Source organism: Saccoglossus kowalevskii, chromosome 3 (genome assembly GCF_978046115.1).
Source record: "Saccoglossus kowalevskii chromosome 3, keSacKowa6.1, whole genome shotgun sequence".
In the NCBI taxonomy this organism is placed as follows: domain Eukaryota; kingdom Metazoa; phylum Hemichordata; class Enteropneusta; family Harrimaniidae; genus Saccoglossus; species Saccoglossus kowalevskii.
The window spans coordinates 38,334,135-38,478,313 of record NC_140643.1 but is presented as its reverse complement, the minus strand read 5'-3'; the positions used below and the strand labels follow the sequence as shown (position 1 = coordinate 38,478,313).

General features: G+C 35.8%; 7 protein-coding genes and 3 non-coding genes across 11 annotated transcripts; 5 read left to right on the top strand and 5 right to left on the bottom strand.

Annotated features, from left to right (window-relative positions):
* Positions 1–3,244: 3,244 nt before the first annotated feature.
* On the bottom strand, positions 3,245–6,379 carry LOC100375925 (protein RD3-like). The gene has a single exon (XM_002737803.3). The coding sequence runs from the start codon at positions 5,845–5,847 to the stop codon at positions 5,212–5,214; it is 636 nt and encodes a 211-aa protein (XP_002737849.1). The 5' UTR covers positions 5,848–6,379; the 3' UTR covers positions 3,245–5,211.
* A 260-nt stretch (positions 6,380–6,639) lies between these two features.
* Positions 6,640–10,449, top strand: LOC100373727 (putative protein BRICK1-B). Its single transcript, XM_002737788.4, has 3 exons — positions 6,640–6,808; positions 9,350–9,432; positions 9,980–10,449. The coding sequence occupies exons 1-3, from the start codon at positions 6,682–6,684 to the stop codon at positions 10,004–10,006; spliced, it is 237 nt and encodes a 78-aa protein (XP_002737834.1). The 5' UTR covers positions 6,640–6,681; the 3' UTR covers positions 10,007–10,449.
* A 6,611-nt stretch (positions 10,450–17,060) lies between these two features.
* On the bottom strand, positions 17,061–30,969 carry LOC100376072 (uncharacterized). The gene is made up of 6 exons (XM_006820229.3): positions 30,835–30,969; positions 26,054–26,133; positions 22,732–22,845; positions 21,262–21,396; positions 20,243–20,419; positions 17,061–18,664 (listed from the first exon to the last, which is right to left on the bottom strand). Exons 2-6 carry the CDS (start codon positions 26,118–26,120, stop codon positions 18,519–18,521), a joined length of 639 nt encoding a protein of 212 aa, XP_006820292.1. The 5' UTR covers positions 26,121–26,133; positions 30,835–30,969; the 3' UTR covers positions 17,061–18,518.
* Positions 30,148–53,959, bottom strand: LOC102805854 (uncharacterized). Of its 2 annotated transcripts, XM_078011868.2 has the most exons (6): positions 53,787–53,959; positions 44,999–45,082; positions 44,301–44,411; positions 41,385–41,504; positions 32,445–32,714; positions 30,148–32,078 (listed from the first exon to the last, which is right to left on the bottom strand). In XM_078011868.2, exons 2-6 carry the CDS (start codon positions 45,063–45,065, stop codon positions 31,582–31,584), a joined length of 1,065 nt encoding a protein of 354 aa, XP_077867994.1. In that variant the 5' UTR covers positions 45,066–45,082; positions 53,787–53,959; the 3' UTR covers positions 30,148–31,581. The 2 variants fall into 2 exon arrangements, with proteins under 2 accessions (XP_077867994.1, XP_085353298.1); XM_085497172.1 differs by lacking the exon at positions 41,385–41,504.
* Positions 53,960–69,640: 15,681 nt separating this feature from the next.
* On the top strand, positions 69,641–86,009 carry LOC144357836 (uncharacterized). The gene is made up of 6 exons (XM_078011863.2): positions 69,641–69,732; positions 72,034–72,153; positions 72,568–72,578; positions 72,758–72,884; positions 82,011–82,235; positions 82,969–86,009. The coding sequence occupies exons 1-6, from the start codon at positions 69,648–69,650 to the stop codon at positions 83,499–83,501; spliced, it is 1,101 nt and encodes a 366-aa protein (XP_077867989.2). The 5' UTR covers positions 69,641–69,647; the 3' UTR covers positions 83,502–86,009.
* Positions 86,010–87,270: 1,261 nt separating this feature from the next.
* On the top strand, positions 87,271–87,344 carry TRNAT-AGU (transfer RNA threonine (anticodon AGU)). The gene has a single exon. It is a non-coding gene; the product is annotated as a tRNA-Thr (tRNA).
* Positions 87,345–87,837: 493 nt separating this feature from the next.
* Positions 87,838–110,019, bottom strand: LOC102805979 (uncharacterized). The gene is made up of 6 exons (XM_006820231.3): positions 109,963–110,019; positions 106,309–106,453; positions 104,440–104,553; positions 104,221–104,334; positions 102,770–103,018; positions 87,838–89,286 (listed from the first exon to the last, which is right to left on the bottom strand). The coding sequence occupies exons 2-6, from the start codon at positions 106,382–106,384 to the stop codon at positions 88,733–88,735; spliced, it is 1,107 nt and encodes a 368-aa protein (XP_006820294.2). The 5' UTR covers positions 106,385–106,453; positions 109,963–110,019; the 3' UTR covers positions 87,838–88,732.
* On the top strand, positions 95,847–95,920 carry TRNAT-AGU (transfer RNA threonine (anticodon AGU)). The gene has a single exon. It is a non-coding gene; the product is annotated as a tRNA-Thr (tRNA).
* TRNAT-AGU (transfer RNA threonine (anticodon AGU)) lies at positions 101,108–101,181 on the top strand. Its single transcript has one exon. It is a non-coding gene; the product is annotated as a tRNA-Thr (tRNA).
* Positions 110,020–119,420: 9,401 nt separating the features above from the next.
* LOC102806101 (acetylcholine receptor subunit alpha-1-B) lies at positions 119,421–136,658 on the bottom strand. Its single transcript, XM_085496592.1, has 7 exons — positions 136,386–136,658; positions 127,694–127,789; positions 124,064–124,203; positions 123,807–123,851; positions 122,573–122,682; positions 120,817–122,008; positions 119,421–119,750 (listed from the first exon to the last, which is right to left on the bottom strand). Exons 2-7 carry the CDS (start codon positions 127,749–127,751, stop codon positions 119,619–119,621), a joined length of 1,677 nt encoding a protein of 558 aa, XP_085352718.1. The 5' UTR covers positions 127,752–127,789; positions 136,386–136,658; the 3' UTR covers positions 119,421–119,618.
* Between the last annotated feature and the right edge of the window lie 7,521 nt (positions 136,659–144,179).

Sequence of the window (144,179 nt, the reverse complement as noted above, 5' to 3'; positions counted from 1 at the left end):
GTTTTTTTCGTAATAATCTAATTTTCACACATGGTTGTCCTGCTTCTAATATATTAATGAGAGTCATTGAAATGCCAACAAACATTTTACAAACATTGTGCCTATGCAACCATATGAGTTAGTGCGTTGGGATTGCATTTCTATCACACAATACTGTATATTCTTGCCACATCTTACATAAACAAAGGTCAATGGTGTGCATTCATTGTTAGGAAAAGGGAAATTTTGACTATAAATACATTTCACATACAGCTTGCCATGAAATGGTAATTTTTATTGCTTTCGGTGCTTGATGTATAATTATACAACATAATAATGGCAATTTTTTACATAATTATTCCAGTCAGTCAGACAGTAGTTTGCTATAGATCAAAGATCACATACCGTATTTGCTCTGTTATTAGCACATATACTTAATATGTAAATGTGTGTTTTATGGGCAATAGATAACAGAATAAATGTAATTAATTTCTATTTGAGACACTTTTAATAATGCAAATACAGCAAAACGAATACACTGTGAATTGGACATGCAACTGTGAACAGGAAATTAACTTATAGCCATTTATTCAGTGAGAGACCTACTGGATATAGCACGTACACAAGTTAACATTACTACAATTACTCATATTAAATTTTAAATAACTCTACTACATGTATAAATGATTAAAACGGTGAGTAGATGTTAGGCTAGGTAGGCTTGATTGTATAAACACTGAATTGATTTCTTCAAGAAATGTGCCATAAACTCACCCTCTTATTTTGAAGTTTCATTTTCTGGTGCTTGTGCAAAGTGCACAAAACTAAATCACACTAGCGTCAATTTGCCAATTTCAGCAAAATAGTTAATGCAACAAAATTTTCACTGATGTTTGAAATTCGCAAAGTCTCTCACCCAATTCAAGCAGTGTTTTGCATAATAATCAACTTATTTCAGCAAGCTACATGTAACTGTATATCTTAAACGAGATGAAACTCAAGTAGTGTTTGATTATTTTATTTTTATGAAAAGAGCTATTGTACATAAACAAAAGGCGGCCTTTTTTAAGTATTTTTGAATTAAATTTTGGGAATTAGTTTGGATACACATTGCATGGAATAAGACTGCTTTCAGTAATTCAAAAATACAGGATGAAATAAATATAGATCAATCTAGTTTCAATTGTTTAATAATAATTCTAAATCTATATAGATTTAGACTTATTTTTGGCAGTATATTCTATGTGGAGGGACATTTTAATACTGGAGTCATGTTGATCTACTTATTGAAGTAATTATGTATGGAGTTTAGAAAAATAGATATTTGCAGCTTGTTAAAATAAATTTTGTTTAATCAACCTGTCAAAAGTACATTTCATCTTTGCAGTTTTGCTCATCTGCTTCAAATATTCACTAGACATGTAGGGGCTCGTTAGTCAATGACTATCACAGAGAACAGGAAACCTGACAAACATAGGTCATGTTTTCCTAAAATTCATCCTTGCAATCACATAATTTATCAGTATTTTTTTTTTGAAGCCCAACAAATGCCACAGTGGCAGATTGATGAACTGTATCACTGATTGTTGAACTGAATTCACATTCAGTCAACGTTAAAATGCATTGATTGATTAAAATAGTTTTTGAAAGGTTCTATTTTTTTTTTTGAGGTAATTAATTTTCATGAATACAAAATATGATTATTTTATATTAATTTTTACTAGTATTTAATTTCACTATTTTGTTCAAATTTACTATGTTTGAATTCACAGATTTTCCAGTGAAACTACAAGTTATTTTGTAATTTAACATAAATTTGTAGCTGATTTCACATATCAGTGAAACTAAACCAAATGAATAATTAATAGGTTTACAGTATTTTTTGTATGGCAGGAAACTGAATCACAGTCGTTAACAGTAGTAATGTAATGGCTGCAGTTTCTATTCAAATGGAACTGCAAAAATACAACAGAGTGGATGTATCTTGCAAATAGAGCATCTACATATACACATGTATGAGAAATAGCGAATTTTCGGTTCAGTTGTTCAAAAACAATTGGAGAGGCTTCTAGTGCAGATTTTACAGTACCTTAATTATTAACAGTCTTACTAGTCCAAGGTCATTGGCAATTATTAAACTTGACTATATTGAAAGATTTTATAACTAAGATTCAATTAGCAACACCCCAAATTATACAACCCACCCCCCTCCCCCCTCCCCAACTAGTGAGTTTCACATATCACTAGCTTCCATGATATGGTCAAGTTTGTTTCCAGTCAGAGCTATATATATACAGATAGAGTAATGTACACAACATCTACTGATGTACACATTAGTAATCAGCTTAGGGAAACATGTCAGCTTTCATCAACTAATCAATGAATATTCAAGACGGTGTAAAAAAAAAGAAATGGAATAGTAAGCTTAAAAACTGCTCTTGTCATCATTCCCATGTCTAAATTACCAACATTTATATTTTTATTCTCTTCTTGGCACTGCTAATACATTTAGACTTGCATTGCTTGAACATAGATTCGAGTTTGCTGAATATTAGAACCAGGTGACCCACATTAAATTAATACACATGGATATACTTAGTGTACTGCTGAGGAAATGCAAATGATGGATACATCTGGTTATATTGAATAACTACCTAGGACTATGATTACAAAATACCATATTCTAGATGCAGTACCACATGGATTTATGATACGTACGGTACAACTTTGCCCACGAGTAGATAATGAAATACAATTCAGATCTATAACTTACTGTAATTATTGCACAAATACTACACATCATTTTGCAAGGAATATACTGGCTCAGTGTGCTAATACTAAAATTCGAAAGTTTATTTCTCTATAGTGGCACCACGCTTATAAGCTATTGTTAGCAGCGTAAATTCTTTTCCTTCAAAAGGCACAAGTTTAATGAAGGAATGATTTCATTCAAATATCACATCTGTTGAAAATCAATACAGCAGCACTTTACGTCTAGCTGGGGTGGCTCTTCAAAGCAATATCATGTTTAAATGCCTGCGACCACATTGAATTTAATGAGGACAAATAAAGCTAGGCCTGTGTCTGAATTAGCCATTTACGTCAAAGAGTACATTAAAGCTAGTGATCATATAAATCTTCACAATACATTCACATGCTACTACAGATTCTATAAGAAATGTTGGCTATACCATGGAGGATTGCTTAGATCATATGACCTCATTATCATGTCTTAGATTTTCAGAATGCAAAACACACAAGACAATTTTATCATGAATAAATATGATTAGTTTTATTCAAACTTCGTTACTATACATAAAGACAACATGGCTGTTTGTGACCTTGACGTTGTACCAGGTTAGTCGTTATTTGAAATAATGAGTACGTACACAGCAGGTAAAAAAAATTAGTTGATTTTTAGAACTATGCTAAAAAACATGCTAATTTGATACCCTGTATATTTATTTTTGATCTAGTTCAAGATGTATACTAAATTTGAGCAAAAATCTTTCTCATTGATATTATCTAAATTATAGTTTAACCAAATTCAAGCATTTAGCCAAATTCAGTTATCTATATGTCAATGTTGTTAACATTGTGTCATTAGATTCATGTATCGTCACAATAATTTAATACTGTTTTGTGCTGTGCACCACAATTGTGACACCAAGATATGTATTTTATCGAAACACGATACATATTGAAATCATTAGATGGGTTTGAATTGTGAGATAAAAAAAGTTGTAAAACTTATACTTTATCATTTGATAGGATTTCAACACACTAAAATATGAAATGCACACAAAGAAAGCCAAGTTGTTCTAACAGAAACTTGTAATTACTTTATTTTCACTGGAATTAATTTTTGCTGAAAAGACGCTTTGGGTGTTTTGTATGGAATTTATTTTCACTGATTTTTGACAAGTTGAATGCAAAATATAAGAAAAAGAGTATATTTGCTAGATTTTATTTTACCTGAAACATTTTTTGAGCGAAAATTAATTCCAAGCGAAAATAAAATATTTTACGGTGTCACAGATTCCCTTTTAGATTCCCAGATACTTTTAACTTATCCATCATATTACATACAATTTAATCAAACAATTATTTTCTTCTGCTTGAATAGATTAGAATCAAATATGAATCATAGCATAAACTACAAATATACTCAGTAATATACCCTGTGATTTTTAGTTGAAGCAGCAACAAAAATAAACAGGGAAAGAATATACATGTATCACAAGCACTATGTTATCATTACTGGTAAATAAATTGAACATGTCTTTGAGATTTGAATTTATAAAAACCATGTTTTACTGAATTAATATTTCAGCATAGAAATCTTTACAAAGTTTTCTGCATAGACATGTGCTCCCAAATATTTAATCAGCCAATCTTTCATTCTGTACAGAAACAATACTACCCACTCTTCAATCCTGGAACCTATGGTAGATATGGTATAATTACTGGTAAGGCTCTGCATATTAATTAATAATTATATCAAGTTAATTAAATCGAGACTCATCTCCAGTTCGAATAATGATCAGTTAAAAAAAATTGAATGTAAAAAAAATGTATATATAAAACACATACGTATTTGTTCTATTACTGGTGCATGTAAATGACAAAGGTGAGTCTCTGTATGGACAGTATACATGGATAAAAAATCATCTTTTCAATAAATTCAACTCTTGGTTTACATGTGCTTCTATTGGCGATGCACTTCCAATAGAGGAAATACAGTTATCATAATAAACCAGTATAAGAAAGCTCATCTTTGGCTTATTTTTTTAGTCTTTTTATTTATCTCCTTTGGCAAGAATCTCAATTCAGGAAATCTGATCTGGCTCATTTATGTCACGAAGTAAGCTTCAGGCATGTAACTGTTGCCTGCTGATGAACAGCTCAGACGATAATGAAAATGGACACAAAGTCATCTCAAACCTCTTGAATGCAGCAAATTGAATACAAAAAAAAATGCAAGTACATAAGACTCAAAGTCAATGAATAGGCATCCAGCAGTATTTCATCACGTAAACAGCTTTGAATAGAAAATGAAAAAAATTTTCATTGTTCATCTCTTGAGTCAATTATACTTAGAAAAATAAATTATGGTTTCCATGACAACAACATTTCCCACTTTTAAGAGATACTGATAATGACAAAATTCAGCACCAAATGCCACTAACAAAGACTGTTCAATTCATTGTATATTGTAATATATAAAAGTCATTAGACCGGCAATTCGTCCATGTTTGCACAGAATGCTGGTAGACTGTTGTACCTGCTGTTTTGAGTGGGAGAGTTGGTAAATTCAGGTAAGCTCATCACCCGTCTAGTTTCAGTCATCTCAGTTTCATCCGTTCCTGTCGACTCGTTATCACTTCCACTTCCTCCAAATGGATAAACTCGTGTATGGAGAGAAGGTTTCAACTTTGTTAAACTGGCTGTTCTTTTTAAAACCCACTCCCCTAAGCTTTCTTCCTTAGGTCTCTCTTGTAAAACTTGCTGTAAGACTGCTTTAAATAAAGGAGGGATTTCCTCCACACAAGGCTTCCTCAACAGAATTTCCCGGAATCTTGTAATTACTTTCCCACTTTCCTGTGGTTTGACTTTAGAGCACAGCTCCTCTATTTCTAATCGTTGGATCTGTGGCATCTCGAAACTTTTCGACGGAGCGCTGATCAGCCACGTATAATCGACACACGAATTTTTCATTTTGTCCTCTTGTTCTTTTTCCCTACTGATCCGCTCGATCTCTTTCATTTGTGTATCGAGTTCGAGAAGCAACGACTCAGCGACTACGATGCTTTCGCATTTCTCGGGTGGCCGGTAGTCGGCGCCGCGAAACCAAGAAGTCAGCGGCATTTTAAAGTCGAAGTCAAGTAAACCCCTCCAAGTATGTCGATATTCCCCCAGTCGTGTGTAGTTTATCGAGCTATTTACTTGGCGTTCCAGTGCTGTCCTTGCCCACGTAATCAAAATCACAGTTGCCACACGAAATCCGCGCTGTAGAGTAGTCAAAACGAAGACACAAGACTAGTCAAACATTAACACAGCCAAAAAGAATAAAAAGCAGATCTCCTACCGCTCCAATCGTTCCATTGGCAATGGGGTAAGAATATGAACTGTCAGTGTATGTAAAAACGTAGTCAAGAGACAACAGCGACCGGAGCTCCGCTTTCACACTTTGTCCTTGGGATTCCAAGTAAGATACGAAACACGTCTACTCTGTTCCTGTATATGAATTATCAAGTCCTCATCTCCGTTTTAAGTAATACACAACTAAGCACTACAGACGAATCGTGAGAGAAAGAAAGTCGGTACATCCACATCACTACAGATGCACAGGAGTAGACGAGAGGATGTTGTGGAAATTGACCCTGCGACGATCATTTACTACTATGCAAATTTAAATGTCGCCCTCTATCACAATGTTAAGCGGAAATGCATTTGTGAAGTTCCGTATAAGAAAAACAATTCTGGGTATCACAGGTAACTTTTGTTTCACAGATTGCATACATTCAATGTGTTTATCATTACCCTAACTGTATTATCATTATTATTATTATTTAAGTGATTTCATCTTAACTAAAGTGTCGTGGATGCGTTGCATGTAATGATTGGCTAGTTGGTTTCTCATTCTTAGCTTTACACCAATCAGCGATCTTGTTACTGCAGGAAAGTCAACGACGATACAAAATGGCTCCAATAGGAAGTAGAGAGTCGAGCGTTCAGCGACAAATTCAGCAGGATTGGGCTAACAGAGAATACATAGAAGTAATAACGAGCAGTATTAAGAAAATAGCAGATTTCCTGAATTCTTTTGGTAGGTAAATGTAGTATGTAAGCTATACACGAGTCTACAATCGTACACTGCGACTCTCAGCAGTGAACTGGGAAGTAAACAATCGGTACAGAACGTCTAAATACATAGAAGGAAATTGGTGTTGTTCACAACACAGTTGGACGACTGTTACTACAGCCATATTAGTGTTCGAACACCAGTACAGCATGTTAGTGAGAAAATTTGGTAGTTATCTAACAATGTTGCTTTCAGTCAAGCGTCCATACTTTGACTATCGCCGACAAGACAGGGAGCCCAGGAACTGTAATCAACTGTACGGCAGTCCCTATGAGCGGGGGGGGGGGGGGGGGGGGTATCGGCTGGTATCTAGTATAAGAAATAGACAAGAGATGAAGGCTCCAGCCAGCTCACATTTTTAAACTCGAAAAAACAGTCAAAGGAATGAAAAATAAAATCTAAAATGAATACCAGCTTGAAGAATATTGTTTGCTTCTTCAAATTTCGCCAAAGCCATACCTATATTTTATTAATATCTGCAGAATAAATCAAGAAAACTACACAAATTGGCTCCATTTATGAATAATTAACGGTTGCCTCAAAAGCATGGCACAGTTAGAGACGTCGCCTATTCAGAATGTGTCAACAACCAATCACAAGAATGATTACGAATCACACCAAGTTTACGACTCTGTTAGCCTCGCTCAACTGGTTCGTAACCAGTCTTGTGATTGTGATCTTGATCACTGCGTTGTCAATTTCAGTGATGCAGCAATAGCTTTGTCATTTTCTAACAAAGTACAGACTGCCCCTGTCATATCACGGTAAAATATAAAATATGGACTGTGAGTGAGCACTGTGTCATTTTCTAACGTTGCTAGACAGATAGTTTCTTTCTTTTTTTTTGGTAAACTTGTGTCGCTGAAATCGATAACAAAACAGTAACTGTTGATCATTGACAGATTTAAACCTCACAATTACAGCTGGCCGAGTTCGACTATTTTTCCTGGCTGGGTTTGACTGTATTCCGTGTAATTTAATACTAGACAGTGGACTTTCCAACACAAACTATGTCCGATATGTCTTTCATAGAATGGCCTGTTCCCGGGGAAGGCTAAAACAGTGAAATTATTGTGTTTCTTTTTCTTTTCAAAAGGCTGTCGTGGTTTAAACATCAAAATAATAGTTTCTCCAACGACAATTGCCTGACTCAGCTCTTGGGAAGAAATCATGTAGTGGTGTTCCAAACACTAGATACTTGTCTGAAAGCCACATTGCTAGTTGACTAGCAAATCCAGAGTTTCGACTCTTTTCCAGAGACTTACAAACAATCTCTGAGTCATCATTTTTGATGTTATTTGTGATGAAAAGTGTTTAAAGATGACATTTTCAATAGTCAAGATAGCTTTTTAATATAATTTTAACTTAGTTTTAAAGTAACACTGATGGACACTTGTTTGTCTGTTATTGTTCAAGTGAACATATGTACTATTAGATCGAAAACAAAATATGTGGTGTTCAATCGCATAGGGTATGCATAATACCATTAGGCCACACTGATTTAATTTTATGGATGACATCCTCTGGAGACCCCAAAACTAATGCGAGAGGGCGAAAAAAAAAAATCCTGCTAAAAGCACAGGACTACGGAGCTGCTATTACGAATTGGACCACAGAACACAATGTATCAAAGAACAACAAGAAGTCTTTATTTGTAGGAGGCACATGTTGATATACACATCTCGTACTGTATTACTGTCACAGGTATAACCATTTCAGACAAGCTCTAGTACATGTAGTCATGATGAAGTACAACAATGTACCTTCAGTCAAAAACACTGCATGCAAGGTACAACATGGACATCATTTTCAGTACAAGTCAAGGCGGAATGTACATATCACTACTTTATAACAATAACTAACAAAACATTGCAATGATACAGAAATGTCCTTGCTTGCTCCTCTCTACACAGTAGGGGTTAGCTTTAACCAATCTCTCGTATAGCTGTGTAAACGTCATATCTCCCTGGTCGACGTCAATTGCGTACCAGTCTACAACAATCCCTCAGTTTTTCCTCTGAACTGTTATGCTCACGTATTTCTGGCAACGCAATACGCATGTGCAGAAGATTATTTACGACAAAATTGGCACGTTTTTAGATAGTCCAAAAAGAGTTTTACGACAAGCCGGCGCTTTGCGACAATATGAGTCGGCAAGTTCCGGACAGAAAACCGATCTGTAGAGACTCGTAGTTGGAGATTTTTTTTTTTTTTTTTTTTGAGAAAAGGCGAAAACTAATGCGCGCGTGGATGTCATCCATACAATTAAGTCGGTGTGGCCTTATATCATGTATCTAAAATTTACGGTTCACCTTAAAGCAACCCAGAAATGCAAAAGAACTACAGACCACAGTGCGATGAAATCAACAATTCACAGATACTGTACAGAGACTACACATTATTGCATAAGCACAGATTGAATTTCTCAAATCATGCAGACTATTCTGGAATCTATTTCAGAAAATAAAGTCTTTAATTTTGATAATGTAATCTGTTATGTTACAGATATGTCATGTCGATCAAGACTGGCCACACTGAATGAAAAATTAACATCTCTTGAAAGGCGGATAGAATTTATTGAAGCCAGGGTAAACACCATACATTAAAAGACATATATACTGTAAAATATTTTATTTTAGCTGGAATTAATTTTCGCTGAAAAGACTTTTTGGGTGTTTTGTATGGAATTTATTTTCACTGACTTTTGATGAGCTGAATGTAAAATATAGGAAAAAAAAGTATATATGCTGGATTTTATTTTCACTGAATCATCCCTTCAGCGAAAATAGCAAAAATTAATTCCAAGCGAAAATAAAATATTTTACAATAGATCACCTCATATTGTCTATTATTATTATTATTATTATTATTATTATTATTATGACCTTTGATGTACAAGAGTTGTCACCTATTGATAATTGATTATGTTGAAAAAGTAAATAAAAAGTATGCAAAGGAAGGGAAATTTATGGTCAACCGAAACATTACCTAGCTGTGAGTCAGCATCAATATATTTGTTATCCAGTGGCCACAATATTTACCCTTCTGCTTTGATTTTTTAATTACTGGGTGAAACTTACAAAACACATGCCTGCCTAATGAGAACACAGTAATTGTTGATGTTTTTATTTGCAGGTGACAAAAGGCGAGACTCTAACGTAACTGAAGCCCTGCTGGATAATTTGATCACTAGATATTACACATGTAGTAAGCAGTCAAAGGAAGCATGCAGACTGCAAACAATTATTACAGACTCCACTACACAGACTATACAACAAATGTTATGCAATTATACAATGCATTCTCCCCAAACAAAATATTCATTATGATGATTTACTTACAAGTATAAGGCCGATGCATTTCAACATTGAATATTGTATTGTATTGTATTGTATTAATGTTTTCATTTATGTAGTCAGCAAATCCTTCTTGTGCACAGTTTTTGTGTGTGGACATTGTTTAACAATTTCTTTAACGCATTTATTATATAACAGATATTGGTAATCTGTGGCTATCCGTGGGAGAAGGAAGGGGTTCATCAGTTGACGGGTTAAATATTAAGTTGAGAGTTTTTGAGATCAATAACACTGCAATTGCTAACAAAATTTCTGCCTCAGTTTTGTTCATACAGACCATTATATAATTTGTTTTTCAACATTTTCTTCCTTCCTTACGTCTTCTCAATTTTTTTTGTACAGGAATACAAGTTATAATTTGATTGTAAACAGAGATGTAGTCAGTTCCTGGTTCATACTGCATGTATGAACTCATGAATAATTAAAATTTACTACTAAATCTTAACAGAATGTACTTCTACTTTTTTGTCACACTATCTGTAAAGGACATTTCATTCCACCATGAGTTGCCCTGTATGTGTATGGCAACCTCTTGCTGTAGAAATCTCCACAGGCAATTGAAAATTTGTCCATTCACCCCTGTGTCTTGTATGTATGCAACCATGAGTGTATCGTTATATTAGTACAAAATTTAACATTTATCAATGTAAAACAATATTCAAAAGTAAAAAAAAAAATGTCCCCTTCTTTATTTTGTGACATTTCACCTCACAAGGATGAGGAAAATGCATGATTGGCATTCTGCCTTGAAGAACTTCTGACACAATGCACTTAGTGTCAAAATTAAAAAATAAATACTTTTTATGTTTGTTTACTGTCAAATAAGATGATTTAGGTTGCATTCATTTTATTTTACTTTCTGATTTTGATAACAGACTAATACAATTTTCAAGATAGGCCAGTTTTCAGATCAGTATTCCAAGTGCTGACGTTTTTATTTGCTGTCTTGAACCAGTCTTGTTTGCAGTACGAAATCTGATTAGTCATGAAGTGGGTTATAGCATTGTATTAAAAAAAATGTCTGGTTTCAGATCAGTAATCACAAGTACCGACATATTTATTCGTCTGGAACCAGATTTGTGATTAGTTGTGAAGTGGGTTACCAAGACTTGAGGATGCTGTAAATTAGAGTTGAATGTCTCTACGTAATGGCCAATGTATGTGATGAACTTCTGTAAATGTAGATATGTCAATTCTATGTTCAAGTAAGGATAAACAACTCAAATACCCTTCTAACTTTAGAACAGATTTAAAAGATGTTTTGGAGTCTTGAGTTTATCTTGTTATCAATTATATTGACAACATTGTTAGAACTCAGAGGAAATTGTTGTTTTTCCTCCTCCAGATACCTCATCCAGCTGTGTATTTAAATTTAATGATTTTAAACAGATGAGCATAGATTGGAAATCTCATCAGCAGAAACAAATCTTAATGCATATTGAAATTTATCGATTTCTTTGAGAAAAAGCAGCATTACTTGCATAGTAAATACCAAGGCAATGGTTCTTGTACTGTAAGTCTTTGCTAAGCAACTCTGCATTAGGGAATTTAAATATTGATTGTGTTCAACTTGCTGAATAATCATATACATTGTGATACGTATACAAATAACATATCTATAGAGCTCAAAATGGAAATTACTCTACAAGAATTATCCCAAAGCATAAAAACAAAATATAGTTCGTAGGAATACCCCAGACCTGATAAAGATAGAGATTTATAAGCACAGCAACAGGTCAAGTCCTTTTTTTGCCAGTGTCTTGTGTATTAACACCATAATCTGCATAAAGCAAAGTCATGTTCTTACCTGGTATAGCAATAAGCAATCTAATCACAAAGCTTCAGCAATTTGCAAGGACTTTCATGAAACTATTGATCAACCGTAATTTGAGCACCAAAGTTAACTGTCTCTTTTTCCAAAATATAACTCATAATTTGTTTATATATTACATGATTATGACATTAACATACATAAAACTGCACTAATGATTAGCAGAAAAAAAAGATGGTGTTTGAATGATCAACTTTTTAATACCATGACTTGTAAAGCCATGTGTCGAACACTATCCAAACCAAGTTTATGTGGCATGACGCTGCTTGTGTGGTCCACTAAGTCGCCGTGCGCCATCAACGACAAATGCAATTGTGTTAGTTTTGGTCACTAGAGGGCGTATAACCAGGTGGCATCTTTCGGGTTTTGCATGCGTACTATATTTACATTTGAAATATAGTACAGTGTTAGTTTTACTGCGTATGTTGTACCTACAAATTAACTTGTATATGAATAGTTCAAACCCAGTTTGCCGAGTAGCAATCACCTTGATTGAATTGGTATTTCACCTACCATAGTTACATCACGGCTGACAACATTTCTATCATTAATACAATTATTTTAAATATTTAGATTTAGCACATACAATGGGACAAAACGTATAAAGGCTTTCTATTGAATCGACCATTAATCGACCTCAAACGTGGTTCAATACTAGAAGTATACTGTGTATTAACGTCTAAGTACACGCCAAAGCGCCCGTGTTCAAGTTAGAGATGTTGGCATTGAACAGCTTTCGGTGCTGTATTTTATTCTATTCAGTATCTTCGTGGATGATGATATTGGGGACCATTGTATGTTCGGGTGTTTATTTAGGCTTCTTGAAAATACTACCGTATATCTACACAGATGTAGTTTTCAATAAGTATTACACCGTAAGCTAAGTATTTCGTTATTACTGTAAATTGAAAATCACGGCTAACTTGAATATATCAAAAATTGTAGTTTTTGTAGACGTGGCAGACTAAACGAATACTAAAAATGGGTTTATAATAGTGAGCCAGTAATTGTGACCTTGTTCCAGAGTTATTGGGGAATAGTATTTTCGAGCACAGGCTCTTGGTTCTAGACACACACAAAAAACATTGAACGAACAAGTCGACACAGCCCTCTATAGTCAGAAGTGGTGTCTCACTGAATTTGACACCTTGCTTGTCAATATTCTAGTAATGTAAAATCACATCTGTCCAGTCTTACTTTGTGGTTTTAATGTTTTGAGTACTGACAAGTAGGAGACATTGAAACAGTAAGCGCATAACAAGATGTTACGTTTCACCTTCCAACTTCATAAATAATACACCTTCATTGACAAGAGAGGAGAACTTGATAGAGTGTCGCTAAAAGTACTTGTATATTGTAAAATAATCCAAATCTGATTACGGTTTTTGGAAAATGAATAATAATAGATTACAAATGATATGAGTTTCTTTGAAACTTTATTATATTTACAATAATAGAAAACACGTCCTCTGAAACACGTTTAGTAGTTTAGAATTTCTGTGCATTTTGTGTGGTTTTTCCTTAATATATATATGTGGTCTTTATTTACAAGTTCAATGCCATCGGCCCATAAAGTATACGCATAAATATTCTTAAATTACAAATAATCAGCAATATCGCTCCTAAGTTTCAATGTGTGATAAGCATAGGCTGCCAAACTTTTAATTATATTGGTTTCTTGTGAAGTTAATAAATCTACAAATTTATGAAAAGATGGAGGGTTGAAATAGTATTTTGGAAGATACAATTGACGAAATTCAGAATAAAATGGGCATACTAAAATAAGTGGTATTCGTTTTCAATTTGATTTGCATCACAGACTTTACAAAGCCGATGGTCTCTCTCAAGAGTTCCCCTGTCAATTTCGATGCGCAGGCTATGCAAAGAGCAACGAAAACGTGCTAAGGTTTTTCTGTGGACGTTTATAGTGACCGAAGTAAGATATTTTTCTCGCTGTAACGCTGTTTTAAATTCGCGATATGTCACGAGTTTCTCAAACGTGCATATGTCACTTAGCCAGTTATGCTGCAAGTAACATTTAAATCTAACAGTAAATGTTTCCATAAACGTGCTTGTATTGTTAACTTCCTGACTGTACCAACAAATTTGCATATTACAAATAAACAACAAATTCTTTATATCAGTGATCCATGTATGCTTATTTCTAACTTCAGACTCTTCTATACTGTAAAGCATAACATAGCATTTACGGGGATATCTATTGTGGGGCATGTTAATTAATTTTGCCCAATATTTTGCACAGCGTTCGTCGGTAAACAGAAAAATGGGATACCTCCCACACTCACCCAATAAACAACTGTTTGGGGATGTTTATGAGACACCAAGGTAATACCTACAAGCAAGAAACTGAATTTTGTTCGAGGCAATCATACTGTCGACACCCCCAAGTTTCAGCACTATATGTTAAAATTGGCAAAATCTTGGAGTCAAAAAGTTTAAAAAATACATCATAATTAAGGGGACCTGTTTTGTCACTTATTTTCATAATGGCAAACATGGCCTTTTTGGCTTGTTGTGCTAAAACCTTTGTTGCTCTCGACCATAGAAGTCTACAAGAGAATACAACCCCAAGATATTTATAGTAGGAAACTGCCTCGATTTCTTCACCTTTATAAAACCATTTTTCATTCTTAGACAAGTGACCACCAGCTTTAAAAACCATAACTTTTGCTTTTCCCTATTCACTTTCATTTTCAACCTGTCACAGTAACTACTTAATATTTTAAGAGATCTTTGCAACCCGATCACCGTATCTGAAAACATTGCTACATCATCTGCAAATAATAAGCAGAAAAGTTCGACAGGGTCGGGGGATAGCTGTAAGCTATGATCATTGATCATGCGGCGTTGCTGCAATTCAAAAGTTCTTTTGTGAAAATAAAAATAAAAAATGACTTAGCATGCAACCTTGCCGAGACGCCTACAGGACAGTAAAAATATTCGTTTTTTCCATTTGGGGTGCGGACACAAGATTTCACGTTTGAATATATGCTGCACACTATTTTAAACCCGTTTATATCCCATTTAACAGAATACTAGTATAAAAATACCACAACCTTTGTCTATCAATAGTGTCAAAAGCCTTCGAAAAATCGACGAACGCACAATAAAATTTTCCCCGTTTTCTGGTAATGTACTTTTTTTTGAATAATTGCCTGCATAATAAAAATGGTATCAAACGTTGAGTAACCCTTCCCGAATCCCGCCTGTGCTTCGTCGATCTTTCCAAGTACTTCTGCCCAAAAATACAGCCGTCTATTTAGTACGGAAGTAAAAATCATTTTACCAAATATACTGAGCAAGAGAATTGGAATGATGACAATTGCTCTTGACCAGACGTTTTCAAATTCAAATATTTGGTTTAAAATGATGTTTAAAAATGGGGCCAAGGTAGGAAAAGAGTTTTTAAAGAATTCGCCAATCAGCTCGTCGGGGCCTGCAGATCTACCATTTTTAATACTAGCAATGATATGACTAATTTCGTCAGCTGTGATAGGCCCATTTAAGATATCCCAATCAATTTCCAAAGTGCTAGGTTGAAATTCGTCAACTAATTTATTTAAGTAGATCTTGGAACTCGTCTGCAAGAGCAAAGTTATTCTCTGCCTTATCGCCTGCAAAAAGCGTACTAAAGTAGTCATACCATTTAGCTGGTGTGATAGACATATTTGGTTTGCCAGAGAAAGGGTTATTTAGTCGTCTAAATGACGACCAAAACAGATTTGTATCAGCGCATATCAAATTTGACTGGATTTGATCTATATGTTGGCGTTTTTTGTCTCGGCAAACATACTTAAACCTTTTACTCAATAAGTGGTATTCATGTAAATGAGTTGGGTTATTGGTATTACGAAATTTGCGTAACAATCTGTATTTCTCTTTTTTGTATTTGTTTACAATCATTGTCAAACCAAAGTGGTTGTTCTGTATATGTGTTTGAAATTTTCTTTTTCATACCACATTTATCAACTACAGATCGAATCAAGTCTTCAATTATATTAACAGATACACCTGTATCGAGATTTACATTTTCAGAAATCGGGTTTAACCTATTTTGTATTTCCTCGGTATATAATTTGCTCATGAATGAATCAGAACGTGTATGCAGCCATACATACTTAGTTAGTTGACCATTTTGCATACAATTTGCATTAACATAAAATTGTTAATGTACAGACCCATGTACACTAAATACAAGTGGGAGATGATCAGACTCTGTACGGGTCATAATAAAGAAATCAGTGATATCGGTAAATAAAGCCGTCGACACAAGAACATAGTCAACCAGACTTGCCCCGTTGCTTGAGATTCATGTAAAGTCACTAACACCTGCATCGCTGCCTACTCTACTATTCAACATATGCAAATTGTGTGAGCAGCAATGAGATAACAAAGTACGACCAAAATTGTTAGAAATGTTATCTTTTGTTGCACTTGGAATGTTGAAAGTGTTTTTTCCTTAAAAAATCCTGCAACACTAAACAATCTTGGGAAACTTATTTTCTTTCCCATGAAATTAAGATCTGAAATTCTTTGTCTCAAGGCCTACATTATGTAAATTATAATGCTCTGTAATTTCTAAGTTATTTATTCATTTATTTCTCTAGTGATCTGATTTGCACAGACCACATGTCTTGTACATTTCGGCCGCTGGCCTTTAATACTAAATAAATTACATTATACTGCCAATACAATGATAACACCTGTCTTCAGTATACATGTACCTGAGTATTTGATAAATTACCTGCGTTTCGTATCTATTCAAATATGTAAATTATCGTTGGGACCATATCGTACTCTGATTGGTTACTGACTAAGTAGTCAGGTGCTTATAGGTAGAGTGTTCTATTGTATTCAGTCTCGGTTGCAAACAACTCGCGATGTATTTTTTGTTGTTGGTATTAAAGATGGAATAGTACGAGTAATAGTCGCGTATACCGCATTTAATGTTGGTTGTGTAATTTGTTTGAATAACTGAAGTTGAGTAGAGATTAATAATACTAGTGACGAGGACGAATATATATATTTATTTACATACGTATAAAATGTGGCATGCGATGGGTGATTATACCATTAACCTAAAGCTTATCCTATTGCCACTCCAGCATGCATAATGATATATCCCTTAGCCACCTCGGCATAAATATTGGTCTCTCCCTTAGCCATCCAGCATACATAATGGTACTAGTATATTCCTTAGCCATTCCAGTATACACAATGGTATATTCCTTAGCCACCCAGGCATAAATATTGGTCTATCCCTTAGCCACCCCGGCATACATAATGGTCTATCCCTTAGCCACCCCGGCATACATAATGGTGTATATCTTAGTCACCGCAGCATATATAATGGTCTATCCCTTAGCCACCCCGGCATACATAATGGTCTATCCCTTAGCCACCCCGGCATAAATATATAGGTCTATCCCTTAGCCACCCCGGCATACATAATGGTCTATCCCTTAGCCACCCCGGCATACATAATGGTGTATATCTTAGTCACCGCAGCATATATAACGGTCTATCCCTTAGCCACCCCGGTATGCATAATGATATATCCCTTAGCCACCTCGGCATAAATATATAGGTCTATCCCTTAGCCGTTCCACCATACATAATGGTGTATCTCTTAGTCACCCCAACATACATATTGGTCTATCCTTCAGCCACCCGGCATACATATTGGTCTATCCTTCAGCCACCTCAGCATACGTAATGGTACTAGTATAGTCCTTAGCCATTCCAGCATACACAGTGGTATATCCCTTAGCCATCCCAGTATATATAATACCAGAAATACCAAAGTCGTGAAAACCAAAACCATATTTTCATTTTCGTTTCATCTTTCCAATTGTTGTCAATCGATATTAGTCTCATATCGAACGGGACGCGACGCGACGACCACTGCCCTTTAAAGCGCGGTGGTCGTCGCGCAGCGCGTGTTCGAATTTCATGTAAACAATGTATTTTACACGCGTTGTGTATGTCGTTATGAGTCCCATATCGAACAGAACGCGACACGACGACTGCCGCCCTTTAACATCACATCGTGGTCATTGTAAAACACATTTCAAATCTGTTTTATTGTTACACAAACAATTACACTTTTCACTACCATCACCACGTGCATCAGCAATACAAAATGTAAATATTGTCCTTTACGCCTGGTGTCTCGGATATCCGCATTCGACCAAATATAGGTCGAGAACTCCTCTCAAACCATACAAAGGGAAAGCCAATTTTGTATGTCGTCCATTTCGTTTATAGAACATAACGCCCGTCGCCTCGCGGAGTCAGTCATAGCACGACCGGGATTATAATCGCTTTTCCGATGCAGTTCATGCTACATCAGCGCACAATTACATCATACATTCGTCGAGTATATTTACACTACCACGTGCAAATCCGATGTTCAGTGTCTCAACTAGGTCATAGCTGGTTAGTGTTCCAATGCGGATATATATTGTCAGACACCGTGCACTTTCTGGTCTTGTAAAGAACCATGTTCAATAATGACGTCAAGACGAGTGATTGAACCTCTACGCGGGACATCGGACCAATAGGAATCATTCACTGGACTTTCGTATGTATCGTGCAATCGACACGGAAATCCTGCAATTAATATTCAAATATCAGTAGAAGATAGCAGAAGACAGTGCAGTTTGAAATATTTGTGAGAAATTTTACAAGCACAACATTTATGACCGAAAGCCGCCTTCAGCAAGTCTGATAAATGTCAGAACAACAGACTTGCTCACTAATTTACTGAAAACTTTGGTTTAAGTTCTTAGACTAGGAGAACCGTCAGTATATATCGTCTTCATCATCACTGTCACTGACAAGCAGTCTTGATTGACTTTATTTTATCTTCTTTCTTTCCTATTTGGGAATGTCAAAGACAACCAGTTACAAGAATCACCACTATATTCATCTCTTAAGCTCGTCTAAATACGTGACACTTGACTTTTTTAAGCAGAGTTAACTCTTGTGATAACTTCAATATATTTGTGCATAGTGTTGGTGTTCAGGAGTCTCAATCTGGGTGTGGTACAGAGTAATATTTTGACAGAGTGGGATTTTATATAGGATTTATTATTATAAAAATATTCTACTAATACTCGTTTTGTTCCACTATTTCTTTCGTATAAATTCATGGCCTCTGTACACACGTATATATTTTCACTTGGTCCTTATTCAGCCTCTTTTCTATAACCCCCACCCCCCGCAATAGTATAAATTTCTAACGACCCCACTCTAGATCCCTCCAACGTCACATTCGATGATAATGAATGGTCATTTAAACAATAGTCTTCTAGATTTGGTAGATTTGGTCACGCCGCTTATTATTCAATTCATATTGTAGCAAGTGTCATGATTTATATTTTCATGTATTTCGGTGAGGCCGTTTTTTGCAGTTATGAGCGACTTTCACTGATGACCCCTGGATGATCCACACCTGCTCGTAACTTGTCATGATCAGGTCCATTCGTATGTTAGGGAATTAGTGATTGGAACAACTGGCTGATATAATGGTCGACTATGGAAGTTGGTTAAGTCAACAAGGCACCGATAAGTATGAGAGTTATGTCCCGACATCGGGGGCAATTAATCTGACATTATGGCTGTTGAGTACTTTGCGTGATTGATATGTGTGAAGGCCACGCCTTAGAGTCTTTTAACTTCTCTGTAATTGGTTAACAGTTGGAATGTGAATAAAACCGATCTCAGTTAGTTGTGGCAAGCTCTCGACAAGGAGGCGGCCGTGGGAGAGTAACAACGCGGCTGAGACCAAATGTGACACGATTCGATTCTCTGTGTGTCTTTCTTTGTTCGATAGAAAGGTGGAGAATTCCCCGAACTTAGTACCTCTGACGTGAAGGTTAATAACACTCATTTAATTTTTCATACAGGACTGGACACGTGTAGTACTCAGTCCCAATTACAATGTATAACAGATAATTGAAAGCATTTCGTATATATATATCATATCGTTGTGTCTCCGTTCAAAATGAAACTGAGTTGCCGGGACATAACTTTGAAGGATACAACATCGACATTAACATTATCTCTGTCATTAATGTAATAAAATAAGTTTATGAACTTTTACAGTAATGATTAATATGGCATAATATAAAAAAAACTAAATTGTAGTTTAAGATTGGTTTAAAATAGTTTATAAAGCGTACATACCTGTTGTGGTAAGTACCGGTCTTTGGGCAAGTCGTTGTTTTCTAGCTGCCTGTTTGTCACGGATAATCTGCCCAATGCCATAGCGCATGCAAGTATACGTTACAAGAATCACAATGACCGCAGCCAATCCAATCGAGATACCGACAGTAGTTGGTAATGAGACTTCAGTCGTGCCATCTGTAAAGAATGTTAATATGAGAAGATACGTTATAGTACGCACAATTGTGCGAGCGATAAATATAATAATAATAACTTTGTAACTCCACAATTACCATCTGTGGGTAATGTATAGTAAGCAAAATACTACAATAAAGAAAAATACAATAATAATACTATAAAGAAAAGATTACAAAAAATAGTACACTGGTGAAAAATCAAATGTTTGTAAACTTTACTTTTTGTATATTGTTTATTGAAGGTATTTAACTATAGGAAAACTGTTGTTGCATATGTTTATAACAATTGTATATTCTATTCTGTTTATATTTATTATGTTACATTCTATAAACAGCAATTTTCTTCTACTTATTGTTATAGAGTATTCTTAATTTTACGTTTACCACGAAAGAACGAAATGTATTGCAGAAAACGCATAATAATAATGCATTTTACAGCCTCCACTGGCCCGGCGGTAGTTTGCGATAGAGCACCACACGCCAAGCATCATAGTGCAAATGTCTGACAAATCGAACCATGGGATTGTTCGATGCGACCTCAGCATCTATAACTTATTCTCTCTTGCAATTTTTCTTCAAAAACCTTGTGTTTCTTTGCCATTTATTTAAGCATTAACGCTCACAGTCGTACAATCTGATATTATATGACGCCATTTTATGTAACTGTCAAGACAATTCAATGAAAATTAAATAGCGCTTGTTTCCGTTAATGAAATTGGTTATTAAATTTCACCGGCACGTATACTTGACGAAATTACATAGGTCAATTGACAATGCTTCAAAGCTGGCCACGCTCACATCGTCTGATTACAATGGTTAGAATTATGACACTGACCGACTTACCACTATGATACTGACACTTGTCTCCGAAATATTCACCGCCGTAACAAACACATATTCCGGAGTCTGCGATGCACTCACCACCGTGCATACACCCGCCATCAAAACGACAATCGAAAAACAAATTACGACCTCGTTCTACAAGTAACAAAAACAACTATTAACTAATGTTTCAATTAAGATACTGTATACGCCGCAATCCCAATACAACAATCAGAATTTGTTATTAGAATATAATATAATATAATACAATACACGTCAACGAAATTAATGTTCTCGTTCAAATAATTAATTCGACATGTAACAGGTTGCAGGAGAACATCAATGAAATTGATTTTAAATTCTGTAATTTATTTATTTAATCTGTATTTATACCAATAAATAACTTTTTAAAACTATTGTCTACAGTCAGCTTACTTTCTTTGAAGTATAGAATTTTGATGGTATTGATATTCAAATCATGATGTCGCACATAAGCTGCTTTCAGGTGTAAGTTGAACATATATTCAGGAACGTTTTGGTGTCATACCATGCGGTATAAAGAAAAGCAGTTCTGAGATAACTGATGGTGGATCAGGTGCTTTTCACTTTGGAGATCATGGGAACAATGAACTCAATTTACAAAATATGCATCTGACAACACAAATCTTCCAAGAAATCATAGCGATTGGGACGATCACTTCGTAAAGTACATTCACTTAGGTGACTACTCCATAACTTTTCCATATGTTACACTTCGGGTTACTATATTTATAATGATGCGAATTTTTTTTTTAAAATCAGCCATGGACGATTTCGTGTACTATGTACATTGCATTAAAGCGGAAGGGTCGTCACCTGCGCACGCACGGGAATTGAGTACTGAGCGACGATAACAACACATGCTAAGAGCGCAAAGGCTCATTGGTATACGCTTGTTTGTAAACAATATAATGACACGCTATGGACACCTGACGCATGCGTGGGTGACAACTGTCCACTAGTACTAGCGTACTAGTATATAGCTTGCAGATGACTAGGCATATGTGAATATTGTGCTTGCTGACCCAAGGTTATAAATGTCCAGCAAGATGCGGGTACTATGAATAGAATATTGTGTGTTTTATTGATTTTATTGATATTTGACTCATTTGTAACTCCCTGTGCATTTTAATAAAATACTATGGTGACATAATTATATTTGTATTTAGTGAATACTCAATATTTCGTCTCATGAGATAAACATGGTAATGGCACACACTTGTTAACGCAGACGACAGTCTTTTAATTAGTGAAATCTTTGACATGTAAAAATAACTTTCCTTATTCAGGTTCAAAAGTCTGAATTTATTCAACTGTTATAAAAGTTCACACTGTAAACCAACATTCAAGCTATTGGATAACAAATATCTGGATCACTATCATTTGTTCAGTAATTTTGTAGTATCATATAATATAATATAAAATATTTAAAGGTACATCTTTACGCCTTACCATATTCACAGTGTTTACCATAAAACTTCGTATTACACTGACACATCATATTGTTGTCTGGAAACTCTATACAATGTCCACCATTCGTACAACCACCACACATATCACCAGTTACTATAAATACAAACACATATATCGAATATCAATGCAAACATAAATGTATACTACTTGACGCCAATCCATATATTATCATATCAAATGAATGATATAACATATTTAAAAATCAATTATTCCAAACATATTGTCAGCTACACATACATATTTCTAGTTTACTGCACAGTGTTGTTGAAAAGTATATGTATCTTGAGACATTAAATAAACACAGGTGTTCTGACAGAACATTTTTTTGCGAACTTGACAATAGTTGAATTCACAAAACAAGACCGAGTTCTCAAATCATTGTAAATGGAACATACCACATTAAGTGAAATTTATCTACGATTTTATTCAAATCAAATTCAAAGTTTATGGGCTAATATTTGAAATTTTCATAATATGTTTTTAGATACAGTTTGTCTTTTACTGATTAATTTCGACTGATATCAAGTTGAATCTCAATTTTTCAAAAAGTATCCAGTCTAGGAAACAGTTGTATGTTTGCTTCCTATTCCTGAATTAGAACTAGTAATGTCAGTTTCTCCAACTATTTGAGAGGAAGCGTATTAGCTTACAGTGATTGTGCCGTTTTAGATAGACGTCTATGATATTGTCACGGCGACCAAATAAATTTACATTTTGCTATTTCAATTGTTCGCCAATTTCCATCTTCTTTCGTCATTACTTGGCCTCTGTATACATGGCTCCATTCGTTACGTAGTCTCGCATAACAATTGAAGCAGGCTCACATTTCAATGTGATTTTCTCCCAAATGAGATTATAATTCGAGATATTCAAAAAATAGCACGCGTTCACTATTAATTTGAATTAAGATTCATCAATACAGATTCACGAACGTGGGTGGTTTTAAAGTGGACGCACAGGAATGTTCACGTGAAAACACGTTCTATCGCCCATGTGTTAGCAAAGGGAAAACTATCGTATCTTTACAAATATAACTGTATCTAAATATAGTCTCCGACACATTGTTTCAAAACAATTCACAGACATTTTTGAAATAAATATCTTATTTTACTTGTCCTCATATGACCTCGCATATGTCCTTGTATAGCAAAAAGCTATCTATTTTCAAAATATAAACAACAATCGAAAGATATTCACGAAACTACTGTACAGTATCTGATATATATTCACTTGTCAGCTAATCATCATTTTATGGTGCACATTTAACAACCAATCAAACCTACCGCACTGAGCTCATCAAGTATATATTGCATCGCATAAATTATATATACAGTCAAAAAAGCTATCTATTTTCAAAATATAAACAACAATCGAAAGATATTCACGAAACTACTGTACAGTATCTGATATATATTCACTTGTCAGCTAATCATCATTTTATGGTGCACATTTAACAACCAATCAAACCTACCGCACTGAGCTCATCAAGTATATATTACATCGCATAAATTATATATACTAGATTCAATTGTTTCGTGATGTATTATTACAGACTTGAATAACCTAAACATCTGGAGTTTTAATACACGAACACGTATGTCACACACGTACGCTAGTATTTCTTCTGGTGTATTACTGCTGTGTTCAACAGAAAGGCATTTGATTAAGTGCAATGCAGTCAATCTCGCATGCCGGACTTATTGAAAACACGAAGCTCAGACTACTGAGAATCTAATCACGGCGGATCTACAGCGATCTTGATTTTCTATTGCATGTAAGCCATATAAGCCGTGTGTACGAATTGTATTTTGTAGTTACTGTGACGTGTGACGCTAACTAAAAATCTTATCTCTGTGTATGTATGCCTGTACTGTCTCCATATAGTTTCAAGTACTTGCACACTGCCCCCCTTCAATATGGTTCTGTGACAGGTACACATGTATAAATAACAAACATATATTGCAAACATATATACACCCGCAAGACGTATTAATGGTCGATTTGGTTGGAAACATAATATGTATTACGAACACGTACAAAACAATTGGTAAGTCTATTGCCCTATTCATTACATTATCTATGTATTACGTTGTTACAAAGGTCATGTTTGCCAGTAGCATTCTATTATTTGATTGCTGCGTGTTTTTGACTTTACAGATTATGGCGACTGTGTGTGATGATGTTTCTCCTTTAGTTCGTTTTTCATCGGAAATTTGCTGGACGATACAGGGGATAATCTAGTATTTTGGGTACCACGAGAACCACATGCATCGCCATCGTTCAGTGGTATGGATTTCCGATTTCCAAAAGAAACAATGCAATAGACTATTAAATTGATACGCACTGCACCCCATGTGTGGAAGCTGATGTTCTATAATCGGCATATGTGCAAAGGATATTTAGATTATATGCAGATGCTTAATAATAATGACAATTTTGCAGCTGGTACCGAAAAACATATAGATATGATATAAACATTATTTACATTATTATTCTGCTTTTTGTTTCATTTTGTAATTTATTCAAATCACTAAACGTGCTGTGACATTAGACATATATAACAAAATAATTCCTTTGTATATTGAACAGTAAAATGTCATGGTGTTAATTTCCTAAATAGACTTTAGTATGAATTTAATAACTTATCACTCGAAGTAAGCACTGCATGAAATGGCGTATTTAGAAATAGTTTTTTTGTTGAAGCAACAAGCAGTAAAATATTAAATATATTGTCACGTCTACACAGCTGTGATAATCGCTACATTTACATTAAGACTGATAAATTGTGCAGCTGTGAACCGCAGCATCACGCAGTATTTTACAGGACATCTTTTGGGGAATATGTAGTCCAATGTCTCATTCATAAAGGCCCCACATGTTTCCCCAAATCACAGTTAAATCTTTTCTCCAAATTGGCAATGTGCGGGTATGAAATGACGAACTCACTGAATACATTGAACAAGTCAGGCGAGTCAGGCAAAGAAATTTAAATGATTAAAGGTCATGTGACACTATATACATATATAGAGGCTTGGAATGAATATATCATGTTGAAATTAAATACATCGATGGCAGAACATTATCGTCATCCTCATTACAAAATCGTCATCGAATATTCGGATTATGTAAGACTACACAATTAAGATTTTAAATATATTATAAAATGCATGTTGTTATGTATAGTAGAATAATATCAAACAATCTGAAAAAAATATATAAAAATGTGCGTATGTCGTGTGAATTCACGAGTGATTTCAATATAATTTTAACTCTTTACCACTAACATCAGACATATACTCACCGGTGATATCGGCGATAGCTGTAGATAACACGCATATGAATTCTGCAACAAATAGAGGATAACTCATGGCCAACTCGGAACTGCTGAAAATAATGGGAAACAGAGTATGTCACTACGTGCACATCACCGACAATATGCTGAATAACTCGACGGTATATCGATTCAATACGCGTAGTTGTCGGTGTCTGGCGGCACGAAGACAATATCCAACGGCATTATTAGTGTGTATTCACCATCGGTTCATTTTGCGCGGTGTGTCTCATCCACGGCAACATATGTTGTTATTAGCGTAAGTCTCGATGGGTAAATATATTAGTACGTTAAATATAGAATGACGCTGATTAATGCTGAGGGTTGGTCATGATGAAGGGGGTATCGGAGACTCAACTCACGTACACTTACTTAATTACGGAAATTCAATATACATTAATGCTATTATATCTATACCACGATACGCAACATTTTCTGGCTGCTATAATACTACAGCACAGCATTAATTCGCTTACAATATGAGCCAGTTAGAAATTGTGTTGGATATAATACTAGTTTCTACATCACCGACAACAAAGACGTCGCTAAATATACAACTCATCGCCGATCGTAGCTGCATCACGATTCCAACAGTAAACTATAATAGCTGGCTAGCAAGTTAATTAAAATTCTCGACATAACAGTGCTTGTGATCTCTATCAGCGATATTGGAAAATAATGCACCGAGTTTGTTCGACAGTGAGATCGAATTCTACTCATCTCATGTTATCAGAACATTTCCGTCACTGTGTATGCCGTTGCAAAACAACTCTTGTTTAGAATGCAGTGGTTTGACGTCATGTCAAATGAATATAACTTTCACTGTTTTTTCGTCACACGATAAATTGGGAACGGACCAGTAACACAGTATTGGGTTAAACCCGTAGCCATATATGAATATACATTACTGCAAATACACATTGGAAACCACACATACGTGTTATAGAATACACATATACTGTATATATGTATTAAATTGAAATGTATCTTTCAATACTCAACGTCCACCTTTTCAGGCGGTGTGAGTTACATCCAAACATACAGATAGTATGCAACTTTAGTATGAGAACTACTTAAAATTCGGTTAAAAAGTTGGACTTTAAAATGTTATAATCTCGTGTTTATATGCATTACCGTTACTAGAACTGAGAATGTGCCAGTTGTCGGGATTATCATGATACGACATTATATAGAAATATAGAATAATATAACAAATAGTATGTCACGACTACAATTAATCATCACTAGTGTCCAATCACTGACCAATCCCGTTACAGTAGTGAAAGCCTGGATACATTGGAATTTGGAGTTTGAAAAATCTGAAATTATCAATGAATATATTCAAACCTACTTAATATATATTAAATATTGAGAAACTATTCACGTAGAACAAATATAACACGACTATTTTCCAATTAAGTATAGATTAGTATACATGCTCAATTATTCTGATGCACATACAAGATAACGAAATTTAGTGAAAAAGTGGATTTAATACATATTAAACAATTCAGGCGCGGCGGCATATCACGTAACTAACAGAGCAATATATGCATTATCAATGCTCGTTTGATTTGAGATGACGATAAACGAGGCATGACGTAAAAGTTAGATTGCGCTGCAACATTCCAATATACTTGAGTGTACATTGAATATTCATAGGTTACAAAGGTCACAGTGGACGTGATAAGACAAGAATAACTTCAACTCTGAACGCGGTCAGATAACAATGTGATTTTACCGATCGTATACATATATTCGGGCACATGCATAAATTAATTGCAAGCAAATGAATATTTAGTATGCGTGTTTCACTATAGTATTATACAATGTGAATATTCGTGTTAAACAGATCGACGAACTCTACAATATGGGTGTGCATGGGAGTTGATTATGGTCGAAATAAAGTTTGACAACTGAGAATTTCAAAACGAAAATTGTTTTATTTCCAAGAGTTAAATTGAAGAAAGCTATCACTCAGAATACAATTGGCCCAACGATGAAAATGTGTATGTATGTGTGTGTTCATGTGTGGGGAACTGAAACTGGAGTAGACGTACCAGGACATCAATTATAACTGACATACTATGATACGTAGAATCACTGACACAGTCTCGAAATTTGTAAACAAATCACGAGATGTGACCTTTAATAACACTGAATATTAGAACAGCTTCTACACAGCGTGGTACATAGTAGACTGCCTCTGTGTCGTACATGTATCTGTATTTAAATGTCTAGACAGGGCAAGCAAGTATAGCACGGTACAAAAGGAAATCAATTAGCGTATTATAGCTCGGGTCATGATAAACTCCCAAAATATATTGACCCACTCTATGGGCGAGTGTGCCACAGACCAAGAAACTGAATAGTAAAAGTCGAAGCTGGGAGTCAAAACCACGGGCCAGTATTCACTAGTCACTAAAGGTTGAGATTTGGAGGCAACATTCTTATGGTTTGTTGGTACTTGTCACGGTGTTCAACCGGACCTAGATGCATCCCAATTCCACAATGCCATTATAATTGGACTATCGCTTCACAACCCTGTCACGTACTCCCGAAAATGGGACATGGATCCTGTGACAAAATACACTGTATGTGTGGTCCTCGCTAAAAATACAGAAACAGTGGCATACAACACCTTGCGCAAAAAATAGTTGACACACAACATTTTGCATAATTATATTAAATATTGGAGCATCTTCAAAAATATATATGAAATAAACGGTTATTTTATAAACCGTACGGTGATAGTTTACAACCAATTCATATCAGCGTGGTACATACATGTATACACAATCACAGTATTAAATTTGTTTTATGAATATAGCGCAAACTTTCTAGCAAAACATAATAAGGTAGTTTTTCACCTATTAAAGTTGAATGAATTATTTTGTTTCAGCACGATCATTACAAATCACAGATTAAATACCCGACCCCTCAAAAGAGTTCATACGAAATCCACCTCACGCGTCAGTGGAGCACGTCTTCAATTGAATAAATGTGATGCAATTACAAATGACTCCCAGTCTCTAGAACAATCACGTCCAGTTGTGTAGTCCTGGGCGAAGCTGTCACTGTCCTAGTTAATGAACTTAGAGTGTCAAAGTATCAGCACCAACCAATGTTACAATCCATATACACTGTAAAATCGAAGACCATTTAGAAGATTGAACCAATTCTCGGCAGCCACTCTAACAGCTGCATGCACTGATAGAACGTCTCGCCTTGACTGCGTCCTTGGTACAAACTACGGGGAACAGCTTATTAAAATTAATGCATTTATCCAAAATACGAACATCTTGGCGTACGTACGTCAAATGTGCAACATATTATCATTACAAGTGACGCAGATAGAATGGTGCGAAACGTGTGCACATGTTTGGATTACATCACATATCAAATAAACCAAAATGGAGGAGAACTAACTACGCCACATTTACATACCCAACGAAACACTGTTAACTTCGGTGGAGGCACAAACCGTACAGAAACGTTTTTTGGTGTAGTAATATTAATAATTTAATAGAGCGGGCTTCATTCATGTGTTATTTTATAGGATACTTAATATATAATTAACTCATGAATACATGTTAAGTATGGCACATTTTACGACATTTTTACGACAGGGCGTGTTGAGTTCAGGATTACATACGCATGGGCATAATGCTTCGGAAAATAAACTGCATAGTTCGCGACACTAGTCAAGTGATTAGTCTTCTACAGTGATAACTAGTTTTTTTTAATAAATCACGAAAAATATCAGCTTCACATTTGATAATAAATCACACATATTATCGGGAAATGTACAATGGGGTATGATGTTATCTTAACAGGAAAATCATTAGCCACACGATCAAGCCAAATGGCAAACCTATCTCCATGGAAACACGATATTGAACGTGTCATTGTAGGAAAATTAATTAAACTTTTGGGGTGAATAATAATTTATTACTAGCATTCATCTATATGGTTGACAATGTACTCAGTTTTCGATTAGAGTACACAGCTAGTAGACCGAGAATATCACTCTATTGGATGGCCAACATAAACAGAAACTTCAATTTATGTTAGATAAGAAGAATGTTTAAACTTTATTATCAAATCTGTATAATTATTTCCATACATTGCTTGCTAGGAGTTAGTAACTTGTGTATCACATTGTATGACAAACGAGTCGTCGTAAATAGTCTTAGCAACGAATGTACGAAATGGGAATAGTAATACAAACAACAGTTTTTAAAGGTGAAATAATTCAGATAAGTAACAAACAAATCGTTGGATGTTGAGCACTAGTCGTATTTCAAATGATAATATCATGTTCATGTCAAGGATCGAACACGCAGAGAATGTTAATATGGTTTCGTAAACAAACGTTAGGTCAGTTTCGGGATGGCTCTGATATATATGAACAATTTTAAAATCGAATTCCAACAATCTACTGGTAATGTACGTTAATTACTTGATGGAAGGGTTCGTATGTGTATTCCCATAACAACGATATGCCTGTGACACGTTCTGATGTGTTACAGGGTACTAGAGGTAGGTCACGTAGTTCATATAACACATACGTATGTAATTATCTACCTCTACCCATATGCATGTGTTGGACGTTGACGCTAACACTAACGTATGGTACTGATAATACTATATCATATAAATAAATATAATTACCAAATATATATATACATACATACAAAAATGTTCATGTAAATAACAAAACATGCATGTAATAATAATAAAATACTCACATAGCGCAATTACAAAAACTCAACGCGTGTCACATACTGTTTGAAGGTAACATCAGGTCGGGTAAAGTTACAAACTGTTGACAAGATGTACAGTGTATGACATCAGACCACAACTAACACGATGAATTAATTGTGTCAAGCAAGGAGAGTATAGTCCAAAACCATCGTAATTATTATAATGTCAACAGCAATAGAAGATATATAACGCATACCAGCTCAGTGATGAAAGCTATTTTTAAAACTATGGTGACTTTTACGGGCAATGCTATAGACACTCTCACTCGCATGCTCATGTCGCGAGGTAGAATAGATACCGTGCTATTTATAGATAGAACTCCAACTCGCACTAGTAGAGTGGCGCTGTAACGTACAGTTAAAGAAGGAAGCTGCCACGGCGATTGGTGGCGTGATATCGATTAAGTACACACAGTTACTGCGTGAAGGTTAATGCACACAATAATAATTTAAAAGCGATAGAACAATCAATGCCACTAAATGAAACATTACAACGAGGTATAATATTATAGAGTACCACAACGACGTGAAATAAATAAAAAAATATGATTCAATCAAACTGTAAATAATAATAATAATGTTTTTGACTTCATTTCAATCAAATCGTAAATCCTCTTGGGATGGGAGTATAAATAATAATGTTCACGATATACATGATATTTTACCCTATCATTTTCGCTACAATATTAAAATTTAAATAGTGTAAAAAACTTCATTACAAATACTGTTTTTTTACAACCTAGTTGTTTGAGTTTCACATTGATTGCCTTCTGATGCATGACTTGACTGACTTGAATCGTCCATAAAACCAACTCCGTCATCATTGTCATCTTCTTCAATCTCATCAATTTCATCAATTGTATGTATTAAGATCACGGACGAGTTGTCTGTCTCATGACTCAGAGACCGACCCAGAGTTGGTTGGACGCCCCTTTCATTTTGCGTCTCCACGGAGTCTATGTTCATGAATATGCCACTGGAATCGTTTTCTGCTGTAAGGTTCGATGTCTGACTATTATTTTGTACGATGGCTGCATCATACTCTGGGGGTAAACTAACCAGACTGTCTCCCTGAATAGTGACACCAGATTTGGATTTGTCTTCTGCAACAACGTATCGATAGCTTGGCGGCTTGCTGCCTTGAAGAACAGCCGGGGATGTCGTAATTCCACGCAACCCCCGCCACGATGACGTCCGTGTGGGAATACGTGGCAATGCAATGTCAAAACCTACGATGATGATAAAACAAATTCCATTTGTCAAGAACACTGCTATGTTTCTATTTCCTTTACTTGTATGAAAGGACGTACATGAAGTAATAATACAAATCTAAACTAAAGTATATAAACATGATTCATAATATGTGCATAGTACACGCCAAATAAACAAATATCAAAGTACAACGTATATGAGGTGGATTCCAAACAACTATACAGATGTCGAACACGTGGCTCACGGAAAACTAAAATAAATTGATATCAGCTACATTCGATTTCAAATACATTCCCCCTGCCATAAAACATTTCTCATGGCTGATACATAAGCGTGAATGAGTTAATAGTATAATTCTCAATAAAAAAAGCAAGTCGGCTTACATCCTGTGCTTTCCCGTTGTATGTTTTTGTTTTTCTTCTTAATTTGTCTCTGAATGTTCGACGGTACCCTTAACATCGGTGGACCATCCACTTGTACAGCGTTACGCATTTCTTGTTGTCTAAGTGCGTCCTCTCGTCGTTCTTGTATTCGTTTGACATTGACACAGATCACCAGGAAACACACAGAGGCCATGACGACTGCGGCAAAGACTAAGGACACTATAGTTGATCTTCTTTGCAATTGCGTATCTGTTGGGTCGTTCCATGAGTCTGTAAACATCAAATGTGTTATCATTAACTAAATACCATGTTAATGACTCTTATGCATATTAACAATAAGTTTGTTAACCTGAAGAATATATATGATAATGATAATGAGTATTATGAGTAGACAATATTCTTCCCTTTTAAGACAGATTTAGTGGTATCTGTTTATTTTTAATGGCACTGACGATTTTTTTCAAATTGTGTCGGTGTTGTGACATACTCACAAAATGTCGATGGACAACCAAGGAAGGATTTGGATTTGGAATTATAAGCTTAGAGCAACAACCACTACGCTATCAATGGCTTCAATGACAAAGAAAGTACTGCCAAGAGCATGTATTCACAGTGTCTTAGGGGCAATCTGTTTTAGTATATGTGGTATGAACAGTTTATATCTCCAAATTTATTCTCACCAATAAAAACACATGGAATTATGTTTTGACGATCAGACTTAATCCTGATCTTGTGGTAAATAAAGCATGATGTTTTTAAGCACTGGTCACATTTCCACTTTTTACAAATTCTAATCGGTACAATATTCTGTCATCATGTACAAGTATGATACTGGCTATAGCTTTATAAGTGTGTGAACTGTGCATTGATTGTCTAGAACATCACACTGTGAACTGTGCATTGATTGTCTAGAACATCACACTGTGAACTGTGCATTGATTGTATAGAACATCACACTGTGAACTGTGCATTGATTGTCTAGAACATCACACTGTGAACTGTGCATTGGTTGTCTAGAACATCACACTGTGAACTGTGCATTGGTTGTCTAGAACATCACACTGTGAACTGTGCATTGGTTGTCTAGAACATCACACTGTGAACTGTGCATTGATTGTATAGAACATCACACTGTGAACTGTGCATTGATTGTATAGAACATCACACTGTGAACTGTGCATTGGTTGTATAGAACATCACACTGTGAACTGTGCATTGGTTGTCTAGAACATCACACTGTGAACTGTGCATTGATTGTATAGAACATCACACTGTGAACTGTTCATTGGTTGTCTAGAACATCACACTGTGAACTGTGCATTGATTGTATAGAACATCACACTGTGAACTGTGCATTGATTGTATAGAACATCACACTGTGAACTGTGCATTGATTGTATAGAACATCACACTGTGAACTGTTCATTGGTTGTCTAGAACATCACACTGTGAACTGTGCATTGATTGTATAGAACATCACACTGTGAACTGTGCATTGATTGTATAGAACATCACACTGTGAACTGTTCATTGGTTGTCTAGAACATCACACTGTGAACTGTTCATTGGTTGTCTAGAACATCACACTGTGAACTGTGCATTGATTGTATAGAACATCACACTGTGAACTGTGCATTGATTGTATAGAACATCACACTGTGAACTGTGCATTGGTTGTCTAGAACATCACACTGAACTGTGCATTGGTTGTTTAGAACATCACACTGTGAACTGTGCATTGATTGTATAGAACATCACACTGTGAACTGTGCATTGATTGTCTAGAACATCACACTGTGAACTGTACATTGGTTGTATAGAACATCACACTGTGAACTGTGCATTGGTTGTCTAGAACATCACACTGAACTGTGCATTGGTTGTTTAGAACATCACACTGTGAACTGTGCATTGATTGTATAGAACATCACACTGTGAACTGTGCATTGATTGTCTAGAACATCACACTGTGAACTGTGCATTGGTTGTCTAGAACATCACACTGAACTGTGCATTGGTTGTCTAGAACATCACACTGTGAACTGTGCATTGGTTGTCTAGAACATCACACTGTGAACTGTGCATTGATTGTCTAGAACATCACACTGAACTGTGCATTGGTTGTCTAGAACATCACACTGTGAACTGTGCATTGGTTGTCTAGAACATCACACTGTGAACTGTGCATTGGTTGTCTAGAACATCACACTGTGAACTGTGCATTGGTTGTCTAGAACATCACACTGTGAACTGTGCATTGGTTGTATAGAACATCACACTGTGAACTGTGCATTGGTTGTCTAGAACATCACATTGTGAACTGTGCATTGGTTGTCTAGAACATCACACTGTGAACTGTGCATTGGTTGTCTAGAACATCACACTGTGAACTGTGCATTGATTGTCCAGAACATCACACTGTGAACTGTGCATTGGTTGTCTAGAACATCACACTGTGAACTGTGCATTGGTTGTCTAGAACATCACACTGTGAACTGTGCATTGGTTGTCTAGAACATCACACTGTGAACTGTGCATTGATTGTATAGAACATCACACTGTGAACTGTGCATTGATTGTATAGAACATCACACTGTGAACTGTGCATTGATTGTATAGAACATCACACTGTGAACTGTGCATTGGTTGTATAGAACATCACACTGTGAACTGTGCATTGGTTGTCTAGAACATCACACTGTGAACTGTGCATTGATTGTATAGAACATCACACTGTGAACTGTGCATTGATTGTATAGAACATCACACTGTGAACTGTGCATTGATTGTATAGAACATCACACTGTGAACTGTGCATTGATTGTATAGAACATCACACTGTGAACTGTGCATTGATTGTATAGAACATCACACTGTGAACTGTTCATTGGTTGTCTAGAACATCACACTGTGAACTGTGCATTGATTGTATAGAACATCACACTGTGAACTGTTCATTGGTTGTCTAGAACATCACACTGTGAACTGTTCATTGGTTGTCTAGAACATCACACTGTGAACTGTGCATTGATTGTATAGAACATCACACTGTGAACTGTGCATTGATTGTATAGAACATCACACTGTGAACTGTTCATTGGTTGTCTAGAACATCACACTGTGAACTGTGCATTGATTGTATAGAACATCACACTGTGAACTGTGCATTGATTGTATAGAACATCACACTGTGAACTGTTCATTGGTTGTCTAGAACATCACACTGTGAACTGTTCATTGGTTGTCTAGAACATCACACTGTGAACTGTGCATTGATTGTATAGAACATCACACTGTGAACTGTGCATTGATTGTATAGAACATCACACTGTGAACTGTGCATTGGTTGTCTAGAACATCACACTGAACTGTGCATTGGTTGTTTAGAACATCACACTGTGAACTGTGCATTGATTGTATAGAACATCACACTGTGAACTGTGCATTGATTGTCTAGAACATCACACTGTGAACTGTACATTGGTTGTATAGAACATCACACTGTGAACTGTGCATTGGTTGTCTAGAACATCACACTGAACTGTGCATTGGTTGTTTAGAACATCACACTGTGAACTGTGCATTGATTGTATAGAACATCACACTGTGAACTGTGCATTGATTGTCTAGAACATCACACTGTGAACTGTGCATTGGTTGTCTAGAACATCACACTGAACTGTGCATTGGTTGTCTAGAACATCACACTGTGAACTGTGCATTGGTTGTCTAGAACATCACACTGTGAACTGTGCATTGATTGTCTAGAACATCACACTGAACTGTGCATTGGTTGTCTAGAACATCACACTGTGAACTGTGCATTGGTTGTCTAGAACATCACACTGTGAACTGTGCATTGGTTGTCTAGAACATCACACTGTGAACTGTGCATTGGTTGTCTAGAACATCACACTGTGAACTGTGCATTGGTTGTATAGAACATCACACTGTGAACTGTGCATTGGTTGTCTAGAACATCACATTGTGAACTGTGCATTGGTTGTCTAGAACATCACACTGTGAACTGTGCATTGGTTGTCTAGAACATCACACTGTGAACTGTGCATTGATTGTCCAGAACATCACACTGTGAACTGTGCATTGGTTGTCTAGAACATCACACTGTGAACTGTGCATTGGTTGTCTAGAACATCACACTGTGAACTGTGCATTGGTTGTCTAGAACATCACACTGTGAACTGTGCATTGATTGTATAGAACATCACACTGTGAACTGTGCATTGATTGTATAGAACATCACACTGTGAACTGTGCATTGATTGTATAGAACATCACACTGTGAACTGTGCATTGGTTGTATAGAACATCACACTGTGAACTGTGCATTGGTTGTCTAGAACATCACACTGTGAACTGTGCATTGATTGTATAGAACATCACACTGTGAACTGTGCATTGATTGTATAGAACATCACACTGTGAACTGTGCATTGATTGTATAGAACATCACACTGTGAACTGTGCATTGATTGTATAGAACATCACACTGTGAACTGTGCATTGATTGTATAGAACATCACACTGTGAACTGTTCATTGGTTGTCTAGAACATCACACTGTGAACTGTGCATTGATTGTATAGAACATCACACTGTGAACTGTTCATTGGTTGTCTAGAACATCACACTGTGAACTGTTCATTGGTTGTCTAGAACATCACACTGTGAACTGTGCATTGATTGTATAGAACATCACACTGTGAACTGTGCATTGATTGTATAGAACATCACACTGTGAACTGTGCATTGGTTGTCTAGAACATCACACTGAACTGTGCATTGGTTGTTTAGAACATCACACTGTGAACTGTGCATTGATTGTATAGAACATCACACTGTGAACTGTGCATTGATTGTCTAGAACATCACACTGTGAACTGTACATTGGTTGTATAGAACATCACACTGTGAACTGTGCATTGGTTGTCTAGAACATCACACTGAACTGTGCATTGGTTGTTTAGAACATCACACTGTGAACTGTGCATTGATTGTATAGAACATCACACTGTGAACTGTGCATTGATTGTCAAGAACATCACACTGTGAACTGTGCATTGGTTGTCTAGAACATCACACTGAACTGTGCATTGGTTGTCTAGAACATCACACTGTGAACTGTGCATTGGTTGTCTAGAACATCACACTGTGAACTGTGCATTGATTGTCTAGAACATCACACTGAACTGTGCATTGGTTGTCTAGAACATCACACTGTGAACTGTGCATTGGTTGTCTAGAACATCACACTGTGAACTGTGCATTGGTTGTCTAGAACATCACACTGTGAACTGTGCATTGGTTGTCTAGAACATCACACTGTGAACTGTGCATTGGTTGTATAGAACATCACACTGTGAACTGTGCATTGGTTGTCTAGAACATCACATTGTGAACTGTGCATTGGTTGTCTAGAACATCACACTGTGAACTGTGCATTGGTTGTCTAGAACATCACACTGTGAACTGTGCATTGATTGTCTAGAACATCACACTGTGAACTGTGCGTGGGTTGTCTAGAACATCACACTGTGAACTGTGCGTTGGTTGTCTAGAACATCACACTGTGAACTGTGCATTGGTTGTCTAGAACATCACATTGTGAACTGTGCATTGGTTGTCTAGAACATCACACTGTGAACTGTGCATTGGTTGTCTAGAACATCACACTGTGAACTGTGCATTGGTTGTCTAGAACATCACACTGAACTGTGCATTGATTGTATAGAACATCACACTGTGAACTGTGCATTGGTTGTATAGAACATCACACTGTGAACTGTGCATTGGTTGTATAGAACATCACACTGTGAACTGTGCATTGATTGTCTAGAACATCACACTGTGAACTGTGCATTGGTTGTCTAGAACATCACACTGTGAACTGTGCATTGGTTGTCTAGAACATCACACTGTGAACTGTGCATTGGTTGTATAGAACATCACACTGTGAACTGTGCATTGGTTGTCTAGAACATCACACTGTGAACTGTGCATTGATTGTCTAGAACATCACACTGTGAACTGTGCGTTGGTTGTCTAGAACATCACACTGTGAACTGTGCGTTGGTTGTCTAGAACATCACACTGTGAACTGTGCATTGGTTGTCTAGAACATCACACTGTGAACTGTGCATTGATTGTCTAGAACATCACACTGTGAACTATGCATTGGTTGTCTAGAACATCACACTGAACTGTGCATTGGTTGTTTAGAACATCACACTGTGAACTGTGCGTTGGTTGTCTAGAACATCACACTGTGAACTGTGCATTGGTTGTCTAGAACATCACACTGTGAACTGTGCATTGGTTGTATAGAACATCACACTGTGAACTGTGCATTGGTTGTCTAGAACATCACACTGAACTGTGCATTGGTTGTCTAGAACATCACACTGTGAACTGTGCATTGGTTGTCTAGAACATCACACTGTGAACTGTGCATTGATTGTATAGAACATCACACTGTGAACTGTGCATTGGTTGTATAGAACATCACACTGTGAACTGTGCATTGGTTGTCTAGAACATCACACTGTGAACTGTGCATTGGTTGTCTAGAACATCACACTGAACTGTGCATTGATTGTCTAGAACATCACACTGTGAACTGTGCATTGATTGTCTAGAACATCACACTGTGAACTGTGCATTGGTTGTCTAGAACATCACACTGTGAACTGTGCATTGGTTGTCTAGAACATCACACTGTGAACTGTGCATTGGTTGTCTAGAACATCACACTGTGAACTGTGCATTGGTTGTCTAGAACATCACACTGAACTGTGCATTGGTTGTTTAGAGCGACTATAATATGGGATAATATATAGATACAGCAGAAAATTGCGTTGTTTAGTGGCATATTTACTTAGTAGCAAATAAAGCAAACATTAAAACAAGATTAGATTTGTATTTTCAAAAATCAGCATTCAATTCTAAGTATACATTCCGATTAGAGCTTGTGAGTCTGCCCTGTATGGCTGTAAGTTATATACGGTACATATTAATAACAGATTATTTTACACATGCGTTGTAATATGCTGTCAGTCTTTATAATCTTGAATTTGGATTGTAAATTATTAGGAATTTATGCATTGACTTGATCTGATGTTTGGTCTGGCTTTGAAAATTGAAGCTGTATTGTATACTGCATTTAAGCAATCAGCATTGTTACTATTAAACTAAGAAAATGTTTCAGTTGCGTGCAAGCACCCTGTTGTGTTTGCTCTCTGTACAGGATGATACACTGAAACCAGTTTTATAATTACGGTATAATGTTATTTATTTATTTTATTCACATATTCCTGGGTAAATAAGCAAATTTACCAACAATATGTTTATATCATATATTATACGCTAACTGACTCAAGAAACACAATATTGTACCATAAATGCCTACATGCAAAGCCTCTATTGAAAGCTAAAATTGTAAACAGTGTACATTTGTAGTTATTAAGGCTTTTTGGGCGCTTTGTATGGAATTTATTTTCACTGATTTTTGATGAGTTTAATGTGAAATATGGGAAAAAAGTATATTCGCTGGATTTAATTTTCACGGAATCTTCCCTTCAGCAAAAATAAATTTGTTTCATAAACTGATAAGCTGGTTGTTAACCAATCAACATGCTTGGGTGTGTCAGCTGAACATATTCTGGAATATCGAATAGTGTCAGATGGCAAACGCAGCACAACACCAAAGTAATTTTGGATAGACAGCGTTTTTGTGTAATCAAAAGATCACCCACCGGCTGACACATTGCACATGGGTGAGGTTTTGGATAGACAGCGTTTTTGTGTAATCAAAAGATCACCCACCGACTGACACATTGCACATGGGTGAGGTTTTGGATAGACAGCGTTTTTGTGTAATCAAAAGATCACCCACCGGCTGACACATTGCACATGGCTGAAGTTTTGGATAGACAGCGTTTTTGTGTAATCAAAAGATCACCCACCGGCTGACACATTGCACATGGGTGAGGTTTTGGATAGACAGCGTTTTTGTGTAATCAAAAGATCACCCACCGGCTGACACATTGCACATGGGTGAGGTTTTGGATAGACAGCGTTTTTGTGTAATCAAAAGATCACCCACCGGCTGACACATTGCACATGGGTGAGGTTTTGGATAGACAGCGTTTTTGTGTAATCAAAAGATCACCCACCGGCTGACACATTGCACATGGGTGAGGTTTTGGATAGACAGCATTTTTGTGTAATCAAAAGATCACCCACCGGCTGACACATTGCACATGGGTGAGGTTTTGGATAGACAGCGTTTTTGTGTAATCAAAAGATCACCCACCGGCTGACACATTGCACATGGCTGAAGTTTTGGATAGACAGCGTTTTTGTGTAATCAAAAGATCACCCACCGGCTGACACATTGCACATGGCTGAAGTTTTGGATAGACAGCGTTTTTGTGTAATCAAAAGATCACCCACCGGCTGACACATTGCACATGGCTGAAGTTTTGGATAGACAGCGTTTTTGTGTAATCAAAAGATCACCCACCGGCTGACACATTGCACATGGCTGAGGTTTTGGATAGGCAGTGTATTGGACAAATATGGTATAACTTATATACATGTATGATATCCTGTGTATCCCTCATCCAAATGGCATTTAATGATTGTTATGATATACCAGCCTTTTGTCATGATGAGCTGTCAGTATTTAGTGTCACACTCTCTGGATTATTGCAACTGCTTTATGTGGTATTAAATGTATATGTACATCAACATTTGTGTGTTTCTTGTGAAGAAAGAGTAGCTAGATTGAGGTATAAGGAAGTGTATGGTGTCGCTGCCATTTTATATAGATCCTTAGTTACTTATTGCATTTGTGAGAGAACCATTTTAGCATCATTACTCCTAGTTATAGAACACATTGATATGCATATTAATTGCTCACCTCTAGTGTGTTCACATTGGTCTCCATAATAGGAATCAACACAAATACATTTACCGGTTTGTTGGGAGCACGACCCATCATGCATACAAACAATGCCATCAATCCGACAATCAAACTTTACTGTAATAACAGAACATTAGTAATTTAGACATTAATTACCAGTGCATTTCAGATATATCCATTATATTTGTATAGCTGTACCATAATATAGAATTAATTAATATTCTAATTAGTAGTCTCCTTGTTGCATAATCTGAATTATTCATACTTTGATCTTATATGCCATCAAGTATCTCGTATACTGGCTTAACCAGCAATATAAAGTATTGGAAACATTGCCAGTTACATGTACTGCTAAATAGTTGACTAGTTGTCGCTATGCTAATCTACAGATTGTTATGTGATTAGAACTGAACAATATGATCACCTAACATTTCTATATTACACCGGCATAATAAGAAATGTATTGAGAAAGCAGCGAAATGATCAGGACAACAACTCTATGTAGCGTAACATGCATTGTATACGTGACCATGCTGCAAGTAAGACTGACTTAATGGTAAGGCCTTAAGAACCAAAATAAATTCACAAGCAAACAAATTATCTTTGGAGATGAAAACTTTATCCATTCTACTCAACCATATTATACTTATCATTAAAAAATGCATTTACAACAGCAAGCTTAAAAAAGATATGCCAAACTTCAACATAGCTATAGCAAAGGTGAGATACAATAAAAAGCATGAATTACTACTCTCAACCAGAAAGGACACAACAAAATTTTTTTGGAACAAATGGAATAATTTTCTAGTGTAACAGAACAGACACTGACATTTGTTATTTTGCATTTAATCAATTAGATTGTAACTTATTGAATTGTTGTGTACTACTATATTATTTGGCAATTTGAACATTATTTTTTTTTATTATTACTTTATTAATCTTTATACTCTGTGGGAGATGCAAAAAAAAAAAAATTTATATGATTCAATGAAATAAATAGGGTTTGACTATTGATGTTCAATGTGTCTTTCAGTGTTGGTTAATTGACCCAACAATGTAAACCTATGCACAGCAAACCCATCAACAACTTAGCTGGCCATATTGCTGTTTGGAGGAATAAAACACTACGGTGAGGACAGTGAAGCTAGACTTTTAATATCTGGTTCTGGTGTAAAATGAACTGAAAGACACAAGTGCGCAGAGAAGTTACATTAAGGTAGAGATGCAGTTTACCTGACAGGTATTTTAATTAGTTAATTAGGAAACCAAAATGACCTCCCTTGTCCACAAAACTATATATTTTCAGAAAGCTTATTGTATGAATTTTAAAAAATTTTTAGTATTTTTTTTTATGGACACTGTAGTTTGAAATATGCACAAAAATGTGCTTTTTTGGTCAAAAGTGATTTTAAAAAAATTAGCTCCTAAACCATGCTTCTGTTTCCTGTCAAAATTGGTTTATGGGTACATCTGTTTACTATGAAGAAATCGCCGTTTTGAAAACTGTCTACCAGTTGTCAATTTTGCAGAGCAGCAGCCCAAATTTCACTACTTCAAGTTTATGCATAAATTAACACCCAGGCTAGTTGTCTGTACAATGGTTGTAACACTGTTCAACCAAAAACAATGCCCCAACCGCGTTTTGAAGATAAACACATTGTCAATCATTTGTGAAAATTTCAAAACAAAAGCTCAAAGTGTCTAGGAGCTATTCTTTTTTAAAGTTCTGGGATGTGCACTAAAAAGAAGCTGCGATAATTGCTAATTTGCATAACAATTCACTCAGTAAGAAGTTTGCTAATGCTCATAATTAAAATGGCTGTAACAGTTCCAAATTTAAATGTATTATCGTTTTGTTAAAAGTTAAATATAGTGCATAATATGGAGATCCCGTCATTTCTTTTTTTCACCATGTTTCTTTTTTATTATTTATGTACAGCCTTTCTATATCTTGCTAAGCATTCAAATAGGAGAATGTTTGCACCTGTTATCTATATTTTAAAATCATTTTTTGAGTATGTTCCACGATTCACAATTCTACAAAATTTTAACCAAGACTGTTTGGATAATAAAAAGCAAAGAAAAAAAAATTCACTCCCAAGTGCCCACAAACATGCATCTCTACCTTAAGTCAGTTGAGATATTCAGTGTGGTGATTCAAATTTGTGATGAGAATATGAAATATAATGGAAATGTGATAAAAACGTGATATTAATGTAATAAATGTCAGACACTAATGCTATGCATGCACAGTATCAATGCAGTAATATGACACATTGCACAAAAACTGTACTGTATATATTTGATATGTATATACAATGAATAGACAATGCATTATACCAGCATTTCAATTGCCCAAATACATCATTCTGATTGGTTGAGAGTTTTTTCTTTAATTATGCAAGCTATAATGGTAAAATACACCGTATACCATTTTTTGATATTTAAAAGTAGGCCCCATGAGTGTATACCACTCAGTATCTCAGTAATTCTTGCTGTCAACAGAAATCAGCTAACAATAATTTTTTTGAAATATAGTTATAAATTACACATTGAGACTCTTGGGTTTTTGGACTTCAAAAGAGATGCATTTTTTCTTCTTCAGAATTATGCAAATGACGCCCTAAAAACTATTGCCATCTGCAGTAGCTGACTTGTGAACTCGTCAATTGTGAAAATTTTACATATATTAACATTGACGCTAACAAGAAACTACTTCAACAAACCTCACACCGCCAAAATATAGGTCTGAATATAATTGCTGTATGCTAATTACAAGGCCGATTTTTAGAATTTATCTCATTTGTACATGAGTTTTCATGCTTTAAAGTTATTTCTATGTCTAAGAATTACATGAAATTGGTATATTATGATACAATAGCAATGGTTTATTGCTTATTTTTTGATACTCACAATCTTCACATAAAAACCCTGAATATTGTGTTGGACAGATGCATTCTAAGACTGTCAAGTTGCATGAACCACCATTTTCACATCCACCACAAAGATCACTGATGTTATAGCCTGTGAAAATAAAATAACAAAAGGCCTAATCTGATTTGTATCTAAACAAAAGTACATGTATTGAGTTTGCAGTCAAACAGCCAAAAATTACTCCTGATCTTGTGATACTATAACTTCACCATATTTGCACAGGTATTTATGATAATAGGAAGTTTACATTTATAAACCATCAGCAGATAACATACTTATAACAGAATGACAGACAAGTATGTTTTATGGATGTATATGTGCCTCCAATTAAAATCAGCTTTCAATAGCGTAAATACATTATGTAATAAATACATGGACGGTATGCGTATTATGGAATGCTACCTGAATTTAAAGCAGAGGGGTCGTCACCTGTACATGCGGGAATTTAATCCCAAGCGAAGATAACAACGCTACAAATGCAAAGGCTCACGGGCAGATGCTTGTTTGTAAACAACGTCATGCTAGGGTCGTTTGCTGTATGCACAGGTGACGACTCCCCCGCTTTTAACACATATATATTCTTGAAGTATTGCACCACGTGTGGAGTGGAGATGTTTTGCTGTATTGCATCCCAAGATGCAGTGCTGTAGTGTATATATTAAATATGATGAACTTACCAGCCACTGTTAAAAATTGGAATGTGACAATAACAAATAGTTTTAAAATCATTTCGATTGTATCCATATTTTCTGTTCAGCAAACTGCAACAAAAACATAATACAGTAAAATTGTTAATAGAGAATATTTAAAATTAATTTATGATCATTGCAAATTCAAATCAGGTAATTAGTATGTACAGATTTTCAATCCCAAACTGGTAAGTCTGTGCCTTGTTCGTTGCCAGGAATTTCCGTTATGACATTGAAATAATAATAACAATAATAACTTTATTGACAGGTTATACCTGTATTGGGATTTTCATCAAGTATAATAAAGTGAGATGAAGAAGATACTCATAAATAACAAGACAAAACAAAAAATAAAAGAAAGAAAATACAATCTAAATTAAGTAAAATAATTATTAAATAAATGCAACTTAAATTTGTGAAGACAAAATTTCACAATGACCTATGCACTAAAGTTTCATTGAAATGCAATGATTGGTTCATGAAATATTGTTGGAAAACCTGAAAAACTAATTATTACACAGGTCTTTGCATTGTCTCAGAGCACATATACACTAAGTTTCATTGAAATGGAGTGAGTAGTACTTGAGAAAAGCCAAACATTGACTAAATATTTGCAGATAACTGATTGGACAGATTGAATTTCTACTAACAATCAAATTCTTATAAATAAAAAGTTAATTGCTCAGCTATTAAAAATGACCATCACCTTCATGATGCATACATATAGTTGATAAATCAAGGTCACCAAGGTTAAATCAAGGTCACCAAGGTCAAACCAGGGTCAAAAACAGGACAGGTCATGCCTGATAATGCTTTTTGACTATCTATTTATATTCTTATATATAATCTTTCAACCAATCAAAATAAAACAAAATGTCTACAAACAGATTTAGTGTGAAACAAGTGTACTTTACTGTAAACTGCTTATATTTTTGCTGCTATTTGATGAATTTATGGCATTTGTGAAAATTTCTCACGCTGACACTACATGTACATGTTATACGACCCCGGAGCAATTTTCACTGCTACATTTAACAATTTCCATTGACTTGCAGAATTGCAGCAGTTAACTGTGAACTGTATTTTAAAATACAATGTACATGTCTCTAGGAATGACCTTGTCCATGTCAAAAACTTTTTTTCAAATCAATATAATTACAAATCTGGTATTTTTCAGATGACTATATATTCATTTCTATCTAAATAACAATGTTACTCATAGTGAAATAATGTGAAGAATGTACAACATTAACCGAGCATGTCACTAATTAGCATATGCATTATAATTGAGTGGTTAAGGATGCTAAAGGTGAGATTTCAAGTATGGTTGATGTCATTTGTATACATGTACCATGGCCTTTTGAAGTGAACAAGACGGGGACATTCATGCATACGTTCTCCCTTCCACGTATTAATTAAGTATAGGTCAATAGGTAAAAACATTTAAATAATAACTTTATTACACTACTAAAAACCTTCAGAGGGTTTTTGTATGGTAAGGAACAGAAATACAAAGAAATAAAAAACATACAATACATAAGAGATAACAATAAAACAAATTTGGATGACAAATCTTGTTGAAGACACATTCCTTCCATTACCTGTACTGTAAAGTCAATATGTAGTACATGTATAACCACTGCTTACATCGTCTGATGGTGTGAAATGAAATCCTTTATCCAAACTGTTGATGAGAAATGTTAAGCCAATGCCTGCTGACTATTTCCCCCCCCCAATAATTTTGATATATATACCGCCTTTCAACAATATACAGTATAATGTATACTTCCTAGTGTAGCAGCCACTCCCAGAATAGACCATGTTAGCTCAACGCATTGACTAGAAAAAAGCTGATGGTACCATGACTTTATAATAGGTAGGTACACCATGAAGAGGTCAACACCAGGGTGGATGTAGAGTTTGTAGGTGATTTAGATTTATCTTGTGTTTACCATGAAACAACACATCATTTTGCCAACTTATACATTAAGTACACTTTGCTGTTTTTTTCATGTAAGGTGTCAAACTGAAACTTAAAGTGCGGTGGGTATTGTACCGCTCATGTGCAACATTTGAGTTGATAAACATTAATTTTCCCACAATCCAATGTGTTCTCCTAATGGAAATCATGCGTATGTGTTTTGACCTAGACACAACATACACTAATTATTATCAGTGACTCTTTTGATACCTTCCAATCAACTAAAACTTAGCATTGTCTCAGTTTGTACTCGTTGGTCTGCGCAACAGTTAAAGTTGCTATCTTTGTCCATATGAGTTCAATATCTCACGCATGCGTGCCGCTACGACAAATGCCATTTAATATGTAAAATTATTTTGATTAACATATATTTAATTTTAATAGTTTTTATTATTTTAGACAGTAGCCACTCCTACTTTTATTTTGTTGTCTTAAAACAATGACAACATGTTTATTGAACTTGTAACATTGTCTGTTTTTCAGCGGCATGGCTGTTTCCATGGTGTTGTCAACATGTGATATTTTACCATGAAAACATCATGTAGGCTAAAACAAACACAAAGAGTTAATAAAGCCCAGACATTAGTATGTTTACATAACTGTTAATAAAGCCCAGACATTAGTATGTTTACATAACTGTTAATAAAGCCCAGACATTAGTATGTTTACATAACTGTTAATAAAGCCCAGACATTAGTATGTTTACATAACTGTTAATAAAGCCCAGACATTAGTATGTTTACATAACTGTTAATAAAGCCCAGACATTAGTATGTTTACATAACTGTTAATAAAGCCCAGACATTAGTATGTTTACATAACTGTTAATAAAGCCCAGACATTAGTATGTTTACATAACTGTTAATAAAGCCCAGACATTAGTATGTTTACATAACTGTTAATAAAGCCCAGACATTAGTATGTTTACATAACTGTTAATAAAGCCCAGACATTAGTATGTTTACATAACTGTTAATAAAGCCCAGACATTAGTATGTTTACATAACTGTTAATAAAGCCCAGACATTAGTATGTTTACATAACTGTTAATAAAGCCCAGACATTAGTATGTTTACATAACTGTTAATAAAGCCCAGACATTAGTATGTTTACATAACTGTTAATAAAGCCCAGACATTAGTATGTTTACATAACTGTTAATAAAGCCCAGACATTAGTATGTTTACATAACTGTTAATAAAGCCCAGACATTAGTATGTTTACATAACTGTTAATAAAGCCCAGACATTAGTATGTTTACATAACTGTTAATAAAGCCCAGACATTAGTATGTTTACATAACTGTTAATAAAGCCCAGACATTAGTATGTTTACATAATTGTTAATAAAGCCCAGACATTAGTATATTTACATAACTGTTAATAAAGCCCAGACATTAGTATGTTTACATAACTGTTAATAAAGCCCAGACATTAGTATGTTTACATAACTGTTAATAAAGCCCAGACATTAGTATGTTTACATAACTGTTAATAAAGCCCAGACATTAGTATGTTTACATAACTGTTAATAAAGCCCAGACATTAGTATGTTTACATAACTGTTAATAAAGCCCAGACATTAGTATGTTTACATAACTGTTAATAAAGACCAGACATTAGTATGTTTACATAACTGTTAATAAAGACCAGACATTAGTATGTTTACATAACTGTTAATAAAGCCCAGACATTAGTATGTTTACATAACTGTTAATAAAGCCCAGACATTAGTATGTTTACATAACTGTTAATAAAGCCCAGACATTAGTATGTTTACATAACTGTTAATAAAGCCCAGACATTAGTATGTTTACATAACTGTTAATAAAGCCCAGACATTAGTATGTTTACATAACTGTTAATAAAGCCCAGACATTAGTATGTTTACATAACTGTTAATAAAGCCCAGACATTAGTATGTTTACATAACTGTTAATAAAGACCAGACATTAGTATGTTTACATAACTGTTAATAAAGACCAGACATTAGTATGTTTACATAACTGTTAATAAAGCCCAGACATTAGTATGTTTACATAACTGTTAATAAAGCCCAGACATTAGTATGTTTACATAACTGTTAATAAAGCCCAGACATTAGTATGTTTACATAACTGTTAATAAAGCCCAGACATTAGTATGTTTACATAACTGTTAATAAAGCCCAGACATTAGTATGTTTACATAACTGTTAATAAAGCCCAGACATTAGTATGTTTACATAACTGTTAATAAAGCCCAGACATTAGTATGTTTACATAACTGTTAATAAAGCCCAGACATTAGTATGTTTACATAACTGTTAATAAAGCCCAGACATTAGTATGTTTACATAACTGTTAATAAAGCCCAGACATTAGTATGTTTACATAACTGTTAATAAAGCCCAGACATTAGTATGTTTACATAACTGTTAATAAAGCCCAGACATTAGTATGTTTACATAACTGTTAATAAAGGGCAATACACTAGCTTACTTTAACCATTTCACCACCAGACTTTCTCGCTCAAATTTTTCTGCACTTTTTTGCTTATATTCTTTAAAATTTCTTGAAATAAACCCTAATTATGGAGCAAACTTACAAAATTTGAGTAAATTTTCAGTTTTTATTCAAAAAATTTGGCTGTTTTTGTTCCATTTCTGAAGGAAGGTGCAGATTATAAATAAAACTATTCTGTGAATTTGTGATGAAAAGAGGGAACTAGTGGTGAAAAGATATTGCATTTACAGTTTTAGAGATATGTATTACTTAGTAAAATATGTACATGTCATAAAAATCATACAATAACCAGAAATTGCACCACAAACTAACTCTGCGCCCAGCGTGGTGTTGACCTTCCAGTGGTGTACCTAACTCAAGGTACTATCAGATTTTTTCCATAGACGACTTTCCCGGAAGTCGAAGATATGACGTTTCGCATGCGCGCAAATGTCGTTTTGGGGTGCAACGTAAACTTGCATTCGTGATATTATGCTTCTTGGTGCATCAATCGTTGTTACAAAAATAAAATTCTTTTCTATCGACTATCAGCAAACTGACATTTTTGCACTCCAGTCTTGCTACTTCCGTGAAAGTGGTCTATTCAATGGGTTGAAATAACATAAAAAATATGCCCAATTCATGAAATGGTTGCTAGACTGTTCCACAGACTAGACTGTGTTCACAAAAAATGTATCTTTCCTATTTCCATGTGAATCAAAGCTTAATTTTTTCCTAGTTCCAATTTCCAGGTACTAACATGTTGGTTGCCTGAATTTATTGTATTATGCATTATGTTTTCAACATTGGATGCGATGTCCTTCTTTGTGTTGCCTGACACTGATTCATTACCAGAATAAGGTTCACTTTCAATCGTACCATACTGTTGCAAACTGCATTGTAACATAAATGATTTAATTTAGTTGTCAGTTTTAGAACATTTCATTAAGTCTATTTAAGAATACAATGTTTTATTGCGACTAGCATGAATGGGTGAACTCAGTTTAGACAATGAGCTGTTATTACCATGAAAAGTGTTAAATACTTCTTCAATGCTCAGTATATCTTTCAAAAATTACAAATTTTTTTGTTTTTTGTTTTTCAATCCAGCTTTGTGATTGGTTGATATAATTGGCTTGACCTATCAGGTCAAAAAAAACCCCATAATTTCATGTCAATTCAAGCAAGGAAAATCATGGCTAATATTGTTTTGCAGTGAGTGGCGACTGAAAACAAATTACTTGCATTTAATAACAAATCAATCTGTTGTACGTTATTATAATCAGCGTAAATCATCAAAAAAAACAGCGTGATCATTTGTTACTAAGCAATATGTATATATTTGTTTTTAATTTGAAATTCTATACCTGTCATTACAATTTAAATCATTTTAGTATTTTTTGTTAACACATAGAAATACTGACAATTTTTTTTATGTCTGACTATAAACTTTTCAATTATTATGCTAATTTTAGAACCAAATCAAGACCTTTCACTCTCGCTTGACACCTAAATTAGAGTGATGTCTAAATCTGAAAGTCTGGGATCATGATAGTCCCAACAAAATGAGCAAAAAATAGTGTCAGCAGGCAATGTGTTAAAACAAAACTTGTATGGCGAGTAATAAACTTCAACTACGAGGTCAAAAACGTTCAAACAAAAAGTTGATACATTTATACCAATGTCAACCACGGTTCTTCTAGTAACCGTGTGTCAAAGTGTTGTGATGTACCAGCAGATACGTGGATGTAGTGTTGTGATGTACCAGCAAATACGTGGATGTAGTGTTGTGAATGTGCCGTATATATACATGACACTTATAGCACAAAGGGCGATCTATTTGTACCATATACACATGACATTAATAGAGAACGCTATTTGCGTACCAGATATATGACACTAACGAATGGTACATGAGACGCCATTTTTGCACCACATATGACACTAATGGTACAGAGGACGTTATTTTTGATATGTATATACATCGACTGAAACACAAGTCACTTTGGGACTTGTCGACACACCCCTACATGAAATATTGAGAAGGAAACACTTGTCTACAAGCCATACCAAGTACATGATCGTCGCCATCAGGGTCATTCCAGTTTTTGTCCACACCCCCCCTACGGATGGGTTAAATCCGAGGGGTCATATTTCTACAAAAAGTATGGATGGTCCAATTCCGAGAGGTGTCATTTTTTGACTATTTTCTTTTCTATATCCACACCCCTACAGATGATTTAATTCCGAGGGGGGTCATATTTTTGATATTTTTTTTTTCATATCATGCACACTCCCCATAGATGATGTGAATTCATGCGGTCGTAATTTTTAAGCTTCCAAGGGGTAGGTTTGTAAAAAAAAAATCTGTCAGCCAAGAGACCTGGGGGGAGGGTGTACGCCCTTTTAAAATGCATGCAGTCATACGTGGCTGTACCCCTGCTCGCAAACTGTTTTAACCCAAGAAAATCTATTTATTATTCTACGACTGTGCCGATCAAGCCCACACAAACATATCAGTCGCAACTTAGAATAAAGAATAAACCAATGTGTTGGGGCAAATAATTCATGTGTATACTTGATACATTCATTTAAAAGAGTCTGACTTGTACATTTCAGTTGTTCTCAAATTTCATTGGCATCCATGAGCTGGAATAGTTCACATTATAAATTTAAAAAAAACTCAACTCGACATGTGGCTATTACATCGGACATTACAACACTTGTATACATTTTATTTATAATATTTGAAATCTCTGTATTTTACTGGCTGGCATAATTAGAAAGTTTCGCGTTCATTCCCTTTATTCTAACTCTAGGCTCGCACAGCAATTCACATTTATTGTCAAGACCATGAATGACTGGGAAATTACAAGATCACAAAAATTTCCAATGGAAAATTAAATAAATTTGCCTTAGTCAAAAGCTTGGAAACTAGTCTATAATAGTTAGCAGAAGAACATTTGTTTTATTTGCCTGAGCCTTGGAATGAAAGACGTACATAATATAAAATATGATTTTGTGAATATACATCATGCATGGTCTCAGATAATGTTTAGAAAGTTTATTGTTCCGCGTAGACCAAATATAATCACGCAAAGTATAAATTCAAAGTGTTTTAATACATTGGTGAGAGGTCGCATGCACTTAGAAAAAAAAGCCGAAGTCAAAATTTGGTACAACATACGCCGCGACAACTGAGTGATCAGCGACATCATTTTGGGGCGCAATTGAATTCAAGTACTTCTTTGCAAAACTTGCTGTGCTGCGATGCTGACATCAAGTGTATGTTGACCGAAGTTTGGCACGTTACCTTAGCAACCCCTTTTGTTCTTGCTTTGTGTGTCGTTCTAGGCCAATGTTGGTAAGTTACTCACTGTTGCATCATGGGATTTAAGTTGTTTTCCTAACTTAAATAACTTGACCATTTTTCAGGCAAAACCCATAGATGTTGTCCTGGATTTTGTTTTTGGATTTGGTTAAGGGGGTCAAATTAACCTATTTACAAAGGGCTTTCAACTAAATATACAACTTTAAATTAATGTTTTTGTGACATTAAATCCAAAGCAGTAAACCTGTGTATTAAAGTTTTACCAATAGTCATTAGACCTTGCAAATTATGAGCAATAAAATTTTTTTATTACACTCTACATATATATATGCACTCTAGATGTATATTTTTGCATTTACACTGAGCGCCATATTGCTTCATACACATGATTTGTGAATCAGTCCGCAAATTACCTGGCCATTCAGTTGAACGTACTTCTACATTGCAATTACTAGAGACATATCACAATAAAAAAAAAATCAACACCAATGACAAAAGTCATTCAACTAAAAGGTGCACAAAGCAATGTGGGACACAAACATCCCTCTAGGTGACGTTATGACATCACTCTAGTTGTGCAGACCCCCCCCCCCCCAAAAAAAAATCATTGACTCCTTCCAACTGCACTGCTCTTTGCAACATACCATCCAATTTACCAATTTCTGTTTTATAATTAGAAGACCCAAGTAGGCCACTTGCAAGTCACACAGCTTTTTTTCCGAGGGGTTCTGTTTTTGTGTGTATCCGAGGGGTATAATTTTTTCACATACCCATCCGTATACGTCAAATCAGTAGTTTCCAGGGGGTGTGTTAGTGAACAAAAATCCGACACCTGAATGGTGGATTTGAATCCATAGGGTGTCATAACCTTAATATCCATCCGTAGGGGGGTTGTGGATAAAAACTGGAATGACCCTCAACAACAACAACAGTTACGCACGCACAAATCCGTTTTGACAGAACTATTCAAAAGTGTATTTACCTATTACGTGACATCACTTGAGTTCACATTAGCCGTCTACAACATATCGTTGAGCGAGTTTTCCTTGGCAAATAGAGTTTAAATATAACACACAAAACACATAATGGTCTGAAAATAGAAATCAGTGAAGAAAAACTATCAACTTCCGGTATTTTAACGTACCGTGACCTCTTGACCGATAAGAAATGTTTGTTAGAGGGCGCTAAACCACCGCAACGCATAAATGCGGAATTTAAGATAGCGAGAAGGGATGTAGTTGGAAGTTGTCAATTTCAGTATTTAAACCAGTCATGACAAACGCCTAACACCGTGACTGCACCTCACCTCATCGACTGAGGTAATAGTCTTAACAAGTATTAATATCCAAGATATATTTTCTTTAAAGGCTAAGGCTCAAGCCTGGTGTGACAAGGAACTGGTCATTTTAATTTACTTATGGGTTGGTGGGGATGGGTATTGAAAAACAGAGGGGTCCATGGTATTTTTGAATACACAAAAGGGGATATGAGATATGATATGAGGGACAATATATTTTCCAGCAAACAAACAGAGTTGTTTCACCATAATCAACGACCATTCTGCTCCCTGTGTACTAATATATATTGATAACTGAAATATTAGATTTCGTTATATAACCATGGGAATATGTAATAACATAATGAAGAATAAGATGTATTTTTCTCTTTCAATTACTGATCCATTGGCCAATAAATAATCTTCATGTATGGAGATTCCCTCCAAATGACATGATTTCCAGATCATCGCATTTTGGTTATTAGCTTGCTATATTTCTCAACTAATCAGTGTTATGTTTACCAACTGCGGGTGAAATATACAGCCAAATCTAGACGGAAGTGGACAAGCCTATAACAAATGGAATTGACATTATAGGGATTGGCTTGAATACTCACACAAACGCCAAGTAAGTTGAGACGCACTTTTTTACGTTTTAACATTAGGGGAGGGGGGGGGGGTTATTGGAGTTTGACTCTTGATTAGGTAAATAAATAAATAGGAGAACATTTTAATGTTCCATATATTCTTACTCTAAACGTACGTGATGCGTAAATGAATAGTTAATCACAATGTTTATACACTGAAATAAAAAAAAAAAATAGCTATTACATAGAAGTGATGTCAAATGATGCCACATTTGTTCATAGTGATACTAGTTTGTTTCTGTTAGTCATTCGTTATTTATTAGACCAGCTATGTATACATGTAATCTATCCAGTTTAATAAATTCCATAAAAGATTGTGTGCCCATAAGAGACTGATAGCTTGAGTCGATATTTCCATACCACACGGTTTGAACGCACTGATCTTCTCTGTGGGCCTAGCGAACTAAGCAAAGAACCAGTTGCCTACAGTCACAAGGCTGCAAATTTTAGATCCGTTCTCCCGCCGCTAGTTCTAACTTGCTAGCTAAATTTTGAATGCGCCATAACCAATGTCTTGGAATCTGAGCTCATGAATTCTGCAAATTATATGTAATATATGACTTAGATATTTCACGATCTCATAAAATGATCTCAAGGAACGCGAACTAAGACCACAGGGTACATGCTCTCAACGAAAGTTATTGATGTAATAGTATGTAAATAACGCCCTCAACAAACATTTTTGATTTAGGGGAAGCGTACATTATTGCGCATACGTCAATTGCACGATTGTGATACTTTATTATTACCAATACATGGGTACAGCGCCTTAAGTGGTGAACATGTTTGTGCTTTTGTTTGATAGATCTTCTTCGTCGTATAGGTTGAAACAAAAAATGAAGTGCATCATACTGGTCGACCTATGACCAGCCGTGTATTTCCTTGTAGTTTTTATATAATATCAATATATAGTCGTATAGTACGAAATATAGTGTGTTCAATAACACAGACGCTGATAACACGTTCAATATAATTATTTCCTTGTGTAGTCGGATGTGATCTGAATTCGTAAAATGTTATCTGAACTTTTAACCCCCGCGAAACGATTCAGGTAAAACTCAGGAGTAAACTCGACCCTGAAGATAAATTAGACCTCTTTTAAGAACTCAAAATAGTACAATATAAGAATTTGTTACAATGAGGGAAAAATATAATTAATTAAAAATATGTTGAATTTAGAGGTGTTTCGATTTTTTAAATTGCAGTTCTATTTGGCATGTGCCATGTTTTTAATACCTATCCTTTCTTTAATTTATGAATATATCCTTGCTCAAAAATAAAAAAAAAATTTGCCCATATAGATAGAGACACCAGTGACGCAGAGTTTTCTTATGACGTCACGGAAGCGCTTCCGCCATCGCTAGAGGGCTCATTTGCAGTATTGTACAACTGCTCAGTTACATTTTCACATTCTAATATGTGAAATACCACTAAGAGAACAAGCTGAAACATAAATTTGTTTAAATGATGCTGTTTCCGCTAAATAAAAGTGAGTCTAGTATAAAAGTGGATAGCAAGTTTTCCCAAACATTTCATTTTGAGAGTACTAGAGGTTCTTATCCCTAAGACAAACTTATCTCTACTGTAACTGACATCTAAGAACAAACAAAGCCCCCTAACTCAGTGAATGTCTATTGTTTTTAAATCGTACGTGTCTAAGAACAAACAAAGCCCCCTAACTCAGTGAGTGTCTATTGTTTTTAAATCGTACGTGTCTAAGAACAAACAAAGCCCCCTAACTCAGTGAGTGTCTATTGTTTTTAAATCGTACGTGTCTAAGAACAAACAAAGCCCCCTAACTCAGTGAGTGTCTATTGTTTTTAAATCGTACGTTTAAATTCCTATTGAGCAGTGGGTGGCCCATCACAGACCTGTGAAGTGGTAATGCAACTTTGATTTCTGTGAGCTCATATGTACTCATATGACAGTACTTCGATATCAGCTGCAGATTAATCAAATCTCATCAGATTGTACGCAGTTACAACATCTCAAGAAGTCGGACACGTAAAATCAGATTACCTGCAAATAGAAAACTGATGGGGTTTCTTTTTGATGAAATAAATCTATTTTGGATAACTATTACTTTTAAGTTCGTAATTAACATTTCTTTAATAAATGACATGTTCATATTTTAAGTATAGTATGATGGTGCTTCACTAGACAACATGACAGTATAAATAGAAGAAGCCGTTGAAAATGTCTTAAATCATTAAACATTAAACACATCGCGTTTTTTCGATGGCAAGTAATCTGATTGTTTTCATGTATGTAGTATACTTACAGCAAGATTCGTGATAACATTTTGTTAAAGCACGTACAGATAACGTTGTCGAGACGTTTCTATGATTTCTTTGTTTTCACGATTTTCCAGCAATTGTCACTCTGTCATTCAGAAATGACGGTGATTTTGTAGTAGCCCATACACACAGTGACAATGTGTTAACAACATCAACACAACTATAAAAATAACTTTGCTCATTCGATAACTTAAATGTAATTATAAATCAGTATTAGGCAGATTATAAAATGCATCCTTTCCTAATAAATGTCAAATCATAAAACACAGATGGAAAAAATATATATGTAATGATACATTGATAAAAACTGAACAAATTAGGGGAACTAAACGATTTGATGAGACATTATCTTCTTGGCAATATATGTCACGTCATCATGTCTGCATTGGACACACCACTGTATGTTCACCTAATGTCACATGATCATTTATACCCTTCATCTCACTGTATGCATAACTAATAGCCAGTTACTTGCCAACAATTAAACTGCCTCATGTAAACAAATTAACAGATTGAATTTGATTTCAAAACATGTATGCACTGCCCTCTATCACGTTGGACAATTGTAATACTTTGTTTCAATTACATTGTACGATTCATAGAAATAATAAAATCAATTCAGAATCGAAATAATAGATTCATTTATTTTCTTTATTCGCCTATAATGAATATTTTCAGAAATATTCTCATGAGTTGCGATTTTGTCATAATGTTTGCCCTGACATATAAATTAAATTAAACTAAATTAAACTAATGGACGAAGCGCTATCTAGGTTGTTGGGTGATAGTTAGATTCTTTAGTATTGGGATAAGAAAACCAAATAAATCTGCATAGAACAGGCCATTGAGTAGAATAACATTATATTATTTGCGTTTCAGAGTGGCAAAGCGCTCCCGGTGAAGACACAAACTGCACACCGTGACAGAACATTTGTAACCTAGCACCTCTACTCCACCTCTACAAATGGTGGTTCATCCCTAAATGAGGTTGCCCTCAACTGTCAATCTTCCGTGTCGCTATTATTAACACAAGTGAGATAAGTACAGTTTCAATATAATGGCTTCCCTGACAAGGTGACGAACGAGATGCGCTCTTGAAACATATTCATAGGAACAGCAAGGAGTAAACCACTATCACTGATCCGTGCATCGATGGCCTTCGGTGATCTTGGGTTTTTCATAGTCACAGCTGCAGTCATTGAGCATTGCTCTACCTCTCAGCAGATATAATAGTGCATGTAGGTCATGGTCAAAGCCATCACTATTAATGGCGACCTCTGAGATCACATGTATTCCTGTGACTATTATGTAAAATATTTGATAGTACGAATTTACGTTCAATATTTAATGACATGCAGCACGTTCAAATGTGATGATCATTTGGAACGAATGTGTCCAATGTAATTACACCTGAGCACCCATGCAGACGGAGCAATTATCTTCAGGAAAGTCCCTCTTCTTAACATGAACCAATAGCTTCCTTAAATTAGTATCGTTATATTAAACTCGATCATTAAGACTGAATTCCCACGTTGTATGACCTGCAGTAAACCTTACACTAGCTCCTGGAAGCATCAGCACTTTGGATTTGTACAGTTCATGAGAAACCATAACCAACATAATTCTGAATTAAAATTTCTAATCTTATCCTAAATTAAAGCAAAGTACTTTGATTACAGAATGAACACTATGTCTGATGATTGGACACCATGACCTTCACTACAGAACATTTTATTGTTTATGTGGTGATATCGTTATGAAGCCAGCTGATGGGGGTGGAGCAGTAGTCGGTTAGACCTGACGTGTGAGAAGGCAATATTTAATTGTGCAATGAATACACTTAATTCTGAATTGACGCGACTGTGACTTAATTCTAAGGTGGCCCACAAGTGTCAGGGCGTTTTAAAGTCTCAGAACAAAACTTTAAATTCAAACTACATAACATTAAATTTGCAGAACATAACTTTAAATTCGCATAGGAATTCTTCAATTATCCCCCAATTTTGCCCATGGCTATGTGATCACTAATAACAGTCGCGTAACGTGGCGAGGCTGCATGGCATGTACTGGCTGATTTTATCTATTGAGTCTACTACAACTTACAGAAGCCTCGGAGATGGTTGTTATTTCTCTGATTTTTTCGTTTAGCTTTATTATGGTATATTAGTAGCCATTAGTTCTACTCTTTATTCAAACAGACCATATCGATTCTCCGTATTAGCTCGAGTTACTTAAAGCGGCAGGGTCGTCAGCTACGCACGCGCGGGAATTAATAACAACACATGGTAAAAACGCAAAGGTTCATGGGTAGACGCTTGTTTCTCAACAATGACATGCTATGGCTATCGGACGCATGCGCAAGTGACGACTCCCCCGCTTTAACATACCAAGCTCAACGATTCTATTTCATTTTCATATATTCTTCACGTACGTCAAATGTGTAGCGATAATATGTCACTGTGGACTTGGTTATCATCGAGGATATTACCTGGGTCACGTCGGCCAAACATTGAATATTTTCGACGCGTACATATTCTCAAAGCATTGCCACTCGCAGGGGAAAGGGAAATCCTCGAATACTTTCAGCAATTCACGCAATATTCATACTCGAGCAAATAAATAGTCACGTAATAGCCCCGAGACCTCAAAATAGCTACATTAATGCAGCATGTCTACTTTCGTGTAAACAAACACTGCATTCTACACGCATTATATACGACATAATCAACTAGTGTAAAATACATAGTTTGTTTACACAAAATTCAAATAGGCGCTGCGCGACGACCACCAAATAAAATAAAATAAAAAAAATAACTATGAACTATAAATTAGTGCAATGAACCTGACTCGCACTGAAAAGGTTCGGTGATCACGACCCACTCATCTATATATAAACACACTGTCACTTTTTATTGGGGGCGCCTTCACCATGAACGGAGCACTTTGACTTATTTCACCTCCGCGACAATGTGTGAAACTTGATGTGACATCACGTTTTAGAACTAGTATTTGCAGGTCTACGAACACCAGTAAATGAGTCATCGAACATTGGTATGAATTTTTTAATATTTCGGGAATACTAGTATTATACTTTTATTACTTCCAACAAGACAAGATAGTTGATAACATATACATCCCGAATTAATATAGGGTTTATATCTAATAATTACGGCGGTTATGTTTTACAGTTATGGGGTATTTATAATAATAAAATAAATTTTGTTCAAATAACACGTGATTTCCAGCGTGTAGCTATCGAGATTATTTAATGAAATTTGGTTTGCCATCCTCTAATACATCCTTGATTACCCCAAACCATTCAAAGCAGTTTTATCGTTATTGGGTCGACTGGTTTTGGGGAAGCGTTGATGGTATAGATTGGCATATACGTTAAATAATTTACTTGGTAAAATAAGTACTATTTTAATTAAAATTTTCATAATATTTATTTTAGGATAGATGAGCATTAATTTTACTGGTCATATTTTTTATAATTATTGTCAGATCATATAATGAATTAGTTTATGAACAATCGCTGAATATGCCCAGCGCATTTTAAAATTCATAATGGATTCTACACAATGGCACGAGTATGATAACATATTTATTGAAGAATCACGACATTTACATGAGATTTTTCAGTCCCTCCCCAACTACTAATCAGCGGAAATAATGCTTATGTTTGTATAGTGTTTAGAAAAAGCATTACAACTTATTACTCCAACCCACCCCACTCATAGCATAAATTATGGTAAAGAGATACTTTGTGCTATACTTACAGTAGGACAAGGCCAACAAAACAAAACGTTTCTTGTTATACTAACAGGATTATATCTATCAATTATAGGGTTATATCTATCAATTGTAGGGGTTATATCTAACAATTGTAGGGTTATATCTAACAATTGTAGGGTTATATCTAACAATTGTAGGGTTATATCTAACAATTATAGGGTTATATCTAACAATTATAGGGTTATATCTATCAATTGTAGGGGTTATATCTAACAATTGTAGGTTATATCTAACAATTATAGGGTTATATCTATCAATTGTAGGGGTTATATCTAACAATTGTAGGGTTATATCTAATAATTGTAGGGTTATATCTAACAATCGTAGGGTTATATCTAACAATGTAGGGGTTATATCTAACAATTGTAGGGGTTATATATAACAATTGTAGGGCTATATCTAACAAACGTAGGGTTATATCTAACTATTGTAGGGTTATATCTAACAATTGTTTTATTTAACAATGGTAAGTGTTATATCTAATAACCATGTGGTTATATCTATGAAGTGTAGAGTTATATTTTCAATTGTAGTTATTATCTAACAATTATATGGGTTTCTGTAAAACACGTTGAAATAGCTATGTGTTGTTTCAGCGACTTTGATTCAATAGAAGAATAAACAGAATTTTAATTTAGCTAAAGTGCCAAAAATGTTTTATGAGAGTGTCGTTTATTTTAAAATTCAGCGAATTGGCGACTTGTTAGCTAAAACGAGAAAGTATATCTAAGTAATATGTGTTTAGCACACTTATTCATTTCAGTATATGGGGAAAAGCCCGTAATAAAATCATCCCTTTGTATGTAAGCCCCGTACTTGCTTGTTACCAGGCATTAGAGATCTTGACGTAAATCGTATCGAAAGATAGAAAGAATCAACTCAGTAATGTCGAAAACTAAAACACGCGTACTGAATTCAATTAAAGCAGATTCAATTTATCTGAAATATAATTGCCGATACAAGCGATGATAGAATATAATTTAAAGGATTTGGGGATTTCGTTTAAATCACCAGAGAGCCGGGACTAAGGAAGCAAATCAAAATGTCTCATCGCTCGTACCGTTTGGCCCGGGGCTCACTTTTAATAATCAAATTCCAGTTGAAGACTGTGGACGTTAAACTTTACGAATACCCTGGTGAGCCAGCACGCTGTCTCTCGGTATACCATTGAATTAACCACATTGTGTATATACTGGGGCATTTGAAAGATTCGTGCATTTTTATTTTGATGAAACTGGACGGATCGATTTACAATTGTTTACGTAGCGCATATATTTGTAAATGTAACTTACTTACATAAAACCTGTACGGAATAAATAATATGAACATAAAAACGATAGAACAATACAATTTATTTGTGACTAATTAGTTGCTTATTAATTACGTCAATTACAGTGAAGTTGGCAATAATTTTATATAACAATATACTTCATTAGCATGTCATAAAGCATTATAATATTTATAATTTCTGTAATTATAAATTGTATATTTTTTATTTCTTTTTATTGTTTTATATTGCTTAATTATTTGTACGTACTCTGATTAACCATAACAAACAAACAAACAAACAAACAAACAAGGACATGTTCATATATTGTTGATTTCACTGCAATATACCCAAGGGAATACGTAGTAAAATGAGCCAATTTGGCTCAATACGCATCATACGCAGTAAACACCGACGAGTGACAGAAGTAGACAAACAACTTCAGTCAATGAAAAATACTGCCTGCTCTGGGCATAGTCTAGGTTCCACTAAAAAACAACTGATACAGAGCGTGCACCGTTGTACTAAAACAAATTAATTTTCATTGAACACCTTCTTGAACATTGTACTGAACGCCGCTCTAGGCACTGTGCCTCCGGTCACACTCGGGGCATGCACGTTTCGATCATTTGAGACAGTTGACTCAACACACGAACGGCCAATTTACCGATCCTAACAAGAAACGGAGAGAAAAGAAAGAAATATAATATCCACGTTTTTATAAATTGGTAATATAATAACTTGAAATAACGTCCACCAGCTAGGCTGGTTAATCTGAAAAATCTTGTAAAAGCAATCCTCTTTTATTCGCCTTTAGCTGATCCGCCAAATGGTTTTCACGATAGATAAGATAGATAGTAACCCTTAAATAACACTGGGTCGTACATACTTCGTTTGAGTACAAGACAATACTATTGGCCTGTACGCACGACGAATGCCCTCAAATTGTAGTTAAATTAGAAAAACATTAAGAATATATAAATGAATAAATTAGAATATGCACTTTCTTCCTTTTGTGGAAAATGGAATAATAGCTGACGAGATGTATCTAAATAATAAAGATAATTATTATCTAAAATAATTAATAAAGATAATTGTTATTTATACAGGATACAGGGATGTGTTACAGTTGATCTGTTCTAACGAAGAACACGGCACATTGGGGGGGGGGGGGGTTACAACAATCATCGGCGAAGCCCTAGACAAGGACAATAGTACAGTTCATGCACAGTAAAGTATACACGGCTCGAGGTTTGCAACGAAATAGGATATATAAAATATTAACTCGCTTAAGGAGTCTTCCCATACACCGTAATTGTTAGACTAGTCAAAGTCGCTAGAAGCAGAACCTCATTTCGCTTAAAAGTGCTTAGAGGTAGCGCACTACAACTGAGTACATCATTCACAGACCACGGATAATCTAACGGGCCAGCGTGTATTTCATCAACGGTGACCTATTGCAAAAAGACCGCCGCTCAGCATACATAGATATCACGGAATACGCCGCGTCTGATTTGTTTCATACGAGGACTGGGACTGCTACAGGTCGCACGTAAGTACGGAATTTCCTGGCAGTATATTAATTGTTTTTTGTTTCGCATTATAGTAAGAATCGTGAATTATGCCCAAGTGTATAGTTTATATGTGGGATAATTTGTAGTCACGCAAGAAGCAACTGCTCCGACTCATCCAATCTTTTTTTTAATTGGAAGAAATGATAGAATTCTCATAATTAACTGTGCCCCCCTCAAATTCAACCGCAGTGCATGACCATGCAGAAATGCTATCTACCACATTTACGTGACCATGGAGATTGTCGGCCAGTGTGTATATACCTCCCGGGCGTAGGTAGTCTAGCGTGGCTTAAATGTGAAATGATGACGGCAATTCTCACACCTTAGTAAATGGTGTTTCACGGTCACGTGATTGCCGATGAACATGTACACATTATTCGTACAAGTTCACGAAATACAACCCGGGCTGTGATAAATGGTGATTGGTTGATGATTGGTGTTAGTTTTGAATAACCACTGACTTCTCTATGGCAACGTACTTAGATCTTTGTTCAACTAGGCTTGTCTGTTTTTGTTTTGTTTTTATTTCACTAGTTTTACATTTTGTGTGTACATGTATTCGCTAGGCGGTTTTTAAAATCACTACTTTGGAGGTGAAAACTCTTTTCACATTGTCTCAAAGCTTCATTTTAACGTTTAGTGAAAATATGGCGAAATTAAACCCAACCAAACAACGGAATTGAAGAACACACATAAAGAGTAAACGCGACGGGATACTCGCTGTGCATAATCCCATTTTATGTATTCAATCATTTTGATATTATCTGGTCCCTTCCGTCGCATTCCGATTTGAATGGCTGATGTACTGATACGTAGTTCTGGACAATGCGCGTGTCAGATTGATCTAGTATCTGCAAGCATCTGCAAGCATTGGTTGCTGTTCCCACTAATTTTGAATGTTGGTGAATTGCAGCCTTCAGCTGGCAAGGAGTGCGGTGTATCACATTGTAAATCTGTATAAACAACTCAATTATTGTAAACGTCCTTCGACACATTGTCGTGTTTGTTATGTTGTCATACAACTCACCGTAGTAATCCGAGACTGACTACGGTCGTGAATACTAGCATGCTGTCATATATCACACGCTGTCCCTTGTCTCAAGAATGAATCTAGTTAGTTCTCCATGCATGTATCCATGTAACATTAGTGTATACATGAACGCACGAATGGACACATATTAGACGGGACCCACTATAAGCCGTTATGTCGAGGCAAAATAACAAATGCCTGTGCGTGGTGTTCATGCTTCACACATGATTGACCGAAACACTGCTTATAAGAAATTAATTTTGACAGACATTGAGCGGCGACACGCGGCGCGATTTTTAAAATTACCAATATAATTTGAGGTCACAAATTTTGTCAGTTTGTCTGGGCAGTTGTGATCGTAAGAAATGTTCTTATCATCTGACTCTTTGACCGCTGACATATTTCTGACGACTTTTAAAAACACAATTCTACACTTTCCAATATTCAATATTCAGGCTGTACTATTCATTCATTTACCTGTCCAGCGTAGCCCAGTGTATTCAGTTTTGATAGTACCTGTGCACAACCCTCTAAAATGATTGCAATCTACATGTAGGTGTTGGGTTGAATTCGCCACGCGCCGCGCATGCGCAGTTTTGATGACAAAGCCCGTTTGAACCTGCATCTTTGTCAGCCAGCGTTCTATTAAGCACCATGCGAGGATAAATCATGTTTCCATAATTATTCCCTCCAAAAGCTCGCTGCTGGCAACATCTACACGGGTAGTTAACCCATAGATGCGTATTGATACACGCCCAATTCTCTGCTCTCAGCTAATTAGATGAAAGCAACGACCTATTCATTTTACGCACGATCCCTGCTACGCGGCTGGATAATCTGAAGGTTGTCGGGAAGTAACCAGTAGAGCTTAGCCAAAACGACCGCACGAAATCTGTATATAAATAACTCAAGCACCTTTCAAGACGTTTGGAATTACAAAATAACTAATGTACCATTATCCGAAATCAGACGGATCGCTCAATCCTATTAAAACTTTCCATCTGTTATCTGATATGCTGGCGCCTGCAATGTAACGAGCTATCACAACAGTTATGAATATATAAAATATGAGGAAATAATGTTGATTTGTCATATAGGAATACAAGGCAGCTGCGTGGCTCCCACGTGACTAATTAGTTTGATGCACGAAAACACACTATAAATTCATGTACCTGCTCAATGTAGCCCACCCACCGACGCCCATATGTCATGATTTCCATGATTAGGGGAACAATGGTGCCCAGGGAAGACACCAATGACACAGAACGGGTTGACAGTAAAGATAATTTAAAGTTGCTTTAGTGTTGTTGGTGTATTTATATTATGTTCTACACATGAGCAAACACAATATGATATAGATGTCATTCCCACCTCTATTAAAAAGAACGTGACAAACATAATAAATTAGCTTCTCGAGAAGTCCTACCAATTCCACAATCGTTAATATGATCAGGGCAGCATAGGAGAACCCCTATCAATGCCACAATCTTTAAGATTATACGTACAGGGAATACAACGCTCATACAAACGTCTGTGAAGACGGTCAACGGAGCGTGAGGACCCAGACCAATACTACAGTTACTAAGATCCTTCAGAGAAGATGGGAACCCAACAATTGCTACAACCTTTACGAAGTTTCTTGGAATACGGTCAACCCTACCATTGCCTCAGTGACTAAGTTCATTCATGGGAACATGGGAAGCCCACCAATGCCACATTTGATAAGATTGTTAATGAAACATCTACTCAGTTTTGTGTAGTAACATGTTGTCAAAAGTTACGTTTAGAAACTGTATAGAGACATATGCCATACAAACAAATATTTGTCAGAAGGTCGTATTTAGTATGCAAAACAAATACAGTCCTACAAATCAAGTATTCTCGAATCATGTTGTGCTACATGCGTTATGTTTGCAGCATAGCATTAATTAATGAACAGTCACATTAAATGCCAAAAAGTGAATTTTAATTAAAAACACGTTGGTTTATGCCTGCAAATATCACATATTCAATGCACATAACATATCTAACAGTTTGAAATATAAAAAAAAGTCCCGGTTGATATAATCGTATATATAGTATTGAACAGTAGTGGAAACCCTGCAAGTATACGATGCTAATAAACAGTCTAGAAGCAATAATTATATGTAGCCTTTGAAATATTAAGTACCACGTTTCTTACTGCGCCATTCGATCACAGATATGGCATGGCATACAACACGGTCTCCCCTGGATGGTTCCTACAATGGTTTCACAGCGATCAATTTTAATTGCTCATTTGGAAGAGAGATGTCACTTATTTACAAGTTAATGTAGACGAAGAAGTATTACTGTAATTCCATGAAAACGAATTCGATACTAGAGCAAATAAGGCTACGGCAGTAGACGCTCCAGCTTAGTATAAGTAATATTCCCCTACTGCGCTATTATATAATTCTATCATACGTGGGTGGTAGTAGTATTAGCGGTTATGACAAGTTCCGCTAGACAGAAAGATAGCAAAACATGGTAAACGAACAGTTTAGCATACTAGCATGTTCACTGTCATTTCCAACTGTTGTGATTTCCACGAAAATAGTCTTAATCGAAATCAGCTTATTCCCGATAACACAAATGAGAATATTGTTAATACATCTTGGCGGCGAGCAACATTCAAAAAGGAAAAGCTTCAAGCAGGACAAACCAACATCACATTCGCGTTGTCATGGCAACATCTACTTGTGCTGCAGATTTATGCCACCCTTTACACGATCACAGTATTGCGTTGTTGAATTGAAGCGGTAATTTTACAGTAACAACGACTAATTCGTGTGAAGGAAGGGCGTATTTGAGAGTGTACCTGTTTTACATTGTAGGGACAGATGCCTGGCATCAAATAACTGAAAGCAATCTGGTGATTTGGGCATTTGCACAGCTGTTTAAAGCTTCCAATATGAAGTTGGACCGCGCAGACTCAATCTGAAACAACTACATGGCTGCGTAAATCTCACTTAAAGATCTTTCATATACTACTGGTATGCATTTATAACTTCCACACTTAATGAATGTATATAGTTTTGTTAGTGGCACGTGTTCTATCGGTAGTCGATAATTGCACTCAAGTGTTATTCTAGTGTTGCCATGGCAACGTTAAATTAAATTTTTACTGTATAGAACCATTTCAACAGGGCCTGTATTACTAGTGAATTAAACCAGGCGGTGGTTATAATGAAAAGTGATGATTACATAAATCAACATTAAAAACCAGGGTCAAATGTTACCATGTGTGTGTTCTTTTGCAATGTGTCATAAGATTACTGCGACTTTTAAATTCCTCGTAATATTGGTAAATATATACATGCCGACACGACATGCAGTGAATGGCTGCCTTCTCGCCTTACCTCGCCTCTAAGAACCATCGTTGTTAATAACTCAGTAGTTGCCAACAATGCAGAGAAGCAACCCTCGATACCATTCATTTGTAAAATCATTCTGCGCATTCTCAGATTGCACAAGCAATAGAGTTATGATACTTGTCAATTCTCAGTGTTTCTTTTGTTTGTCGGTTATACTAATATGACGCAGTTATCTGAATAGAAACATCGAGTCCCGCGCTTCAGTCACGTGATGTGTATGATATGTATATCTCACAAACAAAGTCATATTTATTGTTGTCCAAACGGTATTTTACGATCACATATTGTTCAATTTTATTTGCTTGTTCAATTTCATTTCTGCTGGGATTATGTAGCATTAACGAAGCAATACACGAGATACGTGACATATTTGCTAACGTTGAAGACCCTGAATAAATACAACACACCAGAATGTAACTAGGTGATAGATAGGTAGGCAAATTGGCTCTGCACTCGAACAACCCAACGTCGGAAATAAATGTTCGTTAGTGACATTATTCATCATTATAATAATAATAATAATAGTTACTTTATTGGAATTAATTCTTTTGAATTGAACTCATTTGCTATGAATATGAATATGAATATGAATATGAATATATATATATATATCTGGTGTAAATTTAAGTCTAACTACCAATCTAATAGACGGTTTGTGGGTGTCAAAGTACGTATGTTATGTTCGATTACATCAGTAACGATGCAGACTCGTTCAGAGGTCGTGCATGACGCGCATCGACAACGGCACATTGTTGTTTTATACTAACCAATTATGCACAAGGACGACAAAATGGCAGATGAATACAAATAACACGTGACACAGAAACATACAAATGGTCTATTCAATCTAGTCCAAAATTAAGAACCTGTCAAAGCCAATCCAACTCAACTCAGTCCACCAAACCAGTCTAAATTAAATGAGCCCAACCCAGTCCCATCAAACTTAACCTAACCAAAATTAACCCATCTCAGTCCCACCAAACTCAACCTAACCGAAATTAATCTATCTCAGTCCCACCAAACTCAACCTAACCAAAAATAACCCATCCAAGTCCGACTAAAATCAACACAATCAAAATTACCCACAAGGTCCACCACTCAACCTAACCCGAATGAGCTTAACCCAACCAGTTCCACTAAACCCAATCTAATCTAAATGAGCCCAGCCCAGTCTCACGAAACTCGATCTAACTAAAATTAAACCACCCCAGTCTCACTAAACTCTATCCAACCAAAATAAACCCTTCTCAGGCCCACCAAAGCCAACCTATCCCAAATGAACCCAACTCAGTCGAAACTAAACAACAATACACAGAGTACGTGTATGTGGGCATACATGAACAGTTGCTTTCGCATGGAATACCAAGGCTGCATGTTTTTGATCTGGAAAACATTCACAGCAAGAACACTAGAGTAGGGTTTATAGGTCAAAGGATTTAGAAAGACGTTCAATAATGCAAATATTCTAGTTTGATCTTGTCTCTAATTATATCACTATCTCCTCCTCATTACGCAGGTACCTGTTGTCAACCTCAGAACGTGACTTAATGATGGGCACTATTATGGGATGGATATATGGCTTCTCTATCTCAAGATTTCTAATAATATACTTACTAAGCGTGGGTCTTGAATATTCAGCTGTATTAGGTATGTCACCACCAATGAGTGAACATGCTTGACTTAGTTTGTGATGGCTTCTTCATTTTTAATTGTGACTCACATTTCCTTGTTCTAGAAAATTGATCTATCGCCGAAAGCGGAATTTGCACCAACACCCAAGAGACATATCTTTCATTTTCACATTAAATGTTCCGAAACGATTGTAAATATTAATCCATATACGAAACTGTCATTATGAATAGGGATATGTTATGTATAAGTAGATGAGTCCAGCTGAAACTATAAAAACATGCATTATTTTTAGAACGGTATATGGAAGCAAGTAATACGAATATATTATTTTTCTCATATAACACACAAGAAGCATAACTCCATGTAGACCGTAGTGGATATTTATCTAAATCATCGCCGACTGTACTTCTTTAATAATAACACATGCGTCATATCATTCAACAAACACATATACGCGTAATTAATCATAATGATGTCTTTGAAACGAAGTCATCAATTTATCGTCGAAATATACAGTGATAAATAATACACAGGAGAATGAATATAACTTGTATGATGCCATCAATTAAAGCATAATAAGTGACGTAGTTAATATGTCAATATTTCGCACAGCTGAGCAAGTGTTTAATAAATTGTCTATCGCATAATATTGAGACATGAATTGACTGTAGACCCGCGTATAAATATGTTGTTGTACGTCATTACCGATAGCATAGCCCGTGATTACTGTACACGATGCATATTTCTGAGGTACGTTAAAGACTTATACATTCTTTTTGCCTGCCGTATATGGAAGTTGAAAAGTATGTGAAATTGAATATGTTTGTTGGATAGCAATACACTAAATTGATGTATTTCAATATATATTTCAATTAAATAAGATTGCAATTAAAATCTACTTGCAATATATATACGTCAATATAAATATCAAGGTTCCAGTACATACATACATACATACATTTGACTAGCAACATGATGCCTGTTTACAGTTACTCTCCAATATGAAAATAATAAAATATTTAAAAAAAACATAAATTTTTTCCAACCCCGGGCAAGCAAGAGCGTCATAAACGCACGCGCGATATTCATAACAAAATTATATTAGAATAATCAGGTTTGCTGATAATAAAATGATAGCGTAATTGTTGTTCGACCTCTCTATGCCTTTAGATAAACATCAGAATAACTGAAAACCGGAATAGTGTTCCTATGTCGGAGTTACTCTAATCAATAATTGCGTCACTTACCGTAACTCTTATATCGTCTCATCTATTTCCGGAAGACGGAAAACTCGATTGATTTATAATGTCAAATGAAATGGGTTTCCCAGCTAGGTTAACAGTACACAGGGATGTATTGCCTTCATTGTACAATACGTTTTCTTGTCATTATATAATAAATTAAAGAAAAAAAATGTGTTTTTTTTTCATTACATTTTACTGTGCCTATTTCACACTTACTACGTTTAACGTTATGCTATAGCGGCATGTGTATGATCGAGCCATTCAAAGTCGTGTCATCATGTTAATTTCTCTTTTATATAAACACAAGAATACCAATCTGAGATTGTAGCAATGCGTAACATTTTATTAGATAGAAGATTATTTATTTAAAAACCAAATTATACTTGTAATTTTTATGTATAACCTTGCAAATGATGCAAATCGTGTGAAAAAATCTAATTTAACGAATAAAGCAACGAAGGGCTTACCTATATAAGAATAGCAAAAATAAACTAACCAAATATAGTATTGTATGCTAATGATGAGGTTATTTCATGTGATGTAACTGACTGCTCCTAGACAAAGTTCATATATTCCGAACATTCTATATTAAAACTTTCTACAAATAGTTTTGATTTGAAATCTCACACTTTTTAAATTTATTGTCACTACATTTGAAATATATCGTCTATATATTATTAGCTCACACGGTTTTGTAATCCAATCTGAATTCCCCCTCTACATGACATAAAGGCAGTGTATAAGCTGAAATAATATATCAATTTAATATTACCGTTTATGCAATAGATAAACATGCTATCACAAAAAGTTTGGTATACTAACGCGCGTTTTCACTGATGTTCTCTCGATATTTGTCAAAACGCTGATAACTATTGTTTCCAATATAACATTTTAATACAAATATAAAATGTTTCGTGGGGTTTTCCACAATATTTGAGATGATGCCGATTATATGTTGAGTCGTATCTAAACATTTATAAGAACATTGCAAATAACTATATAAGTCAATATTTAATGTTCCTATCAGTAAATTCATTGCAACTAACATATGTATTGTAAATATTCAATTTAGCCACTAACTCGAGTACTGTGACATCTTCTTGCGGACTATGCTTGAATAATGGTATATGCAACCACACGACCAGCAAATGCATTTGCTTTGGTGATTATTATGGAGACACGTGTGATAAAGGTAAGACATTTTGATGACATCAAACGTTGTTCATCTTGTTACAGTATGAAGAACTCACAGGCAAAAAAACACGGCATTGTGCCAGTAACATGCGTATGTGAACTAAATTTACGTATCGAATAATTTGAGTATGACAAGGTTTCGTAAAATGACAACAATTTTAGTACATGAATAACAATTGGTGACAAGTTTGAAATCTTGTAATCACACATATTTGCATCGTACTAAAAAATCATTTCAACAAATCTGTGTGAAATAGCTATACATTTGAGAACCAGCATGTTTCTTGACACATGGTCAATTTGAATGATATTTGTCAAAGCTGTATACACATTAAACATACCTTGATATTCCGGTTAAAAACCCGAATTGATGTAATGAGAAGATTTTGGGGAAATATTGATCATCATTTAGTTGAGCATAATGTAATGGATTCTGTTTTGAGAGATTTTGACACACAATCTTGTGTCGCATGGCAACAAGAATGCTGGTCTTTAAGATTGTAACGTCACAGAAATGTTCTAAAAACGTCAAGTGAAGTGTTAATTGGTTTTAATGCAATGAATTTTGTGTGTTCTATATTTCAGTATTTGGTAGTGATGAGAAAGAGCGAGAATATGACTGCAAAGACGGCGGTTGTCAGCATGAGGGAGTTTGTCTCAGCGAGACTGGTGAATGTTTCTGTATCCGACCTTATTATGGTTATAAATGCCAACATATGGACAGCAAGAGTCAGTAACATTTTATTCTTTGTTTATATAGATTATTGCATTTTCACAATCATAGTATTCCTAATAATGTAATTTCCCACACAGGCCAAAATTACTTACTTACTTAAATTAGTCTACTCACACATTACACATTATTGCTTTTAGCGCGTAACTAAATAACCCGACCTTTGACCAATTCTGCTATATTTTATTAAGTATTCTTTTCAACACATGTAACCTATAATCACAACGTTCGTAACTGTTTCTTCTCGCTATTAACATAAGTTACCACAATCCAGTCATCGAAATCCATTATTCTATTTAAACAACATCTTAAAAGGTTATTTCTTACTGCAATACCAAACAGCTTTGCAATACATTTGGTTATTCCAGTGCGGTATTCTGACTAGCTAATTAGTAAAACATGGACGGATTTCATATAGCATGATCATTGTTTTGTGAAGCTTCTCATCACGTCTTACGAAACATACCGAATCCGTGTGCTAAAAAACATATCGTGTCATCGACCTAGGAATTATTACGTATAGTCGCCCTTGGAAACATAGCTCATCATCCGCTTTATAAACATAATGTTCTAATTCTAATTATAAACATGAAAAATTAACGTCCCTAGAAACATAATATCTCTAAAACATGACGTAATAGAATCTTGAGATGCATTATTAGAGGCAGCTAATTTGCTCACAATTGTCTTCATAAGCCAAACTGACACGATATATAAATGTAGTACATAGCGTACCAGCAAATCTAGAAACATAGCGTATCTGCATCTCTAGAAACATAGCGTATCAGCAACTCTTGAAACATAGCGTATCAGCATCTCTAGAAACATAGCGTATCAGCATCTCTAAAAGCATAGCATATCAGCATCTTAAAAAACATATAGTGTATCAACACATCTTGAAATATAGCATATCAGCATCTCTAGACACATAGCATATCAGCATCTCTAGAAACATAGCGTATCAGCAACTCCAGAAACATAACAGATCAGCATCTCTAGAAACATAGTGTGTCAACATCTCTAGAAACATAGCATGCCAGCAGCTCTAGAAACATAGCATATCAGCATCTGAAGAAACATAGCATATCAGCATCTCTACAAACATAGCGTATCAGTTGCTCTTGAAACATAGTGTATCAGCATTTCTAGAAACATAACGTGCCAGCAGCTCCAGAAACTTAGCGTATCAGCATCTCTTGAAATATAGCGTATCAGCATCTCTTGAAATATAGCATATCAAAATCTCTAGAAGCATAACGTATCAATTGCTAAATTATCTCCATCTCTGTAAATTTTATAGCATTCCTTCTATAAACATGAAGTATTGCCGCATCGTGAAACATAGCATACCATCAACTCTAGAAACATAGTGTATCTGCATCTCTAGAAACATAGCGTATCAGCAACTCTTGAAACATAGCGTATCAGCAACTCTAGAAACATAGCATATCAGCATCTCTAGAAACATAGCGTATCAGCATCTCCAAAAACATAGTGTGTCAGCATCTCTTGAAATATAGCATATCAGCAACTCTTGAAACATAGCGTATCAGCATCTCTAGAAACATAGCGTATCAGCATCTCCAGAAACATAGTGTATCAGCATCTCTTGAAACATAGCATACCAGCATCTCCAGAAACGTAGTGTATCATCATCTCTTGAAAAATAGCATATCAGCATCTCTAGAAACATAGCATATCAGCATCTCTAGAAACATAGCGTATCAGCAACTCTAGAAACATAGTGTATCATCATCTCTAGAAACATAGCATATCATCAACTCTAGAAATATAGCGTATCAGCATCTCTTGAAATATAGCATATCAGCATCTCTAGAAACATAGTGTATTGTCGCATACGACTTATTTACCACTTCCGTGTCTCTGAGAATGTTCTAGAACCGTACTGTGTCTGGGTGGGATATTCTATATTTTTTAGGAAATGGTTGAATAGGTAATAGAACACTGTAGGAGGCAATAGAAGGTAATGGAACATTCTAGAAATTTGAAGTAAATTCCAGACGCATTATGTATGCTGATGTAATGGTCTATTTATAGACAGTGTGGGTATATATAGGGGAGTTGTTCAGCACTGAGATCAGATCGGAGATCTCGTTGAATTGTATTGGAGTTTAAGTATCTAGTTATTGGAGTAGTGGAGTTTTACTGTGTTATTGTACTTGATGTTTGCAGAGTATAATAATACCAGTACCAGTTGAAACCTCATCTGTTGGTTCCGTGTTCGTATTTTATCATCGCCGCCAGGGAAGTCTTTTGTTACTGTTGCCATTTTGGTATTTGAACCATCACACCTGTACTATACCAATTACGGTAATATTATCTTGTGTGTGACATGTATCAGCATCTTAAAAAACATAGTGTATCAACACATCTTGACATATAGCATATCAGCATCTCTAGAAACATAGCGTATCAGCAACTCTTGAAACATAGTGTATCAGCATCTCTAGAAACATAGCGTATCAGCATCTCTAGAAACATGGCGTATCAGCATCTCTTGAAATATAGCATATCAACATCTCTATAAACATAGCATATCACCATCTCCAGAAACATAATGTATCAGCATCTTAAAAAACATAGCGTATCAGCATCTCCAGAAACATAGCATATCAGCATCTCTTGAAATATAGCGTATCAGCATCTCTAGAAACATAGTGTGCCAGCAGCTCCACAAACATAGCGTATCAGCATCTCTTGAAATATAGCATGTCACCATCCCCAGAAACATAGCATGCCAGCAGCTCTAGAAACATAGCATATCAGCAACTCCAGAAACATGATGTATCAGTAGCTCTAGGAACATGGCGTATCAGCATCTCTAGAACCATAGCGTGTCAACATCTCTAGAAACATAGCATGCCAGCAGCTCTAGAAACATAGCATATCAGCATCTGAAAAAACATAGCATATCAGCATCTCTAGAAACATAGCGTGCAAGCAGCTCCAGAAACTTAGCGTATTAGTATCTCTTGAAATATAGCTAATCAGCATCTCTTGAAATATAGCATATCAAAATCTCTAGAAGCATAACGTATCAGTAGCTCTATAAATATAGCGTATTAGCATCTCTAAAAACACCATATCAGCATCTCAAGAAACATAGTCTATCAGCATTTCTAGAAACACAGTGTGCCAGCAGCTCCAGAAACTTAGCGTATCTGCATCTCTAGAAACATAGCATATCAGTAGCTCTAGAAACATAGTGTATCAGCATCTCTAGAAACATAGCGTATCAGCATCTCTAGAAACATAGCGTATCAGCATCTCTAGACACAGTGTGCCAGCAGCTCCAGAAACTTAGCGTATCAGCATCTCTAGAAACATTGCGTATCAGCATCTCTAGAAACATAGCGTATCAGAATCTCTAGAAACATAGCATATCAGCAGCTCTAGAAACATAGCGTATTAGCATCTCTAGAAACATAGCGTGCCAGCTGCTCTAGAAACATAGCGTATCAGCATCTCTAGAAACAACATATCAGCATCTCAACAAACATAGCGTGGCAGCATCTCTAAAAAACAACATATCAGCATCTCTAGAAACAACATATCAGCATTTCTAAAAGCATAGCGTGCCAGAAGCTTTAGAAACATATCATACCAGCATCTCAAGAAACATAGCATATCAGCATCTTTAGAAACATAACGTATCAGCATCTCTAGAAACATAGAGTGTCATCATCTCTTGAAATATAATGTATCATTATCTCTAGAAACATAGCATTGCAGCAGCTCCAGAAACTTAGCGTATCAGCATCTCTAGACACATAGCATAGCATCATCTCTAGAAACATAGCATATCATCATCTCTAGAAACATAGCATATCAGCATCTCTAGAAACATAGCATATCAGCATCTCTAGAAACATAGCATATCAGCTTCTCTAGAAACATAGCATATCAGCTTCTCTAGAAACAACATTTCAGCATCTCTAGAAACAACATTTCAGCATCTCTAGAAACAACATTTCAGCATCTCTGGAAACATAGCATATCAGCATCTCTAGAAATATACTGTATTAGCATCTCTAGAAACATAGCATGCCAGCATCTCTAGAAACATAATGTATCAGCATCCCTAGAAACATTGCTTATCAGCATCTCTAGAAACATAGCATATCAGCATCTCTAGAAACAACATTTCAGCATCTCTAGAAACAACTTATCAGCATCTCAAGAAACATAGCATATCAACATCTCTAGAAATGTAGTGTGCCAGCATCTCTTGAAATATAGCGTATCAGCATCTCTAGAAAAGTTGCGTGCCAGCATCTCTTGAAATATTATACAAGTATATTGATGGTGTTGATCCATTGATTTGATTGGTCCAAACACAAAATTTGCATATGCAATCCATGGTATATTGGCTGATAATGCACGGCTAAACCAAGTAGCCCTGGAACACGAATAGACTACAGGTTTAATATGGAAATACATAAAACCGGTATTAATTGATTTTTAGGGAAATATAGTGGTTGAATTTTAGAAGAATATTGAAAAAAATACTGAATTAAAAACATTTGAAAAGTTATACAACCATAATATTGCTTTTTGTTAATGGTGGGATCCAAGTTGTGAGCGTCGGTCGTTGGGTGATTGTCGTTCGTCACACAAACCTAAACCATCGTCCTTTAACACCGTGAGGTGCCTAAACGAACGCCAGAACGCTGTGTTCTCCGTGTTGTGACTTTGAGATGGATTGCGAACCTCCAACAAAGAAAACATGATCTTTAAGTACTAGATAAGATTGAGGGATTGAAGGACAAAAAATGCCAAAAAGTATGAGTCACAGGCAAAAGTGTACGCCACCAATAACAACTGAAATTGCACCAGGGTAATTGCCATCTGTTTCAAAGAACACGGGACAACGCAGGATTCGACGACGATATATGGTATTGTAATTCTCCACTATGGGTAAATAAATTGCAGGAGATGATGAAGGTAATTTCGTAAGCTGCAGATTTGTGTTGAGTGTACACCAGCCACTGTATTAGAGCGACGACGTGCAAAATCTTTCTTTGGGCCTGAGTTGAGGCAAGGCATGTCATGTATGTGTCACAAAAACGATGCGGCAATCTGATCTTACACCATCAAACTTACCCCAGAACAACGACAAAACTTGTCAGTCATACTGTCACAAAACTTTGGTTATACCAAAGTTATCCAGGTCACCGTACATGCCAGTCGCCGTACATGATACACCGCGTCCCGCCGCGTCTCAAATTTCGGTCGAACCAAGTACCGCTGAACGTCAAATATCCACAGTTACAAGTAGTATGATGAGTCACAAAACCGGTTTATTTCAAAACTGTATTTTCAATGGGCAAATTACAATCCAAATTATACAAACACCGGAATGAAAACGTGGAAAATCCGTTGTTTTAATGATCCAAACTGTACACGACCCTGTATTACAAATCGCGTTGACGCAGTCAGTGAAAGGTCAAAAAGGTAATCTTTTGTTATGGTAATTTATGTGTTTACGCTACTCTATTCGCCGTGGATACGTTTCTTTTTCATGCGGAATAAAAATTAGTTTGTATTCAATTTGAACTGTGTTGCGCATGTAAATTTTGTATGCATTCAGCGTACAACTGCATACTATTCTTATAAATATTCATGTTCCAGGGCTATAATCATGATCTTTTAGTAGATGAAAGTAAACTCTTTTTTTATTAGTTTTATCGAATTGTCAATATACTGGTATAATATAATAGCAATAACCCCCCGCCGAAGTTGGGTATACCACTTGATATTGCACAATTCACTCCATATATGTCGTGAATTGTGCAATATCTCGTGGTATACCCGCCTTCGGCGGGGATTATTGCTTAAATATAACATATCAGCATCTCTTGAAATATAGCGTATAAGCATCTCTAGAAACATAACATATCAGCATCTCTAGAAACATAACGTATCAGCATCTCTTGAAATATAGCATATCAGCATCTCTAGAAATATAGCGTATCAACATCTCTAGAAACATAGCGTATCAGCATCTCTAAAAACATAACATATCAGCATCACTAGAAACATAGTGTATCAGCATCTCTAGAAACATAGCGTATCAGCATCTCTAGAAACATAGCATATCAGCATCTCTAGAAACATAGCGTATCAGTAACTCTAGAAGCATAACATATCCCTTTCTCTAGAAACATAACGTATCAGCATCTCTAGAAACATAGCATATCAGCGTCTCTAGAAACATGGCGTATCAGCATCTTTAGAAACATAGCGTATAAGCAACTGTAGAAGCATAACATCTCACTTTCTCTAGAAGCATAACGTATCAGCATCTTTAGAAACATAGCGTATCACATTATTTAAAAACATAGGGTATCAGTATCTATAGAGACATAACGTATCACTTTCTCTAGACACTTTACTTATAAAGGCCCTAGGATCAATATATTTGTATTTTTTTGAAATTGGTTGACACAAAACCTATTATAGCCGTCTTTATCCATGGACAGTCGTCTTCTGATGCTCCTTATATGGGTGAAATTCAGAATCAGTTTAGCGTAGGTGTACAGGTTAGATTATTCCATGAATTTATTATTATGGGTGATTTAATCTTGATCTACTAATAAAATCAAACCCCAAAGAACAGATCTGTAATTCATTTCAAATGAAAAATATGGTGCTTGAACTGACTTAGGTTACTGGGCACTCTAGTACTTTTTTTTTTATCTTATTTTAACCAATTATCCTAAGAGAGAGAGTGTTCTCCCCTCAGGGATAAGTGATCACTATTGTATTTTGTGTTCGGAATATTCGCAAACCGAAACGTAAATCTAAATGTATTACTATTAGGGTATTTTCATTTCAGAATGACTTGGCTCATAATGATGATTGGTTTTTGTTTAATGAATTGATTACAGCCGATTGTAATAAACATGCTTCTTACATCTCATGAAATGGATTAATGACGAATACATTCCGATGATTATCATTATAGCAAGGCACATAAAACTAATTGTGCAAGTGAATTAGGAAAGAAGAAATAGCTTCGAAACAGATGCAATAATCTGTTTAATTAAAACGAGAGTATTATGATGAGGTTATTCCTAAATATGAAAATGATTCACACGGTATTTTGAAAACTTTACTACCCTCTAAAATCAAAGAGATAGGTGAAATATATCTTAATATAAATGGTCTTCCTGTTTCTGAATCCCATTGATAGTCAATGCTTTCAACTCTTACTTTATATCAGTTGGGGCTACGTTGGCGTGGATTTCATGGCGATACTGTAACATTTAAATATTGACATGACAGAGTGAATGGTTTTCACTGTGGTTTTACTGATATAAGCTTCGATTATGTTCAGAAGCAGCTTTGTAAATTATCTATTTAGAAAGCTACTAGGCTTGATGGTTTAAGCAGTAGATTCTTAAAATGTGATGTTCCATATATTGTCCGACCATTTGCCATTATATTTAATCTTTCCTTGAAAACAGGTGTTATTTCTTATGAAAGGAAGCATGTAAAAATTACTCCTTTGTTTAAAGATGGAGATAGGGAAAATATTTCTAATTATAGACCTGTTTCTGTATTGCCATCTACGATAAAGATATTGGACAGAGTCGTCTATATTCACGTTACGACTTAAGAAAGGTCTTTGAAACTCTTAGTTATGATTTGTTGAAGAAATTATGTAGTGTTGGCGTTTAGAACTTGATTGGTTCTCATCTTATTTATCTAAAACAGTTTTGCTCCATTTTAGGCCATTGTTTTTGTCATGTATATAAACGATTTACCTGATTGTATTAAACAATGTACAATAGTGAGTTGTGCAGATATTTCCGGCCAGTAATATACCAGTCATTTAAAACCATGGCCCCCCACGGGGATACAGTATAAATATCTTCACAACAATTCCCACCAGAGACAATTTTTTGTGGTACCCATATAAAATTATGTTGGTTTATGATATAAGACCCAGGTCCCGGCCCAATTTTCACCAAGCGTACAGTCTCGACAACCCGGGTATATTCTGGTTTGGTTTTACATCGTGTTGGTGTGATATCACGCCTGTCATTTTTTAAAATTTAAATCAGAGCACTCTTATTAGTTTTTATAAGAACGATTTGATTGTGCCATTCGATAATTGTGATATTATTTATAGTCTAATTCAAAAGCTTCACCACAAACTTCAATTATTACAAAATAGGACAGCTAGGGTTATTTAGAGAGAAGGAATTTATGTTCACAATATTACAGTAGAAGAAACTATCAGTGAGACAACAATTGTTTGTTAATTTGTTTATATGACAACGTACATATATATCTTAGTAAGTATATACTATAAAAGTGCATAAACTTTATAGGTATAGCACAAGGTCATCCATTAATGGTTATTGTCACTGCCTCACAATAGGTTAGAAGGCAAATAAACGCAGTTATTGTTTCACCGAATAGGCTTCCCGGTATAATAATGGTCACATACATGTATTAAAAACAGCATGTCTCATATTGTCCATCTTAACCGCATTTATTATTATACCTTTTATTACAAACTAGTGAAACATATAAATAATCTAAATCCAACTCAAATCGATACTATGGTTTGTCCATTAAATGTTTTCAATATAATTCCCCTATAGACCGTAATATAGTGAATGCGTAAGTCCTCGCATAATACTGACGCCAATCCCTGCATAGGTTAAAACACCCCCAGTCTATTAGAGATATGCTTTTTCTCAATAATGCCTATTAGAAAACTGTTTTTCGAGATATGACTTCAGGTTACCTCCGTATTCCTACGTACTCCATTGTGTTGTATACAAACTGAATGCAATGTGCAGGTAATATAATTGTATCTTGTCTGCGCCATTATAACACCATGTGTTCCATTTTATTATATGCAGAAATACTCCCACTGGGTATCATGAGAAATGATAAAATACTTGTTATTGTTGTACATAACTGCAATGAATTTAGCTGAAATTTCCAAATTCAGGATTTCTCATGAAATGTACAACATCCAAATCCCTTTTGATGTTTATAGAGTTTAGTGACAAGTTTTCTGTAGATTATTCAAAACGTGAATGCAACTTTAATTTTCGTATTATATATTTCACGTTATCTAGGTTGGATAAATAACCCTAAACAAAAAGACAATGAGAAGTCCATCCTTGTATCCGTATCACTCGGTGTTATTTTTATAAACGCCGTGTGTTTTGTTGTCATATGTGTTAGTATGCGAAGAAATAAACGACGCCAGGACGATGACGAGCTCGAGGAACTTTCTGAACAGTTCGTTCAAGTGGAAGGACCCCCACAGAGGAGAGTTACAGGTCGACGGCGAAGCTCAGGTACGTGTATCCGTATGATCAGGGATTTGTATCAATCAATTCGTCAGCATTCCGAAAACAATTTCCCACAAAAAATATTTCGATCTATCGAACGAAAAAATTAACATAGCACAGAAATAAACGTACGTAATAGATAGATAAGTAATTGGGGATAAAGACATGACAGAATGAACGGGTTAAATGTAATGCCATCTTAAATCACCGACGAAAACATTTTATATAAGTTGAGTGGAGATTCAAGATGGCTGCCATATAGTAACAATTGCCGAATTTGTTTATTAATTTATTATTTACCACTTGCACGACAGCTGATAGAGACACAGTTCTACCCATGAACAACGACTCAAAATATATAACACATTGTGTGACGTCACGACGTGGGCAGTCACATGTTTCGGATTTACGAAAAAGTGTCATGATCCAACAAGTGGTTCGTCTTTGGTCAGCACAGCTCAGTGTCAATTCTTGACTTGTGGCGTCCAACACAATGGAAATCTGCGAAGAGTATTCACAGGTCTAAGAACACAACACGATAGACAAAAAGAAAAACAAAACAAACGACAAATATGTTACAATTATAACTTATCTAATCAGCGTTGTATACGTCCTATGAAACTCGTATTGAACACGACGCATCGCGGCGACTACCACCCTTTTAAAAAAAGGTGTTATACTTGTAAATCGTCCTATTGTTATATATGGATTGATGCATTTATGTTTTCTTAATTTGCAGGATTTGATTATAGGCCCTCGTGGTATCTGCCATTTCACGAACAGAGCGCTCGTCGGGCCAGCCGCTCTCGCGAGGGACCATCGGGACTCCATCCTGTAAGTACCGCACCGGCCATGCTAGAGGGTGGCATGCCACCAAAATATGGTCATGTGACGTTACTCAGTGAAAGCAGCGATTCCTCGTTCGCGACTATTCAGGGCACTCGTCTGAACTCTATACCGCCAGGCTATGAAGAAGCAGGGGAATATGGAAAAGAGCCACCATCATCTTCATCCCCTCGAGGTCGCCTGAGTACATCCAGTGGAATATACATTCGATGCCATCCGTCAACGAGTGATGCTGGACAGCGGTTGCCATCTGTCAGTGAGGCTGCGTTGTCGCCATACGAGGAGGAGGACGATATTGATGACGAGTCTGGAAATAAAAGGACATCTAGAATAACAAGTATTGCCTTTTCCCAATGTTCGTCTGTGTTCGCGGAAAACGAGGAAGACAGGACTTCAAATATTGTTGAATTGGAGACTGGATGCTGAACTACATTTCCGAATATCTGTTCTGAATATAACATGAGTGTTTTGGAGACGTGTTAATTGATTTGAAAGAAACATCAACATAAAACAGTTCGAGCAGTTGCAAAGGAAAGTTTATACCAATCATCACACTTTTGACAAAACACAACAACACGATAATGGGCAGACGATAAGACTCTTCGAGTGTCTTTATTTGATTCCAGGTCGAGGCTAGTGCACTCTTGGATTGATTTACTCACTGAATAGCATGTTATTAGCTGGAACGGAAAACACTTATTCTGCTTTTGGTGAGACGCTGAATACAAAAGAACTTAACGTATGTCAATCGGCGAAATGTGGATGTCGGGGAGAGAACATGATCAGCGTGAACGCTGAAACGTGAAATTGATATTACCGATGTCATCCCCTGTTGCCAATGTTGTTATTTATTGCATGCGTCTGACATTTATACAAAGCCACGTAGAAAAAAACGATAAGACGACATGAGTGATAATTAGCTCCAATATGTGACGTCAAATACGCTGTCTGGCACGTGTACACGAAGGATTGGTTTCATCCTGTGTGTCAGTAAGTGGTACGGTAATAATGTTTGTGGAAACCACTTACGACTTGCAATGAATCAACTTGCGACCCACATCAAAGACAGTAGACATCAATGATTGTGGGTTATATGTATGAGATTTGCCTGCATCATTTCCTGGCCTCATTCATCTATTCTCATGGGTGTCCACGTCGGTTTTTAAAGTGTTAGACTGTCACTTCTTTTGATTTCGATCATGCAATTTTAATTATAATGTTCCTCGCAGTCACGATTTGGAAAAATAGTGATCTCTAATACATTTTGTTCATCGTATGTTTATCGCTTGAAAACAAGAGGCCAAATCAAACAAAACATTGTTGCTTTCAATGAGACGAGGATGCTGCACAGCTCGTCGCGTCGTATCGTTTGGATGATGTGATCGTGTTGTCTAGTAGACGCTGCTTTTGTCACTCTTTTCGAGTTGGTTACTTTTTATACTAGTACTTGATTTATTCAATAATATTGTTTGCAACTATTTACCAATCGGAAATATTCGACGTGTCTACCTCTTGGCGGACCAATAAGTGACATGCAGTGAGCGGTTATCGGTAGTAACTCCAGTGATGGAGATGCTAAATTGTTCGAGTTACGGACATCGAGTTACAAACACCGAGTTACGAAAACATTTAGTTACAAAAATGACCACGGCCCATATTTCAGAAACCACGCCCACTTTTGCGAAACCACGCTCAAATTGTAACTCGCTGTTCAATTAACAGTTAACAGGACTTCTAGTTACGGGCAGCATATAATATTTGTTTGGTTAACTTTGTACATTTCCTGTTATTCGAAGTTCGGTTAACTGTTAATGAAAATTCGAGTTACTAACTTTGAACGTTAAACAAAACAAAGAATCTATGAAGCCAGTAACTCGAAGTTCGGTTAACATGAAATACGTAAGTTCGAGTTACTAAGAGTGGATGTTTAATAAAAATATATGTTGTCCATACCACGAAGTTTTATTAAATGTTAATTGGACATCGAGTTACAATTTGGGCGTGATTTTTGCAAAATGAGGCGTGGTCAATAATATAACTCGATGTTTCGTAACTCGATGTTCGTAACTCGATGTTCGTAACTCGATGTTCGTAACACGAACAAATTCAACATCTCCTAGTGATGCGTTCCAGTCACGTGGTTCGGCGGCTTCCTTTATTCCGAAGAGAAGGCGCCCCTGAGGGTGTACGAAAAGGCCAGATGTTGAAAATATAGTCAATTAAGCAACGCCGCATTGTCGGGGAGAGGTTAAAAAGCCGAATACAGACATATTCGTATATCTGTGAGCAGATACATTTCATACGCATATTCGAGTCGACAACTTTTGTAATTATATATTGCGAAATACAATAACTTACACAATTTTTGATGATATGGCCGAGGGATAATCGTATACGTGTAAATTTACTATTTTACCTGTATTTAGTAATTGCCACGTGACAAGAGCAATTTGGCACTAGAAACTATTATATTTAATTGCATGTATTAGACCGGAGGCTGCCGATTTGTGGTCGAGATAATCACGTGATTCTTAGATGTACTTCGCTTTTAAACCACAATACATAATATATATATTATCCCTTTAGGCTATCAGCTCAGAATGTGTGCATAGTGGTTACTATAACAACGACGTTTAGTACATTCTGAACTGAGTTTTTCAGACACTAAGTACAGCACTGTGTGTTTTATACATGTACGCAGACATTGAGAATATTCAATGTCAAAAATGAGTCATTTTGTGAGAATATGTCAACAATACATAAACATTATATATCGTGGAAAACAAAAAACACCTGAATTTAAAGCAGGGAGTCGTTTTTAGCGTGTGTTATTATAGTCGCTTGGGACACAATTCCAGCGCGTGCGCAGGTGACGACCCTCCCGCTTTAAACTCGAATTACGAATTAAAAATAAAAATAATGTACTCAACAATACAGCTACTCTGAGGTGAACATGTGTAAATGCAAGTAAAACACACGTGAGTATATCTCTAGCCAATCAGAATTATTCTCATGAGCTATTTGTCGACATCAAAATCCATCACTCAGGGTGCCTGGTTACTATTTTTCAAGTCCACAATGGTAATTTAGTTCTGATTATTAAACCATGCTGACTGTGATCAATGAATACGCAATGAGGGGCACTCGCAGGACATACGATTAAGGACTTACGCGATTAAAGTTTATCGACACAACTAGTTAAAGAAATCACTCAGCAAAAGCATTACAAGCGCGATTTAGGAAGGACATTCAATTTAACGGCCTCCGTACGTGACCAGCGTATTTAAAAGTATAGGTACTGCGTTTATTTTGTGCTTGTTTTGTAATATACAATAGAAATTTGTGACATCAACTTGATAAAATGTAATGGTGGCACTATAACCTGCATCTATACCTTAAAGCGCGGTGGTCGTCGCGCAGCGCGTGTTCGAATTTCAAGTAAATAAACTATGTATTTAACACGCGTTGTATACGTCGCAATGAGTGCCATATCGAACAGGACGCGGCACGACGACTGCCGCCCTTTAAGCAGTAAATATTTGTAGCTATTGTTCACTCATGTCATGTACATCAGTGAACTGGATTACATGCTAACGTCGAATTGGATAATATATTTTTCAGTTATTTTGACTATCGTCGCTTCTAAAAGCATTTGATGGGGAATGAGGTGGCGGCCACTACTGTGATGGAATCTAAGCTGTACTTTATCGTTATCATTTATCAGTACTTTTCTAACATAACTTCGTATTCAGGAATATCTCTACCCTTCTATCGCCATTAACATTCAAGCGACGATATCGCTGTTACAATCCGACAATGGGTAACGATAACATCGGCGCAAATATTTGTATCTGGCAACGAGTCGCCGAAGTGAGGGGGGCATGGAAATTGTCTCTACGTCAATACAATTTGAAGAGTTACGTTAGGTTACGTGTTTATCATAGACCCCTGAGATATGGCTTCATTCACGTTTGTTAAACTAATGATATGGACATTATTGGAGATACATTTGACATATAACAGTGGGCAGTTTTTTTTTTTGCCACCTGCTTATAAGCAATGCAACACGATCATATGAGAAACTATTGATTACCTAGAAACAATGTTTTAACGATGACTATTGCCATGTTTTCAAGCAACAACAATTAAGAACACATGCAATAAACAACAGACGAAATAAAAAGCGTCTGTAGGTGGCGCCATGGCTTAGTTGGTTAAAGCGCCTGTCTAGTAAACAGGAGATCCTGAGTTCGAATCTCAGTGGTGCCTTTTTTTATGTGATAATTTTTTGGCAAACCCACTTGTGTAAGATAAAAAAAAGTATCAAACGCACGGAAGATTAAAGATTACATTATTCCCTAAATCCCTACAATATTAATAAGGATATAGATTTATCATGCGAGAATTTTTACTATTGGATTTAATAACCCACCAAAACAGACCAAAAGCTACAAAACTACCACGGATATCAATATCAGTTTAAGTAGATACAGATAACGAAAGTACACGAGGTATAAAGAATACCTCCAGGCATGTACCTGATATTTTAAGAGAATACGCAATAGCGTATAACGAGGTGGCACATGAATGGGGATTTTAGATAAAATATACAACGAACAGTGAATGAAGTTGGGTAAAAAAGAGTTATTTTATGAACTTCTGATGGCGAGCCACGTAACATAATGATAAATTGTCACTTGAGGTATAACAATCATCTCCTTTCGTACTTATGTTTATGAATGTATGACACAATACACATAAATCGTGTAAAAACATTTTTTTTATTCAAGAATGTGAAGAAGTTTACTGGGCTGGTTTATGTTAGTTATAACCCAAGTCAGATAATGATCGCGATGAATAATCAGTAAATATTGTCATGGCAATTAAGATTTAACTGTGGTGAGCCAATATGTATTATGCACAGACTATCCATAGTTCAGTAGTAGAAAATGTTTGAAACAAAACTATCATATACTTGAATGGTCACCATGTGAAGGGTCGATAAGGTAATATGTGAAATGCCACGCGATGACCGATGTCCAACGTTCTTAATTATTGCTCTGTGTCTGCTCGTCCACTGTGATAATCGCCGGGACTGTAAATATATGTATGCATATCAGAAAGACAATTTCCAAGTGAACAGAGCCATCAATCGACACACTGATGAGAATGTGTACCCTTGTTTTTAACACCTTATGATACATTTATTTGTACATACATCTTAGGAATAGTTGACTCGATGATTTAGTTTATAAATACAATATCATCATAACAAATAATGCAATTTAATCCAGTACATTACTGTCCGTTCACTCGGGCTGCATACGCCTTCGCGATAATATAAAGTTGCGATGCTGTTCTTCTTTTTTTAGTGTTCTGGGACGAGGGTACCATGAAGACAGTGAAACCACGGAAGGTACTAACGTAGTACCTTCCATGGTGAAACCAACCAATTCATATATGAAATGCGTATAGATTCGTCACATATGACTGACCTCCATTATTGTCAAACGTTTCAAATACGTTCCTTGGGATAAAATACAAAATGCAACGTCATCTCACGTACCTCCATGGTTATCCATAAACCATATGTATCAATACAAAATTTAACTACACGCACTGAAACATTCGACTGAACATTACACAAGTCGGCCACGTCAGTCGGTTGACGACGAAGATTGGCGAGTGCGCTGTTTATCTGTTTTTTTGTCTAAGAAAGGTAAACTTTCTTCATTTGTAGAATGACATGCAAACATCAAGCCGGAATATTCACTTTTTGGTGTTGACAGTGAATTACAATCATAGCCCGGTGAATTGTCATATTCGTTCATATCGTCAAAGTCATATCTTTGGTGAGAAATGTTATCAAAGTGGTTGAACCTGTCATGAAAATTGTCGTGCATTTGGTTACATTCCACCAATGGCGATATTTGCGTAAATTTGTCACTCTCCGAACTTTCCTGTTCTTGACTTGCTGCAGTAACTTGACCATAATGTCGGATAACTTCTTCATATGATGGAGGTATACTATTCTGACTATCTCTGGCCGTGGTAAGTACTGGCCCGGTTAACGTTGTTTCGTCCTTCAGTGAAACGATTAAAGTATACTTGCGTGGTGTCACAGCCTGTGGTAGATCTGGGACATTGTGGATCGCAGAGGAGTTGGGTAAACTTTGAAACGGAAGCATCCAGTGTGCTCTGCGTACATGGTCTGAAATGAAAAAGACGCATAACATTGAATATCAGTTATTTACTACGATCTTTGTGTAGGATATATGTACTTTGTGTTAGTGCGCCATCACAGTTTATGTGCAAAAGCGCCCTCATAAGTATATAGTGTGTTTACTGTGTTCAAGATGGCTGCCTCCTATGCTGGTTGCTACGTTGGTGCCGTGAAGTCTGGTCTGCAGCACACAGTCGTTATCTTAGTGGATATAGTGTTATAATTACACTGGGGTTGGTATTGTTGCTAAATACCTGAGTACCCTACCCCTTACATTTGCAAGAACGGCAAATGCAGCAGGAAAGTTGACGAGTTGATGGAATCCATCAGTCCTTGGTGGTGGGCTATGCCCAGAGGCGCCAACAATCAGAAAGATGGCAATCAAATCAAGGATTGAACCATGATTGAACGTTGAAGCATGATAGGTACTATTCACTTTGCCAGAACAACACTGTCGAGGCGTATTTTTTCTTCTTGATAAATTGTAAGTGGCAGTATGTCATTGTACACACGAACAATAATGTCACCCCGCCCAAATCAAGCTGAAACCCTTTGTGTCAGCAAAGTTTATCCCTCAAAATGCATGAAATAGCGTTTCAGGGGGTTTATATTTCAATTTTTGTTAAGGTAGCGAGAGGGGAAAAACTAGAAAAAAAAACCTTTTTTCTAAAAATCCCGGATTATACAACCTTATATTGTATACTTTCTCTATCTTTGGTCCGAATTTACAGTGCGCGATGCATTTGTTGAGTAATTTCAATTTATTCCCGGAATTTTAGTTGTAGGTGAACACGTCCTTCATGCATTTACATATCATGTTGAATGACAGACTGAAGACAAAGGATTTAATTTGCATACTGATTTGTTGACCATACAGCTTTATTATATCCTGTGTAATCTATAAATAGTGTCCGTTACGCTATCGAAGCACAAACAAACATTACACTATAGTATTTCAAGCTTTTCTCGGTGTTTTAATAACCTAATATATCATGGGAAGGAGTTCTAAGATGAAAAAAAAAAACTGTCGAAAAATGTCTGACGCCGTTAAAAGATTTCTAAATGGAAGTGACCTGGGCTCATATTATAGTCAGCCCGCAGAGTGGAATCAAAAATGTAACTCCGTGACTGACATTTTTCCTGCGTCAAAAAAGAGTGGACATTCTTTTGATGTGAATCGTTGGCTGGTGATCGCGGCTCGTGGCATTGGGAAGGGTCGTCGCGCAATGCGTAAATTTAGTAGCTATATGGGATTACCGACTTCTCTTCTATAATGTCTGGAACCACATTCAGAGAAAACACTCGGAAAGTTTTAGACGTTGCTAAAAGACTATTAGAACGAGAATTTCAAGATGCCGCCGACGAAATAAGAAAACTCAAAACAAAATTGGCGGAGATAGACGAGAGTGGTGACACCGATAAAAATATATATGGATATAGCGGTTTCTGTCGACGGGTCAAGCTGGGTGGTCCGAAATCAAATATCAGTGCGTGAACTCTGGAGGTCATTACCCAATGCCGCACGTAATTCAAACACGTGGTTAGTAGAGTTCAGTCGAAATGTACGTGAATAATGCATCGAAGTGCGCTGCCAAGAGTTTATTATATTATAGTAAAATTTAATATGACGCACGGTATGGTTTATATTACATATTCACTTCATTTCGAATAAATTAATTCACCATTGGAACATCGATGAATCACAAGTATTTAAAATATTTTCTTGACTTTCCGTAGACACACGACTACTATCCATTTTAATGACTTAAATGCGCCCATGTTTATGTTTGCGTAATTATTACGAATGCAACGCATTATCAAGTAATATTGAAATATTCACAGACCCAATACCCCCGGGTCTGTGCCCTAACAATAGTAAAAGATAAAATGAATTTTGCGTAGTTATCATGAAAGCAATATATTACAAAGTTGAAATATTCAGAGCTGGTACAATATTGTAAACAAATTTGCGTAATTAGAAAAGCAGTGCACCAAACCGATGTTGATATATTCAAAGTACATAGTTGCATACAAGTTGCTTACAGTACCGTCGGAAATAAGTTTACTAGATCGACGCGCGGAGCACGAAAGAAAAAGGTTACTAAGGTAACGCGCCAGTTCAGTGCGTGATTTGGGGTCAAACTTCGGTCAAGATACACTTGATGTCAGCATCGCCGCGCAGCAAGTTTTGCAAAGAAGTACTTGAAGTTCAATTGCACCCCAAAATGATGTCACTGATCACTCAGTTGTCGCATCGTGTGTTGTGTCCTGTCATGTCCATGATGCACCACGTTTCGACTTTGGCTTGCTTTTCCTTCTTAGTGCATGTTCTTGTTCACGGAAAATGCGACCTCTCACCAACGTATTAAAACACTTTGAATTTATACTTTGAATGATTATATTTGGTCAACGCGAAACATTATTTTTTCTAAACACTTTCTGAGGCCATTTTTATCAGCGCAGGGTTATTTTCTCAGACAAGATGGGCTTCGTAATATCCTCCATAAGATCGCCCGGGCGGGTTATCGGCCGAATCCGGTAGTGCTGACTTAGAGCTAACTGATTATAACCAATCCGATAACGGTACACTCTCCATAGGCTGGGAGTAATGCAAACATATCTGTACTTGGAGGCATGTATATCCCGTAAGTAAATATATACTATCATGAAGGCCCGCCCTATGTTTAGAGAACCGATCGTACTGTTGACGCTGTTCAACATAACAAAGGGAGTTGAATAAATTAATTGCGCGGTATTCCATCTTGCTCAAGTTAACACCCACTTTCGACGAAACTGCTAAGTTTTTAGGAAACAACCAACCAATTTTTCACAATCTAACATTCCACGCATATCAGATACTTGTATATTTACAAAGTATGATCGAAATGGTCGACATTTTGTCATTAATTAGCTGTTTATCTGTGGCCAAATTCAAAAAAAACGTTTTATTGAGTTTTTACGGAAACTAATTGACTCCCATGTGCGAAGCACAAAATGGGAGTCTTTGCAGTTAGTGTTTCTGTATGTGTGTGTGTATGTGTGTATGTGTGTATGTGTGTATGTATGTGTGTGTGTATGTGTGTCCGACTGTTCCACTGCTATCTCAAGAACCATACATCGGTTTTTGATGAAACTTGGTGCATAGATGCTCTGGGCCAATGCGCAGATTTGATTAGGTTTTGGTAAAAATCCATGCTCGTTAATTACCTAATTTGCATGATAATTAGCTAATTTTTAGCTGTTCTATGACTGTTCCACTGATATCTAAAGAACCACTCATTGGATTTTGATGAAACTTGGTACATAGATGCTCTGAACATATGCGCATATTTGATTAATTTTTGGTAAAAATCCGTGCATATTAATTACCTAATTTGCATGATAATTAGCTATTTTTTAGTGGTTCCATGACTGTTCCACTGATATCTAAACAACCACTCATTGGATTTTGATGAAACTTGGTACATAGATGCTCTGAACTAATGCTAGGTTTTGATTAGTTTTTGGTAATAATCCGTGGATACTAATTACTTAATTTGCATAATGATTAGTCAATTTTCGATTTTTCCACTGATATCTCAAGTACTAATCATCACATTTCAATGAAACTTGGTACATAGATGTCATACGACACTGCACAGACATGATAGTTTTTATGGTAATATCAGTACATATTAATTACCTAATTTGCATAATTAATTAATTTTCAGCATTTGATATAAGTAGTTAGCATTACATTTCAATGAAACTTGGTACTTACATACTCAAGGACTATGCAGAGATTGATTGTTTTCGATAAATATTTGTGCATATTAATCACCTAATTTGCATAATTAGTTAATTTTCAGCTTTTCCACGGGTATCTCAAGTACTAATCATCGCATTTCAATGAAACTTGGTACATAGATCCTTTAGGACTATGCAGAGACCTGATTAGTTTCAGGGTAAATAATTGTGCACATTAATTACCTAATTTGCATAATTAACCAACTTTCACACTGATATCTCAGGTACTATACATCACATATCAATGAATGTACATGGACGCTGTAGGACAATAGACAGACCTGAATAATTGTGGGTTAAAATCTGTACATATTAATTACCTAATTTGCATAATTAACCAATTTTAAGCTTTCACACTGATATCTAAAGTACCGTAAAAACTCCAAAATTTCGACCGGTTTTAAATAATTGGTGTTAGATATGTGACGTGTTTTTAGAGTCAAAATTAAGGTGCATTTTCGGACGGTCGAATTTTTCAGAATAGAAATCAACAAATGAAAAAATGAGGATGATAGACAGTGTGCTTCATTAGTTTTTAAAAAATGCAATGTCCGTCAATTGACGTAAACTTCCTCATGTTTCACGGTAAAAGCAAAGGTCGTGGCCGAGTTGTAACTCAAAATCTAAACAAAGTCATCAATCAGTGAGTATTATGACAAGCAAAACAAAACATCAAGACGCGGAGAAGAGGTCAGCACAAAACTAATAGGTCAAAAGACAAAGCTGTCTCGCACTACCTAGAAAAACTTGCGAATGTTCGAAGTACAGGTACCCATTGGACAAAAGATGCATGGAAGTTTAGCAAACTATCTCCCCGACCCAGTGCAATGTATCCGGTTAGAATCAAAGCTCACGTGTCCCTTATTTGAGGGACCAAATTCTGCCGTCAATTCGCCCTTGGATTAAAAAATAAAATGGGATTTAAGAAAATAAAATGGGACTTTTAAGGTGTATTTTGGCGTCATTTTTCGGACATTTCAATCAATCCTGCCGGCTAAAATAGAGTCTAAGTTTTACCGTAGTCATTGACGTTTGTCTATTCAAGAGTACACGTGTATGATTTTTATCGTGACTAGCGTGAGCGGGTAAGCTTCCTTTCGAGAATGAGCTGTTATCAATGTGAACAATGTTAAATTATTCTTCAGATGACCAGTTTATTTTTTAAAAACAACTAATTTTTTTATTTAAAAAAAATCATGCCGTTTTCGCATCAAAATCCAAGCCAAAATATCGTACTACAACATCAATCTCTTCCGCATTGCGTTCAATAACATTAACATATTTAAATAAGCTATGGTAATTTGAACACGTTGGCATCATCCAGCTTTTTGATTGGTTAATTAGCGATTTGACCTATTTGACCTAAGAGAACATGGCGGATATCCTACAGCATCAAACGTTTATACGAGACCGGAATCATTCGCTTACGATGAAACTAAGTTGACTTTTATTTGTATTTCATAACCATTCAACAAATTTATTTTGTGTACATTATTATAATCACTACTGAGTACAGTAATAATCAACAATTCAGAAACGCAGCATGCCGAGATTTTTGTGTTCGTTTTTATTTGAAACTTCGTTTATTTAGAATATATTTTCGTTACCAATAAAATAATAAAAATCTCTCAGTCAATCAGAAACCCGGATTCATGCCTTCGAGGAAGGTCCCGTTTGAACGCTCACATCGTTTTTTTTTTCGTTTGGGGGAAAACTAAAACTGGTCGCAATTTTCGAATAAGAATGAGTCGGCAATTTTTAGTGTAGTCGAAAATTTGGAGGTAAATAAAACACCGAAACCCGGCAAATAAATAGGCGTTCGAATTTTTAGAGGGGTCGAAATTTTGGAGTTTTCACGGCACTAATTATTCCATTTCAATGAAACTTAGTACAAAGATGCTCTAGGACAATGTACAAACCTAATTAGTTTGGGGTAAAAATCTGTTCATATTAATTCCCTAATAAGCATAATAATTCATAATTTTTTGGTTCTAATCACATTTCAATTACGGTAAACTTGGAGACATAGATTTTCTGTTACATTGCGCAGACCTCATTAGTTTTACACTCAAATCTGGTCATATTAATTTTCTGATTTGCATAATTAGTTTTCAGCTAAGTAATTTCAAATTATATTTAATGTGTCTCCAATACTCTCAGCACATGGGAGTTCTTTCTAAGCTTTCTTTGATTTTTGACTATCATAACTATTGAAGATGTCATTTTTCAACACTTTTCTCTATGCTAACGATGTATAAATTACACAATCTATTCGCCACAAAATGGGCTAAAATATGATGTCTCATGGACGTTTATATGAGCCGTTGGCGTTGAGTTACGGTCTTGGGAACAGGAAGACGTTCGTAAAATTTAGTCCATAAAGTTCAACAGGCTTTATCTCCAGAACTATGGGACAAAATTTCGAGACGCATTCTCAAAGATCATTATCTTATAAAGCAACAGTGAAAAGATCAGAAATATAAATTATGTTTTCCCTCTCGCCCCTTCATATGCCAAATTTCGTGCCGCCGCCTCTGCCAAGAATGGACCTTGGTGGCAGCAACGGAGAGTTCAAAGATGAGTCAAATGCAAAAATGCAATGCAGAAATGCGTTCATTTATGTCGTCAGTCAAATATAGTCGAACACCAAAAAGTTACTTTTTGGAATGTAATTTTCAAATCAAGAAATCCAATATACATTCTCCAAAAATTTAACTTGCTTTTAATATTTTGTAACATTATTGTCTAGTGGACAATCGTCTGGCGCCATGGCTTAGTTGGTTAAAGCGCCTGTCTAGTAAACAGGAGATCCTGAGTTCGAATCTCAGTGGTGCCTTTTTATCAGTGTATCAACGATCATATTCACATCTCTGTGTTTTCAAAAACGTCTCGTTTTATAATAACTCGTAGTACAGTACTGTTCTTTAATTTGCATTCATGGTCTAACCACGTGAGTTGTCACAGGCAAGTTTGTTTTTGCCCAAATTGTTTCAACCACCGTCCCTTGACACCGTATTGGGGACGGTGTTTTAACATACCACATTTATCTGCAGTTGTTTCACTTAGTTCATTAACAAAATCATGTATATATTATATACTGGGTCACCTGTAACAATTTCCAGACCAGTCATGTTGCAAAATATATGTAAATTCAGTCAATTATTGGCCCGAGGTGAGAAAGGTTCTCAAATGTAAGGGGTGTGTGGTCCGATTCGGCTTGGAGTACGATGTTAACGGTTCATGAAATAATTGCTACGTTTACACGACATTATTTCTATCGGAGCCGAACTGCTGCTCCTCTCACCGATTAACAGGAGGTTGCTTATCTCCAATGCGTTTACACGGTGGGCCGAACGAGAGCCGAGATCCGCCCGAGTTCAATCACAGTCACTCTACTAGTAGGTTCAATCCAGTTCGTTCAGAGACGAACGGGACAGCGCCCTCAATTACTTAGTATGAAAACAACATTGCTGAAAACGATTTTGGTACTGTGCTCATTGTTGTTTATTTACATGGCACGATGCGTGTCAGAGTATTGTCCTGTTGAGCTTAGAGAAAAAAAGAAACATTCATGAGTCTGAGACAATGCACTGGTGTTATTATTTAGGTGTCTCGAATAAACAGGATACACGGCAGCACAGTCTCTCTATCCCTCTGTAGAGAGACTGTGACGGCAGCTACAATAATAATGAGCATATTTACATAAGTTATTGTCATGCAAATTTACCAACGTTCAACTGTGATAGTCGATTGTCATTCTGCTCCTAGTAGAGATACGTCGCAGTCAACGGGAGATGTATAGATAGGTAACAATGAACGGCCAAAGGTGTTAATCGCTTTGTCTTTAGAGAAGCGTAGTATAGAGAAAATCACAGTCCCTCTATAGTCACTCACAGTCTCTCCATGGAGGTATTATTACCTCCATGGTCTCTCTATCCCGGTTTGGAAACGGTCGTTGTATTAGGTGTAAATCACCCTGTCAAAGGTGCGTTGCGAGTATGGGCAAAGCATTGTCACGTGATCAGTACACAGCCGGTCACTATACTCATGGAACTATAAAACTATAAGTAAAATAATAAAATAAAAGGGCATTAATAACAAAAGTAATAAAAAATAAAATTAAAATAATTTTATAGCCAAAATAATTAAAGCCCGTACACTACATCAGATTTTAATCAGATTGTACTTGACATTGTCAGTGATATGTGTTATTTTACAACTTAGGCCAGACTTTTTTCATTCCTTGTTTCTCGATTGTTTTGAGGAGGGCGGGAAAAAATAAAATTATTTTTTTTCCATTAGATTTGTGTGATTCTCAAAGAATTGTAAGTGAGATCATTGATAGGAAAGAAGAAATAAAATAAAATGTTATTCCATGTATAACCTTGTTTCTCATCTGCGCAAGACTTCGGTACTTTGATCATGACACTCCCACGAAAATGCAACTTGGTTTTGTTAAGCGGTAGGTAGAAAAAATGAAGATAAAAATAAGTTTTTTTTTTAGCAATTGTTTGCACCATGGAGGTAAAAAGAGATGTTTGCACTTACAAGTCAGCGGACGCGAGAAATTACGCTGAAATAATTGTTTTTTTCATTTTCGGCTCCTGTTCATTCGGCGGGTTCGCGAAACAAGGGATAATAAAAGGCTGGCCTTAGTTGTTTATTCCAGAATTCGAGCTTTTTTCACATAATTTTTTAATCAGGATATCTGAATAAAGTCATATTTTAGCCGGTGATAAGTTCTTTAATTCATCTATTTTACCAAATTACAAATTTTCATACCTTTACCCAGAATTTTTTAGTTTTTGATTCATGGGTGATTGAAATGAACTTTAATTATTGTATTTACCCTTCTTCTCGACGCGAAACCAATATTTGTCTTCAATTTTGACATTTTATGATCGAAACATATCGTTAAAAAATAGTGGTCTGATTTGTTATTTGTCACACCGCATTTTATTAATGTTAATTTGGGCGATTTTTATGGATATTCTTTTCGATCGTAACAAAAGAACGCCAGTCGTTTCCAGATCGAGGATAGAGGGATTGTGGTTCACTATATGCCCTGCTGCGTCATTAATTACGTGGAGAGGGTTGTCATCATAGATACATGTTCAATCTGTTGAGGAACGGTACGTGATCAGATTCATCACCTGTACTTGCAATAAAATCACCCAAAAGAATTACACCAACATCGGATCACTTTCCTTGCACATCAAGTAAATTGGATTCAAGCAAATCAATACTACTACTGTTTACACTCAGACCATTGCGAACACGTGGAATTTGAAGCAATTTCTTTGACGTTTTACATTATGGTTAGGCTCTGTTGTTTCCGGCTTTCTAATGAGTAATGGTGATGCAACAATCGCAGATTCGTTTATTTCAGGGTCTTTCTCATTTTTCCCGGTTAAAGCGCGGTAGTCGTCGCGCTGCGCATGTTTGACATTTGTGTTGATAAACATTGATTTTCCCACAATCCAATGCGCTCTTCAAATGGAAATCACAAGTATGAGGTTTGACCTGGGCGCGACTTGCACTGATTACCGGCGGTGACTCCTTCGATACCTTCCAATCACATGTGATTACCTAATTAAAGCTTGGAAACGTGCCTGTTCGTACTCGTTGATCTGCGCAACAGTCAAAGTCGCCATCTTTGTTTATATGAGACCCATATATCTCGCACATGCGCAGCGCGACGACTACCGCGCTTTAAAAACATCTTGTCGTTCTTTTGCAGATTGGTCAGGGCCAAGCGTAACATTTTGGTTTTATCATAATAATTAAACAAAAATTGAATACAATGTCACTTTTGGAAACGATTATGGATAATTAGGAAATCATGTAATATGTGTAAATAATATATAAAGTCAAATAATATTCAACGCCATTCTATCCAAGTGATAAATATAAACAAACAAGCGGCGCCGTGGCTTAGTTGGTTAATTCACAGTCCCTCCACGCCGGTGTTGAGGGACTGTGGTTTATTTAAAAGCGCATGTCTAGTAAACATGAGACCCAGAGTTCGAATCTCAGTGGTATCTATTTATTTACATTCCTGCATTATTTTGAATTAATATGAAATTCATATTTCTTTCTAGTTGAATTACTAAAACAATTTACATATTTTTGTGAAATTTGTATTGCATTCAGAGTTGGAGATTTTTAAAACACTGAGTGTTGCTGTAGATTTCAAGTACATTACCACATTATTATTGAGGAAGACAGAACAATTGCACGTATATTGAGGAGATATATTGTGCTATTTACATACAATTGCACGTATATTGAGGAGATATATTGTGCTATTTACATACAATTGCACGTATATTGAGGAGATATATTGTGCTATTTACATACAATTGCACGTATATTGAGGAGATATATTGTGCTATTTACATACAATTGCACGTATATTGAGGAGATATATTGTGCTATTTACATACAATTGCACGTATATTGAGGAGATATATTGTGCTATTTACATACAATTGCACGTATATTGAGAAGATATATTGTGCTATTTACATACAATTGCACGTATATTGAGGAGATATATTGTGCTATTTACACACAATTGCACGTATATTGAGGAGATATATTGTGCTATTTACATACAATTGCACGTATATTGAGGAGATATATTGTGCTATTTACATACAATTGCACGTATATTGAGGAGATATATTGTGCTATTTTCATACAATTGCACGTATATTGAGGAGATATATTGTGCTATTTACATACAATTGCACGTATATTGAGGAGATATATTGTGCTATTTACATACAATTGCATAGTGTTCTCATTTGAGTTTGCGGCGTTCGGGTTCACAAGCTGAAATCCACAATTCACCGTTGGGCGTGGAACGGTAACTATTATCGCGGGTCAGTTGCTACCTGAATAAAAACAACTACTGCGAACCCGATAAAGACTTGATTTAGTTTGTGTATAGTTACATGTCTGTATTCCCTAAAAACTGAGTGTGAACGTATGCGATCCCAAATTACACTCAACTATCATGCGCGTTTATTCAACCAGACATTCGCCAATTAGTCCCTTCATCCCTGGACAACTCACTTCCTTAGGTACAACCACTCATCAATTATTTTTAGCAAATAATATGCAAATGCCATCGCACAGAGTACACCAGCTCCAATATATACCAACCGTTGAACACAACCTATGAATCGGATTGTATGGTATGGTAAATGATGACAACTCGGGCACTTTTTTATACAATAGTACATACATTTCATTTCTGGTACTCTTAGGTATGACACTAGAGGAAGCTTTTTTATAATGGAAAGGTCGGGCCCAAGGTAAAAAAAGAGTAAAGTAAATACATAAAAGTATTGGTATAATTAGCGACTATATTCAGCGTGACACTGTTTACGACCACGGTCTAGTAACACTATATGAAACCATGATTAAACTAGTAGATTAGTAAGACTTAGGGGTGGTGCCCCCTGGTTACATCACTAATTCAACTATATAGTACACAATGGAAGGCTATATTCTTATATTCAATTCAATATACTATTTAGCTAAAGTTATGGAGCTCCGTGCTAGTTTCCTCGTTAGAAAAAGACTTCAACTATTTTATGCTTTGCGTATACGAATTTTAAATGGAAACACGCCAAACATTCCAAGGAAAACAAGAGTATGCGATAGATAATGTACAATAGGTAATTAGAGCTAATCAAAATATAACCAAATCTTATCTTCATTTTAAGTAAAAGTATAAATATAAATGACCTAAAACCTGACAAGCCTATGTTCATTGAACTGAAGTTTTAATAAATTAAATACCTATCTACATGTATTTAGTAATAATGTGATACTATGTTTTAATGTTTGATTAAGTTCTTTGTTAACGTAAATCGCAATTGTATTAAAATTAGTAATTGAAGAGAAATCGTGGAAATAAAACACATCCTAGCAAAATATCTTGTAGACTATTTTTCAATTTTGTGTAAAATATATCACTATGATTATAGCAATAACAAAGAAGGAACTATCCGGCGCCATGGCTTAGTTGGTTAAAGCGCCTGTCTAGTAAACAGGAGATCCTGAGTTCGAATCTCAGTGGTGCCTTTTTCTCGCCATCTAGTTGTAGTCCGGCACACAACTAAACACATTTTCTTCCATTTTTACACATTTGTCATGTATGTATACTTTGGGACATTTGTAAGATCTTTTATTAAGAATTTAAATGCATCGGTCCGAAATATGCAAATTAAATAACATACACTGTAATAGCCCCATCATCGTCCAAATCGTACGGCCCCGTGTCTTTGACCTACCATATGCCTCTGCACGATATTGTGCGGGATCGCATAGGCTAATTGCGTATCTTAAGCAGTGAGATCTGATTGGGCGCGCCTCGAAACAAGGCGCCCAATCAGCTTGGACGTACCAAATTATAAAACTAAATTCAACTTCCTGTTTTTGTCGCTATGATGACATCCTTCCCACACAAAACTGCGTCGATTGAGTACCTGATGTGGCTTGAGGGCACCAACACCGAAAACTTTCGCAATTTTATCATCACAAATAACACGATTCATGGGCGCCGCCATTTTGTTTAAAATGAAACGCCAAAGAGGGATTTGTAACACGCAAACTGATTGGACAATGATCAGCCGCAACTGACTACTGGGAGCGCTGTTAGAATACGCATATTTGAAGGTCGTTCTGGCCAAGGTCTGTTTTAGGTTTGGCCGGAGAAACTTAGACCTTGGCTAGCGAAGATGTTGCCCCGGGGACCCATGGTGTTGTCGAGTGGGCGTTATTTACATGTCATCTATATTGTCTACTGGTCAGTGTAGTCTTCTACAATGCGCTTCATGTTTCTGCGCATCCTCCACAGGGCAGTAGGACAGTTGTTTGTTAGGCATCGTATACTCCTAATCCTCGGGGGCGGAGCTACGTCACAAGACGTTCCACGTAGCTAAGACGGGCACCACTGTACATGCATTTCTATGGGTTCTGGGCTCGCTGCTGTGGAACGCCGTTCGAGCCGGTGAAAATTCGAGAAAACAACACAAACTCAACTTTGAAGTAATCCTGAACAACCAAATTTATATATGTTACACACGTAGGGCTAATCTTGTTACACTGTTCAGGGGAGTCTCAACCACCATCCCAAAGTACCGTTTTCTGCGAGTTTTTGGCCTTTGTTTTCACCGCGAGGGTTGCCAGGCGGTAGAAAATGCCCGGATGTCCACCCCGAGGACAGGCCCGTTCGCGTTCAAACTGCGTCTGTCCAAATGAATATGCAAATCACGTTTAAGCAGCTCCGATCATCATCCGTCTAACTGTGTTACGCAATTACAGCACGCCTAACACGAAAACAGCATATAACATGAGTTATGATCCCATGCTGAAATACAGTTAGCATAGGTAAACATGTGTCAGGTGTAGTTATAGGTAGTTATAGGCGATAAAAATAGAGTGGACCAGTATTTACATCTATTCACTAGATTGAGCAGAAGAGTAATTAAAAATGCGTAACCATTTTGCAAATATGCCTAAACCAAGACATTGTGACACAAGAACTTACGCGGTTTCATTACTAGAGTTGAGCACATTTAACTGATTTGACAACCCCAAAATACTTTTTAATTTTTTTGGATTAGTGTAATTAAAAAAAAGATGCTCCGTTATATCACGTGGCACATACCTGCGCTTTCCCGTTCAGTGGCGAATGGTGTGGGACGCATGCGCGGTGGTCCGTCCACGTGGACACTGGGTGGTAATTCATCGGAGTGAGTAGAGTCGAAAGAATCAATCCGCGACGGTAAAGAGTCTCTCTTCAGATTCATGCAAATAATAGTTGAGCATATAATAACCAATACGATCATTGCTGACGTAATAGATACAATGGTGGAACGTTCTTCCGTCTTGGCATTGATTTTGGTGTACCACCAGCCTGTAATAATAGATAGATTTTTTTTATTTAACACAAAATATATCATGAATGAAAAAAACATACAATAAATCAATGGTCAAGAAAAACACAAACAAAACAATAGACTAAACTAAAGCTTAGAAATAAAATCAATAAATTTTCCCAAGCAATTGAGAATGAAGCTATCTTTAGTGCCTAGCAAGCACTTGAATTTCTCAAGAGTTGATAACTTGCAAATGTTGTCATCATAAATAAAGTAGAACATATACATTCGTTAATAGATATCGTCCGTATCATAAAAGTCCAGGGTCCCTCCGTAAGAAAAATCAAGATAAATCATGACCTATTTCGCTAATGATCATTTTTTCTGTTGAGCAAGTCATTTTCTGCCAGATAATGTACGTGTATCTAAGGCGATGTATAAACACCATGAAAGCTTGGATATACGAGAACACATAAAATAACATGTTTGCTTAGCTGACAGACTGTCTCGTCAATATAAGTGAAAACAAATCCACTAATTTCGCACAATAGAATCAAACAATTCCGAGTCAGATATTCACATATTCAAACAGCGTTGCAAAAGTTATCAGGAAAAATATATGCTTTGTTATCGGCACGTATTGACTAACAAACACAGACTGTTAAATCACAGCTATATTTTCCCTGGTCGCGATACATCAACATTTCGTGTCGTAAGCCAACAAAGTTTTTCTCAAGATGCGCGATATGATACGTCCATTTGAATATACTTGTACAGACTATTGAGGGACTGTGGGTTGAAAGATGTTTTGGTGAGTTGTAAACTTGAATGAACTATTTTCGACGATGTTTTGTTGTTGTTGACTTCGTGCACGATCTGTTGCTTTGGCAACGATTAAAGATAACGTGATAAGAGGATTGTTCTCATCTGTTTTTCTCATACTTTCCTAAGAATTATAATTTTACATCATGGGAATTGCAAATCAGATCGAAGACATTGTCCTTGACACTTCAGGTCAAGGGTGATTGATGCACACATTAATAATTAATGTTATCGAATTGCAACTACAAAGTACACCAGAAAGTGTTTTTCATCAGACCTAGTAGTCAGTTGAACGAATGAATAATCATAACCCATATTCTCAAGTGATTTTAGAGCGTCGGCAACCATGCAAATAAGTTTTCAAGGTTTCGTGTTATGTTATTTATGTGACTCAAAAGTGTCCACCTTCGATGCTTACCGTCTCTGTACTGACAATAGTCTCCGTAGAAAGACACCGGGCAGTGGCATATACCGGTTAGTAGGCAGTGTCCACCATTCAAGCAACCATCTCGGTTGCAATCATAAGTACCGACTGCAAATAAGCATATATTTCACATGTAACAAACTAAAAAGATTGGCAGAAATATTTTCAGATGGCCAAATATTATTTATTGACTTTTACTCATCATTACTTTACCTTCTTCGCACTGGTTTCCCCGGAAGTACTTCGGACAAATGCATTGTGGTAAAGTGTCATTACACATTCCGCCATTTTGACAAACACCGCAGGTATCGGTTCTATTACCGTACTCTAGAAATAAGGTACAAACAAATAAGGTTTATATTGCCATTGGTCGTAAACCTTCGGAGTAGAAGTATTCCACTCAGGATGGCCATTTCATCGATTGTTTTTTTGTTAACGAGTGAATAAAAGACCGTGATTAAAATAATGGAATTCAAATGAAACATCATAGAGAAGAAAATACAAATGCAAGTGAAAACATTTGACAGCTTATCCGTTTACTTCGTTGTACATAATTTAAATAATTTATTGACAGTGAATTATGGACCGGAAATTATCATACTAGTAAATGATTTAACCTCGAATTATGCGAATTAAAAAAATGGAATATTAATGCTTAATTTCTCTATATTGATTTATGAATGACAGAAGATTAATTCATTAATTTTCTTCGTGGCAATTATTTTCGTGCTGACTAGGTCGTTTCGGCCTTAGGGATTATTAGTCATATACGTAAAGGCTAGTTGAGAAATAAACTTTACTGCAATGTAACTACTAGTAGTTTTTAAAGCATAATTTTTAAGTTAATAAGGAGGTGAATTTGGTGATGCAATGAATTATGAAACAAACATGGCTGAGTTCATTGAACTCGCATGTAGTTCACACATTAAAGTTCTGATGTTTTTACTAGAATCAGGTACCAAGATAAGTAATCGTTATGCCCTTAATTAATCAAAAAATAGAAATAACATCATGTTTAATTTGGCAACGCAACACATGGTAAAATCAATGAGAAAAATAGTATATGAAATGATAGTAACGTTTGAATGTAAGCCGCTCTCTAGAAAAGTCCTGATTTGAGGAACGATTATGTCGTGGTTAAAACTGGATATGAGATACTGCAAAGATGGGAATCATCTTTGATGTGAACAGACCAGCACAAACTATCTAGTGAATACGATAATCTCACCGGTACAGTTAATAAAGTGGGACATTCCTGTCTGAAAGAGCGAAATCATTGAGACGATGTATTATGTATAGTTGTAATTATTATGTATAATTGAACTAGTACAGTAGACCGAGGTAGTCTAATTGGTATACAACTTTTTAATCTTCGCAAATCCGTTCATACTCTTAATAATAGTCTAGAGCTTTGCAGAAAAAAACATTCAGCGCATTGGTCGGAAATGTCACTTGTTTGATGAGTCATTTGGAATCGTAAATTGCAATTTCAATACTACGATAAATATTCCTTTAAAAATCCATCATTAAATATTTAACAAAAACTACGCTGATCATCAACATCATCCGATATGTAAGACGAGCTGATGCGGCACAATATTCAAGACTCTTTGACGAGGATGTCGATAACGATCCATGTTTGCGGGGGTTAATGGATTCCCCTTTTTCAAATAGTATGATACTATAATGTGTGTTCTGTTTTATACAATTTAGACATCAAAATAGTGCACTGTCTATATTTGGATTTACTGCCTGTACTTGTACAGAACAAAGGAATGATTAATTGTATAGACAATATTAGAGAAACAACAGCAATACAAATTTTAGTTATGCTCATTTCAAATTCGAAACTTCAAACCACTCAGAAAATAGAGCGAACAAACAGAAATAGAGACGCACATCGTCATTTTCGGTATAAAGTACACGGAAGTAGTGTATTTGACATTGTTATTACCACTGGATGTCCGTAAGCCTATTAACCAACATCCAAAAAACAACTTTAGTGGTTTGATAAAATATAATATTGTCACGGTAATTGCGTTGTAGTATGCAAAGGTTAGAATCGTAAAATGATTACGTTACCTGGTCCCAATGACGAAACCAATAGAACGCCGCCGCCGAGTAAAAATATCCACACAAGACAACTTCTCTGCGACATGAAGCTAATATTACATCAGTCAGTGTAGGCATTATATTTATCAGCTATCATACGGAAAGATCTCTCCGTCTATAAACAAAAACAAAACACTTCTATTTGTACTGACAATTTCATTAATCATATCTCCATCCGGGCTTTACGTTGTCATCATAACAATCTACTCACGGCAACGAGCGCAGCATTGACTTGGTTCCCCCAAAGCAAGGTCTCCGCGATGAATATAATATTGTTGACACACAGTACTGTATTATGGCTGTAGCTGGAAATACACAGCCAACTTTGGTTATCGTAGTTATGACAATTTTCGCAGTACTTATAATCGGCCTCCTACGTTCTGAGCGTCGAGATGAATCATTTGTTAGAACAATCTTAAATTATACATGTACATTTTTTGCCTTGAATGAGTTGACTCACTCACATACATTATTATTATTTGAATATGATAATAACCCACGAATCATGATATTGCGTAGAAGATAATGTATATTTAGGTGACGCTGTCATCACAACCGTATATAAAATATGGCTTTTTTGAATATCATACTATTATACGAATGTTGCGTTGCTAATTACATCATAGTTAAAAAGACTCATTTGCGCATCTGAATATGCGCATGTTATATTTCTACACGTCTAAGTATTATCTCAAATCTATATTCATGAGGTTATTTCTACTTTCTACTTCTTGCTCATCCAAGTGGAAACTATTTCCCTTTTTTCCATAATGATTCTAACTGTTCAGGACAAGGTAATATGTTTTTATTTTCGCTCAGCCATTTCGAAATACCTCTTCAAAATAAATAGTGGTGACTCATGAATAATCGCAACTAACCGTGTCAGAAGGTTTGCACTAAAACTCACAAAGCATATGTGTAACCCGTATTTTCGCATTTTCGTAGCTATCTCAATTTCGCACGTAATTGTCGGTGACTAAATACATGTCCACGTCCGTGATAACATGGATGAATGACATCGCCGTAAATTCATCCAAGCATTTATTGCATCTGATCCCACTTCCTTCGCTTAACCAACAAACGGTGTCGAATCGATAAATCACACAGCGAGTTCTACGACCAGTCTGAGCCGTGAATACAACTAAAGTATAATGTTTCGAATCGAATCACCTACGAAATGAACAACATTCCACGAAGTACGGTGTAATCGAGGGACAATTTGTTTACCTACAACATGCATGATGGTTGGCCGGAAACTAGCACAGATGACAACACCTTCACAGATTGCATTAAAATACAACCGACCAAGATCAACAGTAAACAGAATATGATGTTTTATTTAATCGCCCCCCCCCCAAAAAAAACGAACAAATTTGCATAATGAGTAGTATGATCAAGTGACATAACTACCGGAAACGATTTTCGTCGTTTAACTGTAGTGTGTTAAACGGGTGAACGGTAGGGGAAATTAACGAAGATGACAAGACGAAAATTGCATACAAGTCATGAATGTTAATTATCACATCATACAGTCGGCTTTGCTGGCACGCTAATGGAACTTCATGATGAAACAGTAAATTAATTCTGACAAAGAAAATAAGATAACAACTAACAACGTGAAGATGAATAAACAGAGCAAGAAGAGCGGGAATTTTGTTATCATTTTTATGAGTAATGAATGCTTCAGTGTTCTTGGCGACATCTCTTAGAATCTACATTCAGTCATTTTATCCATAAATGGTCACTGTTTCTGACGGATCAACGAATAATATAAATGACAGCACTAGGAGTCATATAACATGACAGTAATCATACAAACGCGAAACCAAAAATTTGTAAAACATACTGTTCTAATTGCAGCTAATTTATCACAAAACGATGTCAATATCATACTATATTCGACTAACAAAATATACTAGTAATCATTGGTAATACGTAGTACCAGTACGGTGGTATACCATGGGACCAAAGGTGTTCCTTTTAATATGGGGCTACTCGTTGATGATATAAGCGGGCTCAGATTATTAAATCTCCATGACATAGTCAGGGCGAGCTCCTGGTCTAATCATAATGCGACGCAAAGGTCAACTCAGGAGATAATCTGACACAGTTACTGTACCTAATATTTGTGTTTTGCCTAATGGCGACAATTACTCAAGGCCAAACCAATCAAGTACCCAGGAACACATACACGTCATCGGTGTAGTACAACGAGTTTGACAAATATTACGATGACACGAAACGCTCTAAATTTATAGCCGAAAATAACGATCTTTAATCAATCAAACACGAATAATTAAAGCGACCTCATCTCAGTTAGGTCACCATCTCCTGGGGATATATGTCACTTATATGTGATTTTGACAAATGACTTTAATTGTTCAATAACCGCCAATCACTTGAACGGTGACGGACGTACAAAGCGATCCTTGATTACATAAAATATGACGCATCAGTCGACAGGAAGTTGTACTTCAAGTAAATATCACGTGACACACAACATAGCGATTGTCATCACAACATGTGACAATGTTGACCGATTTCATTTTTCGATATCGTCACACCGTGACTGACGGGCCCTGCAATTATATGTTAATATAATCGCTATAATAAATAATGCTACTAAAACAACTTCCAATGATGCATATATAAATGTGTGTGTATATTTACGCCGTATAGTGTATTTATAAACTACTATGGGTTGTCAACTTCTCTGAACTAGTGTGTGCAGTTAAAATGCATGTATTGTCGTGTTGTAACTGTCCAGACAGTGTGTGTACAACGCAATAACCTCATGCTCACTGCATTTGGAATTTCTTACTATACGTTGTTCAGAATTTTGAGCCAATGTTTGCAGTTAATATGCATGTAATGTCGTCCGAGAACTGTCGAGACTGTATACGTGCAACGTTTTTGATGTACATACACTTCGTATCTCAATCAATACGTCACCTACACGGAAGGACATTCAATGGGTGGGGATGGCTTCGTAAGAAATGATGCAGTATTTTGAAACCTTATTCTATGATACCACCAACATTTACAAAATCCGATATGTAGATTTTTCATAGATTCAGTCACAGTATTTTGTACCCTGTTGGTGGGATTATTTCTCACTTATACTATTCATCAAGTAGAGTAACACTGGATATTCTACACCGTCTGAGAGAAAAACGACCCAGAGTTCACGGTTGACTCGCATACCGTTGATGATGACAATACATCTCATTGAATTTGATGGGCCGATTATTTTATTTTTTGACATTGACTTTTGAGAATCGTCCTGAAATACAGTGTTTGCGCAGTTTGTTGTCTCATTTGATGCTTCTATGCATAATATACTCCATAGAGATGAAATATGACATGGAAATCGTTCTGGGATGAAAGTCACGTGTTAGGATTCAAGAAACGTAACGACAAAGAAAAGGATGTTGTATATAGACACCGTCCCAAATGAGCTGTCTGAAACAAATCTTATCGAAGAGCTGTTACATGCGCATGCGTATGAGTTTAATTAAGTTAAATTATCCATTAATTTGTAAATTAGTATTTTGACACATATTCCAGTAACGGAATTTTGGGAGAAAATCGTAGAATATAGTTGACACGTTAATTTACACTCACCTGGGCGACGAACAGGGCTGGTTATCTGTGTCTCCATTTGCAGTGTTTTCATTTTCGTCAATGACAAGCAAATGATGAAATGTGAAGAAGTAAACTAATAGGACAATGCGCATGCGTGAGTTCGAATTCTTAAATTCCGGGGGCGCTGTGAAACCCGGCTGCTGGGGTCATTAACCCTACAAGAAGATAATCCGTTTTGACTTCATGCCGACAAACAAGAAGATGAATCGTAGTATTATCTGTGTCGATGGTTGATCGGCCATGAAAGATTGTTCCATCCAGGGCTCGATGCATCTACTAGTACTACTGTGAAACGGAAGCAGCAACATTGAAATGACGTAATAAGGACGTATTATCTATAAATAATCCATCCTCAGGCACATGAGACCCATTCTAATCAAGAGTCACAATCTAGTCAGAAATTACAGGAGAATTGTATTTATTTATTTCAGAACTAAAAGAATACATTAAACACTAACTCGTCAATTAATAACATTAAAGCGCTGCCTTAGTAACCTAGTCTGCGCTGGGCGTGTTGGGAGATTATTTTGCTATGGGTGACGACAATCAAACCGGCAATCATATTGTGTACGCTCGACTTTGATGTAAATGATATGTGATTTGCACCTGTACTGGCGCGGAACAAGTGGACACGATTTCCGGCCATGTCCACGAACACGAAAATCCAATTGAATTGAGCGTAAGTGAATTGATTGCATGCAGTATCAGGGCACAATAACACGAATCGTAAAAAGACGATTCAATAGTCCGAGGCAAGTTTGTTGTTTGACCACCTGAACTACAGATTGCGAAGTGGGATTTTTATTACAAATCATTTGATAAATAAGCTAAAATGGCGGGCCGATACAATGTTTCGTCTCAGGAGATTGTGTGTTTTTGCATAAAGGGGCAGCAAGGTGTTTTTTTATAACTACTCCGGCAAAATAGCAACCGATTTACTCGGAATGATTTGAAGAAGCCGGAGCCGAGTATACCATGAACTGTTGGCCAGTTCTTTACAGATTCGCTGAGAAAGTAAAACTCGACAATTCATCGACGGTGCAAACGACATTAATTAAACGGGCGCCGTTTGCAATATTAATTTGCAATATGTTTATGTTTGATTTAAATATAGGCTGTGATCACTGTACTCCATTAACCGACGTGTAAAACCTTGTATGGAAATATACTACTAGTACCTTCGTATACTTATGCAGGCCGGGGACACGTCAAACATGTCGTAACTGTGATTTACCAGTACCAGGCTTACATAAATAAAAATATATACGCGCAAATGAGACAAACAGATATGATAATATATTTTTCTATAGTCAGAAAATCAGTCACGTCGTTGAATAGTGATTTGTCAAAACCGTGTCACGTGGTCACATGACGTTTCCTATATTACCACAATAGAAACAGACAATCAGCGTAGCGCTCGCTAGAAATGTAAAAATGACGTCGCGCACCACGTGATATTGTGAATTCGATATGCTGTCTGCTGCTTGTTGGGTATCTTCCGCGCGCAACTGGACATTTCTATTTCATTTCAGAAGAAAAACTGAAAAAACATGTGAAAACAAAGATGCATCGAGATAAAGGAAGGAGCACCTGGATGTTTTTATATTTGTTTTTCGAGCATATAGGGACATTGTATATGAGCTGCTATCGGCTGATATTACACTGTCTGAGCGTAATAAACACTGGCGGAAGATGTAATGTAAACTTAAAAATAAAATTTAAACTCAACAAGTCGTGCTTTTGTTTTTAAAGGACCATAAAATAAGGGTAAAAATCTTTTACTTTTTTTACAGTTTCTTATTGTTCACCTCAATAGCTAAAGACAAAGTTTATATAAATAAGGATCAATAATGAACCTTGCCTTATGTGTGAGAGAGAAAATTGAGAAATTCAAATTTCCTACCTCATGTTTCTCTGGGTAAGTACATTTTAGTTACTAAATCATCATAATATTGACAATCATTATATACGCCTGTCTTGACATGATAACATACAGGTTTTAGGATGTCAGGTATGTTGAAAACTATGTTACATGTTTAGTAAAAACTAGCACGGCACTTGAAACAAAAAAACAATCAAAAACAAAACAAAAAAGCAATGACCAATTTTAGCACAAATCTATTTTGTAATATATATCATGTAGACCTGTGAACAGTTGAATTAAAAAAAACAAGCCTCCCACGACATGTTTCAAAGAAAATTTTACCAAATAACAGATTATAACCAAGCAATTAAATTCTCCGTCTTTCCTAATCTTTGCCTCCTAATGAAGACAGTCCCTCATCTATACAACTGAATATATGTCGATGTTAACAAATCCGTGGAGTGAACAAGTACAAATTATAATGAAAGCTATGCAGATATTATTTAATGAAGTCATTTTTTCATTTGACAGACTCGGTCGATCGTGCAATCGCATCTCAGAGCAGTGCTATGACAATTAGAGTATCGCTGGCAGTGTGGCATAGTCGTGAAGTCAGAGACATCAATCATGCGTTGCACATACAAAGCATCTCAGGAATCTATGATTGTTCAACCAATGCAAATTAGAGAAATGCAGTAGAAATCCCCCACGCAGAGAACTATGGTAAGTTGTAGCTACCTCCCCTGATGGGTCTACATAATATTATGACTGACCAGTCATTCGATAGATTATTGGCGCTGGACCCATGTGAAGAGAACTGTGTATAGTATCCTATTCAAAGTTTGAAAATTAAAAACGTAAAAATGTTGTTAGTACAAGAAAAGTTGAAAGAAGCGAACTTCTATACTATAGGTTTCACACCACAAGTTAATTATATCAATGCATTAGGTCACATAAGTGTCCATAAATTAATATCTCTACAATCTATTTAAATCCTTATATGTGTAAAACAAAAGCGTGTTATCTCCATATGAATATCTGGGATAGCTTAGTATCACCATTTTCTTCTCACTCAGATCGCTCAATAACCATTATATAATACAGACACGTGTAACATGTAAAACACGCAACTAACGATATTCGAACTCACAACACGACAAAAATGTGCCTCGCTATAACGAAGCTACAACGCACTATCCCACAATGCATAGCTTGAAACAGCGTGTGGTGATTGCGCAATTCTAATCTCTGACGTCACAAACAACATGCAAACAATTTCAGAAATAAATTGCATATTTGCTGATCACGCAACAACAGGTGATGCATCTTTCGACAATGCACACGCGTTTTACAACTTACTAATATATTTCCAGCACCACTACCATTAACAATTGTTCTGTCAAGATTGTAGATATATTTACCAAAGTATTCATCTGACATAGTGACAACAACGAATATAATCAAGCCATTGTTCCTCGTTATATCAGACAACATGTCTGCTAGAGCAAGTGTCGTACTGTACATACTGATTTGAAGGGATCAAGAAAAATACCTTGACCCTGTGAACAAATTATGATATTAGTCATACCCTTTGTTGTAACGTGTATTGTTCACAGCTTTGGTTTCAACATAGTCGTGAAAGTATTTATGATCTTCGTGTTGCGTATAATAATGCATTTCGTTTATTCCTTGGTCGGCCCAGGGACTGTAGTGCTAGCGGTATGTTTGTGTGCTCCAACATTCCCACATTTAATGCCCTATGCGCGTCTTACTAAAAGTGATAATAGAATCGTTGCAGTGCTTTTATCAACAGGCACGCATTTATGTTTGAAGTGTTATGTTCTGTGCCGTAAACTTATGTATACGCCACAGCTACGCTAGAACAATGAATTTATTTATTAGTCAATTTGTTTGTTTATTTGTTTATATTCCTTGTTTTGTTGTTGTTGTTGTTTTTAATATGGGACATACGAACTTTTCACTTTATATCCTGCAATAAAGATTTAATAAGAAAATAAATAATAGCCCGAGAAATTACATCGGCCTTTAAGGTAAATCTGGTCATGTCCTGTACACCTGTCCTGTGATTTGCTTGTGCTCACCACCTACTAGAAATCCTGAGGCAATGAACTGAATGAAAGAAAAATATGTAATTTTACAGGAAATAAAAACGATGGGAGACGACATCATAAAATGCTGAGTTGGTATCTCTCGGATCAAAAATGTCGAAAACAGGCTGTTGTGGTGTTGATTTCGAATCAGCAAACAAAATCTCTTGCTTTATACTTGTCGAATTCGTACTCACCACACGTGGTACGAGTTATAAATACATGACTAAGTTGTCTGATATTGCCAAACATACGATAGTAAATGGAAGTACCCAAAAGAATTGTGCCAATGTCATTGAAATAGTCTGAAAAATTATATCTAGTACATTATCAATAGTGGTGCTAGATCAATCAGATTAAAATAAGATCATGGTTATTATTATTATTATTATTATTATTATTATTATTATTATTATTATTATTATTATTGCTTTAACAATAAATTTGCGGCACCGGTGGCTTTCGTAAACAAACCAATTCTTGCAGGCAAATTAATTGTAACGTCAACAAATAATTAAAATAAATAATAATTAATGTAATTATATAAAAGGGATATTGAAAAAAAATGAGCCAACCAGGATCTTATTTCAATCAGATTGGTGCTAGATTTGTCTGAATTCATGGTGAAGAATGATGTGTCTGCGGAAATTAACACCTGTGATATGATTTTCGTTGTTGATGCTCGTTGCTGTTTCCACAAAGATCGATTCACTGTTAGTAATTTTGATTGTATCATGCGGGATGTATTCAAAGAGCTGTGAAGACAGAGTGAAGTGCTATATGTGAATAAATAATAAGATGGTATGTTTAAGATTCTAAAACCACAAGTGACATAAAATCAGGTTTCACTGAGGCCGACAAACAGAAAGTTATGCTGCAGTACATTTAAGAATAAAACAAATTCTTCAAAATACTTCTAGGGTGGTCTAATATTTATAATGGATGATTTGGAGAAAGTGTTGTCTGACATTAAATTAAAACTGTCAACATAATATCACTTACAGTTGTACATGTTGGAGGACGAGTTCGTGATTAAGGTCCACGAAGAGTTAATCTAAGGATAGTGAAAATATTTGACTTGAATATTTGAAATAAGAGCAACCTGTCTCAATGCCTCAGTGGGACTGCTCAAATTAATTAGTCGACATTAATCTTATGTTGACAGCTGCATTCGCAGTCACAACAGCTGAGTCGTCACTTATTGGTAAAACACCCTAGCGTATAGCGATATGTGTGTATAGAGTTACATGCTAGACATCCAAGGCTGAGCAAAAACAAATAGGTCACAAAATCACACACATAATACGTATAAAAATAATGAATTACCAACAAGGTCATAAAGAATTCGGAGTCGAGTCTGCATCTAATATTGTGCTGGACGTAATAAGACCGTACTCTGATTACGATTACCGGGAACTGACGAGATTTGATCAGTCACTTCACTGCTACATAATAATCCACCACCAGTGAATTGTCACAGTATTCACATTCTAAGTGTATTCACGTATTCTGCGTTACTAGTGTTCCACGCTTTCGGCGCATGCGGTGCGATACGAACCTTTGGACGTCTTCCAAGATACCATTTTTCAACAGTAGAATTTGTAAAAATTCTCCTGAGCTCAGATCCAGAGAATAATAAGATTGTTTGAAACCAGCGGGCTTGCACAAAGTGTTATTATTTTATGTATAAACGACTGGGCAACTGTATTTGTAGGCACAATAATCTGGGACTTATAACTTTTACGATGCATGCTTGATCCATACCTTATTGTAAGTACATTTGATCGAAATACAACTTCTTTTCCTCAGAATACATGGAATTCAAGCCGAGAAATCATTGCGTCTACTGTGTTACTCTTTAGTATTAAATTATTTGTGAGTTAACAGCGTGCAGGTGTAGTGTATTTAACGCAAACAGTATTCTATGTTTGGGACTATGTGACAGGACTGCGGAACCCAGTCAATATGTTTCATATGTCACGCTCGTTACTCTACCAATGTGATTTGTAACCACAAATGTTCTCGTTATTTTAAGAACTCTGCAGAGACACGTCGATGTGTCACTTTGGTATTGTCTACGCATAGACCATACTTCTGTCAAGAAACAAGAGGCGTATACTGTTTGTCGAATGAATTGTTTTGCATTAGACAATTTTAGTATCTGTATAATCTATAAGAAAACGCTAAAATGATTTCATCTATCTGTGAAATGAACATCGTTGTGTCGACGACTGTGTGAAACGTTCCATCCAAATCGGGTAGTGTCCTCTAAGGGTTAATAAGAGACTCTCATGAAACTGTATTGAGCAACCTTAGTTTAAATGTTCATGAGACACAGTCTAGAACACGACTACCCCGCGACACGCTAAGGTTCCTGAAGTACATTGAGACATAGTATTTAATTACTTCATTTCTACATTAAAGGGATTAATTTCAGATTAAATGGCGGAAGGGTACAACTATAGTGGGAATGCATAACTGCAGTCATCAACGCAAATATCAAACAACCATAGACGGATTATTTTAAAGGCCAATAGGTCATATCCACGTGTTTCACAGTTTCAAGTCTTTGGGGACGATGATGTGTTTTTATAGTCTACTAAATGGTTATCACATCGTCGTTATCGCACTATTCTCCGAGAAAATGCCATCTGTGTTAGGTAATCAATTCGATGATACTGCCGATAGCTACCCTTATGCACGGATTACTTGCCTCATTATTTGACAGACAGAATTGCACACACAGGAGCTGAAAATCGACCTAGCTGTAAAATAAGTAAAACGATAAAAGTAAACTATCGCTTTTAATTAATTTATACAGACATAATCGTTTGATTCATCGTTAAATAAAGTATAAGTGCGTAGTCTCTGCCACTCACGCAGTAACTTGGAACTACACTCTTCGGACTAAAATGCTCTTCAAGTTAGATCCGAATTGATGATTGTCTAATCATCTGATTCCTTTAATTCTTTGAAGTTTTGGTCGATTTATTATTTTGCAACAATGTTGGAGATCATTTTCCGTCCTTATCATAAATCAGGGCCATAAATCAACAAATACATATTTAAAGAGTTCAAATGACGAATTCAGGCGTAAGTTTAATGGCGGTTCAATCCATAGATATATGGCGCAACGACTGAGCATGACCGCCAACCATATGAGTGTCTTCCTATATATGTACTAGGAATCAAACGTAATTGCTTGCAGCAATGATCAGCTTGCTGCTGGCATTTGTCGACAACATGAATGTATTTCAAGTATTACTAAATTAGTATTTGAAACACATCTATTACGAGGTCACATGACTTGCTAATACTATCAAGTTAATAGTAAACGTGCATTTGCCATAACTCTCTGGAACGGTTTTGAAGAACAAGATCATTTTCAAGCCGAATTTTCAAAATAATTTCGAAATTAACTAAAACTTGCTTTTATTAAATGGATGTTATTTTTGTTCTTATTTTAATGACGCTGTATACTTTTGCACTAATATTATTTACTTGAAGTTTATAGCACGCCCCACGTGCTTTCCACGTATTTGTACGCACACTCAAAGAAGAAGCAATTATTCGTGTACGTATCAGGGAATGGGTCTTTAATTCACAGTCTTCTGTCTGAATACTCTCGGAATAATAAACATCCGGTTTCAGCAACCAATGGTTTATTTGCTCAGTGAATCCTCGCGATTGAATAGATCATGGAGGTAAAAACCAGTATTTTGTATCAATTTGTTTCAATTTTTACGCGAAATTCCAGCCAACATTTTCTGCCTCCTACTTGTGGCAGTATCTCCGCCAAAATCTCAAACGCTATTTTTTTGTGTGTGTGTGTGTGTGTGTGGGGGGGGGGGGGGTAATTTGGTTTATCGACTGTAATTGCCATTATGTGTCCAGTTGAATTTTGTTCGTCTATTTCGGTATAATTCGGGGGAAATTCGAAAGAATATTGAAAGTTTATTTGGCTTTAAGTTGAATTAGTATCGTCAAAGAAGAAATAATATCAAAATATCAAGTTTAAGTGACTATATTGCAAATAGAATATGACAAAAATCCCAGATAACAAATCTCCCAAATCTATAGACTTTTTGAACATTACCGCTGTTTGAAAAATCAATATCGAGGTTGGGAACATGTTATCAGCGAGGTCGAGAATTGCCATGCTTTCAGAAAATATTTTCACGGCATGTCGTTTCACTTCAGGTTGTCCATCTTTCATTTCCATCGTATATGAGCCGGTATATATTACCCGAGTCATATTTTGCGTTACAAATTTAAATGACTATGGTTTATTTATGGATACGTGTACTCAAATCACCCAATAGTAATACTCATTACCCATTTTTCAAGCATCGAACGAACGCGCCGGAACAGGGCGGATTTCAGGATTCTCAAGTACGCCACCAACGGCGGTAATCAGTCGAGACTTGGAAAATGATCAGTACCCAGTTTGTTGTAGTAATTGGGGTGTATCTTTCTTAATTTTACAAATCAAATATTTATTCCATACCGTATTTCACCATTTCATGGAAGGAAATTTGGAAAAAAAACTAGCACAGCGTCCCCGAGACTTTGTTGTTGGACGCTGCATCAGACGCTGATGTTGCCAGTCACTTGTACGCAGAACTTGAATAAGGCTTGTTTTTAAATAAAACTCGGAAGTTATAAACTGGCTCGATGTACACTTGAAATGTATACGGGGTCTATCTACATTAATTGAATGGAGGGGACGTTTATAACTAAAAGGAGCACCGCCTTGTAGGAATAATCAAATATTTTCTTGCATTTCTAATAACGGACTCTTTAACCGTAGTTCGTAAACCTGTGCCATGAACAAATGTTTATTTGACAATAAAAAACTGATTGTCACAATGAACTATCATTAAAAATAATGTTTATCATTTTGATTATTCTCAAATTGAATTAATTATTGAATTAAGTATTTGCGATACAACTTACAGGCTTTCAATTTTGACGTATATAATTAGTTGATTTATAATAAATGTACACAAAACTTCATAATCGGAAAATACTACGATTTGTATTTTGATGTGCGCACAGGGTAAACACCACACCACAATTCTGTTCATATGTGTATTTGAGAAACACACTTATTTTCATATGTACACTCAGAAAACGCCACAATAAATAATAAATCGCACACTACTGATGAACTTATATAACAATAGCTCACACACTATATTATCTTAGACATAACACTCATAGACGAAGACATGGAAATGAATGCTTTAACAATCTCTCTCTCTCTCTCTCTATATATATATATATATATAATTATACGTATATTTTGAAAATATCTCGAATAACAATAAACAGTTTTACATTTCAGAGTGTCTTACAGTGACGCTATGTATGTAAAGTTTACATTAAAGTGAAAAATATACAAAAGACATATCTGCATATCTGCATATTACGAGAATACGCATAGATTACGTTGTTCTGTCTCGTTTCAATTGCAATATAACGTTTATTATAACGACAATAACAATCCAAAATAATGCAATACATTTCCAAATAACAGCTTTCCTAAAAATAGCTTTATTACATTTTTTTTACTGGGTGACCCTTTTCTTTGAATAGTTTGTGCTAGGCCCTAATAGTACATTCAATAACTTTAAACTTATTGTCTGACGCGAACCGATTGCTTAATATTTAGAATAAAATGCCCATACTCGCGGGCCCAGAAGTGCGCATGTACCAATGAAACAGCCGCAGACGAAGACGATGAGCATGATGCGATCTATTACCATGGCAACGTATTTCCAATCTTCTCTTGCCTATAAGAATGAAAGAATACAATAATAAATATCAATAAAACCGTTTTCAGAATTATAAATGCTGGAATATTATCATAACTATTAATTTTACATACCAATAAATTGATAAATTTGTCAGGACAATATAAATTAAGCAGCATGCATTGTTAGTTACGAACTCACGACGCCCACTTATAGGACTTCTCGGGATGTTGTTAAGTTCATAACTAAAACGTGCATTAAGTGTTAGTCATTCCTTTTTTGGGGGGAGGGCTGATGTGGATATTTGTGTACATGTCATAGCAGTCTGATTCACACATTTGACTAGCATTTGTGCTGTGTTCCTCTCACTATGCGCCAAATTACAATGCTAGTAATATCCATTACACATTTAGATTTATACAGTCGTCACAGTAACCGGTAACGGGATATAAAATACTCATTTCGCAAGATTCACCCTCACAACCACCCCACCACCTAGAAATCAGGCGACCTTATTCTTACGTTAACGTCATTTCCAACAAAACCAATCAAATTAACCAATCGCAATTACAAATTACTAACATCGCACCTAGGCGTTAAGGGTGAGGTATATACATTCTAAGGTTACAGAAGCCCGCTATTTTATGTGGGTCCAGATAGCAAGCACGTAGTGGAAGAAGGGATGATAAAATCACCAAAAAGAGGACTAGTGGCGTCACAGAGTCAATTAATTCAATTTTTAACTGTAAATAAACGTCTACTTTCGAAAATATATTACACATAGTAAATAAAGTCTATTCTCAGCCAATGAAAACCGCTGACGCGACACAATTTGACGTAAAAAACGCAAAAATGACTCATCAACAAACTAGGTGGCGCTCTACTCACAGTTGATTGAATATAATTGTGAGAGTGTCTGAACGGCGCGGGATTTTTACAATGACTAGAATAGCTTCGGAATGGCAAGGATTTGTTTTTTGGGGTTGATTACATTACTCGTGTGCTTAGTTAGTGTGTTACCGTTATTTCCTTTTAGAATTTTTCTTTCCTTCTGACATTGCTATCTGTACATGTGAGTTAAGTTTGACCAGTCAAATACGCTTACCTGATGGTCCCGTTCAACATGCCTCATATGACCAGCTATGTGTTTCACGTGATTTTCAATTGCTATTTCTTTTTCATAAATATTTTGTAGAATGCTATTTCTTGCAGTAATGGTTTTGTAACCATCATGTGTGTCACTGTCAGAGTCTGTGTTCACTGTCTGCGTGCTTCGGTCAACGTTCATCTGAGACCTAGACGACGTATGTGGGCTCTCACCGCCTTGCTCACTTTCTGGCTGTGAGTCTTGGTTTAAACTGTCAGTCTGACTCATACCTGATACTTTCCCACTGTTTATTACAGACATACCATATTCGCAAGATGGTCCGTTTAAATAATTTGGTATGTTCCCGTAACTCCAGTCTTCAAGAAACGCAACGTTTTGTTGGCCATTTTGTTTTCTGTACGTCACCTTGTTGCATGGTTTCGACGAGGTGGTACCAACACCGTTTTCAGGAAACGCCGTATGTTCCCTGTTATCGTCGCTCACTGGCCGAAGACATAAATAAGGTGGCAAGGTCTGCAACATAAACTTGCGCACCCTTGGAGTGAGCTTATATGTCCTGCCATTGCGGTGGTTTACATTCACAATAACTATTGTCATAATCACTGACATCATAACGAGCGCCATACTAAATATAATATACTGTTCAATCAAGGGCACACCGGTAGAGGTCGCTGGCAGTGTATCAGACACAATCACGCTGAGTACAGACAATGTTAAGAGAATGGATATCCCAAGAGTCAACTTCTCCCCAGAATCGGCTGGCAGATAAAACGTAAACAAGGTAAGAATAGTCAATATAGCGCATGGCAGTGTTAGGTTAATGAGATAGTATAACGGTTTTCTGCGCATGACCAAAGTAAAAGTGACAAGACTGAAGACTTGTGGACAGCATGGATAACTTTCTATGAGCGATTCGGCCTTAGAGTCTATGACCTCCCATTCCACGTTATCTAAGTAATCCTCTTTCACGACGTGGTCGTCCATTGGCTGTAAGAACGTTTCGTTGCCGGTGTACTCCCACGTACCGAAGCTGAGGTGGCAGCTCTGTTCGTCGAATGGAAAATGTAGGATGTCGATGAGGCACGGACTGATCAGCATTGTTGGCGGTCCCATGGAAATCGTACCATCGTAATAGATACGTGTATACAAAGGCGTCTGTAATACGTAGGAGTTATCTTCATGTTTCCCACTAAAATATATCATCACAATGAGGTTAAACATTTAATAGTATTGTATGCAAAGTAATAATGAATATAATAAAATATTGCCAATTGTTATGATAGCTATTAGTTACAACTGCTTATGGTTACTTAGCGACAGCTTTAATTTCGTTTTCAATAATGCGACATAATTGACAATATTCACATTCATTATATCTAGTATTATTTGATCTAATGACCTTATTTCATTGTTGCTAGATAGTAATAAAAATCTTTTTAACATTATCAAATCACCGATGAGAAAAACACTGGAAAGATATATATAACAGAAATAGACTAATGTATTTGTTTATAGCTGAGTGATAAAATGTTAAAGTTTCATTCCCACTTTGTATAAGCAGAACACCTCCTACAGATTATCATGATCACCGTGACCGCGAAAAATTAATAAAATTAGTTGGTATGGCAACAAATTAAGAAAACATTGAAATTAGCCTGTACTGTCTAATCTAATTTACCTAACAGGCAATGCAAGGTGAAATGCACCTGAGAATTCCTTCGACCTGAGCACCATTCATTCATTCTCATTTTACCTGTTATATAAGACCATATCTGGATACCAGACGTCTCCAAACGGCACAATCACATTGTCAACACCACTGTAGTTTGCAGGATTCCAAGTTAGCCGTATATCACGCCATTCCTAAGACAGGATTTAGATTTATAGTAATGCATAACGTTCTATAGAATAAAGGCTACTTGCTGAAACTATTGTACCATTTCACACAATAAAAAAACATAAACTACTTTCATGTGAATTATTAACACCGGACGTGAAGAGTCGGAGTGTAGAAACCATTTTAGTATGCGAACGGTTCTACGTGTCATAAAAATAATCACCAACGGTCTTGGATTATGACATATTTTGTAGTATGCCTGTATGTACCACTCACGTATACACTGCAATACAATATAATATATTCTTTATTTTTTTTAGTATTACGGTTCAGCGTATGTCTCAGTAACAATTATTTTACACTTAAAATGTTACACGAGCTGTTATGACGCAATACTCAGGCTCTAAATAATCAATCAATAATTAAATTCGATATAACTATTCGCACGTGAACATATTAACATATTTATTACTTATTTAGTTGAATTACAATTACTGTAATTTATTTCTAATAAAGATGCTGATTACCATTCCAAATATCCAATTATCGGCTCACGGCAATGCAAATCACGAGTTGTCAAATGCGCTGTCCCGTAGGATACGGGACGCAGTTTCAAAGTACAAATGAATTGTGTTTCCACTGAACTGATTTATAAGCTGGTGACATCGCTATATAAATCTAGATAATCGTTTTTTCATTTTAAAAATGGGGGATACCAGTTTTCGATATTGAATCAGAGTACATATTTCACACAGTGTCTAAACTTATTGACCATCGTGTCAACAGCTGGGATTGACAGTATTGACTGGAGAAACATCATCAAGGTAAAACAAATTGCCTAATCTATCACCCATTCAACAAGAAAATATTCATCAAACAAATTGGTTTTTAGTGATGAATGCTAACGTGAAGGATTACTTTCCAATAGATGATTACGCCTATATTCACACAGCGTAATAAACTATTTAAGACAATCAAAGTAGGCTAATCTAGATTACACTACCACATTCTTGCAGATCTTTCCTAATTAGGAGGGTGCTAAAATTGCCAAAACCCTTCATACCCTTCATAAATGTGTAGGTCGTTTCCGAGTATATGGCTTTCCGACGTGCATGTGTACAAAGATGCAAAGACATGTCACGTGACTTACCTGATTCAACCAAACACGAGTGGTTATCATTTGATTCTTTTCATCCTAATAAAAACAAAGTAAATCATTGTGCTTCTCAAATTCATTTCATACTCATTTGTCAAAAGATACATATCAAATGAAATTATAATGTTATAATGAGTAAATCTATGTCCATTGAAGTGAATTGCTGTAATTGCCTGCCACAATCAGACAAATGCTAAATCAATAACATGTGGAATATATGACTATTCTCATCACCATGGAAACAAACTTACCACATCCACTAGCTGGTTGAGGGATAGTCCAAAATCAATTCGAATAGAGTCGTCTGCATTTATAGCGGGGCGTGAATATCTGTCGTAGTTCTCAAAAAGGTCTTTACGAAGACGAGTAAAGATGTCGTAGGCAGGTATATCTGAAATAAGGTGTTTTATTTTTAAATTAATTGACAAGTATGGTAGTCCTGTAAGATACTTAGTACATAGACATACTAGTTGAAATATTTGATAGGGGACATTTCCAATACGTGTCATCCATCCACAATGAGTTTCTTATGATTTAAGTTTTACTTAATTAATGTATTAACTATTTATTCTATAATTTCAGATTACGACGATAATGTTAAAAACTGTTAAAAATGCAATTACGATTCTTTTGTGATAGGTATGCACACTTACTGTAGTCTAATCAGTTTAAGTAAATTGTATATTGTGTTTTTATATTGCATTGCAAATTCCATTATAAATCGACCGATGACGAATTCAGTGCTCCGATGTGGTCGGTGTGCTGGCGTCAATATATCTATGTACGTTATTTATTTATACAACGCCAACTTCAATCAGCCAATCGCGGATGAACAGGTCGTATTGTCGAATCTCACTCTCTTGTAGAATACATATACTCTTGTAACACGGCACAGTTGTTATTATCCTGACCATAGATCAATATTCTATATTTGCGTCATTGAAAAACTACATAAGGTAATTGCAATGAATCATCGTGAATTACACAACATCTGTTGCCATTGTTTTTTACTGGCCTGACAATTTATGTGGATTGCCAAAACATGATTTAATGAAATTATCAGGCAAACGCAGACACATTTAACATTTGTTCAAAAAGTGTATATAACCTGGGATGAACAGTGTCATTATTTTTTTAATCCGAAAATCACTCGACACCATGGCGTCGAACAACCCAAATAAAACAAAAAATTCTGCAAGGCAGTAGCCATTCTGAATATTGTGATAAAACTAAATGACGTCGGTCGGTCGATCCGTAACCCACCTTTGCTGCGCTTACACGACAGAATTTTATCGGTGTCTTATGATGCCGTTCGGCTAGAGCTGGTTCGAGCCAAGCTCGGCTTCAATAAATCCTCGGGGTTGATCTCATGGGCCCGACATGACTCTGACCATGTAAACGCATCGGACCTAAATCACGCGTACATATTACCATGGTACCAAGTTCAATAAAATCAGCCCAGAATGTGATCTATTCAAAAAGTATCCATCCTCTTTAAAGACCATTTATATGGCATTACAAGCTATTCAAAAATAATGCGTGGAACATTTAGACGGTTCGTCGTTTCAAGTAATATTACTCACGATGTCGACGTATTTAGCAACGTAGCAATCGTTCAAAAGATGTCTGAAAACGAACGAACGTATGGATGGATGAACTAGCAAACGAACAATCACAAGTGCGAACGAACGGACAGACGGTATAATAAACTGTCCTTCCCGAATGAAGGAAAGAAAACAACTTAGTATCCACCATATTTAATCTTTGAGTCCTAATCATAGAAGAGAGAGCGACACTAGTACATGTATTCAACAACAATCACAAACTTTGTTATCGTTACACCTCGCATCCACTCCACCAATTCCCCAATCCACACCCGATAACAATGTCACGTGCCGTTAGAGCTAACTTTTACATAAATAGGATATCTTGTGAAAACCAAATTTTCAGTCTTCATTTGGCCCCTCATTTGTAATACAGTCGTGTAAATATATGGAACGTCAAATACAATTGTAATACTAATATCGACCGGCAAGCCAATACATGAAAAAAACACACGGAATATTCTTTTTATTGACAATTATAATAAGTGGAAAAGTAAACCCGATATTATATCAAATTTAATGGTTTAGTTTCACTTTCAATAACACAGTAATTTAATAAGTCAATCCTGTACAGAAAGGAACTATGGTGCTTTGATGTAAAGTGAATTTTACAAACGAGAATATAAAAATGAATAATGGCTGTGACGGATTGACGTATTATTATGAAATGCAATGTAGTTGCAAATTCCCAACTCGTTTGTTTTCTTGCTATTTGTGGCTCATATAGAATAAAGACTAATTATATGTGGTATATGCGCGTCAGCGCATGTCAAAGGAAATGGATAAACGTTGAAATTGAAGGTGTTTTTTTTGGGGGGGGGGGGGCAAATCGTGGCATATACTCAACGCATCATGTGATTAGTTAATGATTATGTTCAATAAATCATGGTAACATTTTGTTTATTTGCTGACGTCATAGATACGTGTTTTTACCGAAAAGTGCTAATCACACGTATCTGTCGATGCGATCACTGTTACAGTAGTGCCTCCGAGTATAATTTATGGTTTAGACAGAGTAGTTTTCTGTTCCAATCACATTAACAAGTTTGTACAAATCATTTCCAAATCTTACATTGAAAATGAGAAAATTAATAGAAAAAGACATTCCGCTGAGATTGGCGTACAAAGACTTTGTGATGAATTGGATCAAATTCTAATCATATTAGAACAACGTGTAAAAATACAATGCCTTAAAAGCATCTCCATGGGACAGTGTCACTGGAAACATTACGACCAAGGTGACATGACGCATACACTTCATTAGTACGTCTATATCCGTATATCTCGGTGTTATAAGTAGTTGCAACAAGCGAATAAATTATAGATGAAACAGTGAAGGACGTGTTCTACGATTGATTACATTTTATGGGAAAGAAATAAAAAAAAATGTTTTTTGACATTGTTAATTTTTCATTTCGGGTGTCAGAAAAGATTCAAGTTTAATATAAATGTGGCGAATAATGTACGGTATGTCGTTACAATTGGCCGAATATTAATTAGCCCTGAAAACCGCAGAGCTTATGTTGCTGTGCGTGTTTATGTCAGATACAATATGTGTTCCCATAACAACCAGATTAGTAATCTCTAGCCAGGGGAGCGCGGTCTTCTGTTTGATAGTAACCTAACATTGGTCATTTGAGACAGCTTATGTGTTGACGTGACCATTATTATAGGTCGCTTACAAAAGCTTTGTTCGCATTTACATCTTTTCAAAATAACCTCAAAAGGAATGGTATAGGATATATTCAATGATTTCCATTCACTATCGACTATGAAATGAAAAAAGAGGGAATATGAAAGACTGCAATCTGTTATTTTTTTCTAAGCTGCGACAATATTGTTTTAAATTCGACTGACACTAAGTGTGTCAGAGACAAGAACGGAAAATATGAAATTAAAATTTGTAATTGACAATTATAATATACGGGCGTCGAATTTCTCGCGAAGTGGTACATACACCGATGCAACGATTTGAGTAGAGGATGTCTTTTTCGTTAATACGTTCGTTCGTTGATATGTCTGGTCGCTGTTTTCGTACTTGCTATAATGAAGCGTAAGCTACTGACACTCAAACAGGCACGCCATCAGCAAGTGAATTGTTATCGACAGTGTATCGAGGCACCTTAATGGTAGTTTTCATGACTGATTTGATCCATGTTTATTCGCAAAACCGAATGTAGTCGGTAGCCCGTTGCAAAGTACGCCAAAGTCCCGACATGGGGGAAATACCACAAACGTTGATCGACACAATAAAATAATGTTTGTAAAAATACTAACCTGATGACGTTACAGTACACAGCGAACATAGTAATAAATATGGAATCCGCAGCTCCATGTTGAGTCGCCCAGATGTGGCGTGTTACGACTTTAAGCCTACAATAAACACAATAAAAGCATGTATTTAAGTCAAGCTCTGAAGAAACCATATCCTGCGGACTGAGAAATGATTTGAACTTACTGCGAAGCCTTTTCGAGTCAGTGACTCATTAACAATGAAATGCAATGCGATTGATGTTGTGGTAGCAAATTTAATTTACCAGAATCCGGGATGCAAACGTAGTTTCCTATTATTACATGGTTCTCGGCGACCATTGTTATCTCGAAAAATTAGTTGGTCTAGAATGCAACCAACAATACAGCCGTGAACTTGTGAATCGCATATTAAAAATTTATCATTTGATGACGGTAACTGTTCTAAAGCACAATGCTACATTTTAGTAAACCTGTTAATGTGGTCATATTTCTGACAGAGACACAAGTCATGACAACGAGTCAATATAGCTTGCTGTTTATGAATGAAGTAATGGACCCATTATTAGTTTTCCAATCTCCCCCATTAAGAACAATACTTGAGCGGATCTACATTAATTTAATTTCATTGGTTTTTATTGTAAAATTGGACAGATTGGCATTTATCCAGCCGAACTGTCGCTAAAACGAGGAAGTGATTGGGTGCGAATCAGAAGACATTACTATGGTTAAATTGTAATTACTTTGGGACTTGCAGTCTCTAAGGTGATATTGATAACCGGGAGTAGTCAATGCATGACTAAGGTGACATGTTAACTCCACGAGCTCGAGATGAGTTGAGTCTACAGCAAACACAAACTGCGGGAATCTTCGAGATGAAAACAAAGTTATGTCGATTTATTTACTGATATTATTTTTTTGAAATAAAATGTCGTACCGCCATAGTTTTACTTAAAAGTATTGCATTAACGTACATCTTTGGATCTACTACTGTTTCCTAGATAAGCACGGTGCGATGTTCACAATAGTACAACAATATGTTCGAAACTGAACGAATATTGGTGCCGCTAGTATAGCAATTTCATGCAGAATCAGTGCGAACAAAAACGCAATCGTAGTAATGTTAGTGAATTACGTTTCGGCAACCTGTCAGTGCACATTGATTCCCTCCCAGTGAATGACATCAGTGACCCCGGGGTCACTTGTATGTATTAAATATATACGGGTATGCGAGGCATCAAGGTTCGGGAGACCACATTTTTCGAAAAACCCATCCCTGAAACCAATTTTCAAGGAAAACCAATCACTTGAAAGAAATTTACAATCAAGACCGATGCCTTATTCATAGTATAGTATATTAACTTTGACACAAAATCAGGCAGTGAATACATAATTTGTGGTAAACTGAATATAACACTATAGTTCAAAATCATAGTGAAAGTTTTCTTGGTACTGTATTAATGAATAAGTTAAGGTTTATGTGTAAACTCATACTGTTTTTTTTTTTAAACAAAAACTGTTCGTATAACGAATTTCAGATCGAACATGCCCGGCACCGTGCCTGGCTGACGTATGGCGACAGTTTTGAAATGAAAATGTGAACATTGTTGCACTATTGTAAACATCACGCAGTGCTTATCGGGGAAACAGTCTAATATTATTCCATTACACTCACTGGAATCACTATTGGTGAGTACACCCGTAGTAGTTTCGTTCTGCTCAGGTGTTGCGGTAATCGTTTATTAATGCACAACGCTAATTTCCCGAGTGTGTTCAGAAATAAGAATGATCCAAAAGTTTGGATCAATTTATTTCGGCGATGATAAGTTTTATGGATTTTCTATTTAATTTTAATAACCAAACATCTATCCTATTAACAGAACACACATAAATACTAAGTATTTTGCTTCATCAAAGCTACTATAAGACCACGATAGATTAACTAACTATTCGTCTAATAAGGCACGCCGTTAAATGCATGAAAGTCTTTCCACATCACATCTTATAATCGTAAATGCCTGCCCGCACATCGTATCACGCTTTTATATACAATTATAAGGGTATTACCTTAATATTATAATGTTTCCTGCGACAGATAAAATCGCCTAACAACCCTTGGGAGTTATACCATAGTTTAAATCGGCGTCTAATACGATCATATCTCTGTCGTCATTTTTCAACTTCCAAGACGGAACTGTATTTACGATATAACGGACGATTATTTGACCTGACATAGTAATCGGACAGATATTTGAAATAACGTGAGTTGTATGTTGGCACTTATCTTACCTCGAAAGTGGTGAAAAAACACATCAAAGAAAGAAAGAAAACGTTCTCTCCAACCAACTCACGTAGGATGTACGTTTGATTCTCAAATAGAACATGCAATCAACGACTGCTTATGTGTTATGTGTTATAACCAAGGCCCCATTTGCATGTTACTAATGTTTTATTAATGACGCCCCTAAAAGGCATTGATTAATTGTTATCTCCTACATCAAAGTACCACAACGCGGCGATAAAACTCACTATCCGTGTGGCACATCAAGCGACGCGTTGGGAGCGAGGATAAAAACAATGCACGTATAAAGCGAAATACATATCATTTATGATTGTTAAAATCTTGTGACAGAATAACATCATCTAGTCAATACATTACATTACAATACAATACCAAACGCTACATATTACATGTACAAATGCAAAACGTAGAATATACAGACCCGATCCCCGGTCGTGAAATAACTTTGACAGATATCAGGCTAAGCGATGATAGCATAAATAATGTATTTTATGTTTCCAGGAATTACATTTTACTACCGGTAACACCTGAGCGGAGTTACCAATGGTGGTTACTTGAGTATAAAGTAATAATAATAATAAAAATAATAATAATAATATGATTGTTTGCCCAATGCGCGCTATATACAATAGTGAAACAATGATTCTGATTATATAAAAAACAGTATTTGAACTCAACGGTTATTGGCGCCAGCATTACCTGCAGCTAGCATAGGAATTACATGCAGAATCAATTCAAACCAAACCCCAATCGTACAAATGCAGATGAATCAGCTGGGGAGAATAACATTTACGAAAACCTATCAGCGCAGACCTTAGTGGTTAATATCAGTGACCTGGGTGGGGGGGGGGTCACTTAATTATAAGCGGGTATGTGAAAATCACGGTTCGGACAACCAACCCGCTCAAAAACCCACCCTGAAACAAATGTACAAGAAAGCCCCACCGCTTATTACAAAGTATAGTATAGTATATTTAATTTGGTATGAAATCACGTAGTGAATACATAATTTATGTTAAACTGAGCACAATTACATATACAGAAAAAAAAAACAGAAAAATACGACCACTTTGATTCCTGGAAATGTTAAATATGACCTCTTTTGCACAACATGAATACAATTGTCATAGATCCATTGGATGCCCGAACACCGTTGGTAAAGTTTTACTATTTCAAGATCTATGAAAACGAAGGTTACAAGTCAAACGATTATATTATGTGTGGTGTAACGCATTGATGATAAATTGAAGATTTCCAGATTCACCGTAAATAAATTAAGAACCTCACGTCGAAAATTGTACAGTAAACAGTAAAACTAGAAAGGGGGAGGCTAAAGAAGTTCATTGAAAATGAACCCACCAGTGACGTCTGAATCGTTTTTAAACAAACATATTACGTGACTATTTGGGGGCTAGAACACATATGGTTTTCTTTTTTAAAACCAAAGCTTTTTATTTATACCGAACCAAACATGCTCCACCCTGTGCCTGGCTGGAATGTGAAGACAGTTTTAAAATAATAATGCAAATATTGTTACATTGCTGGTAAACATGACACTGTGCTTATAACAATCCTAATATTATTATTTTACACTCACTCACTGTAACTACCATTTGTCGAGGGAACGTTTCGCTCCACTCGGGCGTTACCAGTAGTATAACAAATTAATTGCGTTTAGGTTTAATTGCACGTTCTGAAAGAACAGTCTAATCCTACCCCGTCCTGGACATGACATCGATGCTCGGTGTTTATATTTATATTTATGGTTTCAATTAATTAGCCATGTACAGGTTCGTTAATACATACATTTAATATCATTCTTCTCAATGTGACTACCGAGGAAAGTTGCTTAAAATGACCCTCACAAAATTGTATTCTGTCAAAATATGCTTAATTGTACGTTACAAATATTATTCGCAACGCTGTGCTAAAATAACGGTCCATTCATTGAACAAGTGGTGTTTTTTTTATTAATCCTTGTAACCCGTTTTTCTCAATACGTTTTGTGTTTAACATGTGTATTGTATACAATACTATATCCACACTGATGTTGATTAACACAATTATTTCTGTGGCCACGTCGACACATATTTCTCCATACTTTGCTTTCCCGCATAGAAAACCTTTATTCAATGACATATGTCATGGCTTATATGGCGTTAATTCAGAACTTTATAAACACAATAGTTTGCCACTTATGCACAGATGGCTGGCGATATTTCACTATTAGCAATCAGCATGTAGACACTTAATATGTATCACATACATACATACAAATAAATAAATAAAGATATTTAATACAAATCGCAAATGTGGACTCTGGGTTTCAAATAAAAACTTATTACATAACGCTCGCAAAGTCACGATCTTATATTTCGATTTACAGAAAACAGCTAAACTAATGTTTAGGCTGTATTACGAAGGGCATACTCCGACCCGTCATCTCTCACCACATTATGAGACACAACACCATCTGGTGACAGGTGACACGGTGTTGATTTACTCACCAAGTCTGACACTGTCAGCAGAGTTGCTGGTACAGAACTCATCGGTGACACGTAAATGATAAAATGATGGTTTATGGTTTATTGAAACACTTAAAAATATTGATATATGTAGGTAATAATATTGAAAAAAAATAGATGAAATAATAATGAAAAAAAAGCAATAAACAGTAAATCAATGAAAGATGGAAATGAGAAAAAAACGTATTGAAGGAGAAAAGTATTTATGTTAATTTGCCAGAAGATGTTTGTCACAATTTCCGTTCGTTAGTGCCGGGTCGATTTTTAGTTTATGATTGCTCAGACGGAACCTACTTAGACATTCACGTAATTTTGCATTTTTTATTTTGATCACATAATTTTCTAAAGTAAATTCATTTTTGAAATTTTTGTACGTTCTGAGTTTATTCCTTCCGTTATTGTTATTTTGGTAAAATGGTAACATTTAGGGGAAAACCAATTCTAATTCTCAATGTGTTACCCATAAAGCAGGGATTACATGTTTTTTCGCATATGCGGCTATAATACTACCAACAGCGTATTAAGTATAGATATTATTATTCACCACTAAGCTATTTAATTGAAATATATGCAGAATATGATATATATTGTTTGTGGTTCTCAGTGTATACACAGTACAGTTAACATTATCCGAATATGGTGTTTGTGCAGTTTGCGCTTTACTTTAGGACTATAACAATGACAACAAAAACAATTTAAATATGTCACGATTCGTTGAATGAACAAATAAACATTTTACATTTTTAGACAGCTTTCAGTTAATTTGTTTGCACTGACCGCATATATTGTTCATATAAACCATTTATCTTGGTACACTATGCAGGAACTAGGTCTCTCGTGTCATTAGTTTACTCATGTGTCGACTCTATATTTAGAGCGTATACTTCCTGTATTGTGTTATATTATTATAACAGCAGTACCACGTCAATGCTCTATAAAATGTCTATTATTTAATTAAACAGCGTCATCATTAAATCTATCCAATATATCATGTTTTCCAAGACGTAGTTGCATGAGATATATTGATATAAGCGAAAATACGAAAGCGTAAATTCAAGTTTGAACACCATTTTATATTTAGAAAAAATGTACTACAACTAAACAAAACTCACATGGCGGATTCTCATATCCATAACAATCTGTACTCAACACGGCCGTCCAGAAACAGTGGCACCCGAAATTAGGATGTACTGTTCCAAATGTAATCAGGAGATTCCCTTGTCTGGTATATGGGTTAGTTTTATGGGTACATTGTGACGTTGATTAGCTATACGTGTTGGGTTAATTGGAACATACTAATATCTGTTTCGGGTATACGTATTGGGTTCATGGGTACACGTTAATGTATGTTCAGAGTATACGTGTCGGGTTCGTGGATACAAGTTAATGTATGTTCCGGGTATACGTATTGGGTTCATGGGTACACGTTAATATATGTTCCGGGTATAAGTGTTGGGTTCGTGGGTACAGGTTAATGTATGTTCCGGGTATAGGTGTCGGTTTCGTGGATACTAGGTAATGTATGTTCCGGGTATACCGTGTTGGGTTCATGGGTACACGCTATTGTATGTTCCGGGTATACGTATTGGGTTCATGGGTACACGTTAATGTATGTTCCGGGTATACGTGTTGGGTTCATGGGTCCACGCTATTGTATGTTCCGGGTATACGTGTTGGGTTCATGGGTACACGTTAATGTATGCTCCGGGTATACGTATTGGGTTCATGGGTACACGTTAATATATGTTCCGGGTATAAGTGTTGGGTTCGTTGGTACAGGTTAATGTATGTTCCGGGTATAAGTGTAGGGTTCATGAGTACACGTTAATGTATTTTCTGGGTATAAGTGTTGGGTTCGTGGGTACACGTTAATGTATGTTCCGGGTATAAGTGTTGGGTTCATGGGTGCACGTTAATGTATGTTTCGGGTATATGTGTTGGGTTCATGGGTCGACGTTAAAGTATATTCCGGGTATATGTGTTGGGTTCATGGGTACACGTTAATGTATGTTCTGGGTATACATTTTGGGTTCGTGGGTACACGTTAATGTATGTTCCGGGTATACCTTTTGGGTTCTTGGGTACACGTTAATGTATGTTCCGGGTATACGTGTTGGGTACATGGGTACACGTTAATGTATGTTCTGGGTATACATGTTGGGTTCGTGGGTACACGTTAATGTATGTTCCGGGTATACCTTTTGGGTTCACGGGTACACTTTAATGTATGTTCCGGGTATACCTATTGGGTTCATGGGTACACGTTAATGTATGTTCCGGGTATGCGTGTTGGGTTCATGGGTACACGTTAATATATGTTCCGGGTATACGTGTTGGGTTTATGGGTACACACTGAAGTCTGCTTCAGGTATGTGTTATGATTTACGGGTACACGTTGATGTATGTTTTGGGTATACGTAATAGGTTTGTCGGTACACAAAATGTCTGTTTCAGGTAAGCGTGTTGGCTTTATGGATACACTGATCTGAGTATTATCGTGTAAATATAATGCTATGTTTAATTTGAGGCTACAGATGTTTACCCAGTGCAAGTACAGGGTCATTATAAGCCGTACAGTACACGTAGAAATAGTAAAATTTATAAATATCCCACTGCAATTAATTAAGGTCACACCACTCGTAAAACACTGAATGTCATGAATAATTATATCTTATGCACTACTCATACTAACACTTATTCAGTCGATACAAGATATTAACTTAACAAGGGATGGTCACATCCATGAAACATTGAACTTGGAGCTCTATACAAGCTACTGTCGATGTAATAATAATTACTTCACGCCATTAGTTAACAACGAACAGTTTATTGCTAAAGTAAATGTCGATATAATGTATTTCACGGAGATCGTCAGCATTAAGATAACAGTTACGTTAAAGTATGTTAAATGCTATATATCGGGAGTATTTAATAAAATAATTGAAGCAATGCTTCTCAGTCATTGTGCGATAGCATTATTATCATCGAGCAAGTAGTAATAATCGTATTTTTTCCATATGCTTGTCATATTTATCGTTTTACAGATGTGTAGAAAAATGACAAATTGTCACACGATTTTAACATTTTTTGTGACATGTTTTCGAGAGTGATTTGCCTATATATTATCCTTTGTATTATTCTTTGTTCGGTCGTACTACGTTATTTTCCGAAATAACGAGAATACATTGGTTCCCTTATGTTTGATTTGACGTCCTTCATATTTCAACACGTTATAGTTGACAATAGCAATGCTTTGTTTCTGATTGTGTGAACGTATTATTCTGGAGAGTACTCGCCTTCTCGCCTCGGTTGCAGAGACACGACTACGTCCACGAGCAGTATTTGAATAATGACGATAATAAATTGTTCCCTTTCTTTACGAAGCGTGGTGTTGTGGACAATATATATTCCATATTACGAACTAATATCATGAAACTCCCATTGTAGTACATCTCAGTTTGCATGGTACTGTTATGTAACTAAAGTGCCTGTCATTGATTAATTAAACACTCTAACATCATCGTGATGTCAAAATCTTGTCAAAATATGTTGGATTCCATGATAAAAACGAGAAAGCATTGCAACTAATTTAATTTGGGTGATTTCTCGCACTATGGTTCAAAAATGTATATGGTCATAATTTGTAGTTGAAACCCAAGAAGCTAATTTCCATTCGATAGGACGGACTACCACAGTATCAACAGTACATCCATTAGACCCATGTTTGTTTGTCCCGTATCATTTCACGGCCATGTTGTCATTGTTGTCACATATGTAGCATTATCACGCGACGGGCATAATTAGAGTGAATTATATTGTCAGAGTATTTTTCATCTAACGAATGTATTGATTTGCTATAATACACAGAAATCAAATATTTACCAAGACTTACCTGATATATTGCTTCCAGTGGCAGATACAAAGTATTCCAGTTGTGAATCGCAGGCAACTTACATTCCTATAACAGGACAGTCACGGTATGTTAATCCTATTGCACATGTCGGACCAATGATGACGGGCTTTCCACTGTCATTATCAAAACAAAGTTGTCATTATTAAACCAACCGTACATCGACCGTGAAAGTGGTTTTCTGGTAATCGAGTATCGCCGTATGTCGTGATCAAATCGATGATAAACGTCCTACGGGCCAGCCCAACTACTGGTATAAATGAACGATTCCAATAATATGCGGGGAGGGGTGTTATATAACGGAGGGATGAATACAACATTAGATCTTCATTGTTCTGATGATGAATGCTTGAACCATGGAAATACTAACGTTATTAGTATCTTTATAATATGGTTCCGCACTGTTGGTAAGAGTAATTAGTCAATGCACTTTAAATTATCACAAGTTGTTTTTGACAAAATTGACAAATAATAGATGAGATAACATCTACTGGCGATTATAATAAATTAAAGGCCAGACAATAGCATGCACACGATAAAAATAATTTATTTTGGATCGACGGATGAATCAGTCGGGGAGATGTTTTTTTTACATACTGTTAATTTTAGTATTTTAGTCTAGGCACATTCTCCCTCTTTCGTAGAATCGAACATTCTGACTTTTATTGAACATGGAAATTGTTCAGCTGGCGTATTTTCTAAAGCATTGGAATTAGTGAAGTAAAATATTATGAAAAATCATGATATCAATGACCTTGGAAATGAGGCCTCGATAAAGAAGCTTGTCATCCCTTATTATTCAGTAAATTAATGAAACGCGATAAGAACTCGACCACATTATCGGCGATATTCTAAAATCCTCAAATCAATCCGCGGAAATAAAAAACGGCTTTATGATACGCAACATGCCGGTAGCAGAATATGAATATACCCACATTTCTACAAATAATGACGGTTGGTTAGGTCTTAACCAAACACATATGAACATATGTGTACACTAAACACATGTATTATAATACAATATTAATATACACACATACCAAATAAAATACAAATATTAATTGGCAGTTATACATATACACTTCTGGTGTACAATATAAGTATGTAACTGTATGACCGATACTGCCCTCAATCACCGGACAATGATAGAATATTTTGTTAGTCCATAATAAAAGTATACTTGTCCGCTTTGAGGAGTCATTTTTGGAGTATATTTTGTTAATATGTGTTTTACTAGTTTTCCCTATTTAGTTCTTGCAATAGTTTAGTTTGATTGACTTATATTTGTTCACTTATTGCCATTATAATATAAGATCTTATCCTTTCCGAGGGTTTGCATTGACAACGAAGCAATAAATCCAGTATACCGCGGAATGCTTCTATGTAAAATATAGTACAATGCTAAGGCCAAACGGTGATTTATTGCTATTAAGCCGATCACATTTATGCGATTATTAAGCCACAGACTGGCGTTTGTTGGCTTCGATTCCCGGCCTCGGTTGCGGGTAGCGTTCTATAATATAACGTATCGCAGTATAATTAAACCCCAGCAGCAGTGGGGTACACCCCAGCGGGTTATTGCGCAATTCATATTGCACACTTCATATATGCACGAGTATTAATGGTGGGTTATTCCTATATAATATATAATTTTGAGACTTGTAAATAAATCCAAAGCAACGAAAACCATGTACAAATTTGATACAGCATTCAAAACGCTCCACTTGCAACCGTGAGTGAATGAAATGGGCCCTGGAACTAGCATACATAATATAGATACTAGTAGGTTGAGCGATGTTGTTAATTGCACGTGTATTTAGGCGTTACGGGGTTTATTCGTGTATATTATTGGTAATGACAACGTTGATGTATTTAAAATTATCGACATAATTAAAAAAAAATACAGACGCTGATCAATACCAATTTAGGAGCGAACATCGTTTACGTAATTCTGAAAACAATCATATGTTACAATCTTTTCAACCCAAAATCATGAGCTGGGCTGGCAATGTTCTTCATTGCGTTCTATGTACGTAGTGCAACATAACATTGTTGCCGATTTCAGTTGACAACAGGATTTACCCTTACGTGCAGTGTTATTGGCGTTTGAATCCAAAACGAAAAACCGAGAAATATATATTGTTTATACTGCTAGCATAATTAAAAAAACACGCTCTTCGACTTATTCGGGCAATCGGAATGTGTATTAGACGTCCCAAAAGTGTGAAATATTACTAGAAGCTAAATTGTTGTACTCACAAAATAAACGTTTAACCAACTGTAGACAATCATATATAGTCGATATCTTATATATACATTATGGTGATCATGTACTAAGACTAGATCGAAACAAATACCTCTGGTGGAAATTCCTTGAGTTTGGCGTGCCTCGCCGATTTGTAGCCGTTCTATATCCCTACTAAACTGATAATGTCTCTCTGTCAGTCAGTCTATACAGACTATGATACCTGTCTACGCAAAAAGAACCTAAAGCGACAGAGACGACTACAATACAAAAGTGTACAATTTAAATACAAAATGCATAAGCTTGAACGTTGCATCTTAACAAAATACTAAATGTAAAGTCCAGAGTTCACTTCAAAGGGCCGATGGTCACATGCCGTCGGTGTCTTTTTTCAGCCTCCTTAACCTACCTATATAAAAGAATCTAAATAATAATAAAAAACTACTTCCACGATGTAAAGTTATTTTCGTATGTTTAATTGAAATTCACTTTTTTATCCTGACATGAAGTGACTGACTATTTTACGCACAAGTGTGGGGGTATCAAGGTGGTATTTATTGACATTTGTTTAATAAAGGCCAAATACAAACCGGGGAATACGACTGAATAAACTGAAAACTGTCCATCTGCAAACAGAGCAACTATGATTGATGGTTGATTAAGGGCCAAACCCAAAGGAGCACTAGCTGCGTCTTCCAAACAGCGTGCCACGCGTTCCCATAAATTAGAGTTCAGCGACCACATCACACAAATGTACATTTCATCATTCATGAATGTATGAACTATTTATTTACTAAGTTGACGGGAAAGAATGGAACGCTATTTTACAGGTAAAAAAACCCAAGATCATCCACATTAACTACTTATACTTCGGTTCATTATCAAGTCAAAGTTGAGCTTGGACTTTTCCGAGTCAGATTTGGCAAGCCATGAGATTTGCTGACGTTGCTAAAACCGCCATCCCCTCTGCATTGTGCTGTGAAATAAACCGGAAGTCACAAAGATGACATGCTGTTTATAATAAATCAAAAGACGCAAATCTAAGGAGTTGACCATTTGAAATCATGGGTTGACTGGAAAATTTGTTGAAAACATATTGCAAGCTATACACAGTGTTTAGAGAAAAAACAAAACATGCAAGGTGTTACAGAGAACACATATTAAAACATTCAAGAAAAATGACAAACAAGATATTGTGAACAAAAGTTGTATTGGTTACACTCTCCCCGCCAGCCCCCTCATAAATTGAAATGGTTGACCCCTAATATGCTACATATAATATATCGTATTACAGCTTATATCTAGAATAGACCCACGAACAGTTCGATGAGATCTCGCGATGGAAATGTAATGATTATATAACAAATCTCTGAAGTTACCATAATTTACTTTTATTATCGTATATAAGATTTATTTGTCATATATTGTAATGTAAATTACTTCATTTTCGCTATTTTCATTGAAAATAGAATACAGTGAAAATTGTTCCTATGTTTTACATTCAACTCATTGAAATTCAGTGAAAATAAATGTCATACAAAACAGCCAAAATAACTTTTCAGGGAAGATAATTACACCAAAAATATAATATATTACAGTGTTACGTGGCCCGAGGTCTGTTACCTATTTGAAATACACTAATCAATCTATGTAATGAGCTTTTTAGTAATTATTACAAGCAATTTATATGAATCCCAATGGCTGTTTTTTTTTTGTTGCGTTGGAGCCTCTAGAGAAAATGGCTAATGTTTTAGTTAACGAATGTAACTATTTGTTGCTACGGTAACCATTAGTTTCACATCTTTACATGCAAATCGTAAAATCTCCTACAAATCACATAATGTATCCCTCTTGCCCGGCTTACCCACTTTAAAAAGAGCACAATTCCTCATCACGTGATATTACCCAGTTTCAATTGTTTACGTATTAGTACGCTGATGACAACCAGGAAAATAACCAGGGTCGATTCCGTTTATTTGCCCATTAAATCTACCTTTTTAACCATTTATATTGCATTAAGCAAATACTTCCATTTGATTATGACGTAGTACACTGAAAAAAATCAAAAAAATCAATGGTTAGATACACAAAAGGTGAATATAAACACAGAGAACAATGCTTACAACATACAACACCGTCACAGGTCAGATAACGTGGCCTTGGTCAGTCATGAATGATGTGACCATATGTGTACGTTCACATAACAATAGCTATATTTACAAATAATAAAAACATAATCTTTTGTGTTTATGAACGCGTATCGCACGAATACACGTATTTGAATATGTTACGCACACAATGTCAAGGATAGCATTTTTAATGCAATGTCGTCGGCCTTTCACACTAACATATACCAGGTTGACGCATGTCACTAGTCGCCTACCTTCGGTTAAAGGGCGGCAGTCGTCGTGCCGCGTCCTGTTCGATATGGGACTCACAGCGAGGTATACAACGCGTGTAAAATACATTTTACACAGCTGCGCGACGACCACCGCGCTTTAATATTGCTGAAAGTCGGACTTCCAGTTAGCGTCAGTGATAGTTCTAACCACATATAGATTGGAAATTGCTGAAAGTCGGACTTCCAGTTAGCATCAGTGATAGTTCCAACCACATATAGATTGGAAATTGCTGAAAGACGGACTTCCAGTTAGCGTCAGTGATAGTTCTAACCACATATAGATTGTAAATAAATATAATGAAATAGAATGTTTTTTAAAATTATAATAAAGCTATATGATTTCTTCGGTTTTAGCACAACTTTGATATCATAACGGTTTTTTATATATAAATTTGATGCATTGTTTAATCAGTTTTATATCATTAGTAGACTGATATGTTTATTGCATAGTTGTATGAACATATGTATTATTTGCTGACTTTCCCAGCCATCTTTGTACATCTCATGCTGCCATAATGTGCACTTTATTTCCAGTGTTCACTTACTCGCTCTTCAATAGGATTTGTTGTCTTTCTAATTCTAATTAAATTCTAATTATGGCAACTAAACTGCTCGTAGATAGTATACGACTCATTAACAGCATGTGGTTATTATAGTACATACATCCGATTACATTGAGATATTGTGTTTTTGTTAAAAAACAATTTATGTGTGTGTTGCCTAAACAGAGGTATTGAGGCTAAATTTCCCATAGTTGGTTTGTTGAATAGCGCCCTCTTCGATAGCTGGCGATTTTCCGTTTGTTTGACTTCACCTTTTACAGTCAGTCATTGTTTTCTCGAAGGAAATTAATTATTCAACAGTCTTTGATATATCGGGCGATTGTTCCAACCATGTGTCTCTCACTCGAATAGGCCCATACCGTTCCCTAGAGCGATTTATTTATTTTATTACTAGGGGGTCCGGGGCATGCCCCTTAAAAACATTGAAATCTACTGAATGTATGCTTTGTTATTGTGACTATTATATGTATGAATATTTAATTTGAATTTTTGATTCAAATACTAAGTATTTTCTTTTGTGTAACCTTTCAGTTAATCGTATATACGTAATGCATGGTTACCGTGCTGATTTGAGCCTCCATGGTTTTTGTTTGGTCTAACTGTGTTGCTAAAACTATAAGTTATATGTATTTGTTACTAAAATTGTTTTACGTATGTGTTACTAAAACTAAGTTATTTATTTGTTACTAAAACTGAATTACGTGTGTGTTATTTAAACTAAGTTATTTATTTGTTACTAAAACTCAGTTACGTGTGTGTTGCCAAAACTAAGTTATTTAGTTGTTACTGAATCTGAGTTACGTGTGTGTTATTTAAACTAAGTTATTTGTTTGTTATTAAAACTGAGATACGTGTGTGTTACTATAATTAAATTATTTATTTGTTACTAAAACTGAATTACGTGTGTGTTGGCAAAACTAAGTTATTTATTTGTTACTAAAACTGAGTTATGTGTGTGTTGCTTAAACTAAGTTATTTATTTGTTACTAAAACTGAGTTACGTGTGTGTTGTCAAAACTAAGTTATTTAGTTGTTGTAAAAACTGAGATGCGTGTGTGTTATTTAAACTAAGTTATTTATTTGTTACTAAAACTGAATTACGTGTAGGTTACTAAAACTGAATTACGCGTGTGTTGGTAAAACTCAGTTATTTAAGTGTTACTAAAACTGCGTTACGTGTGTGTTGTTAAAACTAAGTTATTTATTTGTTACTAAAACTGAGTTATGTGTGTGTTGCTTAAACTAAGTTATTTATTTGTTTGTTACTAAAACTAAATTACGTGTAGGTTACTAAAACTGAATTACGCGTGTGTTGGTAAAACTCAGTTATTTATGTGTTACTAAAACTGCGTTACGTGTGTGTTGCTTAAACTAAGTTATTTATTTGTTACTAAAACTGAGTTACGTGTGTGTTGCCAAAACTAAGTTATTTAGTTGTTGTAAAAACTGAGATGCGTGTGTGTTATTTAAACTAAGTTATTTATTTGTTACTAAAACTGAATTACGTGTAGGTTACTAAAACTGAATTACGCGTGTGTTGGTAAAACTCAGTTATTTATTTGTTACTAAAACTGAATTACGTGTAGGTTACTAAAACTGAATTACGCGTGTGTTGGTAAAACTAAGTTATTTGTTTGTTACTAAAACTGGGCTACGTTTGTGTTGTTATAACTAAGTTATTTATTTGTTGTTAAAACTGAGATGCGTGTGTGTTGCCAAAACTAAGTTATTTATTTGTTACTAAAACTGGGCTACGTTTGTGTTGTTATAACTAAGTTATTTATTTGTTATTAAAACTGAGATACGTGTGTGTTGCTAAAACTAAGTTATTTATTTGTTACTAAAACTGGGCTACGTTTGTGTTGTTATAACTAAGTTATTTATTTGTTATTAAAACTGAGATACGTGTGTGTTACTATAACTAAGTTATTTATTTGTTACTAAAACTGAGTTACGTGTGTGTTGCTAAAACTAAGTTATTTATTTGTTACTAAAACTGGGCTACGTGTGTGTTGTTAAAACTAAGTTATTTGTTTGTTGTTAAAACTGAGATATGTGTGTGTTAGGCGATTAGGTGCCGTACGCGAGCGCCGGTTCGAGTCACGCACGCAGTACGTATTTACTATAATTAGACATAGTCTTTACCTTGCCGTTTATTCGGTGTTATTTGCTTACTTTACTATAACTAAGTTATTTGTTACTAAAACTGAGTTACGCGTGTGTTGCTAAAACTAAGTTATTTATTTGTTACTAAAACTGGGCTACGTTTGTGTTGTTATAACTAAGTTATTTATTTGTTGTTAAAACTGAGATACGTGTGTGTTACTATAACTAAGTTATTTATTTGTTACTAAAATTGACTTACGTTTGTGTTGCTAAAACTAAGTTATTTATTTGTTACTAAAACTGAGTTACGTGTGTGTTGTTAAAACTAAGTTATTTATTTGTTACTAAAACTGAGTTACGTGTGTGTTGTTAAAACTAAGTTATTTATTTGTTACTAAAACTGAGATATGTGTGTGTTAGGCGATTATGTGCCGTACGCGAGCGCCGGTTCGAGTCACGCA

Bases quoted from the DNA above. Each gene is read 5' to 3' on its own strand.
- LOC100375925 (XM_002737803.3), bottom strand. From the start codon at position 5,847: ATGCCGCTGACTTCTTGGTTTCGCGGCGCCGACTACCGGCCACCCGAG.
- LOC100373727 (XM_002737788.4), top strand. From the start codon at position 6,682: ATGGCTCCAATAGGAAGTAGAGAGTCGAGCGTTCAGCGACAAATTCAG. The intron at 6,809-9,349 runs GTAGGTAAATGT...GTTATGTTACAG, and splicing joins AGATTTCCTGAATTCTTTTG to ATATGTCATGTCGATCAAGA. The intron at 9,433-9,979 runs GTAAACACCATA...TTTTATTTGCAG, and splicing joins TAGAATTTATTGAAGCCAGG to GTGACAAAAGGCGAGACTCT.
- LOC100376072 (XM_006820229.3), bottom strand. From the start codon at position 26,120: ATGAGTTATCCTCTATTTGTTGCAGAATTCATATGCGTGTTATCTACA. The intron at 22,846-26,053 runs GTGAGTATATGT...TTGTATTTATAG, and splicing joins AGCTATCGCCGATATCACCG to TAACTGGTGATATGTGTGGT. The intron at 18,665-20,242 runs GTATGTACGCTT...TATTAATTGCAG, and splicing joins ACCGGTACTTACCACAACAG to GATTTCCGTGTCGATTGCAC.
- LOC102805854 (XM_078011868.2), bottom strand. From the start codon at position 45,065: ATGGATACAATCGAAATGATTTTAAAACTATTTGTTATTGTCACATTC. The intron at 44,412-44,998 runs GTAAGTTCATCA...TTATTTTCACAG, and splicing joins CCAATTTTTAACAGTGGCTG to GCTATAACATCAGTGATCTT. The intron at 41,505-44,300 runs GTGAGTATCAAA...CTGTTATTACAG, and splicing joins AGGGTTTTTATGTGAAGATT to TAAAGTTTGATTGTCGGATT.
- LOC144357836 (XM_078011863.2), top strand. From the start codon at position 69,648: ATGGGATGGATATATGGCTTCTCTATCTCAAGATTTCTAATAATATAC. The intron at 69,733-72,033 runs GTATGTCACCAC...TATTCAATTTAG, and splicing joins TGAATATTCAGCTGTATTAG to CCACTAACTCGAGTACTGTG. The intron at 72,885-82,010 runs GTCAGTAACATT...CACGTTATCTAG, and splicing joins CCAACATATGGACAGCAAGA to GTTGGATAAATAACCCTAAA.
- LOC102805979 (XM_006820231.3), bottom strand. From the start codon at position 106,384: ATGTCGCAGAGAAGTTGTCTTGTGTGGATATTTTTACTCGGCGGCGGC. The intron at 104,335-104,439 runs GTAAAGTAATGA...GCTTATTTGCAG, and splicing joins GGGAAACCAGTGCGAAGAAG to TCGGTACTTATGATTGCAAC. The intron at 103,019-104,220 runs GTAAGCATCGAA...CTATTATTACAG, and splicing joins CTATTGTCAGTACAGAGACG to GCTGGTGGTACACCAAAATC.
- LOC102806101 (XM_085496592.1), bottom strand. From the start codon at position 127,751: ATGGAGCTGCGGATTCCATATTTATTACTATGTTCGCTGTGTACTGTA. The intron at 122,683-123,806 runs GTAAGTCACGTG...ATCCTGTCTTAG, and splicing joins CTCGTGTTTGGTTGAATCAG to GAATGGCGTGATATACGGCT. The intron at 122,009-122,572 runs GTAAAATGAGAA...GATATATTTTAG, and splicing joins GATATGGTCTTATATAACAG to TGGGAAACATGAAGATAACT.